Source organism: Cupressus sempervirens, chromosome 9 (assembly GCF_028749045.1).
Source record: "Cupressus sempervirens isolate cs-2001-9-10 chromosome 9, ASM2874904v1, whole genome shotgun sequence".
In the NCBI taxonomy this organism is placed as follows: Eukaryota; Viridiplantae; Streptophyta; class Pinopsida; order Cupressales; family Cupressaceae; genus Cupressus; species Cupressus sempervirens.
Genome location: NC_143126.1, coordinates 824,746,917 through 824,891,095, shown reverse-complemented (window position 1 = coordinate 824,891,095; position 144,179 = coordinate 824,746,917).

The window sequence follows — 144,179 nt, the reverse complement described above, 5'->3', positions numbered from 1 at the left end:
CAGCTATTCCATTTTGGCGAGGGGTCCTAGGTGTTGACAAGCATCTCTTGATTCCTCTATCATTAAGTAATATGTTGAACTCAATAGAGATAAACTCTCCTCCTCTATCAAATCTCAAACACTTCATACTTTTACCTATTTCTTTTTAAAATTTTACCAACTACCACTTAAACAATTGAAAAACATAATCTTTTTCTTTAAGAAATATTATAGTCATCATTCTAGAGTAGTCATCAACAAGTAGAATGAAATATTTATCTCCATAGTAGCTTTGCACTCCAATAGGTCCACAAAGGTTAGTATGAACCAATTCCAAAATTTCATTAGATGAATAGATTTTTCTCTTGAAACTAGACTTTCTCATTTTTCTCAAGTGACATTTTTTTGACATAGAATTATCTAGTTTCTTCAATCTTGGTAATCCTCTTACTCTTTTCATCCTACTAATTCTTACCAAATTATCAAATTTCACATGACACAACCTCTTATTTGATAACCATATATCATCATATTGTGCAACAAGCATGTCTCATCAGATTAATCTAGATAGAACAAGTTACCTCTTGTCTTTTCTCCACTTCTAATTATTTCACTAGTAGCATCAAATATCTTGGCCTTCTTGTGATGAAATTTAACTCTATACCTTGATTTTTCAACTATGTGAAACATTCAAAAAGTTATATTTAAGTCCTTGAACCCAATAAATGTTGTCACATTTTATGAAATCTCACTCTTGACAAGCTTAAACTAGATCTCTATCTCTAAAATATGCCCATTATTTCTATAGGGACCACCTAGGGATGTTGTTCATGGTGCTACTAGATCTACTTTTTCTAGTGGTGCACTTTTACTAGATCTAGATATGTAACAACTATGTTGCACTTGGAACTATATCTACCTTTTATCAATCAGTTTGATTGATCATTTAACTTTCACGAAATATGGTGCATCATTACAACTTAACACAACTACCTGTAAATCATTCCATGGTTTCAAACTTAATTTTATCACCAGCCATGTAATGTGAGAAGACACCATCAATTATCCATCTATCACCTTTACTCACATATGAAATTCATGTAGCTTTCTCAACTTCATCAAAATATTTTGTCATAGCAACATAGACAACTTCTTCATCATTACTATCACTCATTGTCAATTTAATTTTTAGCAATATAACAATATTTTCTATCTTTTTCTCTGCAATCCTTATTTCTTATGTTGTCTCTATCATCTCATTTTCCTTTATAATTTTTTTCCTTCCTTTCATCTGTGTTATATCTTGCAGAAAATAGACCAACTTTTTTACATGAAAATCATATTATAGGAAGTTTACCTCTGAATTTGTCTTTTCCTCTTGGAAGTATTATAATGCAGGAGCACCTAGGGGTAAGGTCAAACCCTAAAATAATTTTAGTTTGTACATGGTCTAACCAACCATGGAATCAATAAGGACTAATTATAGAGTCCCAAGGTATGTGTAGGAAGTTGATTTGGTTGATTTGAACCTAGGAGTTATAAGTTGTCAAGTAGGTCCTAGGAAGCAAAAAGTTGCTCAAAGTTCTTAAACTACCAAAATAAGATGAATGGACCCAATGAATAGTTAAACCTATGTAAAAATGCTCATTTGATGATATAAATCCATGCAGAGAGATTTGGAACCAACTTGGGTCAAGGTCGGAGTCTTGGTTTGCAATAATTGTAAATGTTGTCAAAAACGTTGCTCATTGACAACTTTTCAATTTTGTACAATTGCTTAGCAACTTTTCAGGAAGTTTTTGGAAATGAACTACTTGGAGTAGTTATGGATTGGTTCAATGGAAAATAAGGAGGGGGAAAGAATATTTAAACATCCATAAATATAGTTCTAAGGTCTAGATACTTGGATGTATGGATGGCACCTGCTAGCGCAACACTGTATTGGCCTTTGGAATAGTTTTTGTAAATTAATGAACTAGAAGAGTTGTTTTTGTTACTGTTTGCTTTGATTTTGATTCTTCAAATAATTTTTTGAAACTATACATAGTTTTTTGGATTAAAAAGTTTCATTTACTTAGGTTTATAAAATCATTTTCACAGTGTGATATTGTTTTTCAATTTTGAGTTGTTAACATTGGCTATGGTAGAAGAAGCTCCTAGAAGAAAAGACCAAGGTTCTAGATGAAGCCCTAGAGGAGGTCAAAGACAAGTTGAAAGAGATAGAGGATGTAGCCAAAGCTAAGGAAGATGGATACTGTATGAAGGGTAAAGAGAAAGTAAGTTTGGAAGATGAAGTTCCTAAACTAGATCCTCCACCTGGTGAGCAGGAGCCCTTCTTAAAATCCCTCAAAGTATTTGGAGGGAAAAGTCTAGAGAATGTGTCTCTATTCCATAGCAAGATGGATATAGAAGTATCCTTGGAGTGGTTGGAAAGTGTTGAGAACTACTTTGAGTATGAACGGACAATAGAGGCCCAAAAAGTGAGGTCTACAAAATCCAAGTTGAAAGGTCAAGCCTTGACATGTTGGAAATTTGTTCAAGAATAAAGAGAAAGTAAGGGAAAGAAGCCTATAGCCAGCTAGAAGAAAATTATGGCAAAGGTAAAAGAGATCTACCTACTAGAGATTATGAGATTTATATCCATAAGTAGAGGTAGAATCTCAAAAAAAAGGAACTGTATGTGGCTACCTACAATGAAGAGTTTTAGAATTTGGCACTAAGGTCAAGGGTACAAGAAGCAAAGAGTATCAAGGTGGAAAGATACTTAAATGGCCTTAAATAGTTCATTTAGGATGAACTATGTTTGTTTAGCCTCACCACACTTTAGATTTTTTTCCAAATAGTTAGGAAGGTGGAGGAAAAACTAAGGAAGAAAATGGACTCCAGTTCTAAGAACAAGGGAAAAGGTAAGGACTTTAGAGCTGGCTCAAGGGGAGGCTCTAGTGGTAGGAGTGTGGAACAAAGAAGTTATTGAGACTCTAAGTGGAATGAATTGTCTAATGAGATGAGTTAGAGAAAAGGATCTAGTAGGGGTAGAGGCTCCAAAAATGGTGGCAAGGGTACATATGGAAATAGCATAGGATCTCATTTTAGCAACATAAAATGCTATAATTGCAATAAAGTAGAGCATCTAGCTTGTAGGTGTTCTAATAAGGTATTAGGCTCCTATGGAGAAAATAAGATAGCTTATGTGTAGGAGGAGGATAATAAAAAATAAGGTGAAGTATATCTTGACTTGGAAAAGGGTAAAAATAGCATTCTAAGAAGGGTTCTGGTGAATGAGCCAATAAAGGAAAAACATAAGCAGAGAAGGGAACTATTTAGAACTACCTGCAAGATAATGGACAAGGTGTGTAAGGTAATCATAGATTTAGGGTCTACTACTAATGTTATGTTAGAGGAGGTGGTGCAAAAACTTTTATTGACAAATATACCACATATATGTCCACATAGGGTGACTTTTTTGAACAAAGGATAGAACATCCTAGTGAATGAACAAGTTTGGTTAGAACTGACCATTGGGAAATACCATGATAGGGTCCTATGTGATGTAATCCCTATGGATGTTTTCCACTTTTTGATAGGTAGACCTTGGAAATTTGAAAGAGAAGTAGTACATCATGGCAAAGAAAATAAATATTCTTTTAAGAAATATGGGGTCACCTATAGGATACAGTCCATTTTAGAGGAATATAGAGTGGAGAAAGCTACTTCTAATACCTTGCTAATTAATTTCAAGCAGTTTCTCAAGGACTTGAAGGATAATGAAGGAGTAGGTTATGTCATCATGGTGAAACCCAAAGAAGAGACATCTTCACCAACACCCATCCCTGCTGAAGTATAGAATTTTTTGGATGGGTTTAAGGACATAATTTGTGATTTGGAACCTCCTACTCTACCACCTAAGAGGGTCATAATTAATTAAATTGACTTCATATCAGAGGCATGATTACCTAATAAGGTTTCTTACAAGATGACACTAGAGAAGAATAAGGAGATAGCAAGATAAGTGCAAAAATTGCTTGATCGGGAACTTATCAGAAAGAGCATCATTCCTTGTGTCATACTAGTAATCCTAGCACCCAAAAAGGGATGTAAGTGAAGGAATTGAATTGATTCTAGAGAAATAAATAGGATCAAAATTAGAGATAGATTGCTTATTCCTAGAATAGAGGACCTAATGGATTGCTTGGGTGGGGCTAGGTACTTTTCTAAAATTGATCTCAAAAGTGGCTATTGTCAAATTAGGATGAAAGAGGGGGATGAATGGAAGTCTACATTTAAGACTACTAAGGGTCTATATGAGTGGTTGGTTATGTCATTTGGCCTTACCAATGCACCTAGTACCTTCATGAGGGTCATGAATGAGGTATTGAAGGACTACATTGAAGTCTTTGTTTTAGTGTACCTAGATGACATCCTCATCTTTAGTAAATCAAATGAGGAGCATATGAGGCACCTTGAATTAATTTTGAAGAAATGTTAGGAAGAGAAGCTATCAATCAACTTGGAGAAGAGTGGGTTTATGAAGGAGGAGTTTGTATACTTGGGGTTTGTAGTGTCCCAAGGCAATCTAAAGATGGAAAAAAGTAAGGTGGAGGCAATCCTAAGTTGGCCTACACCTAGATCTATTACTGACATCAAGATTTTTCATGGTCTAGCTCAATTTTATATGAAGTTTGTGCAAAGGTTCAGTGAAATATGTGTACCAATGAATGACACTATCAATGGAGGCATGAAGACCAAGTTCACATGGACCAAAGCAAAAAATGAAAGCTTTTAGAAGGTAAAAAAGGAAGTGGCAACACAACTGATATTGGTTTTTCCTAGTTTTGAGAAACCTTTTGTGGTGGAGTGTGATGCTAACAACATAGTAGTAAGGGTAGTCTTGAGTCAAGAGGGCAGACTAGTGGCATTTTTTATTGAGAGGCTTAAAGAATCCAAGATAAGGTATTCTTCATATCTAGAACTTTATGCACTTTTCCAAGTCCTTAAAAAGTAGAGACTCTACCTATTTCCAAAGGATTTTGTGGTCTTCATAGATAACCAAGCACTAAGTTTTATTAACTCACAAGAAAAGCTAAGTCTGAGACACATAAAGTGGATGGAGTTCCTATAATCTTATACATTCACAATCAAACATAAGAAGGGAAAAAACAATAAGGTAGTTGATGCCTTGACCAAGTGATTATTAATAGTCCAAGAGGTTATGTTATAGAGCATAGGTTTAGAGGGATTCAAAGACCTATATGAGGAGGACACTAATTTCTCAAAAGCCTACAAGGTATATAAAGACTTTGCTAACCATTTTCATAGTACATTCTCTGAATATACCTTGCAAAATGGATTACTATTTAAGGGGTCATAGTTTTACATCCCAAGGGGATCTATGAGAGAGAATCTCATACAAGAAAAGCATAATGGAAGCATGGGTAGACATTTTGGTTTGAATAAAACCTTGGATCTGATGGAGAGGTTCTAATACTAGCCCAAAATGTAGAGAGACATAAGGAGATATGTGGAGCAATGTAGCATATGTTAAAAATTCAAGGGGACTTCATCAAATGTAGGACTCTACCAAGCTCTACCCATTCCCAATAGGCGTTGGGAGTGTATTACCATGGATTTTATAGTAGGTTTGCCAAGAACCAAGATAGGACTAGACAATGTGTTTGTAGTAGTGGATAGATTCAGCAAGATGAGTCATTCCATCCCATGCAAAATAACACATGATGCAAGTAACATTACTAATCTATTTTTCAAGGAGGTGGTGAGAATCCATGGCTTACCAAGAAGCATAGTGGAAGAGTAAGATGTGAATTTTATGGGGCACTTTTGGAAGACCTTATGGAAGAAACTTGGAACAAACCTAGCACATAGATCTTCCTACCATCCTCAAATAGATGGTCAAATAGAGGTTATTAATAGGGTCCTAGGAAACCTTTTGAGATGTCTAACTAAAGAGTATGGCCAAAGTTGGGAGTAGGTGATACCTCAACTAGAATTTACTTAAAATGATAGAAAAAATAGAACCAAATGGTTAAGCCCTTTCCAAGGTTGTATATGGTAGACACCCTAGGGGTATCATGGAGTTGAGGGACTTAACTTCACATGACAACATTGGTGGTCATGTTGATGATTTTTCCCAATCTATGAAAGTGGTACATGATCAGGTTAAATAAACCTTGATGGAAGAAAATATGAAGTTGAAAGAAAAGTAAGATGTTGGGAGAAGGGAGTTACAATTCCAAGTGGGAGACTTGGTAATAGTTTACTTGAACAAGGCCCAACTACCGAAGGGAATGCCAAGCAAGTTATAGATTAGAAGGATTGGTCCATGCAAGATACTTGAGAAGTATGGACTCAATGCCTATAAGATAGACCTACCAAAGGACATGGCTATCTCTCCCATCTTCAATGTGAAAGACTTTGTACCATATAAGGGGCCCAAGGTATATGAAGGATAATATTAGGAGAAATTAGACAAGGATGTTATAAACTTGCAGGTACTAGAAAGGGAGTCACTACAGGTGGAAAAGATCTTGGATTCCAGAGTGAAGAAAGTACAAGAAACAAGGTGTACAAAGAGTGTAGGAGTTGAGAATCCGACTCTGAAAATGTGCCAAGATCACCTGCCATGCAAATAGCTTGCTGAAGAGAAACCTAGGGAGCAAAGAGCTTGAAGCAAATACCGCACAAGAGAATATTTCACAATAGGAAATTAGAATTGCTATGTGAATGGAATGAATTTACAATGAATGAGAGACCAAATAAAAAGGCCTCATGGAAGCTTGTAGAACAAGCTGGAATGAGGTAGGACATAAGGTTGAGAACTAAGCACACATCCACAAGAGGTGGAAAAGATAAGTATGCTAAAGAGAACAAACTTTCGTGTTGTCAATAACTAACCTCAACAACATGCATTAACCTAAGTAAGCTTAAGTAATAGAATAAATAATTAACAATTAATTATTTATTTATTCTAACACCCCCCCTTAAGTGCAAATTAGGGAATGCCTTAAGCTCAAAAAAAAAAGGAAAAAATGCAAAATGGGTCCCAGCAACGAGGCCATTTTAGGTACCCAAGTACAATGCAACTAAATGCAACCTCTATAAAATGGGGAAAGAGAGAAAATCACATGGGAAAAAATCTCCCCCAAAAAGAGGTAAAATAAACAACATGCTGAAAAAAACATGAAGTGAAGGAAGGATGGACTCAACCAATCCCCCCAAGCACAACTTCCATAACCCCAAGCATTAACTGTAGCTGAAGAAAGTGGGGTGATGCAAAAGGCTTAGTGAAGATTTCTACAACCTAACCGGTAGTAGGAATGTACTCCAATGCAGTTACACCGTCTTGAATCAACTTACAAATGAAATGCATGTGCAACTCAATGTGCTTGGTACACTGATGTTCCATTGAGTTGCCAGAAATGTGGATGGCACTCTGATTATTGCACCACAAAATAGTGGGATGATCAGGAGGAAAGCCAAACTCAGTCATCAACTGACGAAGCCATAAAGCCTCCTGACTAGCAAGAACTACAGCCCTGTACTCAGTCTCTCTAGGTGAAAGTGCTCAAGAATGATGCTTCTTGCATGACCATGTGATGGGACTAGAGCCAAGGAAAAACACAAAGCTAGAAGTAGACTTATGATCATCAACATCATCAACCCAATCTGAGTCAGTGTAGCCAACAATGTGTGTGTGGAATCCCCATTGTGTAATGAATTCCATACATGAGTGTGCCCTGAATGTAGCATAGAATATGCCTGGCAGATTGCTAATGACTCTCATGAGGGTCCTGAGAAAACTAAGAGACTAGGCCAACCACAAAAGAAAGATCAGGGTGGGTGTGTGTCAGGTATAATAGGCAACCAACCAACTACTGACACAAAGTAGCATCCACTATAGGCGAGGAGTAGGAGGTAGACAAAGTAACACCTAACTAAAATGGTGTAGGAGCAGCCTTACAATCAAGCATGTGAATGTGACAAAGCATGTCAAGATCATACTTCTGTTGATACACAAAAATGCTAGTAGGAGATTGATGAATCTGAAGACCAAGAAAGTAGTACAGCAAACCAAGATCAGTCATCTTGAACTGGTCCATCAGTGCACGCTTAACATCCTAGAGCATGGATGATGAACTACCTGTAAGGATAAGATCATCAACATACAAAACAAGAATCAGAATCTCATCACCAAGATACTAAATGTACACTATGGGATGAGAATGGTAGTGAGTGAAGCATGTAGATAGTAGAAATGAGTCCATGTTCTCATACCAAGCCCTAGGGGTTTGTTTGAGACCATACAATAAATTTCAAAGCCTAAAAACCAAGGTGGGATCCTACACAAAACCTAGAGACTGCTCCATATAAATCTCCTTAGTGATATCATTGTGCAGGAAGGCACTCTTCACATCCATCTGATAAACTAACCATCCCTATGAAGCTACGAGGGATAAGACAAGGTGAATAGAATTCATCTTGGCAATAGGGGCAAATGTCTCCGAGTAATCAACACCCTCAACCTGCAAAAAACCCTTTGCAACAAGACAAGCCTTGTGCTTATCAATAGAACCATCAACAACATACTTAATGTGGTAAATCCACTTACAACACACTAGCTTTCTCCCCTTGGGAAGAGAACAAAGATCTCATGTGTGGTTCTTCATCAAAGAAGAATATTCCTCCTCCATTGCACTGTCCCATTCTGAATGTCCTGTCACCTCCGCAAATGTCTGAGGATCAATACTAATAGCATGACTGAGTAGACTAGAACCTGTAGTGAGAGAATGGGTGTGATGGGATGTGGATGGGTCACCAGCTAGAGATCCTGAAGCCTCAATAGTAGCTCAAGCCCATTTAGGCATATGGTGAGGATCTTGTGGTGGAGATATATTGGGATCACCATGATCATTATCCTCATCATCCATGAAACAAACTAGAGATGAAGTGGGAGTAGTGGGAGTTGGAGGATGCGTTGGAGGCAAGGAATGAACTGTAGGAGGGCTCTCATCAAACTAGACATCTCATCAAAATAGGACCTCTTTGGAATCAAGATCAAATAACCTATAAGGCTTTACATCCCCGTAGTAGCCAACAAAAATTAATGGTTGACTCTTCAGTTCCATTGTTTTCCTCTGAGCATCAAGTACAAATGCATATGTTGTACTCCCAAAAACTCTGAATGACAACACATCAGGCTCGACATGGGACCAAGCCTCCTTAGTAGTCATATGTCAAAGTGCCTTATGAGGCATCCAATTTTGACTGTAGTTGGCACAATTGACTGCCTCTGCCCAAAAACATGAATCTATGGACCTAGACTGAATCATGCAATTTTCCATCTCCCGAAGGGTTCTATTCTTTCTCTCGGCCACACCATTCTGCTGAGGAGTGTAGGGCACTGAAAGTTGATGTTGAAGACCATACTCAAAATAGAAATCTCTAAAAGCCTAGTTCACATACTCCCCCTCATTATCTGTGTGTACCCACCAAATAGAAAGCCCAGATTGCTTCTCTACAAATGCCTTAAAAACTCAAAATGAGTCAAAGACATCAAACTTGTACTTAAGAAAGTACACCCATGTGCATCTAGAGAAGTCATCAATAAATGTAAGCACATATCTAGCACCTGAAAAAGAAGGAGTAGGAAATGACATGAGGTCACTATGAATCAACTCCAAAGGTGCTAAAGCATGAGTGGCTCGTCCATGTGGAAAAGAATCCCTATGTTGCTTTCCAAGTGCACATCCCTAAAAACACCATCTAGACAGGAAATCTAGGGAAGCCCAAGAACAAGTGTTTGTGTGCTCATCTACTGAAGATATCTATAATTGACATGCCCAAAACGTTCATGCCAAAGTCTACTTACTAAATTTGCATGTGCTACTAAACATGTACCTATGTCATCGGAAGACTCAAATCCATGAAATATTTAGAGATGAGATGCAGAGTCAACACTCCTAGTGGCCACAATCATCTCTAGATCATGTAAGTCCCAAACAACCACATCATGTGGTGAGAACTTGGTTGTCTTCCCAGAGAGAAAGTGGCAAATCTAATAGATAGACATAAGGTTCATCAAAATATCAAGAACAAAAAGTACATCCTGTAGAGAGCCCCTGGCCAAAGCAACAGTGTTAGAACCTAAAACTAAAATTTGTGAAGACTTCCCAACTGCAATCTGTGTGGTGGCATAAGGAGCAAGTGAGGTAAGCAACTTAGGAGTGTTTTTTATGTGGTGAGAAGCCCCAAAATCAAGAATCCATAAAGGTGCTAAAGTCCTAGGTCGTGCAAAAAGAGCATGAACATTCCTTGCAAGTGGAGATGAAGATTGAGGAGCTAAAATGTGATGCTCCTTCATGGCTTCCTCTAAAGCCTCTAATAGTTTCCAACACCTAGAAACCGAATGTCCATCTTTCCCACAAAAATTGTAGTTTTCAGTCAATTTCTTCTTTGTCTTGGAGGTAGACTCACCCAACTTTGAAGAATCTTTACCCTTGGGAGGGTTTGCTAGAGGATTAGTTGGAGGCTTAGGATTAGATTTTGATGTGTCTTTCTTCAATTTTCCTTTCTTCTTTGATTTTCCCTTAGAATTTTGAGCAACCAATGCTTGGCTGGAAGAGCTAGAGTCATCCACCTATTGGATCTTTGCCTGTTCCCTAGTCAACCTATCACAAAATGTTTCAAATATAGGCATCATATGTCTATCTCAAAGGGCATCCATGGTGGACTAGAAAGTAGAAGAAAAAACTTGATACTACCCCTTCATCTTTAAGAGTATCAAGAATATGCACTCATCATCTGTTTTGTTCTTCCCACATCCCTGTAAAATTGCATGTAAGGATTTGAACTCCATCAAAAAGTCCTTGATGGTGGGAAAGTTGCTTGGTGAAAAAGAAGTCAGTTCTACATCCAACTGAAGTACTTAGAATTCATTCACCTATCCAAACAAAGTTTGAAATTTTTGCCAATAAGCTTGTGGATTAATCAAACCATCCAAGTGAAATAGTAGACTATCTGAAATGTTGAGTGCAATCAGTCCCATGGCTTCATCCATTTTGTTCCTGTGCTGCAAAACCTAAAAAGTTCATGTAAGAGCTGGCTAATTCTCATCCAGACAAGACCATAGACCTATTGACATGAGAAGCCTAGTCATTTGTGCCTTCCAGGTGTGGTAGTTGTGTGGTGTGAGACGGGTCACAGATGGATCCGCCATTGAGAGAAAGAAAAAGACAGAAGTAGAAGGGTCTTAACTAAAGTAAATTATAGAAAAGAAAGACACCCCCCCCCCCCCCCACAAACATACAAGAATATCCCTCAAATACTACAAAAACAACTATAGAAAGCAAAAAATTGGAAAAGAACCTGGATTTGTTGATGCAGAATAGGAGGAAATAGAAGCCTCTACTTTAACACCAAAAATGGGAGTGCAAACAAATTTATAATCTTATGAAACTAGCACCAATTTCTCTATATTTGAGTTAGCTTTTTTATGCTTCTTTCGGATTGGAAAAAGAGCTCTGTATGCTCAAGTTATGGCCAAAAAACTGACTGTTACTCCAAAATTGCACCTTGCTAGAAAATTACAGACACTATGTTAAATTTGACAACCGTACAGACGTTAGAAGATCGTCACCAGAATGATGATGTCAGTTGTTGAAATGATGATGTTAGCTTGCCAAAAAATGACATCATCCTATCTAAAATTTACGTCAGCAAAGTCATCAAAAAAGTGATGTCAATAGTCGAAAAGATGACATCATTATCAGAAAATGATGTCGACGTGCCTGAAAATGATTTCACATTGTCAAAAAGTGACATCAACATCAAAGGTTGTGTCTGAGCAAGGATTTTCAATGGCGGTGGCACCCGAGAGGAGAACCCAACAGCGCCGCTGGAATGAGTGGGGCGGTAGTGGCTCCTGGGCGGAGTGGAGGTGCTTATTGGGTGGAGCAAGCTTCGAGTGCTGCTGCCAATGGAGCGTAGAGTTACTGGGAGTTTGTTGTCAATGGAGTGGGGAGCGGGTGGCCGATGGGTGGCTATGCGGTGGCAAGTCGGCACTGCTGCAGTGGCACGCTATTTTAATATTTTTTTTTGCAAATTCATCTGTATGACAGCCTTGGAAGGCTAAAAAAATTTCAAAAAAAATCTTGTAGCAAAAAATGAAAAGTTTTATATGATACCTAACTCCAAACAGCCTTTGGAATCTAATGGCAACATCCGTTTGACCCCAAAGTGCTCTGAAAAATTGCTTTACCCCCTATTTGAAGAAAAATGCACAAACAAACTAGGGTTTCTAACTCCAAATTAGAGTTTCAAAAATCCTTTGAACAAGAAGCATCAAGGAGGCTCTGATACCATGTAGGAGTTGAGAATATAACTCTAGAAATGTTCCAAGATCACCTACAATGCAAATAGCTTGCTGAAGAGAAACCTAGGGAGCAAAGAGCTTGAAGCAAATACCGCACAAGAGAATATTTCATAATAGGAAATTAGAATTGCTATGTGAATGGAATGAATTTACAATGAATGAGAGACCAAATAAAAAGGCCTCATGGAAGCTTGTAGAACAAGCTAGAATGAGGTAGGAGATAAGGTTGACAACTAAGCACACATCCACAAAGATAAGTATGCTAAAGGGAAAAAACTTCCATGTTGTCAATAACTAACCTCAACTACATGCATTAACCTAAGTAAGCTTAAGTAATAAAATAAATAATTAACAATTAATTAATTATTTACTCTATCAAAGAGAACCTAGTGAAATGGAAGGATAAACCTAAAGCTAAATCTACTTTGGTTTTAGAGAGTGATTTCAAGAAGCGAGATATCAGCAAGGAGCTTATCAATCTAAAGGTACTTTGAATTCTTCTTGGTAGGGGAAGAATGGTGTAGGAGCACCTAGGGGTGAGGTCAAAACCTAAAATAATTTTGGTTTGTACATTGTCTAACCAACCATGGAAGTAATAAGGACTACTTATAGAGTCCCAAGGTGAGTGTAGCAAGTTAATTTGGCTGATTTGAACCTAGGAGTTACAAGTTGTCAAGTGGGTCCTGGTAAGCAAAAAGTTGCTCAAAGTTCTTAAACTAGAAAAATAAGGTGACAAGACCCTATGAGTGGTTAAACCTAGGTGGAAAATGGTCATTTGATGATATGAATCCATGTGGAGAGGTTTGGAACCAAACTGGTAAAGGTTGGAGTCTTGGTTTGCAATAATTGTAAAAGTTGTCAAAAAAGTTGCTCATTAACAACTTTTCAATTTTGTAAAATTGATTAGCAACTTTTTAGAAATTTTTTGGAAATGAGCTACTTGGAGTAGTTATGGATCAGTTCAATGGCCAAGAATAATGGGGGAGACCATTTAAACATCCCTCAATCTAGTTCCAGGGGTTGGTTACTTGGATGTATGGACAACACTTGCTAGTGTAGCATTGTATGAGCATTTGGAATAGTTTTTGTGAACTAATGAATTAGAATAGTTGATTCTGTAGACACCTAAAAAACCTTTAGAAAATAAAGTATTTTTATTTTCTAAAAAATTCTTGATGACATCATCATTTATTAATTAATTAATTATTTAATTAATTTATTTATTTTTATGCCATTAAATCCCTTTATCTTAATTAAAAATATTTAATTAAGAAATCCCTCCCAAAAATGTTTAAATCTTATTTAAACATTATTTCCTTATTTATTAATTATTTAATTAATAAATTGACCAAAAATCCCAAAATAAATAATTTATTTATTTTTTTCCCAAAAGTTGGCCAATTTCCTTAAGACCAATAACCTCTTCCAAAATCTGCTAATCCTTCTTTAATTTCAATTAAAGGCTAATCTCATCATTTCCTACCCCTAATCCCAACTCAAAATATTTAATCAAGATTAAATATTAATCCTCATGTTTATTAAAAATATTTTAATAAATATCTCCTCAACCCAAACCCTTGAAATAAATAAAACTTTATTTATTTCATAAAATCTTATCCTAGGAAGTTCTAGACTCTTCTAGAAAGTCTTCATCCTCATCCAAAGCCTAGACTCTTCTAGAAGATGTCTTTAACCCTAATCCTAATCCCCTCCTAACCTTGTCACATTCCCTAAACATGGGTTAAGACTTGCTAACTCAAGCCAAAGTTAACAAATATCTCCTCCTTCACCCACCCTCATTAATTGCAATCCACTTGCCTAGTCCTAAGCCATCTCTAACCCTTCCTCTAATCATTTTTACAACCCTAAGCAAGCTTAAAACCTCCCTAAACCCTCAAATTCGAATTTCATGGTATCTCCCTCAAAATATCTCAACCATAAAACTTTATGAAGTCCACTAGGCCATAAATGACTCTTTCAAGCTCTTTTATTGCTCTTACAAGTCATTATGAGGGTCTTTATGAAGATTTTATCCCTTGAGCCTCTTTTGTTGACTCATCCTTCCCCTTTCCTCCATCCTCTCACCATGTGATATGTGTCACTCCTTGATTGTCTATAAGGAAGCACAATCCATGTGCTCTCCTCTCATGCAATCTGAGCCCTCCATGAGTTTTTTTCCATCCTTGCATCTTAGCCCTCGATCCCTCAAGCCTCTTGCCTATAAATTGGATCCTTCCCCTTTGCAAAATAACACAATCCATGAAGTAAAGTCATAATGCCATTTTGAGAAGCCATTTTACATCAAAACCATACACTCACACCCAAATTCCAAATCCATTTGAAGCCCTTTTTGAAGCATAAGCTTGAGCATACATCCTATCTATTTAGACAAAGCTACTCAAAAAGAGAGCTTCTCATTGAGAGAGCCCATTAATGGCTCATATTCTCAATTGAGAGTTCATCTTAGTCTATCTTGAAGTTTATGAATTTTGTTTAATTTGTAGAAGCTTTATTTAAATTTGGTTTCTATTAGCATACAAACATTGCTCATATACATTTTGGCAGGCCCGGTGGGACCCCGCATGGGTCATCTTCATTAGCTTTTTTAGTCAAGTTTTGTATGTCATTTGCTGATTTTGGCTAATTTTACTTGTTTTTGTGATTGGTAGGATTGTATAAATTGGTTTTGTAGGTCCACATGAGCATGAAGAAGACAAAGGAACTCATAGTCTATCTCATAGTATTTGCAGATTTTTCAAGCTTATAGGTGGACAAAGCACTTGGAATTCTTCTTCCTCTTCTTTTCTATATTCTTCTTATTCCATCTACTTCTTCTTCTTCTTCTTGTGGGAGATCTTGGCCATTTTTTTTTTAAGGAAGCAAAATCATACACACTTCTTTTTAGTGCTTAAAATGAACCCCCAAATCATACTTAAATCCATTAAAAAATTAAAAATTTGCAAAAAAGAAAAAATCTTTTAACAAGTGAAACTAAACCAATCCAATCATTTGCATCCTTGCAACATCAATGTTTTAGATGCATTCATGTAAAGTTAGGAACACTTCATTTTTGGGAATTTAAAAAGAACTTCAAGTTTTCATTTCAAAAGGTTCAAAATCAACACTAAGTGCACACTAAAATCTAAATCAAACTCAAAGCATCAATCAAGGATAAAATGAACCTCATTTGCAAATATTTTAAAGTCCTTTTAAAAATCTCATGAAAACTAAGAGTCCTAAATGGTTGCCAAAATTTTTTCTAAAAGCTTTGTTATTTGTTCCAAACAAATGTCTTGTTGCAAAATCTTGAATGTTTCTTAAGTTTTTCATGCATCAAAACAATCTAGGAATATCATTTTTGGGCTTAAAATATGCAAACTAGAACACAAAATCTTGAATGAAAACCAAAGTCCAAAGAGTCATTTTCTATTTTGAGTCCAAAACAATCTTGAATGATCTAAGGTTAAAACAAAGCACATCAAAGTTCTTAAAAAAATACACAAAATCTCAATCTTGAATGCTCAAAGGAAAAAAACTTGAATGTTTAATCACTTGTCTTTGAATGCATGTTGCTAAACACACTCTTGAATGTCATAGATTAAAATCAATTTTTTCTTGAATACATGATTAAAACAACAAATCCAATCTTGAATGCCAAGGATCAATTAACCATTGCAATATCAAACACTTCATTTGGAGCTTCTAAAATTGAACAAAACAAATCTCTTTTCCACATGCAATTTAGGTAAAGTTTGATTTTTGGACATTTAAGAAACTTTGTTAAGTTAAAATACAAATTTAAAAAAATCAATTTGAGTAGTTCCTTGGACTCACCTCTTTTCTAATCACCCATCAAATATTAACCATTGGTTGCAATCTCAGCGCCATTTATGGAGATGGGTCTACTTGAAAAAGGTGTTAAATGTTCCACAATCTAACTCACTCACTTGGTCTTTGAACGTTTGCTTTAACTTTATCAAAAAATTTAAATGACCAAAACTCTAGATTGAATCGATCACACTTCAAGTTTGGGCACTAAAATTGAACAACTATTGACGTGGAGGGCCTCTGAGCGTGCGCTTGGCAATCGAGTTTCACATATCTTTGTTTTGGGCTTAAAATAAACTCACACTCAATCTTGAATGCCTAAAAATCAATGAACATCACATGGTTTTGACGCATTTTCAATGTCGCTCGCATTTCTTATGTTGATGATCTCTTGACTTTCATTATGCTAATGACGTTGTCAAATTGGAATGAACATTGTATGCCATAATCACAAGTGTCTTCAATAATAGCTTACAAAATTTAAATCATCAATTGGAATGAACGTGTGTCTTTTAAAGCCCAAGATCATGTATGTGGTCTTTTTTTACACTTTTTAGGAGGCCTACTTGGGGATTTCATCGCCCCTTAGGATGACCTCAACTCCGGCATTCCGGCGGAGTATAAAGAACCGGGAGGTGAATCGAAAGACACCTCTCTTGGAATCAAGATTTTGTCACTCAAGCTAAGCCTCAAGGAACTTTATACCCTTGAGAAGTGAAAGAGGAGAAGTGGGTTACCGCTCCTCTTGACTGTGTGACATCTTTTTGGTTTCATCTACGAATTTGGGCTCACGTACCTTCTGTATATCGAGGACTCCCTAGCTATAACAAATTTCATCCTTGTAGAAAGCTTCCTAGGATGTTGGTGTGTTTGACGTGCTTGCTCCAAAATTTTGTTTGCTTGTTTTTTCATAGCTTTTGAATGAATGTTTTCCAACTTTGGTCAAAATCCCAAAAAAGCAAAAATCTCCCAGCTCAAGGCATACTTAGTGTAGTCACTGCCTCATCAGAAAATCATCCAAGCTCCCCCGCTGCAACCAAATCTATCTAGTTCCTTGCTTTAGAACAATCCCAAATCCAAATTCTCTCCAAATCATCCCCCCCTAGCCAGCTAACAACCCAATCCAAAATCACACCCAAGCCTTTAGAGAGTTGTTGTCATTCTGCTAGAATTTGCTATCCAATCAATCTGACCAATCCACCAGCCTCACCACAGTTATCCTTTTGATAGAGCTTTGTCTAGGGTAATCTAGCTTTGTCACTTGTTATCCCTCATCACCTTGAGCTAAAGGTTGGGATCCACAAGTGGTCAATCTTGTGTCATGCCCATTGGATCATTAGTCTATCCTTAAGTTGACACAATCTCCACCAATCCAGCGCATAGGAAAGTAAAACTCTCACTTTTTGATAGCATGCCCTTGAAGTCTTCCATCCACAGGAAAGCAAAAAATCTCCAGCCAATCCTCCTTAGGTCTGTCATGCAACTTTGACTCTCCCTAGGAAATCTTTCATCATCCAATCCAAAATCTATGCTTAACCCAAATCCAACCATGAGCTTCCGTGTTCATCCATACGCAAGACCCCATCCCCATCAAAGCATGAAGTACCAATCCTATCATGATGTGTTTGGTCACATTGTCCTTGCTCCCGCCACCTCCTATTCCAATGATGATGAAAATCTTGTTGACTATGACGGGTATATTGAAAGCCTTAGAAACATTCCCCCAAGAATCCCCCAAAATTCAAGAGTTATTCCAAACTATCTAGTCATGCCATCTGATATCCCAGCTTCCCCTCCATCACCCCATCAACCAAGCTTCCAATCTTCCACCCCCATCACACTAGCTATTCCTATCAATCCACCTCCACCTTCGACACATGAGTCTCCAAGGAATCTCCTAGATGAAATACAAGAAAAGTTGCCTCCAACAGTCGATAAGCCATGTCATCTAATCCAACCATGTGAAGTAGTCAGTGATGAAGCTTCCCCATCTATAATATCACCTCCATCTCCCATAGCTATCATCCCCATACCATCCATCAAATTGCTTAAAATCCTTCCACTTCCCGAAAGCATTAAAATCCCACCACCTATCAAATCCCTCCAAATCCTATCCACATCGCCTCCAAGCATTTCCCAAATCTCTCTTAATGACCCTTATGCATCCATCTTCTACTCACCCATCTCCACTACTGAATCTCCCATCTATCCATCTGTTGCCTTTGAAGAATCCATCCCTTCACCTCCTATCGCACCATCCACTCCAAACCAATCCTATCAAGATCCTACCCAAAAGCATGTTGACATCCCCCAAAGCATAAATGAAGATATCATCGTACCATGTCTTCCATCCATAGTGCAGTCACCATCTCCTCCATCTCCAAAACCTCAAGCCATATCTCCTCCACTACAAGATATCTTGTCATCCCACCAGCTACATCAAGATCCTATCCTTCCATCTCCCCCGCTCCATGCTTCCATCTTACCACCTATCCAAGCTATTCCACCGTCTATAATCTACCCTCTTGGTTCACTTACATTCATCCACGGTGGCCCTCTCTCAGCAGAAGAATTAAGAATAGTATCTCCCCATTGCAATACACCTAATAAATCACTTCTACCATTTTTTGCAAGCAAAATTTTTCCTTAGCTTGTTCAAATGCTCAATCGATGGCATTATCAAGGTCAAGGTTTAGGACCACAAGAGCAAGGAATCAGAGAGCCTATTATTGCACAAAAAAATCTAGGATTTCATGGTCTTGGATATGTATCCAAAGGCTCACCATCTAAAGGTGTTGGTACACCACACCCCCAAACCAAGCCTATCTCCAAGCCCACCATGCCAGCCTCCCATCACTCCTTCAAGAAATCTTATGTCATCCCCCCTCCACCATCTTTGCAACCCGAAACAACCTACCATATCCCCCCTTCATCCGCTAAATCCATTTTGGGTCCCTATGTCCCAGAATCTACCATCCTCCATCCTCCTATCAGCCATCATAAAATCCTATTCCATCCATTTCTATGCAAGATCAACAAAGGCACATATCAGGGCACATCATCCATCATCATCCCCCTACATGCTCTTTCATATCCTCTCCATCTCACAAAGCTTCTCCTAACCATCTTCCCAAAGCTTACCATAGCAATGTGAATGCCAACTTCAAAATGCATAAAGCTAAAAATCCACATCCTAGGCAATCATATGTCTATTCTAAAAGACATACTCCAAAAAGGCAAAATCCAATCAAAGAATGCAAAAAAATGCAAAAGCCTATGAAAAGAAAATCCAAAACCATGTGGATCCCCAAGAAAAAAGTTGAAACAAAATGCATAATGGCATCCACCATTGCTAATCCCCCATCTAGTGACTCATGTCCCCCATCTCCTAACTCCATCTTGGGTGCCTATATCCCCAAGCACACTTCCACAAATCCTCCATCACGCCCGCATCTACCATCTATCCCCCATATGCTCTTTTCACACCCGTTCCAACATGTGCCAATGTTGCTCTTGCAAGCATCCCCATCTCATGCTCCTTTCCAGCATTTTCATCCCTCCATCTCCTACCATCAATCCCATCTAATCCGATCTATTGCATAAATCACGCATCCGGTGTACCAACAGCTAGCAACAAAATTGAACATTCCAACAGCTAGTGAAAAATCCCAAAATAGCCAAAATAGCTGAAGAAAGCCAAAATCATTCCAGCTAAGTCCAAAGTCAAAAAGTCAAAAAAGAAAAGAAAAATAAAGCGTCCACTAGTGAAAACTTGGCAATTCAAGCGCCTTGGACAAGTACCATGATGAAAACTTGGCAAAAAAGCATCATGCGTAATCTCGCCATCCCCAGCTTAGCCTATCACCCTCATGCTTTTGGTAATCTCTTGACATCCAACTCCATCTTCCAATCTATCCACCTATCCTCCATCCTCTAGCTTCCATCTCACACCATCCACTAATCTTATGCAGCTTCAGCCAATCATCTCATCTATCATCCATCTCCCTAGCCCCTTCAGCTTTTTCCATCCTAGCTTCAATCCTATCACATCCATCATAAGACCTCCTTCCGCATGTTATCTTCTGATTGGGGGCACTATATTCCTTGGAGATCTTGTCTTGTCCATGCTCCCTTGTCATTGGTATCTAGCTCTAGGCTATCCTCATGAAAACCCAATGTCATCTCTTTATATCCATCATAATCCTAGCTATCTACCATCCTATCCAGCCATCTCATCCTGCTCCTCTAGCTATCCTTGGTCACAAAATCTCTCATCATCATTGGATGCATCCTGCCAAATCCATATCTTTCGCTATCACCCCACCCTTAGCTTTCACATCTTGCACAACATCGAACCATCTCGCTATCCTATGATCCTGAGCTTTTTCCTACTTGTAACTATCTTGGTCCGTTAGCTTGTACCATATCTTGATTAGCTCACTTGTAAATATCTTGGTCTTTTAGCTTGTACATCCTCTTTAGCTTAGTACCATTGCATCTATCCAGCATTTGTGTCAGTTCATTCTTGATCAGCATCTTGCACCCATCGCACATCTTGGTTAGCTATTCCAATGCATCCTTTAGCTAGATTTCCTATCACCAAAGTGTTATCTTTCTTAGTTCAACTTGCTAGACGCATCACTCATCCAAATCCACCAGCTTAGGTGCTCTCCGATAGGTCCTTGCAGGATATAGCTTTCCTCATGTGTGATCTTGGTTCGTTAGTACCTCGTCCTACCCATCTCGTTGGCAAACGGTTCTCTTTTGGATTTTCGCTTTCTTTTGATTTGGACTCTTCCCTATTGGATCTTGAAATATCTTTTCCAAGCAATCTCCCTGTTCCCTCCTCAAGGTTGCCACGATCTTCCATATCATGGTATACTGTGAATGGGGCAATCAGAGCATAAGGTCTTGATCATGTCTTTTGCTTGTTTTCTTTTTTGCTTGTGGGTTACCCAGTGTCGTTTCCACACTGCTTCCTCTGGGATTCATGTGTGATACTGGGGCAATCCTTGCGTGTTTGTTTTGAGTCAATTCGTCAATCCTCTGGATAGTTGGTGAAAAGGCCTTGATGTTCTTGGTAACCTTGGAAATTAACCAATAGTCCTATAGCAAATCTAGTGCTCAACTACATGGTGGTACTTCTCTTTGAAGTATCCCCCCTTCTCAAAAAGCTTCAATGGTTTTCTTTCATCTCCATTATCCCCCATCCATATCCAGCATCTGTCTCTCCTACCCTAGCTTATGCATCAGTATCTCTTTGAATCACTCCTCACCTTTAGCTTTAGGGATCCACAATCCAAGTCTTAGGGATCCACCAATCCAAAAATCAATCCACCAAGCCTCATCTTTTGAGATCCACAATCCTAGTCCTAGGGATCTCCGAAACCCATCTTCCGCCAATCTGACTCTTTGAAATCCTGTTGCATCAACTTTTTTAATCCCCTCATCCATCTCCCCATCCTGGATTCCTTTTATAGCACTTCGCTCCTTCATCCTCTGCAATCCCTGAGATCTTAAGCTTGCTTCCTCTTGTGCCTCTGATTCTCCCTTTATCATTCTTCCATAGTGAGAGTTTGAGCTAACCAAACCTCTTCTCTTAAGCAAATCTGAGTCTTCTTGCTCATCTCGGATTCTTGTACTTTTCAAGAAGTCATCGAGCCTCGCTTTCTCTCCCCACCGCCTTCTTGAGGGGGCATCTCACAGGCCATTCTCTCCTCTTCTGCTCTAGCCTTGGGCATCTTATTTTCTTATCTTTGATGTCATGCCACTTGCGGCATCGCATCAAAGAGGGGCAAAATGTAGACAACTAAAAAACCTTTAGAAAATAAAGTATTTTTATTTTCTAAAAAATTCCCAATGACATCATCCTTTATTAATTAATTAATTATTTAATTAATTTATTTATTTTTATGCCATTAAATCCCTTTATCTTAATTAAAAATATTTAATTAAGAAATCCCTCCCAAAAATTTTTAAATCTTATTTAAACATTATTTCCTTATTTATTAATTATTTAATTAATAAATTGACCAAAAATCCCAAAATAAATAATTTATTTATTTTTTTCCCAAAAGTTGGCCAATTTTCTTAAGATCAATAACCTCTTCCAAAATCTTCTAATCCTTCTTTAATTTCAATTAAAGGCTAATCTCATCATTTCTTACCCCTAATCCCAACTCAAAATATTTAATCAAGATTAAATATTAATCCTCATGTTTATTAAAAATATTTTAATAAATATCTCCTCAACCCAAACCCTTGAAATAAATAAAACTTTATTTATTTCATAAAATCTTATCCTAGGAAGTTCTAGACTCTTCTAGAAGGTCTTCATCCTCATCCAAAGCCTAGACTCTTCTAGAAGATGTCTTTAACCCTAATCCTAATCCCCTCCTAACCTTGTCACATTCCCTAAACATGGGTTAAGACTTGCTAACTCAAGCCAAAGTTAACAAATATCTCCTCCTTCACCCACCCTCATTAATTGCAATCCACTTGCCATCCACTTGCCTAGTCCTAAGCCATCTCTAACCCTTCCTCTAATCATTTTTACAACCCTAAGCAAGCTTAAAACCTCCCTAAACCCTCAAATTCGAATTTCATGGTATCTCCCTCAAAATATCTCAACCATAAAACTTTATGAAGTCCACTAGGCCATAAATGACTCTTCCAAGCTCTTTTATTGCTCTTACAAGTCATTATGAGGGTCTTTATGAAGATTTTATCCCTTGAGCCTCCTTTGTTGACTCGTCCTTCCCCTTTCCTCCATCCTCTCACCATGTGACATGTGTCACTCCTTGATTGGCTATAAGGAATCACAATGCATTTATGTCATCAAACTTGATATATGTTAGGGCTGATGCAATCTCCAACATTTCCTAATTGTGTTCTTGCTTCTCTTTCATTTTTTGGGCAATCAAATATCTTGGTATCTCTACATATGCATGTTCCACATAGTGTATTTTTCCTTCTCCAATTTCTACCAGATGCAATTTTGTCAAAATCTACCATGGAGGAAAGTTATCCTTGTTCAATCTTGGCACCTCTTATTTGTACATCTTGATTTTTAGCTTAAAGTATCTTCAAATTTTTCTTTATAAGAACCAATGCTCCAATACCAATTGTTAGAATATTTTAGATTAATTGAGAGGGGGGTGAATTAGTTATCCTCAAATCCATATATACCAATTAAACTTTTAATCACTTCAAATACTTCATATCTAAATATTTAGTAGCTTGGTCTCTATAGTAAATAATCAGCAACATAAAATTGAAGTGCATTGTCTTAATACAAAGAATTTTGTAAAATGTAAAATATTAATAGTAAAACATCTCAAATAACATCCACACAAGTATGACACTAGGATTTAACATCGCAATCCAATTTGAGAAAAACCACTAGTAACATGCTACTAATTTTTACTCTTCTAAAGTGAGCTCTATGAAGAGCCAACCCTATTAAAGGTTATGAAACACACTGTTAAATGTGACCTTGTCAAAGGATTTAACCACCCTATTAGGAGTGGTCTTGTTAGAGGGATTTAGAACATTCTATTAGAATGTCACCTTGACTAAAGAATTTATAAATGACTATTAAGTTAACCTTGATTAGATGATTTTAATGCTTATGCAATGGTTAGAAAGTAAGAGTAGGTTGATCAAATAAATATAACTCACCTTACAAATATAGATCAAAAATTTGGTCCAAAACTTGACTCATTGACTTGTTAGAAATAATCAAGACTAGCTAGGTTATTGAGAGGGGAGAGGTGAATCAGTAACCTTGAAAACTTTCATAAATTCAGAACTTAATAATGTAAATCATTCACCATTAATTGATCTACTTTACTAGATGCATAAGAAATTGATAGATAAACATTCATGACACATGAACACAGAATTTTGGTAACCCAAAAACCTTCCAAATAGAAAGTAAAATTGGGTTGGGGATGACACCCATAGAACTTCACTACTATAGTATAAATTTGGCCTATTAAGGCTTACATTGACCACTTATGATGATCTACACTATTAAGAGCAATTATGACTACTAGATCCACCTTGTTAGAGGTTTTACAAACATATATGAAGTATGCACTCTATTAAGAGATTTGAAGAAAGACTGTTAAGTCTACCTTGTTAAAGTATTTAGAAAACTGAGTCACCTATTAGGATGAAATAGTAGATCTAACTTACAATTTGATTGATAATTAGATCTTTGAAGTACAGATCACCTCTTGTGATAGATATAACTTTACTTCTCCTTGTAGACCTTGCTAAATACTCTACTCTATTGCTAATTCACATTCCCTCTTCTCAAAACATTACATATCCATACATCCATCCATATACTCATATGTTCATTCATATATTGAGTGGTGAGCTCGATAACCATATAGAGTTGAATAAGTGTTGTCACTAATGACAAATATAACATAATGCCAACAATCTCCCCTTTGGCATTAGTGACAAAAACACTTATAAGCCAAGACTTATGAACACTGACATACTAATTTTGATTTTTCAAAATTTATCTTTGTAAAGCTGTTGTATATACATTTGCACATATCTCCCCCATACATAAGACATAATATACACATAGTCTCTCTCTTTTATTCTGTACATGTATTAAACTATTCTCTCCCCCTTTGTCTCCACATATATCTTACTCCCCCTTTTTGACAATAATGCCAAAGAATTATGCAATATATTCAAATAGAGACATCAAAATGTGAGAGAAACTTAGAGTGTACCTTGAGAATAAAAGCTAATGTCTTATCCCAATTGCCTTGCAAAATTTTGTAGGTGGAGAGTGCCACTTGAACTTCTGCTAAAATTTCAATCATATGGTTTGCAATTGAGAAATTATTATCCTGGACCAATGTCTTTGAATATGAAATATGCTTTTGCATTGTGTCCATGATTGGAAGGATCATGTTTTGGATGTCTATCAATGTGGATCTAATCCTTGCTTCTTCTCTCAGCAATTTTGCCTACATATCTGATAAAAATCTCACCTTAATGTGATGTGTTGAGCTTGAGCTAGGGTTAAGCTGTAGCCTTTGAGCACTGGATTTCATATCTACATCAATCTTATTCAATTTCTCTTTTATCTCCTTAGTGCACTTGGTAACATCACATAGTTTTCCAAAAAAAGATGTTACATTGGTGAAAGAATGTTCAAGATTGCTCAAAATTGAAGATAGCTCTACCTAGTTAATAGCAATGTGTTGAGAAATGTGCTCAAGTACCTTATTATCAAAAATTTTCTCTGCCTTTTCAATTACTTCTCTTAACCAGAAGTATCCTCATTGAACTTATTGACTACTTCTTCCAACTGTAGCAAAATGTGTTGAGATGAATCCACATCAACACCTATAGCCTCTATTAGTATATTCTTTTCATTTTCAATTATTTGGTATTCTTTGTCTCTTTCCTTTCTTAACTACTTATGTCTTGCTTTCTATTCCAAAAGCTAGCTAACCAGTCTCATTTCTTCAACTATAGCAGTATCTAGATCCAACTTAGGAATTACAATTTCTTTGTCTAGATCTATGTCTTCATAAATTTCCTTACTAGTAAGTAGAAGATTTAGGGGTTTCCTTGGTTCTACTTCTAACATTACTACCTTGGACTTAGGAATAGAGACAATTGTAGAGATAGTTGGACTAGCTAAAAAAACTTGAATAGGAACGACTGGAGGAAAATTGAGAGAAGTGCTAACTAAATCCAAAACTAATGTGCTACCCAAAATTGAGGTTATAATAGGTGGAACACTGACTAGAGCACATACAAAAGGAGCACTAGTAGAAATATTTACAATTGATGTACTTATAGGTGCATGCACAATTGAAGTTGACAAAATTGTAGAACTAGATGTTGTACACATTGTTGATGTTGTTGACTCGAGAGTTGATGAAGAGAAGGGTTGTAGCTTGGTAGATGAAGTGGTAGGCACTTCCATTATTGATACCTGGAGCTAAGAGGGAGCAAATAGTGACTAAATAGATGATGTGTCTATTGTAGTTGTGATCATATTTGTTGAAGTTGTCTCCAACCTAGATGATGTAGCAGTCTTTGGTGGAGAGTGAGAAAGGGAGGCTATGACTTGTGCTACTATTCTCACTAGATCACTCTATTCATCTTCTTCCTTGTCTTCCTCTTTAGCTTCTTCCTCTTTCTCTTCACCTTCATTCTTTAATTCCTAATAGTCCTCAACATCAAAAGTGACACATGGAGTGTTATCTTCTTCATTATTGTTAGTGTCATCATTATCATCCTTGCTTTCTATTAGATCTTCACCGGGCTTGTGTAAATGATGGATATTTTCCACATGTTTGTAGCATCCCTAACCACATGCTCAATATCTTTGATCAAAATCAAACATGTATGAAATATAATCATCATTTTACCTTCATTCTTTTTCATTGCTACCTTAACTTATGCATCTGTAAGATTAGGTAATAACTTTCTCAAAGATTTCTCATATATATCTTTTGCTATCTGTACAACTGATTCCCATCTTGGTTGTAATCTTGCCAATAATTTGTTTGAAATCTGAGGGGCAATTTGATTAGGAGAATATTTCCATTTTCCCATTTATTGAGTACTAGCTCCTCAATCTACATTTTCTCAGCATCTATCCTAGTTTCAACTTTAATACCTTGAATTTTGTGATGCCTACACCTTCTTCCATTTGCTTCAAACTTTCTTGGAAGGTAAGTGGGGGCTTACTCAATACAACTTCACTACCACCTTTCTTCTTAGATCTTCTTGTGAATATAGCTGTGGAGGCTTTGGGTGGCTTGGTAATAATTACCTTTCCCTTCTTTTTCATTAGCTCTTCCTCCTTTTCAAATTCCTAATTCTCTTCCTCTGATTCTTCAATATCTTGACATTTGCCCTTGGTAAGCATGAGAGGAGCACTTGTAGTTTTCAACCTTCCCCTTACCTTTTCTTATTACCTGAGGTAGCTTGATTTCAAGCTCTATTCTGGCCTTGTCTTCTTCATAGGTTCCAAAGATAGGTAGCTTTGGATCTACTGGCTCATTCACCAAGGCTTCAATAATGTCTTTTGTCTCATCAATATTAACCTCATATGGAAGAGGTTTCACCCATGAAACTCTAGGCTTGACTACTTGGATATACACTTTATCACAATCAACCATGAAATATACATCATCTTTGTAATCTTCAACTAGCTTAAGAGGAATTCTGAACCTGTTGTTCATTTTCTCCTTGAACACTTCAAAATAATTATCCATTATACTTTCAAAATTTTCACCCATTTCTGTAATGAATTCATTAATCTAATACAAAATGGGAGTATCTTTACTCCATACAACTGAACCTTTTGATGGGAAAAAACTTTGAACATAAAAGAAAAGATAAGTTAACAAAGAACCAAATTTACAGGGGTTGTTCTTTGATGTCCTGATGCTGTCCATGTTCTTGTTTAGCTGCTTCAACAATAAATCTGACAAATCAAATTCTAGGTTTTTCTTCACAACCTTATACACCAAATCCACATCCTCACATAGCACACTATTCAAATGACTGGAGCTATATATCTTGTGTGCAATGATGTTTATACCAAACCTTAGTTCCACATCTGATACATTGCTAATCTTTAGACCTCTGTCATCCCACTCAGCTAGGTTTTTTTTTAAAGTTCTCCTGACCTAGGGTTTTAGTTGTCTTAGCCTTGTTGAGCATGGGGAGACCTGTAATCTTATGAATCATTTTCTTCATGATCAACATGGGTTTCTCTAACCATAATTGACCATTATGAACATGGCTCAGAACATAACTAATCCACTTAATTTGGAAATTCCTTGGCATATGCACGATATGGGTTAATCCTTTGACCTCTAGATGCTTATGCTTAGGTTTCAATGATCCATTAACACACATTTCTCCTAGGGTGCATCCATCTCTAGGGTTCAAATTTCTTGCACAGAACACTTTAAATGAGTGCAAATATCATTAATAAGGAGTACCTTTGGAGGAATTTGTGACTAAGCTCCATTCAAGTCGAGTGACTCCGCAACTATTGGTACTAACTTGAAATTTGGTGCTTTCCACTCCACACCTTTTACCAATATTTCCTAACCTCTTTTTCTCTGGTTGCTAGTGCTTCTAGATGCCATGGTTGCTTGGTAAATGAGAAATTTTTTTGAACAAATCTTTGCTACAAATTCACTCAAGTTTTCTTGGATGCACTGGAAATCACTTTTCTCTGTGTATTATGAAGCCGTAGTGAAAAATGAAGTCAAATTTTTCCCTTTTGATGAAAATCTACCATTAATGCTTGGTACCATAATGACATAGTGTGTGATAGACTGTCATCCACTCACTATGCTTGGTAGAAGCTTGTGACTTGACGATCGAACAAAACTTTATTACTTTCGACCTAGCTTGGTAGAGTCTATGAACAACCTTGCTCGGTATGACATGATCTCTTGTGATCCCTCTATACCTGAAATACTAATTTGGATCTTTTGCTTCCTTTCATTTGGAACTACTTAAGATATGATTTGAAGATACAGTTCCAGTTCTTCCTTAAAGAATCTAATTGGAAATGGTGGAGTCACCCACTTCTTGAGTGACATTGCCATCATTTGAATTGGCTTGCTTGGTATATTTGAGAATCCACTGTTGTCTCATGTACAACCTGATGTTATCAGTTTTAGCTTTCTTTTCATCCACAACTTTACCTATATTCATGTAGTTCTTAGCTATATGACCAAGTTTAGTGCATGTATAACATCTTATTGTAGTATCCTTATTTTGCAAGTGATGCCTTATACAATTTATGCCAATGTGTCCATATTCTGCACAATAATGACATCTACACCAAGTATTGTAGTCTGAACCAAATATTGCTTTTACAAGTTGTTCAGCTAGATTGAATAGTTTTGATTTGCATTTAGATGCCTTGTGACTTTGTTTATTGCATTTGTGACATTTACCTTAAAATTTTGGTTTCTCCTACATTCATTAGCTTTATGACCATGTTGACTAAAATTGTAGCATTTTCCATTGAATTTTTCTTTTCCATTGCTCCAACATTTGTTTGATGCATGACCTATTGTAGACGCTTAAAATCGTTCCTAAGTACTATATTAATTAATTTTAATATTGCATGTGACATTGTAATTAATTATTAATTAATTAATTATATTTCTCACTTTCTTCTACTTATTTAATTTAATTAATTAATTAAATGAGTTCATTCTCTTAAGTATTTAAATCTAATTTAAATACTTATAGCCTTAATGTGTTAAATTAATTTAACACATGATCCTCTATGTTTCCCTATTTTTAAATAAATTTTATTTATTTAAATCCTCACATCCTATTAATTCCTCTAAACCCATGATTACATTAAATCTCATTTAATTTAATCTTAAGCCTAACCTAGAGCCTAGCCTATAACCATCATTTTCATCCTCTTAAGCTCACTTCTTCTCTAATACCACTTAATCATTCCTAATCATCTCCCTAATTCCCCCTTATTAGCCCAAGAGTGTGCTCACACATGTGTGAGATGGCATGCCTACACACTCCCCTTTTCACTCTTGTCTCCCACTCTTCTTCTCAAGTTTGCTCACACATGTGTGAGAAAACTTTGAATTCTTGACCATTTGCATGGCTTGCATGTCACCTTATGTGGCATCTACATGGATGCCACCTCACCAAGCCCTCTCTCAAGCCTATACATAGAGGGCTTGTCTCAAGCATTTGCATCTCCCATTATTGCATTGTTACCATGCTATTTTGAGTCTTGAATTTTCAAATTAGGGTTTTCATTGTAGTTTGAATTTTCATAGAAATTTTTAGGTGAATACTAACCATTTGGTAGCTAGTTTAGCTTTGCATTTGCATTATTACTCTAGTTTACATGCATTTTCTCATCTCCATTTCATTTACATCTTAATTTAATTTGCATATCTAGTTAATTTCCTTTTTGCATTTCATATTTTCACCATTGAATTGTTTTAAGTATGGCTTTTTCCATAGCCATTTCTTGAAGTATTCTTCATTTCATGCAGTTTAGGATCATATTGCATCCTCAATCTCATTTACACATTCATTCAAGAGATTCATCATTTTTTTGTGTTTGGGAGAGCACACCTAACATACCCCCCATCTTAACACACCAACAAGGCCTCTCATGGGTGCCTTTGTTGAGCTATAGAGGTGGCTAGAAGATTGGTTTTTGTTGGCTGCTTAGAGTTACAAAACTCAAGCAAGAATTAGTTAGTGAATGTTCCTTCATTTTTTTTGTTGTGTCTTTGATGCATGTTTGAGGTTTTAAACTAATGTTTTCTTGTCGATTCATGCTCCCAATAGGTCAAATTTTCTAGCACACACCTATGTTACCATAGTGATTACAAGTAGGTTTTTTATTCCTTTGAGCACCTTGTTTGGAAGATTCACCTTCTTCTTTATATCCAAGTCCTGCTTTACTTTTTTGCCTAAAAAAAATTTCTGCTCACTTTGCTGATTTAATTTATCCATGTTTTCTTGGGATTTCATTATCCTTTCATTGAGTTGCTTCTTAGATTTTAGATCAGCTTTCAATCTTTCATTGATTTGTCTTTCAATGATTAAGTCATTTCTTAACCTTTCATTTTCAGATCTCAAACTCATGATTTCCTCATTTGCATTGGAGAGATGATTGACAAGACTTTCTTGCTGAAGGGTTTGATTTTTATTTGCATTTTTCCTTGCCTCCAAGTCTTCACTAACATTATTCCTTTGTTCCAAGATTTCACACATTCTTATTGACTGAATTTCTTGTTCTCTTTTCAATTTTCTTACCTCTTCTTGTAGAGAGCCATTCTTTTCTAGGAGTTTTGTGATTGCCTCATTTGCTTCATCTGACCTACTTGAAGGGAAGAAGTCTTCAATCTTTTCTTCAACATACTAGTGGTCATTCATTTGTTTTGCAAGTTCCTTCCTTCTTTTTAGGGATTGAGAAAGATGCTCTTTTTCTTCTTTCAGTTGAGCTATGGCCATCTCTAGATCTAGCTTCTCAAATTCAATAGCTTTGTCAAGTCTAAATATCTCCATTATCCTTGATCTTTGCTCAAGCTATCAAACTTTATCGTAAGAACCACAGAGCTTTGATACCAATTTTTGGAAATAATCAAGAGTAGCTAGGTTACTGAAAGGGGAGGGGTGAATCAGTAACCTTGAAAACTTTCATAAATTTAGCACTTAACAATGTAAATCATTCACCGTTAATTGATCTACTTTACTACATGCATAAGGAACTGATAGATAAATATTCATGACACATGAACACAGAATTTTGGTGACCTGAAAATCTTCCAAATAGAAAGTAAAACTGGGGTGGGGATGATACCCACAAAACTTTACTACTATAGAATAAATTTGGCCTATTAAGGCTTACTTTGACCAGTTCTGATGATCTACCCTGTTAAGACCAATTAGGACTGCTAGATCCACCTTGTTAGAGCTTTTACAAACATACAATGAAGTATGCACTCTATTAAGAGATTTGAAAAAAGACTGTTAAGTCTACCCTGTTAAAGGATTTAGAAAACCGAGTCACTTGTTAGGATGAAACAATAGATCTAACTTAAAACTTGATTGTTGATTAGATCCTTGAAGTACAGATCACCTCTTGTGATAGATATAACTTTGTTGCTCCTTGTAGACCTTGCTAAATACTCTACTCTATTGCTAATTCACATTCACTCTTCTCAAAATGTTACATATCCATAAATCCATCCATATACTCATATGTTCATTCATATATTTCAAATGATATAATACATTACATATATATACCATTCCAATATTTACAATTACAAGGTTGGCTAAAACATAAGTAAACAAAATATTACTGAGTCGATCAAATTGTAGAAACTCAAGTTCTGTAAGCTGACTTCGTGAACTTTTGATACTTGGAATCCACTGCATTACTCTGCATCATCATCCACTTAGTAGAAGTAGAGGCTTGGTCCATACTAATCACACAATGTAGCTTCAAACTCAATGACCGTTGGAGACTTAGTAGATATAGTGTTACTCAGTAGAAACTAATTACTTTTTTTACCTTGTTGGAACTTGGTAAACACTACTGATTTCATCACTCAATAGACACTAGCTTCACATCACAGAAATTGATGACTTGGTAGACATTGAGAAGCTCAGTGACCACTATCTACTCGGTGATGATTGATAGACTACACACTATCTACTTTCACTCAGTAGCTTTTGGAATGCTCGGTATGAACTGCTTAATTGAGTGAACTTACTTGACAACCACTAAATGCTCGGTATGAACTATAGACTGAGTGATGAGCTTAGTAACCATACAAAGTTGAATAAGTGTTGTCACTAATTACATATATAACATAATGCCAACATGATTTGCCTCCATTAACATCTCCATCACTAATTTTCTTGGCAACCCTTCAAGAAAATTTGCTTCTCCTCAAAAATTCATTGTTTAGCCTTCAGTTCAAGTTTTCCAATCAAAAAAATCAATAACTACACCAACCTCTACTAGGTTAGCCCTTGTGCCTCCTTAAATAGGTAATTCTATTCTTTTTCCACTTAAACATCACTTTTGATCTTAGGTTTAAGTCAGATTCATTGAATCTTTCCATCTTTTCATTTCCTCCTTTCTTTTCTAGAAACTTCTTAAAAAATTTGTTTGAATCCATGTATACAAACACTCAAAAATAGTTTTCCTTGAATCAAATGCTCTAGGTCATCCATTCTTATGTTCAATAAATTTTCTTTATTCCAATAATTTAATTATGTTGGCTAGAAATCAAGTTTTCTTCATAATCTATCAAATGTTATCCCTCAACCACCACTAGGTTTTGGCACTCTATCATCATTAAATTACTTGGTTGATACTAATTTTTTTTTTTTAATATACTTTCATATACTCATTCAATACTAATACTTAGTTGACACTATATTTTTATTGTTGTATACTATCACTCAATCAAAACTAGCATCACTTGACATAAATGTCTAGTTCCTTAATCTTCTTCTCTTTTTCTTGTTCAAGCCTATGCATTTGGTCTTCCATTTATTACTTCTTCTAGGATTCCATGAAAATTTATGCTCTACTTAGTGTTGGAGTTGAAATCCAACTCTGAAGATGCCCAAGATCACCTGCATGTGAAAACCTATCAAAGGGAAGCTAAGGAAGGAAGAGCATGGAGCAAGAGAAAAACCCTAAATGGACATGAGAGAGAAAAGATATTGCAATACAAGAAAATATGTATTTACAATATGCAATAATTTTGATGTTGTTATAAAATACAATGAGGGAGAGACCACTTATAAAGGCCTTAATGAATCTCCTAAAACAAGCTAGAAGACACTAGGAGATAAGTGTAAAAACTAAGCATACATCCACATGAGGTGGAAAGTCCTTGAACAATGTGAGAGGATAAGTATGACTTAGGAGAGAACAAACTCACTTATTTTCAACAACTTATAACTAACTCCTAGACTACAACTAATAAATAAAATTCATTTACCTAAGCTTAAGTAAATAGAATAAATAATTAGTAAATTAATTATTTACTCTAACACCCCCCTTTAAGTGTAACTTAAGGAAATGCCTTAAGCTCAAAAAAACTAAGAAATGCAAAAATGGAGAATGCATAATGGGTCCCGAAAATGAGGCGATGTTAGGTACCCATGTACAAATGCAAAAGATGCAACCTCTAAAAATGGGAAAAGAGAGAAAACCACGTGGGAAAAACCCTCCCCCAAAAAGAGGTAAGAACCTAGTGAAGAACTGAAGAAGCCTCCAACTAGGGAAATGTCCCCTAAAACAAGAACAAAGAGTTATCATGAAGAGCATCATTGAAGCATGTAGAAGCTACAAATCTGCCAAACTATTGATCTGAAGTACCACCAAGGAAGAAGATGGCATGAACCAAGCATGTCTATATGGTAGATGATCCAACTCACCAAAATGCATAGGTAGCCAACCACTGCAATTGCCTTTTATATAGGATCAACCACTAAATACATAGTTCACACTATCGAACCATCGAATCACAGATGCATTAGAACAACAACATAACCCCCCCTTAATGTAGATGGGGTGAGATGACAAGCAACTGAGAAGGTGGGCCAAAGTCTCTTACAATCAAACCAAGAATGACGAGAGAGGAAGAGGTACAGACACCTATAAAGACATAGTCACACTGATGCTACATGTGGCTAATTTCATGGAAGGGACACTCACTTGACAAAGGGAGAAGGCCTAAAATAGCAAAAAACTATCCCCCCATGGTGCTTTATAAAAATAATGTACAACTGACTCAAAATAACGTTCATGACCCCCAAAATGCAAGAGTGGCACTTTATCTTAGTGTGATACATAAAAGTGCTTCAAAATGATAGCTATAATGATCCAAATAAGAAAAAAGTTGATACAAAACATAGTACAAGCCAAAATAAAGGAAACCATGCTAGGAAAATGATCCTTGGGCCTAAAACACTCAAGATGTCCACCATATAGAAAAAAGGCAAAAAAATATGATAGAAAGACCATGGGCCAAAATCTAAGGAAAAGGACTACATTTCTAAAAAGGTGACAGAATCAGCTTTCTAAAAATATAAAGTTTTCAAAAAACTAACATGGGATGCAAAAGATATGCATGTCGGAGTCAAAAAAACAACTTTAGAGTTTGACTAAAAATGGGTAATAAGAATGCATCAAAACCTAAAAATACCTATATCAATGTCTTCATCTTAGAACCAGCATTCTAGTGCTTCTTTCAGATCGAAAAAATACCTTCGTATGCTCAAGTTATGGCCAAAAAATTGAAGGTAGGTCAAAATGACCTTGGAGAGGTGCAAGGGCTAAGATGTAATGACATCATGCTAACATCAGCATTTTACACCATTAAATTTGATGGCCCAAAAACTGTCAGAGTAAAAAAAATGCCACATGGCAAAGTAGATGACGTGTCAGGGGCCATCTGGCAAAGTGCCACATGGCATTCCTGCCACGTATCACAAGTTGTCTCATTGCTAAGTGGAAAAGAGGAGTAAATTGGAGCTGGACACCTATCGAGCAGAGCGGAGGCTATGTTTTCTGGTGGAGGCAGTTGTGTCCGATGGAGTGGTAGAAACTCAAAAGTGCCACCAAGAGAAGTGGTGATGAAAATTGTACAGGAGGCTGAGTGTTGCTTGGGTGGTGTTGCTCGGCATAGCAGGGTGTAGGTGGAGTGTAGGTAGCCCTACGGTGGCCGCTGGGTGAAGCCACGGTGGTGCGTTCTGCGCTTTTTAAAAAAAAAAATTCCTACAAAAAATCATTTGTATAGTCCGTACGGAGCCCTGGGCCTAAAAACAATTTGCCTCTCAGAGCTCTGTCTCCAAAGATGAAAAATTTTATATGAATCCTAACTGTAAATGACCTTTTAAATCCAATGGCAGCATCTATTTGGGCCCAATGTGCTCCAAAAATTCTATATTCCCTCAATTTGAAGAAAAAATGCACAAACAAACTAGGATTTGTGACTTCAAATCACGGCTTCAAAAATTCTTCAGCCAAGCAGCAGTAGGGAAGCTCTGATACCATGTTGGATTTGATGAAATCCAACTCTGAAGATGCCCAAGATCACCTACATGCGAAAACTTGTCAAAGGGAAGCCAAGGAAGGAAGAGCGTAGAGCAAGGGAAAAACCCTAAATGGACATGAGAGAAAAGATATTGCAACACAAGAAAATATGTATTTACAATATGCAAGAATGTTATGAAATACAATGAGGGAGAGACCACTTATAAAGGCCTCAAGGAATCTCCTAAAATAAGCTAGAAGACGCTAGGAGATAAGTGTGAAAACTAAGCATACATCCACATGAGGTGGAAAGTCCTCGAACAATGTGAGAGGATAAGTATGACTTAGGAGAGAACAAATTCTCGTATTGTCAACAACTTATAACTAACTCCTAGACTACAACTAATAAATAAAATGCATTTACCTAAGTAAGCTTAAGTAAATAGAATAAATAATAAGTAAATTAATTATTTACTCTAACACTTAGGTTATGATTCAACACTCACAATATCTTGTCAAGGTCTAACTAATCAAGTTCCCATTGTAGTTTCTCATGACTCAACATTTCCTCTAGGTCCTTTTGTTATCTCTTCTTCTCAAATCCTCTTCATCAATCATCTTGATATGGAATTGTAATCAATTAGAAATTTTCTTACTAATAAGGTTTTACATTGATGACAACATAACAATTAATCCGATTTTAGTTTCAAAAAAACCTAATGCTAAACCTATGGCTATTGGTTGTAAATTGTCAAAAGAGGATTAGTCTAAAGAGGTGAATGAAACTTTATATAGATAAATGATTGGAAAGCTACAATATATTGCAAATTATAGACCTAAAATTGCACATGTAGTTGAAACTATTGTCAGATTCTCATCTCATATAAATGACTCATACATAATTATGGTAAAAAGGAAATTCAAATATCTTAAAGGTATAGAAGATTATGGACTATGGTGTGAAAAGAAAGAAGATCTTAATCTGAAGGTTTATACAAATGCATAATGGGTTGGAAATATTGATGATACAAAGAGAACAAGGATTTTATCTAGGAAACATATTAGTATCGTGGACAGCAAAGAAAAAGGATTATATTTCACAATCTTCTATTGAATATTAATATGTTGTAGCTACCATTATTTGTCAACAAGTGGTATGGATAAAACAAATACTTAAAGGAATACATGATAAATTTGTGAAATCTAAAGTGATGCATTATATTAATAAACATGTTATCAATATATCAAAAAACATGGTGCATTGAAAAAAATGTATAGCCATCAAGCATCATTTTTAAGAGTACTAGTACATAAATTAAAGGACATTATAGTAAAATCAATTTCTTTTGGCCTTATTCCCAAAGAGGGATAATATTGGGAGATAGGTATGTAAAGTATGAAATATGGAAAGATGGAGAATATAATGAATTGGGGAGAACTTCATACATATCATGACAAAAAATCAAACAAATGAGAGAAATAAATGTCTCCTCGATAAATTTTTTTTATCAAAATCAAAGGGGGAGATCATTGGCATAACTGATTTAGTTGATGAATTTGCATAAGAATTCAAGTTGCTAATGTTACAAAATCACTAGAATATGATTGATAAACATAATATTAGTTATATTGCTTATCATTGATTCCAAACTATTTAATAGATTATTTTGACTTTTTATCATATCTTAAGGTAAGGAATTTTAGAGATGTTGAGAAGGGCACATAGCGATGCCAATAAGAATCCTATAGGGTAATACTTGGAATAGATAGTGATAGATAGTTAAATGGTTTTATTATTTATTAGGATCATGAAAAAGGAGGATACTATTGGTTACTAATGAAAATTAAGTAAAGAAGTAAAGAAAAGTATTTTTTAGAATATAGATTATAATTGGAAACACTTATCGAAAAAATTGTCTTATCAGTAAACTTGGAGCAGGGTCTTATCAGAACAAAGGGTTACTTAATGGAAATAATGGAGACTCGCAAGAAAAAATAAAAAATCAAATGGTAATTCTAAAGGAGAAATTGAGATGACTCGTGCATAATTCAAGAAGCATGGTGGTGACACAAAAATCAAGGTACAAAGGAAAAAGAGAATTCTTCAAGAAGTTTCTACAAGGTCAAAAATGGCTTGTGGAGATGATGGAATTCATAAGAAAACTTTAATGAAGTTATGATCATTGGTTCTATGTTTAGGATTTTTAATTGTGGTATTACTACATAAAGGAAAAAATAAAGAAGAATTTTAGTATCGTGATGAAGAAGTGAAGGATATTAGTTAGAAGAAGATGATATTGGCTTAGCAGAGGACTTGATCAGAGAAGGATTATTGTGATTATAGGAGAGGTACAAATTTTATCATAGGATTATAATATTGTGTTATTGTGTTAAGGAACTATACTATATCTAATTTATATGAGTTAGTGAAAACTATAGATCATTGCTAGTTGTTAACCTTTATCAATTATGATAGTAAAATCCCTAATCGGGTGACCTCAACAAGTTTTTTGTAAATCCTTTAATAGGGTAGAATTCTTAGAGTAGATTTCCTAAATCCTCTAACTACATTACTCCTATAAGGGTAAAGAGATCTCAGGGAAATCCCTTAATAGGGTAACACCTAACAATATTTTTGTAACCCTTAAGTGGGAAAGCTTCTAACAAATCGTATTCTAGAAAATATAATTATTTATATACATTGATCATACTCTATGGTTTTCACCCTAATTGAGTTTGCACAAGATAAATATTGGTGTTTAATATATGTAATTTTTTTATTGTGTAGAATGGATGTATAATGTTTCAATAACCAATAATTTTGTTATAGGATAACCATAATTACTATTGATAAACTATAAAAGAAGCTTGACTTTATGGTTTATTGTTTAAGTTGGTGATTACTAATTCACCCCCCACTCCTCCCCTACTAATCTTCCTATAGCTACAGTATTCTCCATAATCTTCTATTTCTTCAATTTATAACAAAGGGAGTGCAAGAATAAATAAGGATTTTATTAAAAATGAAATAGAAATGACGTTATAACCCAACATGTAAGGTACTAGAATATTAAAAATATAGGTACGGTATTGAGAGGTGGGGTGAATTATTATCTTTAAAAATTCTACCTATTCAACTTTTTAACCATGATATGATAAGCTTCTCGATATGAAAAAAAATGTTACCTATTTTTTGAAATGTTAAGTAGTAAACTTATAACATGAACATTCACATATGTAACACATAACACATTATTTTGATCATGTAGAAAACCCTTGGTTAGATGGAAAACCTATGGTTGGGATGGTACCCGCAACTCATCACTGTAGTAATAAGGTGCTTAGCAAGAGCTTACAATATTATCCTCTTCTAAATGACATTTCCTTGTTAGGAGTGGTTGATACCCTATTAGATGTGTCTATTGTTTTGTTAAGGACTACGCTATTAACATATTTTATCCTATATATATATAGTATTCACCTTGTTATAAGCTTTTTAAATAGTCAAAAGACTTTTAGTTTTGTTATGAACTGCATAGCTAAAGGATTTCATAATCTTGTTGCTAAACTATTAGGAATAAATAAAAAAGATTTTTTACCAAATTTTTTCTTTCTCTAAAACCTTTAAGCTCTTCCTTTGGTATGTAATTATTCTACTTTGTGATTACTCCACAAATATGTAATTCTCCTTTTCTCTTTTTATCATCTGCTATCTTTCTATACTTTGTTATTTGATTTCCCATTTGTTTAGAATTTTCCTCCACCTTTCATGTTTACCTAAGCCTAATTAGGGGTCAATTTAACTTCCTCTTGAATCTTCCATAGCATGTTTTGTCCATCGGTGTCAACCTCATCGAATCTTTCTCTAAATTTATTTCCATTCATTAAACCTTTCTCAAAATTAACTATTAAATATTTTCACATTGTTCCATAAACTATTTCCACTTATTCTTTTCTTTGTATAATTTGTTTCATCTTCTGTCTAGATTCAATGAATCCCTCTCCTTGATGATCATGCTTATTATTTCCCTATTTATTTTGTTTAACCTATTTGTTGATAATGAAAGTTTACTAATAGTGCTCCTTTATTTTGATAGTGTTAGTTATTAATTTATTTCACCAATAACTCCTTATTGTATTTTACCAATAGTGCCTTCTATCTTTTGATAACACTTCTATATTTTCCTATTGTCTTAAATTGGTTACTTATGAACTTAACTTCTTACAAACAATATATTAACTCTTCATGATTCACCTTGTGACTTTCTAGCAATGAAAATCATGCTCCAAAATATTCTTTAATATCTCATAGAGGTTTTTTCTATTAACAATTTTTCCCTTTGACATTGATGGTAAAAACTCTTTAAATTGTGTTGTTTGTATTATATTTCTCTCCCTTACTTCTCCAAATTTGATTACTACTCCCAATTCAATTTTTTATTTCTTCTCCTTTCTTTGTCTCTTTTTCCTAGCCTTTTCTTCTCCCCGCCTTCCTTTTGGTGGCAATACCAAATATTATATCAAACACTTTGTGCATTGGGGTACTCACTGTAATACCCCAAAATTGGCACATTGCCATGATTAACAATTTTGGTCCATCTAATCAATTCTAAAGTCTTATTTCACTAGTTAATTCTTACTCTAATACTAGCTACTTGACTTAAGTGTCAAATGCAAAAAACCCTAAATCTACATTCATCATACTCTTTATTTAATTCCTAAAGTATTGACTCATGTTAGTCACACTAAACCTATTGATTAAAATTTAATTTAATTTAAAGTATTTATACTTTAATTAAATTAAATTATCACCTAAGGCTAATGTACTAAGGAATTAAATTTATTTAATTTAATAATGCTCTCATTTTAATTAATTGAATGTAATTATTCAATTAAATATAAAAGACATTTATGAGGTCATATCTAATTTTATTAAATTGAATATCTTTCCCAAGTTCTATTTCTTAGTTCAAAATGAAAATTCTCAGTTAATTACTTCTCAAATTAGAAGTGACTTAAATCACTTACTCTCACACTAAAGTGAATCTGAGTTAACTATTTCTTGCACTTAGGATTTGAGTTAGTTAACTACATCTGTATTGGGAATCTTCCACTTGGACTAAATATTGGCTTCAATCTTGACCGTTGATCTGAGTTGATCTCAACTCTTAATGGATTCTAGGAATTCTATTTAAGAGACTCCTAATTCCACATTATATAGGTTGAATTGAATTTGCATCAAATCTCTACTGAATTGTGTACTCATTAGGTCATTATTCTCATAAGCTTTTCATTATTTAGATTTAAAGATCATATGGCTTTAATATGCATACATATAGTCTAGTTTATTTTACATGCTATTAGATTAAGTGCATATCTCATCTAGATTACCTGCATCTCATATAGACTTAATAGCATTTAAACCCTTTGTTGTAAAATGGTCTAGTTGCCTGCATCTCAAATCTTAGAGCATAAACAGGAAAAATCCTTCTAGTTAGAAGGCAACAAGTTGCACTATCAGACCTCTTGGATGAACTATCCCATGTTCATTCTAGGATGAATCTATAGGTAAAGACCATGTTGAAGTGTGTGTGAGGTTTAGAGGCCCACAAATTCATGCATACATTTCTGGCACCCATTATGGGGCCTGAGAAAAATAATTTTTCTGGCCTCATCTAGCTTACTTTCTGATATTTTCATCATTCTATTAAGCTTGTTCATACAATCTTCTAGATTTTCACATGGAAAATCTAATTTTTGTGCAAAGATCCGAGGGTTTTGCCAGTTTCTGCACACTTTCTTGCACAAAAAAGTGCCCCATTGTGTAGATTCTTGCGCAAAACCTCATTTTCTCATGCAAGTTAGTAAAAGAGCTTTTGTTTGACTAACGGTGTTTTCTAATTTCTGGTTTTCAAGTAGCCTAATAGTTGTTTGTAGGATGTTTGATGAAGACTCCTTTACACAAACTTTCCCAAACATGAACTGATTGTGTGTTTGTAGGGCACTGTCCAAGATATGATTGTCGAAGACCAAATCATAAAACCCACTAAATAATGTGTCTTCTTTCCTGCTTTCTAAACATAGTCTAATTAGGCATTATGAACTTCTTAGGATGCAAGATAGAATAATAGGGGATTATGCTCTTTACCACTTGGAGGTCATGACCAAGGATGAATCAAAAACCTAAATGCTTCTGAAAGATGGAATTCTAAGGGAGGCAATAAAATTAGTGGTTCTCTAGTGCTAATCCTTTTCTATGATGAGATAATGGTTTCCTTTTAAGGGGATTAAAATCTTTAGGAAGGATGAGTCTAGATTGATTAAGCTAAGTTGGTAATTAATGTGTTCTTCATGTTTGGGTGAGAAACTAAGGTAGAGGAGTATGCTCTTTTCCCTTGAGGGAAATCAAAAACTCTTGACCCTTATGTTTGAACCACCAATTTGAGTCAATCCTTTAGAGGGTCTGCTGGAGTGATCCAACCTCCGAGAATTACCCAAGTGAGCATACTCCTTTTGCCAGAGATTCCAACTCACTATAATCTAGATGCTTTGTAAAGTGAAAGACTCCAAATCCAGATTAATTTCTTTCCCTTGATTGTTGATATTGCTTATCAAGGGGAAGCTCTATCTGTTGCACTGGCTAGGGCCGGCCCCAGTCTTGTTAAGAAAGTGTGTGCACTCTTAGAAGTTGGTGTGGGCTATTGGTCTCAACTCTACTTGTGGAGCCACCAAGAATTAATATGAATAGAATCCAAGTAAAAACCTTTAGTTAGAGGCTACCCAGTTCACCTCTGAAAGGAGACATAATCTTTGTGCAAGGAGGGGGAAGAATCTCTCCTGTAGAACTCACCATAGGCATGCTACTAGGTGTTTGAAGTTGGTATACACACTTGAACCCTACCACAAGGGTGTTCACTCAGCGTATATGTTATTGAGTCCTTTGAATACACCAAAAGTATGGGTGCCCTCTAGGGGGTGACAAAGCTGTGTGAGGTGTACGCATGCACATAAATTGTGGGACAAAGGTTTTTGCTTCTCTACCATTTTCTATTTCTAGGGATAAAGCGTGTTTTTTATCGAGTCCTAAACATGTTCAAACCTACTTAAACAAACTAAAAGTCAAGACTCCCCTATACCTCTGAGTTTCTTTGCCCTCAGTTAGATTGTATTCGACTACTGCTTGCTTCCTATGTCCCATTGAAAACACTTTGTCTTTTTTGAAACCCAATGTCATCTTCACAAATCTAAATTCAACCCTGCAATCTATCTGTTATTTGTCAAATAAACCTTCAATCTATTTGAAATAGATGAAAACTATCAAAAAACTCTTTGAAATCCAACTCTATTGTTAGTCTGGTCCTAAATTTTGTGCACAATTTTGCAAGACTTTGCATGAGATCTTTTTTTCCTGAAACTTCTTCATGTAGCTCTATCCAAGTTCTCATGCAAATAGTTGCACATCCATGTGTGAGATCTTGCCTCAGTGTCTTTATTTTGTTGCAGACTTTACAATTCTTCATGTGGCCTATAGGAAATCCTCGTGCAAAAATTTTATGTTTTCCTGAGTCTTTGCATAGCCCCATGTACTTTCTCATGCGCACCTCTCACGGGATATTTGCACAAGATCTTGAGTCTAAACTATCAAGTTAGTCTGTTAGAGCTATCTGTGCTCTGTACCAAGTCTATTTACTACTTCTCTATCTAAAAATAGTCCCAAACAATGGCATTTTTCTTAGCTAAAGATTCATGACCCATACTTTGACTAGTCTCATCTTTTAGTTGTCTTGATACTCATTTTTTAGTGCTTGTCATTCTCCATGTTACAATAGACATAATTTTTTGTTGTTCTAGCCTTCAAATTAGACTATTCATGCCTTAGTATACAACACTCTTATCTTGATTTTTTGAGACTACATTTTAGTGTGGTTCTTGTCTAAGCTTTTGCTTTTTGTCATTTTCTATGATTGTGACAACTTGACTTATGTTCTAAAACTTGGTTGTCACTACTTGAAACATAGTACATCAAAATGGCTAACAACAAATGCACTAAATCCAATATTCCTAGTGAGGAAGAAAAGCTACTTATTGCAACCATGAAGCAACAAATCCAATCAATGAGTGCTCAACTTCAAAGACTAAAGGAGGAAGATGAAACATCATCAAAAAAATTCTCCTTGACAGAAAATTTCCCTTCCTCCTATGACAACCAAAAATCAAAGTCTTGTGATCTTGAATCCAAGATATCTAAGAACACTTCACAAACACCCAAGAAATCTAGAAATATCTTTGAATAAAAACCTTTGGAACCTAAACCAAAGTGTGATTTCACCCCTTTGGGAAGATCTTATGAATCAACTTTGGAAGAAATTCTTCAAAAGAAACTCATCGTGTTACCTAAGGTCACTTTGGCAGGAGTTTCCTTTATGAGTAACTATTGTGCCTATCATAGACATAATTTACATAAAACTTCACATTGTAAGGAGCTGAAAAATAAGATCCAAGATCTCTTTGGTAATGACATAATTTGAAAATCTGAGCTCTCATCTACTAGAGGTTCTACTCTCAAGAAGGATCAACATCATGAAACCAAGTCTAGTAATGGTTTAAATGTGACACTTATCTCCTCCAAGATACAACCACCTTCTAAAGTGTCCAATCTTTCCAACACATATTCACTAAACAAAGAACTTGCTACTCCCCTTGTTGACTATGTGTACCCTCAAGGAATACCTTTGAAAGAATCTCAAGACAATAGATATTGGGCTGAAATTCTTTTCACTACCTTCATAGTCATATGTCTTCATGCCCTACTATGCCTATGAAGTCCATTCTATGTAATTTTCCTTCTAAACTTCAAGAGCCAATTATGCAAACTCTAGAAATAGATTCAAATATAGATTTAGACACTCCCTTGTCCTTGGAATTGGTTTCATGTCAAGAGGACTACTTAAATGATGAAGAAACAAGTGTTTATCAAGACGAAGATTCCTTCATCCCCTTTCAAATCTTCCAAGATTTCATCCCTCCATCTCAATAGTCACATAGTCCTCCATCTCCCATGTCATGCACCTCTACTAAGCAAGATCAAAATATTCCTTCCACCACCCTTAAGGAGATTATTAAAGACCAAGGGAAGGATACTTTTCCTATGTTTGAAGAGAAAAGTGTTCCCTCACCCTCTTGTTCTACCTCACTACATTCACTTCAAAACTATTCTCAAGCTATAAATACTCCTATCAAAGGTATTGCTCCTATAATAGTTACTCATAAATCTATTGATGGATTTGGTCATATTGCTCACTCTAAAGATGCTAATATCCATACTCATGGTCCATTCACATTTTCTAAATCTATCCTTGGTCCCTACCCATCTAAGCTAAAACGTTCAAGTTTTCCATCCATATTGGGACCTTATGTTCCTCTATCTCCTACTTCCACTCTTATCTCATTACGCATTCCTCCTACCCTACCCCAAGATCAAAAAAGATACACATACTTGAACTCTTCACATTCACCTTTCCATCTAAACTATTCATATTGACCTCATTCATCCACAAGTCCCAAGTACTTTGGAAGCAATTTGGATGATCAACTCAAACACAAGTGCATGAATCCATCCTCAAAAGTTCACTATGTATCCTCTAATCAACATGTGAATGTCAAGAAGGAAAATATGAAAAAGAGACAAGAAAGGTCCACTATTCAAAGAGCTCAACCAAAGAAAGTATGGTTTCTTAAATATGTTATTGAAGAAATGTGTTCCAAAGCATCTAATGAAAAATCAAAAGCTATATGGATTACCAAGTCTCGTCTAAAGGACTTGAATATTGAAAACAAATCAAAGTTGACATTTAAGCTTCCAAAGGCTTCCACTCCATATTCTTCCCAACATCTTCATAAAAAGGTTTCAAAACCTTATACTTCACCTTCCCCCAAAATTATTCCACCAGCTCATACATCTAGACCTTATACTATTTCATCCATATTTCCTCCATCATTTCACTACCCTTCAAGGTGTTCAACATCCCTTTCAATACCCTATCCACTCCACCTTTTATCCTCCACCTTTTATCCTTCCATCCCATTTATCTCATCCATAGTCTAAAATGTTATCATCCATATATCTTTTCTACTATCTTCCTTCCATTACCTTATCAACATCTTTGAGTGTACCTTGCTATGGCCTTGGCTTATCATAACGTATCTTTCTTATAGGAGCACTATTCAATTCGAAAAAGGCTTGAATTATTTCCAAAAGCTCTAAAAATACAAAAAAGGAAAAAAAAAAAAAAAATTGCCTTGGTGAAAACCTTGAAACAAGCACCTTGGTAGCAAAAGGAAAAATAAATCCATTCTATGGTGAAAACCACTTCTTGTGGCACCTTGGACAAGTACCATGATGAAAACTTGGTAAATAGGCATCATGCGTAATTCTTCCATCTGTGACATCCTATCATGGTCTTGTTTATCCTTCAGATGTCCTCATTCCTGAAGTCATTCACTCATAACCTCCATAAAAAACTTTGCTATCCTATTCAATTTAGTTCTTAGCAGTCTCTTGACATGGTCATTTTTCTTGGATTACTTATGTGACACCCTTAATTACACCATGAGCTGATATTGTTATATCTTTTTCCCTAGCTTGGGTAATCTTGTAAAGACTTTCCTTGAGGGTAACATTCACTGCTTCATACTCCTTGCCTATCCATCTCCACTTATCCACTAGCTTGCTACTACATCTCATCCTACACCTTGCTAGACATTGGAACAAAATCAAGGTAATCCTCCTTGAGGGTTAGTAATCTATAAAGAAAATTCTTAAAAATTTGAAATTTTCCTGAAAAAATCTAAAAATTGCAAAAAGTCCTGAAAAAAATCTATTATATTGGTGAAAACCTAGCAATAGGTGCCTTGGTAATAACAAAAAAAATGAAAAATCTCAAAAAAAAAAAAATTTTGAAAAATAGGAAAAAGTGTCATTCCTCTTGCAGAAGATCTCTTAAGCATCAGTCACCAGTTGTTCTAACTGCATCTACCTACTATCACTCGTGTCACTTTTTGAGATTCCTCTCATAGAAGATCTCTTAGGCATTAATCACCAGTTGTTCTAGCTATCTACCTACTATTTCCAGTGTCATTCCTTGTCAAGATTCTTCTCATAGAATTTATTTTGCAATAGTCATTAGTTGTTCTCAGCTATGTCTACCTACTATTGTTTGTGTCACATTTCAAGATTTCTTTATGGAAGATCTCTCTTATGTCAATCACTAGTTGTTCTAACTACATATACCTATTATCGCTCATGTCACTTTTTGAGATTCCTCTCATAGAAGATCTCTTAAGCATCAGTCACCAGTTGTTCTAGCTGTGTCTACCTACTTTTGCCAGTGTCACTCCTTGTTAAGATTCTTCTCATAGAATTTCCTTTGCAATAGTCACTAATTGTTCCTAGTTGCATCTGCCTACTATTGTTTGTGTCACGTTTTGAGATTCCTTTATGGAAGATCTCTCTTGCGTTAGTCACCAATCATTTTGGCTATGTCTCTCTACTATTGCTTGGTCCTCTTTAGGTTCTTCATCACAAAGATTCCTCTTTGACCTCAGTCACCAGTCATTTTGGATGCATTTATCTACTATTGTCGCCCTACTAAAGAGATTTCTTTCATCTATGTTCTAGATGTTTATACTTACATCAATCCCAAAAATATTAAACTCAAAATGACATACTTGTTTGAATATGTTGAGCATTCTCTTTGTTTTGTTCACTTTCATTTTCATCATGTCTCCTCGAGCAACTCAATGATGTCATTTCTGACTAGAGAAGTAATGACTAGGGGCATGATCTTTTTCTTTGTTTTCTATTTGCATTTTAGTTCCAATAAGTTGACATATTCCTATAAAAAGGGTGTCCACTATAAGAGCCTCCATCTCGTATTGGATGGTCAGGTGTACCTCAACTCCTTTTATATGGATGCATCAATAATGTTAGTTCTTCTCTTTGCTTGTTGGAGTAGACTCTTCATGCTATAGTAACTACTGATACTCATCCTGCTAAGTGAACGTATGGGTCACTGCTGGTATATCTAGCACATTTTTGTCTCAGGTTACAAATGCAAGGGTCATTGCGGATAGAAAACTTACTGATTAATTAGCATAAGAAGGATCTCTCATGTGCCTAGTGTGTCTACATGCAAGAAACATTCTGGTCATCCTAGTGTTTCTGCTCTAATGCTTATGTTAACTTGCTACATTAAATGGGACAAATGTTCTGGTCATTTTGGCTTCTTCTGCCTAGAATACTTACATTTAATCCCAACAAGCCTATAACATATGTCCTATTCATATTTCCATGATTACAGTGTCAATGAGAATTGTTTGACATATGGGATTTTGTCCTATGCTCAATGATGTTAAATTGTTGAGGCTTGGTAACCAGACATAGGGTTGCATCTAGTATAAGGTTGCATATAGCAGAGGATTGCATTACTTGTTTTAGCATACAATTTGATTGCAAATCTACTCTCATCCTTTTTCATGAGGAATTTTTGGCTTCTTCAAAAGCATCATATTCTTCATGACTACACAAATGATCGATTAATTACCCTCTTGGCTACTTTGGATGTTCTGAGCCCATTTTTCGAGATCAAATTCAAAATCTGACACACTTAAGCAGCACAAAAACACATTTTAAATTTTGGGACCAACACGATCAAATGCTTATGCAATCTGAATTCTTCAACTATTTTGTGAATCTTTGAATCTTTTCAAATCAAAATTTCTTCAAATTTTACCACAAATTCTAGAAAAAGTCAACTATGGTCAATTTTGGTCAACTTTTGGTCAAACTTGGTCTTGTAGACCTCAAAATCATGTTGAATTGACCTCAATCTTTCTTCTGGTCATTTTGATCTCTTCTATATGTTTTTGCTTCTTCAATTTCTTCTATATCTCTCTCTATCCTACTCTATATCATATTTTTGTTGTGTCATCTTTCAATTTGGCTCCCGAGGGGGCAGGATGATTACATCATTAAATTTAAATTTCAAATCAATATGAATCTTTATTACTCAAGGCATCTTGTTCGTATCTTATGTCCTCATCACTCGTGACATCTCATCACTTGGGGCATCTTATTCCCCTCTTTCTGGCATCTTTTCCATCTATCACGTCTTATAAAGAATTCAATGGACAAGTATTGGGACAATCTAAACCTCGACTCTTGAGGATCAAGCCTCATTTTGGGGATGATTCTATGACTCATAATTCAATCTTTCCATCTTTTATCAATTTTAGGTATCTAGGTGTTCTATCTGGATCCTTAAATATTAAGCTCCATTCTTGAGATGATCTTTTAAATGCTATCAATTTTAGGTAGCTATGTGTTCTATCTGTATCCTTAAAGATTAAGCTTCATTCTAGAGATGATCTTTTAAAAGCTATCAATTTTAGGTATCTAGGTGTTCTATCTAGATCCTTAAAGATTAAGCTTCATTCTAGAGATGATCTTTTAAATGCTATCAATTTCAAATATCTAGGTGTTCTATCTAGATCCTTAAAGATTAAGCTTCGTTGTGGAGATGATCTTTTAAATGCTATCAATTTTAGGTATCTAGTTGTTCTATCTAGATCCTTAAAGATTAAGCTTTTTTCTAGAGATTATCTTTTAAAAGATATCAATCTCAAGTATCTAGATGTTCTATCTAGATCCTTAAAGATTAAGCTCCATTCTGGAGATGATCTTTTCAATGCTATGAATCTCAAGTATCTAGATGTTTTATGTAGATCCTTGAAGGTTAAGCTCTATTCTAGAGATAATCTTTTAAATGCTTATCAATTCAAGTATCTAGGTGTTCTACTTGGATTCCTTAGCATTAAGATTTGTTTTGGAGATGGTCCTTAAAAGCTTATCAATTGGTTTCTATGATATCAACCTCAAAACCAATCTTACTTATTGATCTGTGCATCATGCTTTTTGATTTTCTTTGAATCAAACGTGTTGCTTGCACATTCATTCAAAGAGGGCCAAAATGCAATACCCCAAAATTGGCTCATTGCCATCTCAACCAATTCTAGTCTATTTTGATCAATCCTAAGTCCTAAGTCACTAGGCAATTCTAGTTTTGATTTTTGCTACTTGACCTAAGTGTCAAATGCAGATAACCCTAAATTTGCATTAATCAAACTATTTATTTAATTCCTAAAGTATTGACTCATATTAGTCGCATTAAACCTATTTGATTAATATTTGATTTAATTTGAAGTGTTTATACTTTAATTAAATTATATTATATTCTAAGGCTAATGTACTAGGGAATTTAAATATTTAATTTAATAATTATGCCCACTTTAATTAATTGAATTAGATTATTCAATTAAATAGAAAAAGGCATTTATGAGGTCATGTCTCACTTATTAAATTAAATAATATCTTCAAAATCTCCTCTTCAGTTCTAAAATGGAAACTTTGAGTGAACTACTTCTCAAAATTAGAATCAATCTAGTTAACTTGCTCTCACACTTATGACAAGTTTAGTTAACTACTTATCACACTTAGATCTGAAATAGTTAACTTCACCTGCACGAGGAAGTTTCCATCTTAACTGAATCTTTTATCTAAACCCAACCATTGATCTAATTTGATCTCAACCATTGATGTATTTCGGGAATTCTATTTAAGAGACTCATAATTCTTCATTATAGAGGTCGAATTGAATTTGTATCTAATCTTTGTTGAATCGTGCACTCACTCACTCATTATTAGCATAAGCTTTCTATTTCTTAGATATTAATATCATATAGTTTTTAATATGCATACATATAGTCTAATTTGTTTTATAGGTTATTAGATTAATTGCATCTTTCATATAGAATAATTGCATATCACATAGACTTAATTGCACTCAAAATCCTCCATTCTAGAATGGTCTGGTTGCCTGCACCTTAACTCTGAGAACATAAACAGGCAAAATCCTTCTAGAGAGAAGGCAACTGGTCACACTGTTGGGTGTCTTGGATGACCTACCCCATGTTTATTCTAGGATGAATCCAAAGGTAATGACAATGTTGAAGTGTGTGTCAGACCTAGGGTTGCATTCAACATAGTCTTGCATTGCATACTTCACTTGCATAAGCATGCGATTAATTGCAACTCTGTTTCCATCCTTTGTGATGGTGGATTGTGGATCTCTTCAAATGTATCAAGATTCTCCATGGCTACACAAGCATTTGGTTCTTTGGTTTGTATTCATGCACTCCTCAAGGGGATACCTGCCACTATCAAGAAAAAACATACAACACCTCATGAGATGTCAGTAAATTTCCATATGCATTGTATCCATACACTCATGTCATTTACATTACATAATCAAACCACATCACATCAAACATGCATCTATTACATCACATTTTTCATCTCATAATCATCATATAAAAATCTCGTGTACATCAAAGGAAAAGACAGACAATGACAATGACATGAACACAATGCTACTTGGCTCAAAATCTCATATATATCTTGAAGAATGTGTCAATACAAAAAATGAGTGCTACTCGAGAACTATTGATAAAAAATTATACAAGATGGTGTTGGCACACCAATCAATACATAGCCAGAATCAAAATTGGAGGTAACAATATCATATGTCTAGCTATGGCCTGCACCACAGGACGTGAGGGCAACATGTCTAGTTTGGCAGGTGGGCATGCACCTCCAAAGACTCGTGTATACTATGAGAAGTGAGGTACCTATTGAGCCTCATCTGGCATAACTATCAAGTATGCTGCAAAATAATAGGCCACTTGGGCCATCTACAATCTCACCTCATCCTGGAGCATCTCTACCCTTTGCTTGGATACCTAAACCTACTCCTACAGCCTCTAGATCTCCGCATCCCTCTCTGTGATCACTAAAACTTAACCTTTTTATACTATTGGGTGTCCATGCATTATTTAGAACCCTAGGAGTTACATGGACATATCCTCTTCCCTCACCATTCATAGACCTTGGGTGTAAGAGAAATCTATGTGACTTCTTCAAAGAGCCCTACCTTGGACCCAAGACTCACCACTTGGTGAGCCCTAGGGGATGACCTTGAAGTGGTAATGAGCCAAATCTAGGTCAACATTCTAGTTGCTATACAAAACTTGATACAGTTAATGTCATGTCAGTGGTATTTATGTGTGATAGCTCTCCTCTAGTACCCTTGTGGTGTGTGAAACCTCGGTTGTCGAGGCTGGGAGACCTTCTAAGGAAGTTTATCATTCACCTACCAAATAGAATGCCTACACTAAATACTTTGTCTTAGAGGCCAAAAACCTTTCTATCCACTGGCTTATGGGGTCACTCATTCCCATAAATATATCCCACATTCTCACAATCCTTAGTAGAGGCAATAGTCCCTTGGGAAGTCATGCCCCTTGGGAAGTGAATCTTGGTAGCCCTAAGAAGTGAGTGTGCTAAAAGGGGGAGCCTATGATGCCAAGATTCTAATTATTTGTCTACTCTGAAAAAGAATGGTTGAACTTTGGTTCAAGTGGGAATTTAGTAGATATAGTCTTATAGCCTAGGTTGTGATGTTTCTTTTCACTTTAACTACTATTTTTGTCTTATTATGCCTTGTGTGTCTATAAAACATTAATCAAGATAAAATCCAACTTTTAAATTTACACCTTAGATACTATTCAAACCTTATCAAAATATTACAAAATTCTGAAAACATTAAAAACCTTGGTCCAAAATTTTCAAAACTTGGAAACCTTGACAAATTATAACCTTAGACATGCTTGGCATGACTTAGATTTCATCTTTGCATAGCATCCACTTGCATTCACCATAACTTGAGCATCATGTTTGCATTCTCTAGGTCTCATATTGCATCCTTTTAGTCCTCATTTTTCATCCCTTCTCATTCATATTTCATTCCTTAGGCTTCACTTTGCATCCCTTAGTATTTTCATTTCAAGCCCAAAATCTGCATCTTGCATCTTCCATATTGCATATTTTCATGCCCAACCTTCACTTTTCACACCTTAACCCTCATTTCATGTTTCCTAACCATCATTTTACACCTTAATTCTAGTCTTATCATTGTTCTCTACTATTTGTCTCACTGTCACATCAATCTAGAAACCTCAAAACCCAAAATTACCTTAGTTTCAACACAGCTTCCCAACTACACTCTAAAACTACCAAATGCACTCTAACTATCCCCAACTACACCATGGGAATATTTGGTACTATCTAAGTGTATTTGGTAGTCTAAGAACCCAATTTTTACTTCTAGAAAGCATTTTGAGACTTCAAAAGTGTCCTTAGGTACCTAGACAGGCCTCCCTATTTCAACATGTCCTAATCTACATTTTGCATGTCCTAGTCATCATTGTGCTTACTTATGGCTTCATTATTTAGGTCATAACATCCATTCTACATCTCCTATCCAATTATAACATCATCCCCTTCATCTTAGCTCTCTAGTATAGCAAGTTTACAATCACCCAACTTAGAATCAACATACATTCAACCTAGTTTCCCAACTACACCTTGAAACTATATACTACAATCAAACTGTCCCCAATGCACCATAGGTGTGTTAGTACTATTGGAGTGCACTTGGTTCTATCAAATCACACTTTGTGACTAGAAAGACCATTTTGGGACTCTAGAATGCATTCTGGGACCCTAAAACTACGTCTAGAATCCTCTATAGGCCCTCATTCTGTATATGACCCAAAATAACATCTTGCACCTAGAACTTCATTTTTCATTTTAGGACCTTTGCATACTGCATATATAATCAACATAACCATCATTTTGACCACCCTAAACATCATTTTGAACCCAAAATCTTTGAACTTAGTCAAAAATTTCAAGAAAGCATGAGTCCTAAAGTATCTCCTAGTGTTGATGGATGATGGATCTTGACTAGTCCTTTTGTCATTTTTATAATTTTTCTTTAGTCAAACTATATCTATGTCTTGGTGGATTTAATCTTGTCATCATTATCAATTTTATCTTTTTTCTTTTATCCACTCTTTTTGGTCAAGATCTAAAGTGCATCTTCACAAGGTTAAACTCTTAGACAAATTAATTTCCAAAGATTTGATCCTAAGTTTAAAACCTTGCATACACCCTTGTCATAGCATTATCATATTCCTAGTCTCCCTAAATTTCATTTTGACATACCTTAGTTTCATAATCACTCCTTCTTACATTATCCAAAATCTTGGCATCATTTCTAGTATCAAACCCTATCAAATTGTTCATCAATCAACTTGTCTTCTTGATCTCATACCCTCATGTTGCATGTCCTAAATGTCATTATTAGCCTTATCATACCATCCTTTTCATAATATAACTTACATGTATCAACCCCTAACATCATTTTCAAGTCCAAGGTCCAACCCTAATCTTCATTTTGAATACCATAGAGTCATTTTTGTCTCGTTTAGTCAAATTTCAAAATGCTACTTTACATTTGCATTTGCATAGTTTCCCTAGGACATTTACACCTTTCATATCAAAACCCTAGTTCACTTTTCACTTCCTCACATTTCATATCATCCCTAAACACTTTAAAATCCAAAAAATACTCGTATCTTGCATACCCACCTCTAGATTTCCAAGTTTTTCCCTATTTTACCAATTGCACCCCTGTTTTACCAACTACACACTTCAAGTGTGTAGTTGGTAGTTTTTGTGTGTAGTTCATAGTTTTAGAGTGCACTTGGTAATTAGGAATTTCACCTTAGATTCCATAACCCTAATCTACATTTCATAGCTTTCATTGCATCCTTAAACACTAGAAAACACTCAAAAACACTCAAATCATTCACATTCTGCATATTAGTCAGCCTAAAACTTCTTTTTACCAACTGCATACATTCTTCTTACAAAATTCTTACCTTCACATCCCCAAGTGCACCAAGGGTACACTTGGTACTATTGGATCATAGTTGGTATTTAAGGTGTGCACTTAGGAGGAAAAGATTCCATTTAGGTTTTCCTCCATTGCATTTGCATCTATAAGTACCATGCTAGCACTTCCAAGAACACAATCATCTTAGAGCCTCGAAGAAATTTATCAACCCTTGTTTTTTGAGGTGGAAACACAACCAAAAGCTTATCCAAGTCTAAAGAAAATCAAGAAGCTTCAACAAACATTTTACAAAGACCAAATCAAAGCATCAAAACCTTTACTTATGGAACCATTAAGCATGTATCCACAAAACCCTTACAATCAAGAAAGGTACAACCGACCCTAAGCAACACATCTACTATGAGGTTCCCTTCAAACACTTCTCCTACACATGGTGTTGGTCTGATTTTTAAAAAATTATATTTTCCTAGTTCTAGGTAATAAATTAGAATGAATTATATGTCTTGCATGCTAAGGTTTTGGTTTTTTGTCTTTGCAATTTTAAAACCCTATGAAAAACCCCATTAAACACTAAGTTTTGTGCCTAGTTACGCATGTTAGGTCTTGTGCTTTTTAATTTTTAATTAGGCATGAAGCTATTTTTAATTTTGAATACTCCTTCGATATTTGTTTAAATTACCACTTTTCTAGTGCTTGTTATCAAAGTTGTTTCGACCGTCTAATCTTAATAAGATCTATAGCGATTGTTATGTTGCATAGAGGAAGTGCATTGTTTTCGACCTAGGTGACATAGTGACTACTATGAAATGGAAGGACGGTGTTGAAAAGTGGAAAGAGGGTGCCAAAATCTTGATTGATTCGAACTTTTCCACAATGTGATTGATGTCATAATTTTCAATGTCGAAGAAGGGAACAGCTAGATTTTTATTCAATTTGTGCCACCAGGTTTTAGTATTTTCCAATGGGTCACTATGTCACAACTAAAAAATGTAAGTGCCCTATCAGTAGCAACATAGCACCTTACCATAAAATAGAAAGGAAGGCAAATTTTTGAAAAGGATGGGCACCAAAAGGTCTTAGTTAATAATATAGTTATGCACTTTCAATACACTATCAAAGGCATTGATTATAGTAATCATGATGGAAATGTGGAGATCCTCCTAGCAATAAATTTCTAATAGTATTAAGGAGGTCACTATGTTGTGATCGAGAAAATAAGGAATCCTGCTAGTAGAGACATAGCACCTTGATGGAAAATGGGAATGTGGTAGTAATTTAAAAGGTGGTTCCCAACAATCCCTTCATCATAAATAAGCCACAAAATTGTCTTAACAGGTTGCCATCCTTCAAAGAAATGTGTATACACCAAAAAAATTTAGGAACATGGGAGGTCGCTATGTCATGATCAGAAAGTCCTTATTTTCTACTGGTAGTGACATAGCACCTAACCTAAAAATATGAAACATAGCGGAGCCTAGTCCTATTATTTCACAAAAGGAATTAAAATATTGAATCATTTGCCAACTTGTTAGGTTATTTAAAATTCATATGTGACATGGACCCACACTCAAAAGGAAAGGGCAAATGAAATATTGTGATCGTTGGATTAAAATGAAATCAACAATAGTTGCTTCATCTCTATGGGGAGTTGCTCATTCTTTAAGGGTAGCAACATAACGACCAAAGGAAGAAAAGGAGGAACCCACCATAGTTGTATTAAAAAAAATTTCAAAGGCACATCATCAGATTGAAATGAGATCAATGATTTTTTCTATGTCACACAGACAAAGTGCTCACTTTTTATGCATAACGATGTAGCAACTTAATGACACATGTTCACAAGAGCTAGTGGGTCCAGTTTATTTCGCCAGTAATGAAAGAAAAGCATATGTGGAGAAAGTTCATTGGGTTGACTTCCAGCATGGCAAGTGGAAAATGAGTCATCCCTAGTTTTATTTAGGGGTCGTCATATTTTTAATGATCGATAGTGTAGTTTTAAAATCCAAATGTGGTGCCACCCTGCCTTACAATTCATTTATGAGGAATGAAATCTCCTCATGTGAGAAAAAAATAGAGTATATTGTAGAAATTTTTACCATTTCCATCCCATGTGAACAAGATTTAAAGCTTCCAAACAAAAGAGTTATTGAGAGTTTGTGCTGGATGTGATCAAACATGAAAGAATTTCCCTTTGTTCACAAAAAAAATCATAGCATTGCAGAGCAAGATAAGCAGAGAATCAAGTAAGTTCTTGTGCACCATACTTATTGAAGTAATCTATTTTTCTACAAATTGTATTAACTATGCCTCCAAAGAAGGTTTTCTCTAGTTAGGAAGACTATTTGGCTAGGAAAATCCATAATGATCTTCTTGAATTAGTACCTAAATCCACAAATGAAGTTGCTAAAATGAAAAAGTTAACCTCTTTAAACCCTAGACTCAAAATTGTAGATGGGTTATATGATAAAGGATATTGGGTTAGGGATGCTAAACTTTGCAAACTGAGATTTCTTTGTTTAAAAAATCGTTCTCAGAAAGGAATTTATTTGCCCCTCATGCAAATGTCTGAAATTTTGATTTGGGAAAGCTAGTGGTTCCTAGTGGCTTTATGGACTATGACCTCTTAGAGGATATTGAAAAAAATTATGATTCACCAATTCGAGTGGTGAGAAGAATTAATGGCAAGATTTTGATAATAATTACCCCTAAGGAAATTCAAAAACTATTTGGCCTAGAGCCACTAATAGAATATCATGTACCCATTGACCTATAAGAGTTAGAAAAAGAATATTTATCACAGAAGGATTCAATTAGGTAGGGTGCACTAAGGGAACATATAGGCACAATTAGAAGTTTTCTAGTGATCACAGCATCCTCTAGGGAACCTTTCAAAAAGGGCTATTTCACTACCTAAGTTGTGGAGGCATACAGGACTCTGTGTAGAGTTTTTTGTGAAGATGAATAGAATGTTATGCCCATAAGTTTTATGTATATGATCACTCAGATTTCTTCCTTTGGTGTTGATGTTATTTTTTATTTTGCCTCCTATTTAGTAGAAGAAATTCATATAGGCCTAGTGGGGATTGTAAAAGGCAAGGTAGATAAAACTTTTGGTCAATATTCTTTGCTGATGCATATGTTTTTGTTCAAAGGAGTAGTATATTTTGGTAAAGAGATGAATCTAAATAGAGAACAGGAGGGAGATGCACTGCCAGTTTAGCTATGGAGTGTAGATATGACATGGGATACAGAAAAGGATAGTTTTGTCAAATTTGATAGGTACTTTACTTCAAACTTGAGGTGCCTTGTATTAAGTGACAATCCCAAAGTGCCTAAGGCACTACTAAATCTTATTAGGCCCATGGATATCCCTACTAGTTTGAAAGTATCACATAATTGGGGAGACATTATCCTATAGTCTATTATTTTTAGGATTTATGGTTTCAAAGGAACTCCACATGTACTTCCCTACCACATGCCATTAAAGGTAGGTCTAGATAAGTTTTTGTGGTAGCTAGGAGGATTGGAGGAAAATTATTTGTTGAAAATTGGAACAGGGTCAATTTTCCCAACTTGCATTGTAGCTCCCCAATTTGTTATTACAAAATGTGGTTGGCTATCCCTCTATAAAAATACTAGACTAGTATAAGATGGTTGTGTCTCATTCCCATTTTTGTGACACTAAGGGATTCTATGACTTGGATTTTAGGTACAAAGCTAAGCTTGGTAAAATAAAACATGAGCCATATTACCCTGAGGACATAATAAGAAATTAGTTCTCCTTGCAAGAGCAAGAAACCAAGAAAGAAAAATGGAGGCTTTTCTTAAGGGTTTTGGATTTTATCCATTCTTTTCAAGAAGATTATAATCCTCTGGGTAATGCCAACATAGAGGCAGATAGAATCAACAAACTCATGATTACTTTCCCTAAAATAATGGAAACTATGAATGAGAAAAAACATTTTTTTTGTTAATGCTTATCTAGATAAGGCCAAAGAGGTTATGAGGAGATTGGCATTCACTCCCATTGTAGGGATAGGACATTTGATTGTCCAAAAGAGGTCAAGTTATACTCTGATACAAAATAAGAAGGACACTATGGATAAGGGTAAACAAATAATAGGATCCACTAGTGTTGTCTTGGAAGAGAGACCTGATGAGCACTCCCCTAAGAGGCAAAAAATAATAAAATATCAAGGTCCTCACATTGAGGAATACTCACCTACATAATCTCCTTTGTGGATTGAAGAGGAACAACTTACTGGAGAGTGAATTGAATATTTGGGGTCCCATTATTACCCAGGTAGAATTAGATGAGGGAAATCTCCAAGAAACTCCTATGCCAAGCCTTGATTTGATAGTGGCAGATTATAGAGGAAGGAAACTAGACCTTATGATAGAACAAGCTAGTCATTAATTTTTTTTAGATGATATTTTTGTTAAGTCTAGAACCTTCCACTAGTTTGCATGGAGAGAAAACATAGAAAAATATGGGGAAAATTGTAATAAGTTAAGAACAGAGCATCCAAAATTGGAGGAGGTAGCCTTTCAAAATCAAGTAAAAGAAGAGATGATGCAAGAATTCCAAAGTATAACCCCTAAAGAGGGGAGGTAGATGGTGAAAGCATCAAATATTTTACTATTACCCAATTGGGATATAGCAGATGCTTTAGTTTTTAATTCTGTTTCAAATAAATTGGACCTACGGGATCAAAACAAGAAAGAATTTAAAGGTACTACATTCAATAAGGACCAAGCCGCCTTAGTTATTTGGTCATTAAGGAAAGGATCAAGGGCTATTTCATCATAGCTAGATGACTTTGGATTAATGATAAATATCATTATAAAAAGAGTAGCAGATACCACCCATGTAGAGGCTGCACATATGAATGTTGGAACATCTCACTTAGTTTTGGCTACTGCAAAGAAAGAATAGAGGGCAATGTCTAAATTGTAGAATAAATATGAAAAATGTTTTAGAAGCATATAATAAAGAAGTTCAAAAGATAATTAAACTTGAGACTAAGGTATTGGGACAGTCTACTAGGCCTAGGATCACATACCCTTGCCCACCAATGGAACCTTTTAAATCCACTTCTCTCATAGAAATGCCAGATACTCCACAAAGGCCACAATATTACACAGCTGAAGATTTTGAAGAAGAAAAGAGAAAACTATGGGCACTACATATAGATCTAAATGTGCAATATGAAGATAAACTAAGAAAGGCTCTTCTGTATCTGGTTGATAAAATTGAATGGCCATTATTTTATAATCAATTAGTAAAAGTAATAAACATATGGGATGAAATCAAAGAAAGTGATGAGGCCTTGAAACCTATTGTCAATAAGTGGAGTAAGAGGAGAAAGGAAATCACATTATTGTGCTACTCTATCATAAGGTCTTCACATGATCACATTGAAATAACTTATGATCTTGCTCATGATCTCCCAGAATTTGATGATAAGAGAGTTGAGCTACAAAAAAGAATTGTTAGCTATTTGGATAAGTACAAGAGTAAGAAATTTTATTTAGTCCCACTTGCTTTGGATAAGAAAAATAAATTGAAAAATAAAGATGAATGGGCTAAAGAATTAGATGATTTATTTTGTTTAAGAATGAATGAATTCATAAATGAAAAAGGACATGCATGGTGGGCAACCACAATAGAAGAAATAGTGAAGGCCCAGTTATTTTTTGATTCTTTGAAGCAAGATTTTATTAGAATTGATAAAGAGGTAGAATATGTGATAAAAAAGAAAGTGATATTATGCATTTTAACTAGCTAGATGACACCCTCTTGGACAAGTGGATGGCTGATGTTGCTTTTGATGAACAATGTGAAGAGGTTGAGAGTGACGATGATGAGATGAATCCAGATGAAATACAAATCATTGATACACTTTTGGAAGATTAGAGGATAGAAGAAGACAAAGAAGGGAAATCTTCTAATGTGGAAATTACCTTAGGCCAGATGGATGATATGGCAGAAATGAAACCAAATATAACTATCACCTTGGTACTACATGATGATGCAAGTGGAAATGCCAGAGTAAAGGTGAATTTGTAGGAACCAGAACCTGACATGTCATTGGTGAACTTGATAGCTACATATGTCGAGCACTTAGAATAACTAAAAGCCAATCATGGGATTTTTAGCATTTGAAAATGTAATAGAGGAGGGTCCTTCCAAAGGAATAATTTGATATATAAGTTTTTCTATTACACAATTTTTTGTCTTTTTGTGATACCTAAATGTAAATATCTTTTTGTCTAGTTGACATCTATTAGTTCTCTATGCCTAAAGCTTGTTGTATCTCACTCTATTTAAGTGAGATTCCAAGGCTGGAGAAGGGGTTGATTTCATTGATAATTTTGGTCTATACTAAATATGGCTTGGTCCAATTTTAGTGCAAAACTTATGATTTGTTTTCTCTGCAAATACTTGGGAATATATTGATGTTATAGGAGCCTAATATTTTTTCTAGAGTTATTTTGAGTTTTATTACAATTGTATATAGTTTTCAAAGAAGATTAATACAAAGATGAATTGTCCCCATATATGTTCTTGCTCAATTTTGTCTCCATTGTTAGTACCTGGTCATTCTGATGTTGTGTGAGCAAAGCTTGTCCAGTTGAATCCAATTCACTTAGATTGTATGTCAATTTATTATTGCTATTGATTGAATGAATTAAGTAAATGCTCTAATAAATTCGATAGGGTTGCTAAGGTAATAGGAAGGATGTCTATAAGAATGAATTCTAGTAAGAATTGCTAATAGTATTGGTTGTAATGCAATCAATTAGATCTATGAGTTGAAGTAGACTATGAATCCCAATGGATAAAGCACTGATCTACTTAATCCAATCTGTAGATAGAGATATCATGAATAAGAACCAATTATAAAATCAAAATCAATTTTATTTTTCCATTTGAACAGTTTCAAAGAGGGTCAACACTCGTTTACATCTAATTTTTGAGACTTAGATAACTATTATTTTTAGAGAAGTACTATAGTTTCTTTGGTTGTGTTGTGTATGTGTTTTTCATATCATTTTAGTATTGTTTGTGGTTATGGTGGACTTGTGTTAGTGAAAAACCTTGAGAATTTAAAAAGAAAAGGAAGCCCAAATGCCACATGTGTACACTGACATATACAACCCTTTCTTGTGTATTATCTATCAAGCCAGAGTTGCAATCTTATGATTTTTGTGATTGGTTCCTCTATGTGTCATATATGTTTATATTATTTTGTGTCCTTTCCCTAAAAATTAGGAGTTATTTTATTGTTACTTTTCCCTAAGAATAGGGTGGTAACTCAGTGAAGGTTTTGGAGCTAGTGTTTATTTTATAATTAGTAAATATGGCTGACAAAAGGAAAAACACAAGAGCTTACACAAGAGTCAATCCTGATGTACCAATGTATACTGACTTACCTCAAGGTGGTAGGAAGAGCCTAAATAAGAAAAACACAAACACAAACCCCACATAGAAACCAAGAGGTAGTGTATCAATTAATTCTCAATACCAACCAGTGGTAGGGAGAGAGTCTTCTTCACTCAGCTCTAAATCATAAACCACAAGAGTCTTAGGAGGAATATTTAGTACCTCATTACTAGATGAAAGAATCTAGTAGGACAAGAATATGTCACCAGTAGGGAATGCATCCCCTAGGCTAGATCTAATAGCTGAGATGAATCATAAGCTAGGATTTAGGAGTGCATTTGAAGATCCTTTTAATCCTAGAGTGATCCCATATATGAAAACTAATCTTATAGATCTAGATGATCCTGCTAATTTAGAAGCCATTTCTATAGATCCTAAGGAAGTATGATCATAGATAGGAGTTTTAAAGAAATGGGTTGTTGAGGAAGAAGCTAAACATGCTTTTCTAGAAAAAGAAAGAGAGCAAGCCACCCTAGACACCATTATTGAAAGAGATAACTTTCTTAGAAGGATGGTTTCCTTAAAATAACAAAACAAGAAGTTAGAAGAAAGAACTTCAATCCTTCATGCTGATGTCTTTGGAGGTGTAGATAGTTTGAGAACCAAATTTTAGGAACAAGAAAAGCTTTTAAGCCAAAGACAATAACCTATTATTTCCCAAGTTCAACCCTACAAGCTTGTCCAAAATAACTAGGTAGAACCTACTATCAAATAGACAAATAAAGGAAAAGGAAAAGATATAGGAATCCAGATAAATGAGCCTCAAGTAGCAGCAAGTAAATTTGTAAACCCCCCTATGTCAAAGTTAGATCTAGATCTAGAAAAGGCAAGGAAAGAGAAAGAAGATCTTGCAAAGGAACTCGAAAAGGTTGAGAATGAAGCCTAGGTTACAGAAACTAGGAGAAAAATTCAATTCATAAAGCCTAATTTTGCATTGGTTTCATGGCCAAACTTGTCTACCTTGGCTGCAACTTCTATATTTGCTTGTGGACCAGTAATTTTAAATTAGGGAATATCTCAATCTGCCCCTACCTCATCATCCACCATTAGTACTCAAGTCCCTGTTGTTCAACCCTAACAATCGCAAAGTGTTTTTCTCAACCAAGGAAATGTAGCAAGCACCTCAAATGTTGTTGGTTTTTAGAAGAAGCCCATCTACATGGGAAAAAAATAGACAAATGTCATTTGTAGGTATTCTTGGTTCCCCACACCCTGTATCTTTTGATTTAAGAGATAAAGTTGTCAAGTTCTCTAGAAATAATGTTGTTACTAATGAAGAGCACTTGAGAATTTTCATAGATATGTTAAATGACTTTGAAGATGAACATGAGGATTTGGTGATGAAGTTATTTTTCCATTCACTGATTGAAGATGCAAGGGATTGGTTTAGAAGATTACCTAATGACAGCATTAGTTCATGGAGTGATTTGGAAAAATTATTTAAAGAACAATATGGAGATAATACTAATGTTGGTTTTATGTTGAATGATTTAAATAACATTAAGAAGAACCCTAATGAATCTACATTTGATTTCAATGTGAGATTCCAAAAGGGGATGTACAAATTGTTCTAGGTTATGAGGTTGAATGAGGATGTTTGTCTTACAACCTATTTTAATGCTTTTGATAGCAAGATGGCTTACCAGTTGACAGATGCTTATAAGATTGTAGTAAATATTTAAAATAATAGGAAAGCATCTGGAAAGTTTGGTAGGAGAGACTACCCAAATTTGTTCAATCCCAAGAATAACTATAAGAAAGAAGTTGATAAAACTCCTACAGGTAAGAAACCTGAAGAACCCACAATAGATTAGGTATTGGACTTATTGAAAAAGATGAACCCAACTACTTTCAATACACATTAGCCTAATGTGTGTGAGAAAGCCCTAGTGAACAAAAAAAAATTCAATAGACAACCCAGAATGTAGAACTATCCTTATACCACTCAATGGAAGGATGGTAAACCAATTCCTAACTAGGCACAAAATGTAAAAGATAAGGGTACACTAGATTCTCTGTAAAGAAGCTCTGTAAATATGAATGATGATGTGCCATGGTGCATCATATGTCAATCACCTCACTGTTTAGATTATTGTATAGTTGCTCAATCATTTTCTTCTAGCCAAAATGCACAAAATGAGTAGGAGGAAGAAGAAAAAAACCATGATGATGTAAGCTATAATATGGTCAACATGTGCAATGATTGCATGGATTCTAATTTGGAAGAAACTAAAAGTGATCTTAAAATAAGAGATTTTCCTATCAGTTACATCATCATTAAGTGTTCTTAGATGACAAAGGTTATGATGAAGATCAAGTATGTGTTACATCTTTTCAAGTTGACCGTGTAAACTTGAGAATGCCTTCTAAAGAGAAGATTAATAGGATCACTATAGAGATTATTTTCCAAGTGCATAGCAATTACAATTTGAGAAGCTGAATAGTTAATAATGATGTTGGGAAGCCTTCTAGTATATTCATAAAGGCTATTACACACAAGATGAAAGATGAAAACAAGAAGGCTAATGTAGAGACAATTCAAGTTAAAGACATCAAAACCAAGAAATGGGAACCCAGGAATAAGGTTCAATTCCAAACAAATGAGACAATAAAAGCAATTATGCAAGAAAAAAAACCAAGATCTAATTACCTGTTGTTCAAAAGGTTTCAACTTCAGGTATTCTTGTGAAATCCACTGTATCTGAACCTATTGATATGATATCTATGTTGTCTTGAATAATGGTAAAGGTTCCTTTATCTAAACTATTTAGAATTGAAGAGCATAAAAAAAATCCTTTTCATGGTTGGGAAGGATAGGAAATAATAACAATATTGTAGAACAAAATGTCATTCAGCAAACCCCATTGGTAGTGGAAGATAGTGGTATTATATCTAAAATTCCCCAAATGTTCTTGGATGATTCATCAGTAGCATATATAGAAGATATTGACCTTTTCTTTCTTAGTCTAATAATAAAGGGAAAAACCCTAAAAAATTGCATGATAGATTCAGGAGCCTCTAACACCTTCATGTCTTTCAAGGTAATGGAAGCCCGAGGGTTGAAAGTATAAACTAAGCAAGGTAGATGTAGAGGTATGGACGTTAGAGAAGTTCTAGTTGTAGGTACTATCAATGCTCTACCATTTAAGTTAGCTACATACCCTGAGGTACAATTGACTATGTCAATCCTTGTAGTTGATATTCCTCCATATTATGGAATGTTGCTCTCTAAAAAATGGAGTGCTACTATGGGAGGTAGCCTAAAATGTGACCTAACCTATGCAACTTTTCAGATAGGAGATAAAGCTATAAAAGTAGACATAGGGCTAAGGATCAGTCATATTTTGGGGGAAGAAATTGACAAAGACTCTACTTGTTTCTTGGACATAGGTGTGAATGCATTCAGAGCTGAGTTAATTATCCAAGAAGTTGAGAAGTTGCCTACTATGATTGAGCATGAAGTTGACTGTTGTATGGATTCAACAATGTTATGGACCATGTATTTTGATGGGGCCAGTTCTAAGGAAGGTTTAGGGGTTAGGGTGGTTTTCATTTCTCCTGAAAAGAATACTTTTAGATACTCCTTCACCCTAAATTTTTCATGCACCAACAATATAACTGAATATGAAGCTCTACTATTGGGATTGAAAGTTTCTACCCACCATGGAATTAAAAAGTCTCATGTTATAGGTGATTCTAAATTGGTTATCTCGCAGATAAGGGAAAAATATGCCTCTAAAAATAAAAGATTGAAATAGTATAGAAATGATGTCTGGAATTAGATAGAGTTCTTTGATGCATTCGGTATTCCATGGAGAGACAGAACTCATAATAAGATGGCCGACCTATTAGCAAATATAAAAATTAAAACAAAGGATGTATCATTTATAGGAATTTCATAGATTAAGGTCTAGAATAGACCCTCAATACTTGACAATATTGAACATTGGCAAGTATTTGAAGATGACAAAGACATTGTAAATTTCTTCTTGAATGAAGATAAATACCATGGTCAAGAATTGGGCTGTAGTGATTTGGTTGAAACTATAGATGGTAAGGAAAAAAAATTTGGTCAAGAGTTCATACAATTAAAGACTAATAAAATACCTATGGGTCTAGTTGTTTTAGAGAACAAGTTTGATAGCCAAGATAGGGTAAGACCTGGAACTACAGATTATAAACCTCAAGAGCTGGAAGAAATAAACCTTGGAACTAATGAGGCCCCCAAGAAATTTTATATTGGTTAGAATTTATTAGCTAAAATTAGAAATCCTTTGATTGACCTATTGAGAAAATATAGACATGTTTTTGCATGGTCGTATGAGGATCTCAAGGCCTATAGAGAAGACCTTTTCCAACATGTTGTACCATTGAAAGAAAATGTGAAACCTTTTAGGCAGAAGTAGAGACCAGTAAATCCCACCTTAGCACCCAAAATGCAAGAAGAATTGTTAAAATTAAAGGATGGAGAGATAATTAAACTCATTAGACATTCCACTTGGGTCTCAAATCTAGTACCCATTAGGAAAAAGAATGGAGACATCAGACTATGTGGATTTTAGAAATCTAAACATTGCTTCCCTAAAAGATAATTATGAGTTGCCAAACATGGAGGCTATGTTGCAGTAGGCAACTAGTTCTAAACTTATGTCCATGATGGATGGGTTCTCAGGGTATAACTAGGTCCTAGTGAAAGAAGAAGAGCAGTTTAGGATAGCATTTACAACTCCATGGGGAACTTATGTATATGTGAGAATGCCATTTGGATTGATTAATGTTGGTGCCACTTTTCAAAGGGCTATGGATGTAGCTTTCTATGAGTATACAATAAGTTTATAGTTGTATACCAAGATGACCTTACAACTTATTCCAAAAGGGTTTAAGACCATTGTAGACATTTGGAGAAGATTTTTATCAAAGACTTGGAATATGGAGTGTCATTAAACCCAAAGAAATGTACATTTAGGGTGATAGAAGGTAGGTTACTAGGACACATAGTATTTGATGTAAAGATAGATCTTGAGAGAGTGGCAACCATTAATAAGGTTCCTAGGCTAAATAATGTGAAGGGAATACAATATTTCTTTAGGAAAGTTAACTTTCTAAGGAGGTTTGTTACTAAATTTGCTAGGATTAGAAGACCTATTTCAAAAATGCTTAAGAAAGGAGCTACTATTAGCTGGGTAAGCGAACCTTCATAGGCATTTCAGGATATTAAAACTTCCATAAAGAATGCTCCTGTCCTTAGGACTCTAGATTACACAAAACTAATGCACATATTCTCATTTTCATATTTTCATACTATAGTTGTAGTCTTGTTGTAGAAGAATGAGGAAGGATATGAACAGCCAATTGCATTCTTTAGCAAATCATTGTAGCCTACTAAATTGAAATACGATATTAATGAGAAATAGGCTTATGCCTTGGTAAAAGTTATTAAGGCTTTTAAATGCTACTTGATAGGTGCCATTGTCATTACATTTGTAACCAATACTGTTATAAAAGACATACTTTCTCAACAAGAAGTATCAGGTAGAAAATGCAAATGGATTAGTAGAATCCAAGAATTTAACATTGAAATACAAATAACAAAATTGGTGAGAGGACATGAATTAGCTAAGCTTATGGCTCCATCCAATTTGGATGCCAATCAAATAAAATTGGTAAGAGATGACTTAAAGTCATGTTTGTGTGATATGGACCACTTGAATGGTATACTAATGTTATCCATTATCTACAACACATGGAAGCTCCTCCTCATTTGACTAAAAATGAAAAGAGAAGCACCAAGTTACAAGCCATTAGATATATTATTGTCTAGAATAGCTTATGGTGGAGAAATTTTGGAGTACTACTAAAGTGTGTTGATTAGAAGAAATCAACGGGCATATTGAATGAGATGCATACTAGAGTTTGTGGAGGACATTATATGGCCAAGACCACTACACACAAGGCAATCAGAGTTGGATTCTAGTGGCCATTCCTTTTTAAAGATTCTTAGGTAATGGTTAGAAAGTGTGATGCTTGTCAAAGGTTTGCAGGTAAATTAAAAATTTTAGGTAATACTCCATTAAAGCCAATTGAAGTTCAAGCACCATTTCAGAAATGGGGAATGGATTTTATAAGTGAAATTTCTCCTAAGTCTAGTAGTGGTTATTCATGGATTTTGCTATTGAGTATTTCACAAAGTGGGTAGAGGTGATCCCAACAAGAAATGCAACTAGTAAGGTTGTAAACAATTTTCTTCTCAATAACATCATTTCAAGATTTAGTTTCCCATAGAAAGTTGTGACAGATAATGCAATGTGCTTCAGATCTAGGGAATTTATAAAATTTTGTGATAAGTATGGGATAACAAGATTAGCATCTTCTCCTTACCACCCACAAGGAAATTGACAAGCTGAATCTACAAACAAAAGCATGTTAAAAGTTATTAAGAGAACCCTGGATGATAACAAGAAGGCATGGGATTCCAAGTTGCAATTAGCAATATGGGCTACTAGGGTAACTATGAAGAAAGCCATTGGTGTAGCACCCTTTGATATTGTGTATGGAATTCAAGAAAGGATGCCTTAGAATAAATTGGTAGGGCTCTATAATTACATCCAGTTGTATGATAAAGATATTATTGATGATATGCAAGAAAGGTTGGATAAGCTTGTAGGATTAGCAGAAACCAAGAGAGAAGCATCTCTCCAGAATCAAAAGTTGCAACTATAGGTCAAGACACTATACGATAGAAAAATAGTTAGTTGAAGAATTGGTCCTCATGTGAAATGCATGAATTGAAGGGAAAACATGGAAAATTTGACTCTATATGGTTGGGTCCCTATCTAATTGAAGTTTTATGGTGAGAGGATTCTTATTTGCTGAAGGATTTATTAGGTAAAATTCTTCACCTACCAGTTCATGGACAGTTTTTAAAGAGGTATTTCTAATGAAATACTTGTTTTATCGATGAGTAGTAGTTTTAGGTTTCTTGTACATTTGTATATCCTTTAGTCTTTTTACATTTTCCTATGCATAGTTTTGTCCTTGTTATTGTTTCTCTCTTTGAGTTGTCAGGTTCAAAGGAAGTCAAGTTTGTGGTCTACTTTTCCTAGGGATTTTGAGCTCTCATTTTAATCTAGTGTTTTCAATGTCCCTAGATAAAGCCATTGTTGGTCTAATTTTTACAAATTAAAATTTTCCTAGTTCTAGGTATAAAATTAGAATGAATTCTATGTCTTGCATGCTAGGGTTTTGGTTTTCTATCTTTGCATTTTTAAAACCCTATGAAAAACCCTATTAAACCCTAATTTTTGTGCCTAGTAAGACATGTTAGGTCTTGTGCATTTTAATTTTTAATTAGCTGTGAAGCTATTTTGAATTTCAAATATTCCTTTGGGATCCATTTAAATTACCACTTTTTCAGTGCTTGTTATCAAATTTGTTTCCACCTTTTGATCTTTATAAGATCTATAGTAGTTGTTATGTCACATAGAGGAAGTGTAATATTTTTAACCTATGTGACATAGCAACTACCGTGAAATGGAAGGACAGTGTCAAAAAGTGGAAAGTGGGTGCCAAAATCTTGATTGATTCAAAAAAATTCATGATGTGATTGATGTTAGAATTATCAGAGTTAGAAAAGGGAATAGCTAGAGTTCTATTCAATTTGGATCATCATGTTTTAGTATTTTCTAGTGGGGTTGCTATGTCGCAACTAGAAAATGTAAGCACCCTACCGATAATGACATAGCACCTTACCAAAAAATAGAAAGGATGGTAGATTTTTGGAAAGGATGGGCACTAAAAAGTCTCAGTTAATAATATGGTTCTATGCTTTCAATATGCTATCAGAGGCATTGATTATAGTAATCATGATGGAAATGTGGAGATCTTCCCAGCACTATATTTCTAATAGTATTAAGGAGGTCGCTATGTCATGATCAAGAAAATAAGGAATCTTGTTGATAGCAACATAGCACCTTGACAAAAAATGGGAATGTGACAGCAATTTAAAAGGTGGGTCACAACAATCCCTTCATCAGAAATAAGCCACAAAATTGCCTTGATAGGTTGGCATCCTTCAAAGAAATGTGTATGCACTAAAAATTTTTAGGAACATGGGAGATCGCTATGTCACGTTCAAACAATCCTTCTTTTCTATTGGTAGCGACGTAGCACCTAATTTGAAAATATGAAACATGATGGAACCCAGTCCTATGATGTCACAAAAGGAATTATAATATTGAATCATTTTTCAGCTTGTTAGGTTGTTTCCCAAGTCATACATGACATGGACCCACACTCAAAAGGAAAGGGTAGATGAAAGACTATGATCATTGGATTAAAATGAAATCAATGATAGTTTCTTCGTTGATATGGGGAGTTGCTCGTTCTTTAAGGGTAGTGACATAATGACCAAAGGAAGAAAAGGAGGAACCCACCATAGTTGTATTAAAACATTGATCAAAGGCGCATTGTCAGATTGAAATGAGATCAACGATTGTCACTATGTCGCATAGACAAAGTGCTCACTTTTTATGCATAGCGATGTAGTGACTTAATGACACATGTCCACAGGCACTAGTGGGTCCAGTTTATGTTTCCAGTAGTGAAATAAAAGCATATGTGGAGAAAGTTCATTGGGTTGACTTCCAACATGGCAAGTGGAAAATGAGTCATCCCTGGTTTTATTCCTAGATCATCGAATTTTTGGAGATCGACAACATAGTTTTAAAATCTGAATGTGGTGCCACCTGGTTTGTGTTACAATTAATTTATGAGGAATGAAAGCTCCTCATGTGAGTAGATAAAAGAGTATATTGCAAAAAAATTTGTCCATTTCCATCCCACACGAACAAGATTTCAAGCTTCTAAACAAAAGAGTTATTGAGAGTTCATGTTGGACATGATCAAACGTGAAAGAATTTCCCTTTGTTCGCAAAAAAATTGCAAAATTGCAGAGTATGATAAGTAGAGAATCAAGTAAGTTCCCATGCACCATACTTATTGAATTAATCTAGTTTTTTGCAAATTTTATTCACTATGCCTCCAAAAAAGGGTTTCTCATGTCAAAAAGACTATTTGGCTAGGAATATCCATGATGATCTTCTTGAATTATTACCTGAATCCACAAATGAAACTATTAAAGTGAAAAAGTTAACCTCTTTAAACCCTAGACTCAAAATTGAAAATGGATAATATGATAAAGCAAATTGGGTTAGGGATGCTAAAACTTCTCAAACTGAGCTTTCTTTTTTTTAAACTGGTTCTCCAAAAGGAATTTATTTGCCCCTAATGCAAATGTCTGGAATTTTGATTTGGGAAAGCTAGTGGTTCCTATTGTCTTTATGGACTATGACTTCTTAGAGGATGTTACAAAAAATTATGATTCAGCAATCAAAGTGGTGAGAAGAATTAATGGTGAGATTCTGATCATAATTAGCCCTGAGGAAACTTGAGATGTATTTGGCCTAGAGCCACTAATAGAATATCATGTACCCATTGACCTACAAGAGTTAGAAGAAGAATATTTATCAAAGAAGGATGCAATTAGGCAGGGTGCACTAAGTTCACATATAGGCACAATTAGAAATTTTCCAGTGATCACAGCATCCTCTAGGGAACCTTTATAAAAGGGCTATTTCACTACTCGGGTTGTGGAGGAATAGAGGACACTGTGTAGAGTTTTTGGTGAAGATGAACAGAATGTTATGCCCATTAGTTTTATGTATACAATCACTTAGATTTCTTGTTTTGGTGTTGATGTTATTTTTTATTTTGCCTCCTATTTAGCAAAATAAATTCATATAGGCCTAGTGGGGATTGCAAAAGGCAAGGTAGATAAAACTTTTGGCCACTATTCTTTGTTGATGCATATGTTTTTGTTCAAAGGAGTAGCATATTTTGGTAAAGAGATAAATCAAAATAGAGAATAGGAGGGAGAAGCACCACCAGTTCAGCTATGGAGTGTAGATATGACATGGGATGTGGAAAAGGCTAGTTTTGTTAGATCTAATAAGTACTTTGTTTCAAAATTGAGGTGCCTTTTATTAAGTGACAATCCCAGAGTTCCTAAGGTATTGGTAAATCTTATTAGGCCCATGGATAATCTTACTCATTTGAAAATATCACATAATTGGGGAGACATTATCCCATACTCTATTTCAACTATTTTTAGGATTTATGGTTTCAAAGGAACTCCACATGTATTGCTCTACCAAGTGCTATTAAAGGTAGGGGTAGCTGAGTTTTTGAGGTAGCTAGGAGGATTGGAGGAAAATTATTTGGTGAAAAGGAGAAGAGGGTCAATTTTCCTAACTTTCACTACAACTTACCAATTTGTGATTACAAAAGGTGGTTGGCTATCCCTTTATAAAAATTCTAGACCAGTATAAGATGGTTGTGTCTCATTCCCATTTTTATGACACTGAGGGATTCTATGACTTGGATTTTATGCATAGAGCTAAGCTTGGTAAAATAAAACATGAGCCACATTACCCTGAGGACATAATAAGGAATTAGTTCTCCTTGCAGGAGCAAGAAACCAAGAAAGAAAAATGGAGGCTTTTCTCAAGGGTTTTGGAGTTTATTTATTATTTTGAAGAAGATTATAATCCTCTGGGTAATTCCAGCACAGAGGTAGATAGAATCAATAAAATCATGATTAATTTTCCTAAAATAATGGAAAATATGAATGAGAAAAAATATTTTTTTATTAATGTTTATTCAGATAAGGCCAAAGAGGTTATGTGGAGATTGGCATTCACTCCCAATGTAGGGGAAATATATTTGATTGTCCAAAAGAGGTCAGGCTATACTCTAACACAAAATAAGAAGGCCACTATGGATAAGGGTAAACAAATAATAAGATCCACTAGTGTTGTCTTGGAAGAGAGACCTAATGAACCCTCCCCTAAGAGGCTAAAAATAATAAAAGATTAAGGTCCTCACATTGAGGAATACTCACCTACATAATCCCCTTTGTGGATTGAAGAGGAAAAACTTATTGAAGATCAAATTGAATAGTTGGGGTCCCAAGGAGGAGTTTTTATTACCCAGGCAGAATTAGATGAGTGATATCTCCAAGAACCTCCTATCCTAAGCCTTTATTTGACAGTGGCAGATTATAGAGGAAGGGAACTAGACCCTATGATAGAACAAACTAGTCATCAATTTTTGTCCGATGATAGTTTTGTTAAGTCTAGAGCCTTCCACCAATTTTCATGGAGAGCAAACATTAAAAAAATATGAGGAAAAATGTAATAAGTTAAGAATAGAGCATCCAAAACTAGAGGAGGCAGCCTTGCAAAATCAAGTAAAAGAAGAGATGATACATGAATTCCAAAGTATAACCCTTGAATAGGGGAGGTAGATGGTGAAAGCATCAAATATTTTACTGCTACCCAATTGGGACATAATAGATGCTTTATTTTTTAATTTTGTTTCAAATAAATTGGACCTACAAGATCAAAACAAGAAATAATTCAAAGGTACTACATTCAGTATGGATCAGGTTGCCTTAGTTATTTGGTCATTAAGGAAAGGATCAAGGGCTATTTCATCATAGCTAGATGACTCTGGATTAATGGGGCATATCATTGTAAAAAGAGTAGCAGATACCACCTAGGTAGAGGCTACACATATGAATGTTGGAACATCTCACTTAGTTTTGGCTACTGCAAAGAAAGAAGAGAAGGTGATATCTGAACTACAGAATAAATATGAAAAGGTTTTAGAAGCCTATAATAAAGAAGTTCAAAAGAGAATTGAACTTGAGACTAAGGTGTTTGGACAATCTACTAGGCCTAGGATCACATACCCTTGCCCACCAATGGAACCTTTTGAATCCACTCCTCTCATAGAAATGCTAGATACTCCACAAAGGCCACAATATTACATAGTTGAAGATTTTGAAGAAGAAAAGAGATAACTATGGGCACTACATGTAGAGTTGAATGTTCAATATGAAGACAAACTAAGAAAGGTTTTCATGTATGTGGTTGATAAAATTGAATGGCCATTGATTTATGATCAATTAGCAAAAGTAATAAACATATGGGATGAAATAAAATAAAGTGTTGAAGCCTTAAAACTTATTGTCAATAAGTGGAGTAAGAGGAGAAAGGAAATCACATTCTTTTGCTATTCTATCATAAGGTCTTCACATGATCATATTGAAATAACTTATGATCTTGCTCATGATCTCTCAGAATTTGATGATAAGAGAGTTGATCTAGAAAGAAGAATTGTTAGCTATTTGGATAAGTACAAGAGGAATAAATTTTATTTATTTGCACTTGCTTTGGATAAGAAAAATAAATTGAAAAACAAAGATGAATGGGCTAAAGGATTAGAAGATTTTTTTTTTTTAAGAATGAATGAAGTCATAAATGAAAAAGGACATGCATGGTGGGCAGCCACAACAAAAGAAATAGTGAAGGCCTAGTTATTCTTTGATTCTTTAAAGTAAGATTTTTTTAGTATTGATAAAGAGGTAGAATATGTGATCAAAAAGCACAGTGGTATTCTACAGTTTAACTTGCCAGATGACACCCTCTTTGACAAGTGGATGATTGATGTTGCTTCTAATGAGTGGTGGGAAGAGGTTGAGAGTGATGATGATGAGATGAATTGAAATGAAATATAGATCATTGATACACCTTCAGAAGATTAGAGCAAAGAACAAGATAAACAAGGGAAATCATCTCATGTGGAAAGTACCTTGGGCCAGATGGATGATGTGGCAAAAATGAAACCAAATATAACTATCACCTTGGTAGTACATGATGATGAAAGTCAAAATGCCAAAGTAGAGGTGAATTTACAAGAATTAGAGCCTAACACATCATTGGCGAACTTGATAGCTACATATGCCGAGGACTCAGTAAAACTAAAAGCCAATCATGGGATTTGTAGCATTTGAAAAGATAATAGAGGAGGGGCCTACCAAAGGAATAATCTGATATATAAGTTTTTTTGTTACACATTTTTTTTGTCTTTTTGTGATAGCTAAATGTAAATATCTTTTTTCTAGTTGACATCTTTCAATTCTCTATGCCTAAAAATTGTTCCATCTCACTCTATTTAAGTGAGATTCTAAGGCTAGAGAAGGGGCCAATTTCATTGATAATTTAGGTCTATACTAAATATGCTTTGGTCCAATTTTAGTGCAAAACTTATGATGTATTTTCTTTGAAAATAGTTGGGAATATATTAATGTTACAAAGGTTTAATGTCTTTTCTAGAGTCATTTTGAGTTTTATTACAATTGTATACAATTTTTAGAGAAGATTAATACAAAGATGAATTGTCCCCATATCTGTTCTTGCTGAATTTTGTCTCCATTGTTATTACCTAGTCATTTTGATGTTGTGTGAGTAAAGCTTGTCCAATTGAATGTAATTCACTTAGATTGTATGTCAATTCATTATTGCTTTTGATTCAATGAATTAAGTAAATTCTCTAGTGAATTTGATAGGGTTGCTAAGGTAATAGGAAGGATGTCTATAAGAATGAATTCTAGTAAGAATTGTTGATAGTATTGGTTGTAATGCAATCAATTAAATCTATTAATTGATGTAGTCTCTGAAACCCAATAGATAAAGTATTGATCTAGTTAATCCAGTCTGTAGATAGAGAGATCATGAATAAGTGCCAATTATAAAATAAAAATCAATTTTATTTTACCATTTGAAGAGTTTCAAAGAGGGTTAGCACTCATTTACATCCAATTTCTGATTCTTAGATAGCTACTATTTTTAGAGATATTTGTAAACATAAGGAGAATTATGACCAAATCTACTTATAAGGGATGTATATCATCTAAAAATGTCAAGGAATGGATAAACTATATATATGTTAGAGACAGGACATGAGAATTAGAATAAAACTAAAAGGATTCTCATACAATAGCATTCATTTGAATCATCCTCTAGGTATACCCACCTTGGTTCTACAAAGCCTAGAGAGTAGAAAACTAGTCTTGGTTTTGTTAAAGTTTGATCCAAATAATATGCATATATAATTGTTAAAAGGATGTAGCTAATTCCTAGATTTGTGAGTATTTTTATCTTGGTATTGAGCTTTTGGTTTTCATGTTAGAAATTCTTTAGAATAACTAAGAGTGGGGGTGAATCAGTTATTCAAGGTCCAAATGTCCAATTATAACTTTTTCACTAAGTGTAGTGAGCCTATTCAATCATTCATTCTTCCAAACTTAAGCTTTCCTACTTAGCAAGTTATTGTAAATCAACATGCAAGCATAACACATGAAATATCAACACATAATAAAATGATTTATGTGGAAAACCAATTTGGGAAAAACCACCAGTAACATGCTACTCAATTCTCTCTTCTGAAGTGATGCCCAATGAAAGGCTTGCCATGTTAAAGGCTACAACACACTGTTAAATGTGACTTGGTTAAAGGATTTAACCACCTTGTTAGAACTGGGCCTGGTTAGAGGACTTTAGAACATTCACTTGGAATGCCACCCTATTAAAGGATTTACAAATGGTTGTTAAACCAACCTAAGTCCATAAGATTTTTACCCTAATTGATACAATTGCTAGAGAGTAACAATAAGGGGTTTTGACCTAATTACAGTGCACAACTTATCTTATAGATTTTAGATCACTCTTTAGCTCATAACATTGCTTGGCTTTCTGTCTCTACAACTCTTTGACAACTTTCCCTCTTTTCAAGCTTGGTCTCCTTGAGTCTTCATGCTCAATGTACCAGTGCAATCCTCCTTTTGACCACTAATTGAAGTAGAGTCTCTATGCTCTGTTCTTCCTTCTCCTAGATGCCTTCTCCTTGACACCCTTCAACCACTTTGCAATTTGGCACACTAGTAGTTCTTACTTCTTGGTCTATGACTCCTTAAATAAAAGTCTAGAATTTCTTTTCCCGCTTGATTCTTCCCTCCTTTTATTTTTGTTCGAATGGATTAGGTAGGATTCATTGAATCTAACCCATTTTTTTTCCTTCTAGAAACATTGTAAAGAATCCTCTTGCATTCACTAAAAAATGGTTTACATAGAATTCTATGCCACCAGCTCATCATCCTTATCCTCCAACTGCTTCACAAAATTCAAGGTAACAGCTTTGTCAGGTTAGATCTAACAAATCTTTGACTTTTCCAATAATGCAGCAGCTTGGCACTATTGAAATTTTTGTGCTCAGCACATACTGTGTTACTCAACACCAACTACATTTTACTAATGCTTAGCACCTACTTTGGATTCACTCAACATCCACTAAGTTTTTATGACACTCGGCACCTGTTGCTTTTCTCGGCACCTTAACACACTTGGCTTCTTCTATATCACTCGGCACACACTAGATTTTCCATTTTCTTGGCTCTAACTAAAAATTATCTTGGCTTAAACTAGCTTGCTCAACACTCACGAATGAACTTAGTTTAAGCTTTGCAGTCAACCTTGTTCCAACTTATTCCTCCAGTGTTTTTAAGTGTGACCAACCTCCTTATCTTCAAGTATATTATAAATACATCATTTAACCATTGTCTTAGTTGATCCTTGCACTTCATTACAAAACCATAACTCAACCTTTCCCTTAGGTGCTCTTGATAGTACTTGGATCTTATAAGCAATTTTCATTCTTACAAATAGCAAGTTTGAGATCAATGACAAAACAATGATTAAAAACATTCTTTTAACAACAATCTCCCTCTTTCAATCAATCTTCTTCTCACAATGATCTTTTCAATTAGATTTCTAACAGTTTAGCAGTTGAAATACACTAACACATGGAATGGTTCAATGGAGCCCTAACTTTGAACCCATATTCATACCAATACCACCCAGAGGTGGAAGTGTACCAACTACACTTGAGGATGAAACACTCCTTTGAATTCAACAAACCTAACACAAGTACCTTTAACCCCAACATATCAAACATATAACAAGGTACTCTACACCTAAGTGATGATTCTAACATAGATTATAGCATCAATGATGAAGAAATGGCTTGGGCTTTCCAAGATAAGACTTTTTGCAAAAACTTCAAACTTTTGGCAACCCATGAAATTGTCAAGTTTAATTGACACTTGAAGGGACCTAAGTCCAAACATCAAACCAACCCAACACTTGAAAACATACAACCCATGATCAATTTGGACTTGAATAAGGGAAAACAACCTTTGGAGTTTTCAAACACAGTGATGAAACCTATAAGATCCCATCAAGAATTAACCATTGAAATCCTCCAAAGTACATTTGAACAAATCAACATCAATCCCTTGTTTGACAAACCTCCATCAATAAATGGCAACAAGAAATTTCCTAGATATCCTAGAAGGACATTAATAGTTGATCTCAATCACATAATGCAACAACAAGATGTTCCTAAGGGGACTTGTTCTATAGGGATTCTAAACATACCTCCTTTGGAGGAAAATCAACAAAGTGCACCCTTGCTCCTAACTTTGCCAAATGTTATGACATCAAATGTTATGGAGCCTCCTATGAGTACACCATGTGAAATATCAATTGCAACAACTCCTACTGACATACAAAGGAAGAGTTTTATTGAAATTTTACCAATTCCCAAAAGGAATGCATCTCATTGTCAAATCAATATGATGTCCCAAGGAGAAACATCTAACACACAAAGATATCAAAACAAAGACCCAAACATGATGTTCAATTCTCAAGGGCATCACCAACTTCAAAGACAACAACAACCTATAATGGTACAAGGACTTAACATTTCTAATGCACAACCAAGTCAAAATCTACTTAACACATATGCGACATATCAACAGCAACATCAACCACAACAAAAACCTCAAGTGGTGCAAGGATCCAACATCCCTAATGCACAACCCAATGTGAATCCACTTGACTTGCATGTAATGTACCAAAACCAATTCCAAAAATAGAAAGCCTTGTTTTCCAAACAATAAAAGCAACTCAAACAACACTTGGAATATGAAAGATGCCTAGAGCAACAAATTTTCTATCAAAAAAACTTGTTACAACAATAATGCATGTCACAACAACCTTGACTGATACCTCTACAATGATAGTCATATACATGGTCTCACATGCAACCACCAGAGGTATCTCAACAAAAACCACAATAAGTGATACAACAATAACACATGGTACAACAATCACAATCAATACCACAAGAAGTACCCCAACATATACCACAACAAGGACCTTTTTGTCTTTGAGGTACTAACATACCTCCACCACCTAGTGACATGTTGTCTGACTCTTCAGACATAGATATGTTAAGACTAGGTAGACATAGTTCTCACCATAGCAAAAAATCTACTCATAGACACAAAAGACTTGAAGAGAAGACTACTGTGCAAAACCCTAATAAATAATTACTACAAAAATTCAAACAACTTTCATTGGGAGTCCAGAAGAAATAGTCTCTATATAAAAAAAGGGACTAACATCCTAATCCATTTGATAAAAGTATGTAAATGCCTCCATTATAAAAAACACTTTGAGGCTCCAAGATTTCAAAAATACTGAGGAAAATCCAACCCCATTGATCAACATCAGAGAATCTTTTGTCTCTTGTACCAAACTAAGTGATAAGCCCACCTACCTCATGAGATTGTGCCCTCATTCTCTAGGTGGGTCTGCACTCAAATGGTACTCCAAGCTTCCTAGTACCATAAAACGTTGGTCAAAACTAGCAGACAAATTCATCTCCCCCTTTTCCTTAAACATTAAAAACAAGGTGACACTTTCTAATTTGTGCTCAACCAAATAGAAAATGGGAGAACCATTTACCACATTCTTATTACGTTGGAGAATCTTAGTCAGTCAATGCTAACTAATCATTCCTAAAGAACAACAAGTTAACCAGTGCATTGAAAACCTAGTCCCCAACTTAGTGTATAAACTTAAGATCAAAATTCCAAGCACCATTCCCAAGATGATGAAAAAAGGGGCTAATATTGAAGATTCTCTTATCCATAAGGGAATCCTCAAAATGAACAAGGAAAACACAAACACCAACTTATCTAGTGAGAAGGAGAAATTTTTCTCCAAAAAAAGTGACCAATGATGGCATTATGGATGCATGATTAATTAGCATAGCACAACTTGAAGTGAATTTGAAAAGTGTAAACCCTATGAATTCACAAACTCTTAATCAAACACCACCTCAACAGTAGAAAACTAAAACTTCCACACAAGAAAAACCTTAAAGACATCCTAGAACCAAGGATAGAAAATTCACCCTTGGGGATACCTCTTGACACTTCACTTCAACATTACTAAGTAATAACTTCTTACAATTTCCCCCAATCATGGATTAGCCACTGAAAATATTATAATGGTTGGATGAAAAGAAATTTTGTGATTATCATCGTACTAGAGGATACAAGACTACCTCATGTTTTTAGCTCAAACATGAAATCCAAGACCTCATCAATGATGGTATAATTACTGTAGATCCTTCATTGCTACCATCCAACTCTGATCACACTATTTTTAAAGATCCTTTGGGTAATCATGACAAGGAAAAGGCCTCCAGTTCAAACTCAAACTCACAAGCTAATATGAATTACACATGTACTGGATATGACTAACCCATTAACTATTTCAAGGAGTCTGACTCCTACATATCCATATTCACTTTAAAGGTCAAAGATCCTCGTTGCAATGTCACTATGCATTGTACCAAGATCACCCTACCTAGAGCTCCTTCTAGACCTACTACCTCTACTAGACCTGCACCCCCTAGTAGACATAATGTTACTAATTCATGTAATTGTAGCCTTTTTGAATAGCTCGGCAAGATCCCTATGGAAATATCCATCTTGGACCTACTGTGTGCATCTCCCCAACATCAGAAGATCTTGGATCAGGCCCTAAAAGAGGTCAATAGTCCCATATAACATTGATGTTTCACAGTTCTAGGCCATGGTTGGGAACCTATCCACATCACAAAATATCACCTTTTCCCCTCAAGATACTCTTAAGGATGGACCCAACCATAATGACCCCCTTCACCTCAAAGTCTTTATTCATAATGACAAGGTCAAACACATCTTGATAGATGGTGGAGCAGGAATGAACATTTGTACCCTTAATGTTGTCGAGGGTTTTGGTTACTATGAAGATGATGCACGGACCACTCTTGTAGAATCACAATAAATGCCTATGATGATGGTGAATACTTCTTCGAGGGTTTCATCATATTACCCATTAGAGTTGGTTTGGCTAATGAAGATACATTGTTCTAGGTCCTAGAAATCAAAATCAATTGTAATATGATACTAGGATGCCCTTGGATCCATGCTATGAAAGTAGTGCCATATACATATCATCAATGTCTAAATTTTTCCTACAACAATGTGAAGGTTACCATCCCTAGAGATCCAGATCTTTTCTAGTTTTATGCTAATCTAAGAGATGCTACTACATATCAAGTCCCAACAAACAATGAAGCAAATCCCACATATTCCTCTAAATATGTGGACATTGATATACTCCTCAATAAGGCCAAGGAAAAGTTGAAGATTGTAGACAATGGGTGTGGATAATACTTTATGCCTCAAGTATCCCACATTAGGGAGTCACCATTTTCTCCCCAATCTTATGGTAAATCACAACTATTGCAAGTATGACATTTTGAAATCAACACACAAAATCCTACTTCCATCAATTTCATTAGTGGTGGTAGGCTACATAAAGAACATGTCTATGAGAATAAATCTATTTGTATTTAGAATGCAAAATCAAAACAAGAACTAACTTTGATATCTCATAACAAGTATGAACCTAGGTATACTATCATACAGAAACAAGGCTATGATGGTTATAGTAGTCTTGGATATCAAAAATAAGGAATCACTAAACCTATCACTACAAAAGGATGACCTACTCATTTGGGGCTTGGATTTAAATTGTTTTGAATAGGTCCTCCTAGTACTAAGGTACCCATGTGTGAGTGTGAATGTTTCAAAATATGAAAAGGCATCTAAGGACACCCATCCTAAAATCAATAATCCTTCTACACTTGATCATATCTTTGTTGACTGCAATAATTCCACTCAATTAGATACCTATATATCTACCTTCAATGAGAAACCATTCAACACTGATAATGACATCCCCTCAATTTATCCTAAACCACCGGATTGGGACTAGTGTGGACCACCAATTTTTGATCAATTTGATAATGATGATGTTATTATAATAGACTTAGAAATATATGGAAGCATTATGAACAACAATCATATAGAAGCAATTTCTTTTGAAATGAACACATTGGCATATTGTGGGGAGTCAACTCCATCTTTTAGTTACAAAACTGAAAGCAAAGAAAAAAATAACAAGCATAGGTCTCTTGGTGAAAATTGAAAGGCACCATTAGACCGTGAAAAAGGAAATGCTAAGCATCTACCAAGGATACAAGATGAACAAGTTGATGCCATGAAGATAAGTGTTCTAGTGGTCAACATGCCACAAAGCCTTTTTGAGCTCTCTCGATCAGTCTTCATATGGGAAATTTTTGGTCTCAATCCTCCCAATCCTTCCTTATATCCATTTTTTAATCCCCAAATCCAACTACCTAACTTGTCCAACACCCAAGATCAAACCTCTATCCATCAAGCCTTTGCATATGTCATCATTAATGACATTTTATACAAATAATCTGTTGACCCAATTATCCTTAGATACCTTGATTCATGAGAGGTGGACATTGTCTTACATATGGTACATGATGGTATATCTTGAGGCCTTTCCAGTGGTTTGATTTTAGCGACAGACTCAAAATAAATCTTGTGTAGTTATGGTTAGTCATGGATCTAGAGATTATTAGCTAGTAACACCAATAACATATTTCTTCTTAGCATTTGTCATCAACATTCTTGATTTTATCTTAAAAAACATAAAAAATATATCAAAAAACTAGAAAAAAAAAAGTCATGAAAAATAAACAAAAAAAGTGAAAAAAATTCATGAAAAAAATAGATGCCTTGACGAAACCTTGGCAAACAAGCATCTTGGCTTGAAAATTTGAGTCAAAAGAAACATTCCATCCACAAGTGAAAACATGGCAAATAGGCACTTTGGGCAAGTACCATGGTGAAAACCTAGCAAATAGGCATCATGTGTAATCAGTTATTTCTCCTCCATCTGTCAAGATTCCATCTAGTTTATTCCCCATTTTGTCATTCCCTGATCATATCCTTTATATTGCAAGGCATCCCTAGTCCTTGATCATGGCCCATGAATTGGTTAATGTTCATTGTTATCTTACCCAAGCATCACCATTCTGTACATACTTTTTCTTTGGCCTTTCTATATAATTTGTGTCTTCTTTGGGGGCATATTACTTACACTATGCATGAGTTTGAACTTGAACTAGGGGCATATCCCCAAGCACTTTTAATCCACCAAACTTATCGCATAACAAATTGGAGCTAACACTTGTATATGCTTTTATGATCCTAAAAATATCCTAAAATTTCAAATATGATCCTAAAAAAATTCATAAAAATCATAAAAGTCCTTAAATAAATCATTAAAAGTCATAAAACGTCTTGAAAAAAATTGCTAAAAATTGTATAATGTCCTGAAATAAATCCTAAAAATCGTAAAATGTCCTGAAGAAACGAGTAACACAGAAACATCAAATATCCTCAACAACCCTAAAAATCAAAAAATCCACCAAAAATGTATAATAAACCTTTTAAATACTCATTTTGGATGATCATCCCTTTTTGTTAAAACTACACTTCAATTAAAATCACATCTATCTAAGCAATGTGTACCAACAATTAATCCAACATGTCACTATGCACCTATCAACTGAATCAACAAACAAAGCTATCACATGATCAACCTATCCACCATTATCTACAAACCTAAAACATTAAAAAGAAAGTAATAATAGACAAGAATATCTATTGGCTTATGTTGTTTTATGAGTGATTTATATTTTCTTTTTTTTCCTTTGATCATGTTCCTATGCCACTCAATGATATAAACTGATTTATGCGAGTGGTTAGGATGGTTCATGGTCATCTTTTTCTATCTGTTAAACATGTACCTTTGAGATTTTGGAGCATGTATATATGCCTCAGGAAGTAGAAGGTCATTTTCTATCTACATCATGCTTTTTTATACAAAAGGTTTGCATTTTCTCTCTAGCCCTTTATGCCACAATGTGTTGCATCCTATCTCTCATATCAAAATAAAGCTCCATTAACATATAGTGCACTTTACAAAAGAAAAAGTCTTCACCTCATTCTAACTAGTCCTCATCTTGTCTCCTTGGTATTCTATCATTCATCTCTTCATCCACCACCATGATCATGTATTATTATACACCAAATCATCTTCGTCTTGCATTCCTGCATTCTTGCATCATCCTACACTATTTGTCAACCTTTTATTGCTTTCCACCCAATCCATCCCTAGTCTAACCTTTGTTTGACCAAATTTGACCATTTATGACTAATTTCATAGGCATTATGAAATCTTTCCATTATTTTGGGCATGCATGCAAAGTTTTAGGTCATTTTGAGTCTAGTTGGGCTAATTTTGGCCCCCAGAGCCTTCTGGGGTGTAGTCTACACTTTCAAAGTCCACATGAGCTTCAAAAGTGTCTAGGGTGCACTTGGTACTATTATATTGCATTTTGCATCACCAATTATGCCCTAGGTGCACTTGGGTGCATTTTGGGCACACTTGGGGCAGTTAGATGCCCAAAATTGCTCTCAGAGTCCCCATTTTGCACTTTGGAGCCCATAACTTTTGTGTTTCAACTTTGATATGAAATCCATCAATTGTGTTTAATTCATATCTTCATTCTGAAAAAATTGAAATAAAATTTTAATTATTTGGTCACTTTTTTGAGTGGTAACCCATGAAACTACTCTCGGGACCCAGATCGACCCTTGTTCAACACTCCAAAGCTCATAACTTTAGCATTTGAGCTCTGATTTGTAATTTGTCAGTTGCTATGGCTTTGTCTTCTCATTTTTTATGAAATTGACCTATCATATGTCCGTTTTGGTCAATTTTTCAAGGGGGAACCAATATATACCACCATTAATGGGGCATGCTTTTCTAGCTTTTTCATTAGGATTCTTTGACACAATGCTCTAAATCACATTGTATCAAAGAGGGGCAAAATGTAGACACTGAAAAATGGTTTGTGTCTACTATTTCATCACTTTTTGATACTAGCATGCCCCATTTTCTCATTTCACTAATTATGATCTTTTAGCCAACTTGATTATATCTCAACAATATTCTTTGTCATTCATATTCTCTTGCATGTCATTTGCATATCATCTCAAAATCATATCTTATCAACCCAAAACCATTTCAACATCATCAAAATTATATCAAATCAACATAGAATCACCCCAAATCTATCTAGAATCACCTAGAATCAACCGTAATGAACCCAAAGCATGTCAGATATCTTAAATCAATCATCATCTATCCAATCTTAGGCATTGTTGTGGCTTTCAATGCCTTAAAAACCTATCAATCCATCAAACTTATCAATATGACCTTAGTAATGTCATGGCTCTCAGTGTTGGGTCAAACTGTCATTCTTGTCATTCGATCATGGACATTGTTGAGTCCCTCAGTGTTAGATCATGACATCATCAAACTATTTTAGTAACATCGACAGTGTCTATCGATGTTATTATGATCAACCATATCAATCAATCTTGATCTTGTAGCATTTACAATATTAGTTAAATATTATGTGTCCTTAATTCATGTCATGTGTCCTTGGCATGTTATCAATTTTAATCAACCAATCAATCTAATCATGGCTTTGGTCTAGTTGTCAGCATCATAGTCAATCTGCATAATTGTCACATTTTCATCAAAGGATATTGTCACACTTATTTAATCAAATTGGCCAATCATCTACTAATTTTCTAAATATCCCATATTTTAATCCTATGTCATCCCAATCATTTTCATCTTGCATTACCATTTATTCTTCCCAATTAACATCCTCAATTAATTAATTTTATTAATTATTTATTTCATCATTTGCAAACCATAGAAATTCACAATTTCCTAAGTCATATTTTCCACCATTAATTTCCATTTGTGTGGATATATGGATTTTTTAATTCAAATATTCTGCATAATATTGACACAATCTTGACACCATCATGACACATGGGCATGACACATCATAGATTCTCCATTTACACTTGGCTAGGATATGTCATAATCCATATATTCTTATTCCCTTACGTATATCTATATTTGGCTTCCATTTTCATAGATCCTTGGCTTTAAGTGGGTTTGAGGTGTAACATGATGCGTCATAGATCCTCCACCATTTTTAGCTATGTTTGACTTCCAAGTGTCATACAATCCTACATTTGGCATCTTCTATCATATGTGTCATGGATTCTCAAAGGAATCTCTTGCTAAGTTGCATATCCAAGGTGACAAGTCCAATGCTCTCATCTTGCATGTTGATTATAAATTGAGCATTATTCCTCTCATTTTAAGTCCTTCAAGTCCCCTAGGTCCTAAGTCCTGAGGAAAATGGAGCTACATCATATGGAGAAGAAATAAGGACATGGGAGCTACAAATGAAAGAGGGTTTTTTTAAATGTGTATTTCTTTATTTGTTTATTTGTCTTTCATGGTAGAATAGAGGGTATCAATGTATGTTTATTAAGTTTGTGATTTTCTCATAGTATGTTAGATATTAGCCTATTTTCTAGTCCTACATTTCTCCAGCTTAAGTATCAGAGAAGTTATTATAGATTTTCAGTAGAAAAATTTGTAGAAAAATCTTCAGGGTCACCATTGGAGGCCTTAGAGTGCCCAGATGAGGTCTGAAAACTCGACGGAAGGGTGCCTACATAGATTCAAGCATGTAGATCAAGAGATGGCATTTTCAAAAAGTGGTCATAATAGCCAATCAGAGCAACAGTTGAAGAGTTATGGCCTTCCAAGGTTGGGCTACCAAAATTTCTAAAATAATTTTTGAAAGATGTATTTGGTTGACTCTATATGTATTGTTAGGGTCTGTCGGCCCTAAGTATTAATTTTGAGCATCTAGATCCTTCCTAGGTGGCATAAAATTCCCTATTTAAGAAAGGCTCAAACATTGTCTAGAACAACTTTGGGTGGTAGTTCACAGCTTAGTCTTGCATATTATTGTAATGAAGGCACCCATATGGGTTAGCATATTGTACTTGTGAATTCTGCAATTCCACATTTGCAGTGCAAATAAGAAGTCCATATTTTTTTCTTGCATTTTCTGTTGTTTCTTTATTTTTCTTATGTGTTTATGGTATTAAGGGGAGTACCCTTCATCAAGACCTTACACTTGAAGATCTTATAGTTGAAGAGCTTTTCAAGTGTAAGCTCTCATAGTGAAGCTCTCATGGTGTAATCACTTGTAAGAAAGCTTGGAGGTGAAAGTTCTCTTGGTGGAAGATCTTATTTAGGATTTCTCTTATGTTGAAGAATTTGCAAACTTCTTTTGGAAGAATTCATATCAATGATGTCATATTGTTGATGTTGTGAGAATTTTCAAGTATAATAAAAGCATGATTTGTGAAGTATTTTGGCATCTCTTTGTCTCCACATTGTTGTGTTTTTTGTTGTAATTTGGTAAGGGTGGTGTGGCCCTTCATCACACTTGCTTCCATTGCATGTTTAGCTTTTATATATATATATATATATATATATATATATATATATATATATATATATATATATATATATATATATATATATATATATATATATATATATATATATATATATATATATATATGCACATGTACATGCTCATCTTTTATGCATGTTGGAGGTATTCGGCATCGACTTCCCTAAACTGTCTAATATGATCCAAAGCCTAATTACTTGTCTTGAGAAGGAGGACATTTATCTAACTGCTTACCCTTTTGAAACTTGTGAATTTTTTCTTTGTGTGTGTTTGCTTGATTTTGACTTTGGTCAGTTTTGCTTAAATTACTTTTATGTAGGTTTGACTACGTGATTTTCTTGATAAATGGTTTAATTAAGATGCTTGGATTAATCTTATGATATTCTAATTATTAAATATTATTTAATTTAAAAGGGAAATTATTAAAATATGATGATATTTAATTAAATGTAAATTAATTAAATAAATGTTTTAATTTAATTTTAAAAAGTTAATTTAAGAGTCTAAATTACAAATTAAATTAAAAGGGAATTAAAATATTAAAGAGTAAATATTAATTTATTATAATTATTTGATTAATAATAATTAAATGAGCTTGAATTATTATTATTAATTGAAATAATAAATGATGCTTCTAAAAGTGGAGAAAAGAAAGAAAATTATATATTTAATTTTAAAATGCTATGAGTGTGAATGAAAAGATTTATTAAATTAAGTTATTTAATATTTAATTATAAATAAGTGGTTTTTTTAAAAATTAAAAATTAGGAAATCCTAGTTAGGGTTATGGCTCTTTATTAGAGGTATTTTGGTCATTTTAGAGTTAGACGTATTTTGGGAGAGCAATTCGATGGAGAGTTAGGACTAATAGGTTCACACAAAGGTTCATGGTAATTTAACATGGAAGTTAAAGAGTAAATTCAAAGCTTAGAAGTATTTTGGATCATGTCTTTTGGGCTTTTGTTATCTTGGAAGCTCTACAGGCATATTTGAGGTAGGGTTTGAGAACCTTGTGAATCTTTCTTTCAAAAAGATTATCTTCTTCATGTCTGTCAGATTGTGTTGTAGCAATTGTAAAAAATTATGAATGGGTTTTATTTATGAAAATTTTAAGAGAAATTACTTATGGGTTATATTATTTTGTATAAATTAGAAGTAAAATATTTACTATTCTTGTGTAAAACATTTTGGTAAAACTTGAATCCAGAAACCTGTGTTTTAATATTAGTGAAATCATGTTGAAGGAAATATATTCTTGAGAAAACTTACATGCAAAGGTGGTCATCATCTATTTGTGGGAATTTTGTGGGCTGTTGTTAGTTGCAATAGCTCATCTTTGTCTCACAAATATCAGAGAGATTGGACCATATATGTTATTTCTAGGGATTAAGGATAAGAGTCAAGAAGTTAATTGAATCCCCAAGGTACTTTCACCTTAGTTTTGTAGAGCCAGAAGTGTAGGAAGCAATTATGCTTTGTGTAGTTGCCCTAGAGACATAGTTTATTATGCTAATAATGAGCATTGGCTACCTCTAGGTATAATAAATTTTGTTACATGTTGATAATAATAATCACTGTTAAATTAGGAGCCAACACTCACTCTCAACATAAAAAGAGGAGATGACTTCTTATAGATACATGGATGTACTCCAAACCATTATTTTGATGCAATAACATATGTTATTGGTGCTCTCATTCTAAGTGTAGTTATTCTTGTCAGAGTGGTTTTATTTTTGTGAATGTATGTTCTTGAATAATAATGCAGCCAATGGTTTTGTTGGGTTGATTTGATTGTCTGATCTTTTAGTTTTGGTATTTTCCACGTGTCAAAAAATTCCGCCGACATATTGAGTTGGAGAAGAGATCACCTATTATTCCTATATAGCTTCTTGTCTTGCATAAGCACAATTTCCATGGCCTTGAGATTTGATGAGAAGTAAAATATCTTTCAGTTATTACTAAGTTCCCATCAATAATTACATCAGTGGAATTGAGGAAGCGTTGCTCCTATTTTTATTGGTTTCCTACCCAATCTTTTTTATAATTTAACTCACAAACATGTTGTTACCATGGTCTATGTCCATTAGGAATTTCCCTTTCAAGTTATTTTCTTTAATCTCTCATTACCTTATCTTTTTTATTTTCTTTGCTAACACTTGGTTAAATTAGGAATTCATATAGTTGCATTTCATCATAAAATAGAAAATACCAAAAATATATCTCTTTTGTGGTTAATTTTCAAAATAGAAAATCAAACATCTCATCTAAAATTTGGTCTGAACCAGCAAAAGCCTCCTTGTGAAAAAATACATTTATCTTCAATTGAGCAAATTCTAGTCAGTCACAATATCATCCAAAACCTTGGAGTTGATCCTAGATTAACTTTGCAAGAGAGGATTTCAAAAGGATTCCTATCATTAAGCATCATGAAAAATGATAACTCAATAGAAGTGATGCTAAAAGGAGGGCCTCATACCATTCAAAATAGAAAAACAACTCACTTTTTTCACATTATGAAATTTTCAAAAATTTAGAAAAAAATTCATCTGAAATTGTCAAAAGGTGTGCAAGTGTGCACAGTGTGTTGTTTTTAAGAAAGTGTGCTTCTACAAAAGTGCACTTTTTCTAGAATTAATGCAAGCTATAAAATTCTAATCCAACATCTCCATTTTAGCAAGCTTTAAGATCTTCAAATAGTGATCTAGAGTTCCTAGAATTCAGTCATTTTTGTATGCCTCACAGTTACAGGATTTCCCAGAATTCTACCACTTCCATTCCAAATTTCATCATCATCAGTTCCACCTCCAAACCAACCTCTACCCATTGTTCCACAAAATTCTCCACTGATGGTCTTCTTTGGAAACATAGTAGATTCACCAATTTAACTTACAAGGCATACTTAATGACCTTCCTATGAATCCTAAGAAATTATGCCCTAGGTTTATCTATGGAAAAACATGAATAGCTGTGTGAAGAACCTCCTTATAGCAATATCGTGAGAATGCTCGAAATAACAGAATACAAAGTGATAGCAGAACTCAGAATGAATCTACTGATCGCAGGCCACTTCGAGGGGGTAACCTCCTTTGAGCAAGCTCAATACAATAAATTCGTCTGTGCCCATCAAGGGCCTCAACCTATTCTTATATACTGGGTACGATATAGAAAAGTAATACTACCTATGCATGTGGGATAATAAAATATACTCACGGGATGACTTACAAAGCATATGCGTCCAACAACACTACTCTAACAAAATAAATAGAAGGAACACACAGGTTCCTAACATCCCCTCTCCCTTAGAAAAAAGCTTTGTCCTCAAAGCTTAAGGTGTGGAAATTGTTGTTGAATCTGAAGAAGGGGTTCCCAGGTAGCATCCTCTGGTTGCATGCCATGCCACTGAATCAAGACCTCAGAGATGGAGCGAGAGCGAAGCTGGCGAGTGCGCTGGTCAATGATTGCCACCGGCTCCAGGATAATGGATCCTTCCGTATCCATTTCAGGGAGAGTAGTTTGTGCTCTGACAGTGGTACCCAGAACTTTCTTTAGACAAGAAACATGAAAGACTGGATGAATGCGGGAAGAAGGAGGAAGTTCCAGTTTATAAGCAACTGAACCAATCTTCTGCAGAACCTTATAAGGCCCATAAAATTTTGGGGCCAGCTTATGACGCCCTTTCAGCTTTAGGGAGGATTGTTTGTATGGCTGTAGACAAAGAAAAACCATATCCCCAACTTGAAATGAGCGCTCAGAACGGTGTTGATCTGCTTGTTGTTTCATCCGATTACGGGCCATGTGAAGATTATCCTGTAAGGTACGAAGAATCTGATCCTTGCTGCGGAGAACTATGTCAACTGCCTGGACTGGTGAGCTGTTGGGAGTGTAGGGAAGGAGCACTGGAGGTGCCTGACCATAGACTGCTTCATATGGAGTCATTTTAGAGGCAGTGTGGTAAGAGGTATTGTACCACCATTCAGCTAAAGGGAGCCACTTGGCCCACTGATGTTGCTGTTCGGAAGTGAAGCAACGAAGATAATTTTCCAAGCATTTATTGACAATTTCAGTTTGACCATCAGTTTGTGGGTGATAGCCCGAACTCATCTTCAGTTTGGTGCCAGTTTTCTGAAACAGTTCAGTCCAAAAATGACTGGTAAAAGTTGCATCACGATCAGAGACAATGGAAGAAGGGAGTCCATGAAGACGAAATATCTGGTCCATGAAGATTTGTGCAACAGAGGAGGCAGTATAGGGGTGGCTGAGGGCACAAAAATGACTATATTTCGAGAGACGATCAACCACAACCAAGATCACTGTCTTGCCACCGGATTTAGGAAGCCCTTCAATGAAATCCATAGAAATATCAGTCCAAATCCGTGTAGGGATGGGCAATGGTTCGAGCAAGCCAGGAAGGAGGGTCGTTTCACCCTTGTGGCGTTGGCAAGTATCACATTCAGCCACCATCTGTTGAATCGTCTGTTTCATCCCTTTCCAAAAGAAGTTTCTCCTTGCTCGCTCATAAGTTTTGAGGAAGCCTGAGTGCCCTGCTGAAGGAGAAGCATGGAGTTCATAAAAAATAGCCTGATGTAGAGCTGGGTTCTGAGGAAGCACTAGCCGACCCTTGTATCGAAGAGAAGCACCATCCCAAGAGTAATGTGGTATAGCAGAAGGATTATTGGCTAGCTAGTGAATGATTTGAGATAAAGAAGAGTCACTGTCATAGCCCTACTGAACAGACGCTAACCAATTGGGAATGGGCATAGAAATAGCAGAAAGGGAAGCTTGATTATCAAATGTGCGAGAAAGAGCATCTGCCACAATATTCTCCTTACCCTTCTTGTAGGTGATCTCATAATCATACCCCATGAGTTTGCTGACCCATTTCTGTTGTGTAGGAGAGGATACCCGTTGTTCCAGGAAGTATTTCAAACTTTGGTGATCAATTCTGATGCAAAAATGACTCCCTAAGAGGTATGGCCGCCACTTCTGTACAGCATGCAAAATAGCCATCATTTCTTTTTCATAAGTAGAGAGGGCTAGATTCTTACCAGAGAGGGCTTTTCTAGTGAACGCAATAGGATGGTCATCTTGCAGGAGAACAGCACCCAATCCATTGCCGCAAGCATCACTCTCAATAGTGAAGGGTTTGGAAAAATCTGGCATCGCGAGAACAGGTGTACTGCACATAGCCTGTTTCAGTTGTTCAAATGCAGTCTCAGCAACAGGGGTCCAGGAGAAGGCATCCTTTTTTAACAGAGCTGTCAATGGTGCTGCAATTTTCCCGTAATCTTTGACAAACTTGCGGTAGTAGCCAGTCAACCCCAAAAAACCTCGAAGGCTCTTGAGAGTTTTAGGATGCGGCCAAGTTTTCATGGCATCTATTTTTGTAGGATCCACCCGCACTCCATGGTGTGCAACAATATGCCCGAGATACTCCACTTCCTCTTGGCCAAACACACATTTAGATAGTTTTGCACAGAGTTGATGATTAGAGAGAAGTTGCAAGACAAGCTCCAGATGATGGAGATGCTCAGCCCAAGTTTTGCTATATATGAGGATATCATCAAAGAAGACCAAAATGAATTTCCGGAGGTATGGTCGAAATATGTTATTCATCACTGCCTGAAATGTTGAAGGAGCATTCGTGAGGCCAAAGGGCATGACTAAAAATTCATAGTGACCATCATGTGTGCGGAAGGCAGTTTTAGGTATATCCTCCTCATTAACCCAAATTTGATGATACCCAGAACGAAGATCTAACTTGGAGAAAAAATGAGCCCCATGAAGTTCATCAAGAAGTTCATCAACAACTGGAATGGGAAACTTGTCCTTTATAGTGAGATGATTAAGTGCTCGGAAATCAATGCAGAGTCGCCATGACCCATCTTTTTTGCGAACAAGCAAAACTGGAGAAGAAAAGGAACTGGTACTAGGGCGAATAATACCTTGCTTCAGTAAGTCACGGACAAGTATCTCGATTTCGGTCTTCTGATGAAATGGGTAGCGGTAGGGCCTGATGTTGGGCGGAACACTGCCAGGAAGGAGCTGAATATGGTGGTCCTCTGGACGAGAAGGAGGTAATCCCACAGGTTCAGCAAATATACCAGAATACTTGTCCAAAATGTGTTGGAGATCGGCAGGAGTGCTAGAGACTGCTGATGGCTGCATCTGAATGGAATGGAGCTGAGCGATGACACCATGTGAATTCTTCTTAAGAAGTTTTTCCATACGGTGTGAACTGATGATGCTGAGAGACCCTGGTTGTAAGCCTTTCAAAGTGTGTTGGTGCCCCTCGGCTGAAAACTGCATCCAAAGTTTAGCAAAATCCCAGAGAATGGGGCCAAGAGTGCGTAACCATTGGGCACCCAAAACCACATCACAGCCACCTAAGGGTAAGGCAAACATGTCAGAGCGCATGTTATAATCTCCAATAGAGAGACGCACATTGCGACATTTCCCTTTATAAGGTAAAGTGCCCCCATTGGCAATCATGACTTCAAAGCTAGAGCAGGGATGGATAAAGCAATCAGCCTGTTTGGCTATTCGTGGATCAATGAAGTTATGAGTGCTACCAAAATCAATGAGTATAGTAAGAGGGATCTTCTTGAAGAAACCCAGGACCCGCATGGTTTGTGGAGTAGTGACTCCTGCCAAAGCATGGATAGATATCTCTGGTGGAGCTTCTGGTGAAGGAGGTTCAGGCTGGTGAGGCTCAACCTCATCATCCACTGTTTCCTGAGCATCTACATATTCTTCCAGTTCTGGTGGAGAATCCACATCCAAGAGATAGAGCTTTTGCTGAACACATCTATGGCCCCGAGACCATTTCTCATCATAATTATAACAAAGCCCTTTGTCTCGCCTGACTCGCATCTCTGTTTCAGACAAGTGCTTGATCGGAGTAGTTCTGGGAGCTGGTATGACTGGAGGGTTGTGAGAACCTGTATTTCTGAATGGAACAAAATTAGATCTGGAGCGTTGTAGAGCACTAATCTTGTCTTCTGCTAACTTAGCCAACCCAAGGGCTTCCATCATTGTAGTAGGTCGAAACATTTTGACTTCTGAGCGAAGTGCATCCTTCAGACCACTGACAAAACAACTACGGAAGAATTCATCAGACAAGCCCTCTGTGTAATTAGCTAATTTTTCAAACTCTGTCTGGTATTCTCTTACAGTGCCTGTTTGACGCAGTTTAGTGAGTGCTCCTGTGAAATCATCAAAGGAACTAGGGCCAAAGCGCTCCAAAATGAGGGTGCACAATTCTCTCCACATTGGGCCTACATTAGCCTTGATGTACCAACGGAACCATTGAAGAGCTTCATGTTCCAAATGAAAAGATGCAAGGGGGACTTTGTGGTTATCCAAAGTATTATGCAAGCTGAAATACTGCTCTGCCCTATAGATCCATCCAGTCGGATCAGAACCATCGAAGCATGGAAAATCAAGCTTTGGTCCACGGAAATTGCTAGAAGAGGACCTAGTATCTCCTGAATGGTTTCGGCTCATGGCTGACTGCTGAAAGTTAAGACCTAGAATTTTGTCATCCAGATCTTGAAGTTTGGTTTTGAGGGATGCAATTTCCTCTTCCATGATTTTTGCTCTTGAAGGCCACGACAGAAAAAAAAAATTGATGTAATTTCCACCCAGCGAGCCCAAGAGAGTGCTCTGATACCAGATGTGAAGAACCTCCTTATAGCAATATCGTGAGAATGCTCGAAATAACAGAATACAAAGTGATAGCAGAACTCAGAATGAATCTACTGATCGCAGGCCACTTCGAGGGGGTAACCTCCTTTGAGCAAGCTCAATACAATAAATTCGTCTGTGCCCATCAAGGGCCTCAACCTATTCTTATATACTGGGTACGATCTAGAAAAGTAATACTACCTATGCATGTGGGATAATAAAATATACTCACGGGATGACTTACAAAGCATATGCGTCCAACAGCACTACTCTAACAAAATAAACAGAAGGAACACACAGGTTCCTAACAAGCTGAGGACCATATCAAATTTTTTAAAGATATATGCAATCAAAATAAAATTTAACAAGAGAATGTGGCCCTCCATTTATTCCCATACTCATTGGGAGAAGTTTCATTTAACTGGTATATGAACTTGCCACCAAGATGTATCCAGAATTGAGCCACCTTAAAAAATTGTACCTTGAACAATTCAAAACATTCGTCACCTAGACTACGATACATCATCAATTCATATCAATCAAAAGAGATCCAATGGATGCTATTTCACACTTCAATCATCACTTTTATATGGATTTCCACAGGTTGGAAACACCCTATAGTATACCAGTTGAAGCTATAATTTAGATTTATCTTACTGCTATGGACCATCTAATGGCTATCTTTCTAGGAAGACTCCCTGATACAAACACTAACACATTATAAAATCTTCAAAAAATTAATTATCTTTACTAAGAAAGCCAATTCTAATGGAGGATAATTGATGGTTCCAACTCAAGCAACTACAATGATACCAACATATCCTGTTGGAACATCACTAATGCCTAGTAAATTCATTCTAATGAATCAAGTCCCATTATAATAGAAATTAATAGTACCAGTTCCAACCATAACCTATCCATGATATGAACCTCCAAAAGCTTCTTTCTTCAAGAAAAAAGTAGCAATTTCCATTGAACTAGAAAATAAAATCAACTCTGAGATTGGTTAAATGAATAAAATAATGTCTCAGATTACCAACAAATTAACCTACTTGAGGTTATTCCAAGGGAAGATCAACAACTTTTGAAGAATGAATGAAACCCCTTACAACAATAACAATGGTTAGAATTACAAAAATAATTTCAATGTAAATATCAATGTAGGAAATACAAAGTAGGGAATAATTACAATCCTCTAGATTGCAACAATGGATTCCAAAGGCATAATCAACAATGGAATACGTGTCCTAACAATGGAAGCATCCATGTTGATAATAATAATGCTTAGTATGTAGACATCAATAAGTACATGACAATAATTATAATGTACCTAATGATGGAATGTACCTAATGATGGCAACTCATATTTTAACAGAGATGATGTAGAATTCACAAGGCAATAATGATGAGTCTCCTATGCAGTACAATGCTATAGTGTTAGAATCTTATGATTCTCCACAAAAGCCTTAAATGGAGCAACTATCTAGTGAATAATTCACTTTTTGATTCAATCAAGAATAAGATCCTCAACCAAAAGAGATGGTATCTTTTCAAAATGATAATTAGAATAGGTACAATTTGTGTAATTAAAGGGAGCCTATGACCAATGGGATTCCTCCTACCTTGCATCCAATACCTCCTAATCTGAGAGCTAATAACAATGTAGTACTTACTAGAGCACCTTATGTTGGGAAACAAAATCAAAATCAAGGAAACATACATGTGATCCTGAAGAATCCTATGTGGGAAACTAAAAAGTATAATGCATGGAAGATCTAAGGAGAACCAAGGCTAATATGTCCATGTTTGATGTGTTACAAAATTTTCCTAACCAAAGGGAAGTAGTGAGGAGGACTTTAGATCATGCAAAGGGAACACCAAATGTAAACACAGTCCCTTAAAAGATAGCATCACAACAAGTCAATACTTCTAAGGAAATGACTAGCATGTATAAAGATAAGGTTGAAGTGCCTCCTTTCTTGCTTAGTCTCAAAAATTTTCAAAAAGAAGCTGCACAATTGTCTTATAGATTTAGGAGCTTCTTGCAACATCATGCCACTTTTGATAGCTCAAAGGTTGTGAGTCACTCCTCAACCCTCAAATCAAATAGTGATATGACTCAACAAGGAAGAAGTAAAAGTTATTGGGGTATTGAAAGATGTTAGAATATAGTTGACTATAGACCCTTGAATTTAAGACATTATAGACATACATGTGGCTGAAATCCCTAAAATTATGAATTATTTCTAAGTAGAGAATGGACAAGGTACTTGAGAGGATGGTTTTCAAAATATTTTACTCAATTATGGCTACCTTGGAAGGGACTAGATAATCAGATCAAGATTGATGCTAAGCCAAAGTTGAAGATAATGATCACATAATACAATGCACCAAACGAGGTAACAATTTTTCAAGCCAAGCTAATGTAATGAAATAACTTGCACAATAGAAGAAATAATATGAAATATTATATAAATACTTGATAATAATTGAGAGTAATATGCCACTTCGATGAGGCAACCTTTAAATATCTCCAATGAGAACACACTTCACAATATGATCTTGAAATAAGACTCACAACCTCCTATATATACCTAATTATGCTTAGGTTGAATAGACACGACCCTACATAACACCTAAGCTAACCTACCTACCTAAATAATAACATAATAATGATGACATGACTTAATTAAAGATTAAGATAGCCACAGGTTGACCATTCATAACCCTATATACCCCAATATTACAGATGTAGCATGCCCCTCTCTTAAAATAAGTATTGTCCTCAATGCTAACCAAGTGTAGATTCTTTTGAATGAACTTTTCATCCTCCCATGTGGCCTCTTCAACTGGTAAGTTCTTCCATTGTATGAGATACTGAGTGAGGGTTCTATTCCTCAACTTCTTCATGTATGTTTGAAGAATGCACTTTGGTTACAAAATTATTCTTCCTTCTTCATCAAGATCTAGTAGTACTATTTGATTAGGAATATATTTCCCAATTACCTTCTTCAAAAAAGAAATATGAAAAATTAGGTATATCTTTGTTGTTGATGGCAACTCAAGCTTGTAGGTAACACTACCAATATTATGCATGATTTGGTATGATACATAGTATCTTGGAGATAGCTTATTATTCTTTTTTTGTTGCTTCATTGAGATTTGTTTGTAAGGTTGCAATCTCAAGAATACCTAATTCCCAACTTCAAATTTTCTTTCACTACGATGTTGGTCTACTTGTTGTTTCATTCTATTCTGTGCCATAGCTAAATTCTCCTTGAGTCTTGAAAGTACCTATTATTGATGAAGCAAGTGGTCTTCTACTACCTAAAATCTTGGTGACACCTTTAATCATTATGTGATGTGTTGGAATGTCTCAATGGGAAGAGAGCTTCTAAGAGGGGGGGTGAATCAAAAGTACTGGCCTTTTCTCTTGTTTTAAATCCTTAATAACATATAACTAAAATTAACATGCATGCATATAAGCATTAAACAATCATGAGAAGCAAACATGCATCACCACATAACACTTGAGTTTTTGGTAACCTAGAAACCCTCCAGGAATAAGAAGGTAAAAATGGGATGGGGATGATACCCACAAAATTATTACAAAAATTGATTTCAACCACTTCTGATGGTTTGCCCTGTTAAAGGCCTACCCTATTAAAGGCTTTACACATTGTCAGATGTGACCTGTTGAAAGGATTTACAAACACTTTACATGAAGTGTCACCCTGTTAAAAGATTTACATAAGGCTATTAAACCAACCTAACTCAATAGGATTTCCAAATTCCTAATATAGTTGTGAGAGAGTATTAGAATAATACACCTGATTTAATGCAATCTCTAATGCTGATCTCAGGCTCTTGATCTTCTCTTCTATAACTGATCTCTACTAGATCTGATCCACTAATTGTGTTCATTGTTTTGTTTTGATCAACTAGATGTGTAAATTTCATCCTTTCCACTAAATCTTTGACACCAAATTTTCTGCAATGACCTTAATAATAGGCTCTTCTTTTCCTTCTTCTTTTCTCCCCTTTTTCAGTGGCATCAAGACTCCCTTATATGGATTAGTGGTTCATTATGCATCCTTGATTCAAGTGTTCCCACTCAAATCCTTGAAGTTCACCTATTGGCTACATGTAGTCTCTAATTTTTTGATTGGCTGCATGAGGATTACATAGGTGGTTGGGATGATTTGATCGTATCCTTTTATCCTATCATGAATCATGCATAACTGGTTCACATCATGGTTTGTATTGGCACAAACTCTTATGCTAGTCCTTCCTTGCTCGGTACATTAAGTAATAATCATGTTTGGCACCATCTATTCTAGATTTCTTGGCATCCTCTATAGTTCTTGCGTTACTCGGCACCTATTCATTTTTTGCATTGCTCGACATCCTCTTATTCTTGAATCATTCGATTCCTATTAACTTCATAATGCTTGGCACACATTGCACTTCTTCTTTGCTCAACACATACTATCTTCTGATCTACTCAACACTATGTGTAACTCGACATGTGTTAGAGTTCTGGCTTGGCTTCAATTGTATACTTGGCATGTATAGTGAAGATGGTTAAGTGTTTTGACACTCATTTATCAATCTTACTTATTTGATCAACAATCTCCCCCTTTTACATGAGTGTCAAAAACACTTAACTGATCATTCATGATCCAATCCTTGTGTGTCCATTCTTCACTTACAAAATTTCAAAAAGATATTGCGAACAACAATATACCTTATGACTCCCCTTGAGTTGATCATGTCATGAATTCTGATGTATTGTGCCATTGTGCCTTATGTTTTCTATTTCTGATCTACTTCTAATCTTGTTTGATGATCCTATTTTCATGTGATTACCAAAATTTTGCATCTCCCTTCTACTTCATTATTACTTATCTCCCCTTTTTTCTATTTACAATCATTCAAATTTATTCTCAAAATGAATGAATAAGGTGAGGTGAAATTATCAAAATGTGGATCAAATTTTGGTAAATATACCTGTTATCTCCTTATATACCTTCTAATTTTATTTCTCCCCCTTTTAATATATCTCCCCCTTTGAATATTATCTCCCCCTTTTTTACACTTATGTCAAAAGGGTTCTAAATGGTAATGCCATGCTTGGCCAAAAAGGTTTTATTTACCTCAAGGAGAATTTTGAGAGCTGCATCCCAATTATTTAATGCAATGTCTAATGACTTGTGTTGGATTGCAAGCTCTACTAGTCTTTTATATGTAGAAATATTTGAATCTTTCTTCAGAACTATTTCAACATACATTTGCTCCTTATGTAATATCTCCAAGTGAGGAGTAATTGAGGCTTGAATCTGCATCAGCTTTTCTTTAATGTTAGTCTCCTCTATTGTTAATGCAGCTAATTCCCTTTGAGTGTGAAGCATTTGAGAAAAATGCTTCTCACTTTGTACAAGATTTGAGGGTAGTTGCATACTAGAGAGCTTTAGTTTTCTCTCAAGGTTTAGAATTTTTGAATTTATTTCTTGTGTGAACCTGGAAAAATCACACAATTTGTTGTAAAGGGAAAAGATGTTCCCTGGTACAATCTTTATCCTATCCAATTTCTTGGCTAGGTCAACCTATCCCAAAATAATTTCATTAGCTATTTTTTGGTTGACCTTGCCTAGAAACTTCTTTTTTGACTATTCCATTAATTTTGCAGTTGTATCATGGTCTTCATTATTAACTTGGTCAACTATATCAAATAGTTGCTCAAGGATTGGTCTGCTTGCATCTGGAGGTTGTAGGTTGAAGGCATCCATGAATATATCTTTGATCACATTCATTGCTTTCTTGTAATTGAACTCTTTCCTTAATGCATCTTGCCTCCTTCTCTTGTCCAATGCGCTTTGTATTTCATTCATCTTTTCTTTAGATAGAGTGCTTGAATCATAATAGGGTATTTGAATTTCTTCATCAAGCTTAGGAATACCATAATGAATGGTCCTAGCTACCCTAGTAGAACTTGAGCCTGGTGTCCTAACTTGTAAAGTCAACATGTCAGTACTCAACTTCTGAACAAGTTTGGTAGGAGTTCCTATTTTTGGCAATTCAACCAAAGTTTTTATTGCAGACTCCTTCTTATCCTATGTTTCTTCCTTATCCTCATCTTGTGCCACTACTATTGGGGGTGTACTTGTTATCTATATTGATGTACCTATGACTTCCCCTACTATTCCACTCGACTCCTAATGAGCTTGCATGGCTATTCTTGGTGGTGATGGAGGTGGTAGAAATGAAAGTCCAATAATTTGAGTGATTTCAAGTGGTTCTTGTGGTGGCACCTTACCTTCCTTGATTGTATCTACTAACTTTTGTAGTTCTTAAACATTGACCAAGATAGGATTTGCACACAATTGTGCTTGAAGAGTTGTTTGGTCAAGGATATTAGTGAGATCCTCTGTAGTTAGTGGATTGATGTTTTGACTGGTGTTGTTAGTAACATCCTTAATCACTATGATTTTTGCAGGTGTGATAGTGGAGTGAGGAGGGCTAGGAGGTGGTACTTGTATGTCTTGCACACTTTTCTGCTCATTAGTATATTTTCTGTCCTCCTTTTCAACCTTTTTCTCTACTTTTGTCTTCTCTTCTCTCCTCTTTCTTCTCTCTTTTGGCTTAGTAGTAGCTTCTTCTTTGTATTCCTCTTCAAGGACATCTTTAGGTTTTTTTATATAAATTCTTCCATGATCTTGTGGTTCTTTGTACAACTTCTTCAATTTTGTTTTGGAGAATGCAGAATGCCCTATACTTAGGTGTAAACCTAGTGTTATGCCTTTTGACTTCTTTAGTTATCTGTTCCCTTATCAAATTAGGCAGTATGCTTGCTAGGTTGATTCTCTCATCTCCTTCTCCATTTTCAAACAAAAATTCCATCTGTCTTCTACAATTTTAGACAATTATTTTGGTGATTGTCCATCTAGTTCAAGAGGTGTATACTTGAACTGTGCCATCATTGCATAGACTAATTCTTCTATCCCATTTTGTTCCTCTTTAGTGAACTTGTTGAAGTCAATCTTTTTCATGTCACTTAAGTCTCCATTCCTAATATTTTCACATAATGTATCAACTGAAGACTTAGGAGGATGACTTATCTTTTTAGATTGATCTTCCTCATTAGTATCAGGTTGAGCCACATATCTTTTTCTTTTTCTTGGCTCTTCTTGTGCCTTCTTGGTTGTCTTCTTCTTCTTTGTAGCTTCCTCTTTGGCTTTTCATGTGGAGGCCCTTGTTGTAGCTCTGGTTGTAGGCTTCTTGGGTGTTGGCATGGTAGCTTTCTTTGGTTTAGTCTGAGGAGTAGGAGACATCTTTGTCTTCCTTTTGATGACTTTTCCTTTTATGGGTGCTTCCTTGGCTTCTTCTTCCTTGGCACTCTCATCTTTTTCTTCACCTTGGCCTTGTGTCAATTCAAGTGGCCCTTGTTCTAGCCCATATTCATCTTTCTCATCATTACCTTCCTCGTCATCATCACTAATATCCTCTACTTCTTCTGCTACACTTGTTGCTTCAACACCAAATTTCTTCTTTATTTTCTTTACTAGCTTCTCCTTCTTTTTCACTACTATGGTTGTTTTGAGTTCTATAACAACTCTTGATCTGATAGTGTCATAGGTTCCAAATGCCTTTGTAGTTTTATCCATCTCCTCTGCAAGTAGTGTTCTGATGGCTATTGAAGCTTGGTCAACATCAAGCTCATATCCCAATGGTTTGAGCCATCTTACTCTTGGAAGGATTGCTTGGATGTAAGTATAATCAATGTCAACAAGAAAGCATATGTCATTTACATGTTTGTTCACCAATGAGACTGGTATCCTCATTCTTTTCTTTATTGCATTCTTGAAATCATCAAAATAGATAGACATTTCATCATCAATGCTATCTTCCATTTGTGCAATACAATCATCAATTTGATCAACAATTGGTTTATTCTGACTCCAGTTGACTTTGCCAAATGAAGGAAATTCTTTCATCACATAAAAGAACATGCATACCAACACTGACCCAAATTTGCATTGTGCTCCCTTGGACTTTCTTATTGCTCCAAGGTTTTCATTAATCTACTGCATCATGAACTCTGCAAGGTCATAGGTGTGGTCTTTCTTTACAAGCTTATATGCCACATCCACTGCTATGCAGGGTACACTATTCAACCTGTTGGATTGATAAAAATTATGTGATATGATCCTCACAGAAAAATCTAGAAGGGGATCAGTTATGGTGTCTATGGTCATGCCTCTATTGTTCCACTTTGCTCTTGTTTTTTTCTCAATGGTTTCCCTCTTTTCACTTTTGAGTGTCTTGGGCCGATGTAGGATTGGAAAACTTGTGACCCTATGAACCATCTTCTTGGTTATTTTGACTAGTCCTTGCTCTAACCAGAATTATCCATCATGAATTCTGCTAAGTACTATCTGTATCCACTCAGTTTTGAAAATGCTTGGAAAAACTAGGGCTTTGGTTAAACCCTTCTTTTCTATGATTGAAAACTCATCTTTTAATATACCATCATCACAGAGTTTATTATAGGTGTTGAAGATTTCTAGGTCTCCTATGGCTCCCATCTTACAGTTGTAACACTTAAGCATGTCTTGGACCATAATGACTTTTCCAGGGATCATAAACAATGCACCTGTAGGATCATTTTTGTATGCTACCTCGTGTATGGGCCTAAACTCAGGTTGTTTAACCTGGTTACTAACAAGCTAAATCTAATAGCTTTCCTTTCCTTGGGTGGACTTTGAACCAGATGCCATTTTGGCTGAACTAGGGTTTAATGTTTAAAGAAAACTTCACAAACTATACAACTCAGCACCTGAAGGAAATGCCTAGTTAAATGCTTAAATCACTTGGGTAGATGTTGAATCATTACAAATTGCTGGTTGAATACTCAAAAATCACTCAGTCATGCTCTTGGTAATCGCTCTTCATTTGAATGGCTCAAAATGAATTGATTTTCACCTTTAAGCAGCTCAAAAACCTTGCATTTAATGCATTTTTGTACCTTCACCTGTCACTTAGCTTCCATAGATTTTCAACTTGGCATCCACTCCATTTTACTCAGTAGCTATTCTCACTTGACATCTTTTGACTTTGTTGATAACTCGGCAACCACTGTAGTTTTACTTGGCTCCCACTAGACTTCTTGACTCAGCTTCCAAAGTAGTTTCACTCGGCAACCAAAAATAGCTCCTCATCATAAGTCAAATTTTGTATTGGCATCTTATCTCATGCAGATTTATACTTTGTAGTGCTTCTTCTCTATTTAGGGCTAATGTATGATACTTCCTTATACGTATCAGCCCCATAGGCTCATCTTGTGATTAGTTGGATGAGATATGATCACTTGACCTCTTGGGTGAAGTGACCTGTCCATTGGATGTACTTGGTACATCTTTTTTTTGCCATGTCTTCTTTATGTCTATTCTGATGTGTGCCTCCTCAAATTTTTCTTTGCCCTTATTTACTTAGTCTTGGGTGCCTTGACCTTTGTTGGACAATTCTTGCTAACATGTCCAATTTTCAAGAAATTGAAGCAAGTAGTTTGGTTCAACCATCTTTTATAGTTCCCCTTGAAATGTGTTCGGATTCAATTCTAGGGTATGTGACCCTACTCTTGAAAATAATGACAACTTTGTCTTGTATTGTAGTCCCAATTGTAATGATGTACATAGTTGTCCCTCCTTACATGTTGATTTGGTGTCCACATAGGCTTTTATCTACACTCAAAAGCTCTATGTTCGTACTTCTTGCAATTATGGTAGTGTCCATCAAATCTTTGTCTCCTTATGACATTAGACCTGCATTCTTGTGTCATATGTCCTTGCTTGTTACACTTGTGACAATACACTTTACTCTTAGGTATAATTTGTTGATTTATCCTTCTATTCCTACAAAAATTAGCAGTATGCCCCTTTTTATTATAGTAATGACAAGTGGGTTTAGGATGCTTACCTTTGTCACTCCTTTGCTCACTATTGTTCGATGATTCACCAACTTCAGTGCTGGTGTATCCAAGTCCTAATGTATCATGGGTTGATCTTGGGGATTTCAGCAACTATTCAAAGTACTTGATAGCTTCACTTGACCTGTTGAGATTCTTTGTTGTTTCTTTTTGTCTCTTCAATTCATTCTACAATTGTTCATTCTACATCCTCAAAGTAGAGATCTCAATATCTTTCATATTGAGTTCATGATGAAGATTCATCAGTTGGCCAAGTGTATCCATCTGTATGTTTGAGATCCTTGTTAATTTAGTACATTTTTCTTCAAGTCTATTTGCAAGATTTCTTCTATCATCTTCCATCATGACTTTATCCTCAACTGCTCTTTTCTTTTGCTCAGTGATTTCACATAGCATTATGGCCTGTGATTCATGCTCCATCTTAAGAGTTCTTACCTCTTCTGCTTGAACTCTAGTTTTCTCCATCAATTTTGCTATTGCTGCATCAAATTCTTTGGAATATCCTTTGGCAAATACTTGTGTGTTGTCAATCTCCTTTTAGTGAATATCATTTTTGACTACAGATATTTCCTTCCTTCTTTTTAAGGATTTTCTTAATTCCTCTCTAGCTTCCTCTACCTAGTGTAGATCGAGATGCACATCTATCACTTGGTTCTCAATGATCTTCCCAAGTTTGAAGACTTCCATCTTCAGATCTTTTCCTCCAAGTTGTTAAGCTTCTTCATAAGAGAATTTGGATCTGATACCAATTTTTGGAATGTCTTAATGGGAAGAGAGCTTCTAAGAGGGGGGGGGTGGCGGGGGGGCGCTGTGAATCAGAAGTACTGGCCTTTTCTCTTGTTTTAAATTCTTAATAACATATAACTGAAATTAACATGCATGCATATAAGCATTAAACAATCATGAGAAGGAAACATGTATCACCACATAACACTTGAGATTTTGGTGACCTAGAAACCCTCCAAGAATAAGAAGGTAAAACTAGGGTGGGGATGATACCCACAAAATTATTACAGTAATTGATTTCAACCACTTTTGATGATTTTCCATGTTAAAGGCCTACCCTGTTAAAGGCTTTACACACTGTCAGACGTGACTTGTTGAAAGGATTTACAAACACTTTACATGAAGTGCCACCCTATTAAAGGATTTACTTAGTGTTGTTAAACCCACCTAACTCAATAGGATTTCCAAATTCCTAATACAATTGTGAGAGAGTATTAGAATAATACACCTGATTTAATGCAATCTCTAATGTTGATCCCAAGATCTTGATCTGCTCTTCTATAACTAATCTCTACTAGATCTGATTTTCTAATTGTGTTCCTTGTTCTATTCTGATCAACTAGATGTGTAAATGCCATCCTTTCCACTAAATCTTTGACACCAAATGTTCTGCAACGACCTTAATAATAGTCTCTACTTTTCCTTCTTCTTTCCTCCCTTTGTTCAATGGCATCAAGACTCCCTTATATGGATTAGTGGTTCATTATGCACCCTTGATTTAAGTGTTCCCACTCATATCCTTAAAGTTCACCTATTGGCTGCATGCAGTCTCTAATTTTCTTATTGGCTACATGAGGATTACATAGGTGGTTGGGAGGATTTGATCTTATCCTTTTATCCTATCATGAGTCATGCATAACCATTTCACATCATGGTTTGTATTGGCACAAACTCTTATGCTAGTCCTATGTTGCTTGGCACATGAAGTAATACTGATGCTCTATACCATCTATTCTAGATTGCTCGGCATCCTCTATAGTTCCTACGCTACTTGGCACCTGTTAGTTTTTTGCATTTCTCGGCATCCTCTGATTCCTGAATCACTTGGCTCCTATTAACTTTGCAATGATTGGCACACATTGGACTTCTACTTTTCTTGGTACATACTATCTTTTGATCTACTCGACACTATCTATAACTTGGCATGTGTTAGAAATCTGGCTCAACTTCCATTGTATACTCAGCATGTATAGTGAAGATGGTGAAGTGTGTTGACACTCATTTTTCAATATTACTTATTTGATCAACAGTGATGGAAGGAGGATCATATCCATAAAGTTCCAAAAATGGAGACATTTTTTATGAGCTAGAAAAAGAAGTATTGTACCACCATTCTACAAGAGGTAGTTATACCACCATTCTACAAGAGGTAGCCAATCTACCAATTGAGATTGTTTTTTGAAGTGAAACAATGTAGATATCCTTCAAATATATATTAATAACCTTAGTTTTCCCATCTGATTGAGGATGATAGGAAGAACTATGAGTCAATTGAGTACCCAAACATGAGAATAAATATTTGCAAAAGTGACTAGTAAAGATAGGATCACGATCATTAACAATAACCTTAGGTGTACAATGTAGCTCTTGGATATTCTCCAAGAAAACTTTTGCCACTATACTTGCTATAAAAGGATGTGATAATGCAATGAAATATGCATATTTAGTGAGGTGGTCAACTACTATTGTGACAACATTATTACCTTTAGATTTGGGAAGCCTTGTTCTGAAATCTATGGATACCTCTTACCAACGTTGGCTGGGAATAGATAAAGGTTGCAAGAGACCTAATGTCTTAATTTTTTCCCCCTTATTTCTTTGACAAACCAAACATCTACCCACAAATTTTTAGACATCACCTTTTAGCCCTTCCCAAAAAAATCATGTTGACCCAATGATATGTCTTCAAAAATCCTAAATGACCACCAATTGGGGACTTATGTAGTTCTTTAAGAATCTAGTGTTTAAGAGTGGAATTCTTGAAGAGATAGAAGTGATCTTTATACCAAACAATATCTCCCTATAAGAAAAACTCATCTAAACTACTAGGGTCACTTTTTATTTGCTGGATGAGATTACTTAAAATATCATTTTTCCATTGTTCTTTGGCTTCTACCACCTAATTTTCTTGTAATATTGAAGGACACACAATAAGGCTTCATCCTTTTCATCCTTCCTAGAAAGTGCATCAGCCACAATATTTTCCTTCCCTTTCTTGTATATAATTTCAAAGTCACATCCCACTATCTTAGTGGCCCATTTTTGTTTCTCTTCTAAAGATATTCTTTGTTCCAAAAAAATATTTTAGGCTATCATGATCTGTCTTAACATTGAAGAGTCGACCCATTAAATAAGGCTTCCATTTTTCTGCATGAAGGACTGCTAGCATTTCCTTCTCATAAATAGGTTTGAGTTGATTTTTACCTTTTAATTGATGACTCTCAAAATAAATTGGTCAACCTTCCTGCATGAAAACTACTCCTATCCCATTCCCAAAAGCATCACATTCCATAATGAATTCCTTGGTGAAGTCCAGAGTGGTAAGCACTAGAGTTGTACACATAGCCTTCTTCAATTTCTCAAATGCTACATTAGCAAATTCATTCCAATGAAAAGAATCCTTCTTCAATAGAGTGGTAAGGGGTGCTATTAACCATAATTCTTCACAAATCTTCTATAGTACCTTGTCAATCCCAAGAAATCCCTCAACTTCTTAATGGCTTTTGCAATAGGCCATTCCATGATAGCCTTAATTTTTTTAGGGTCCACCTTTACTCCTTCACATGAAACTATGTGTTCCAAATACTCCACCTCCTTAAGGCCAAAAGCACACTTGGATGCCTTATCATATATTTTATGATCTTTAAGTAATTATAATGCTTGATCTACATGTTGCAAATTTTCTTCCCAACTCTTGTTATAAATTAATATATCATCAAAAAGCACTAAGGAAAACTTTCTCAAGAACTTCTTAAAAATAGAATTCATCAAACTTTGGAATGTAGATGGTGCATTGGCAAGACCGAATGGCATCACCAAAAATTCATAATGACCCTCATGAGTTTGAAATGCTATCTTGCAAATATCTTCCTCCTTAATTTGAGTTTATTGATAACCCAATCTAAGATCTAACTTGGTATAATGTATAGCTCCATTTAATTCATCTATAAGATCATCAATGATTGGAATAGGAAACTTATCTTTAATAGTGTACTTTTTGAGAACTCTATAATCTGGACACATGTGCCAAGTTTCATCCTTCTTGTGTACCATCACAATAGGTGAGGAGTAAGCATTTTGGCTATGCCTAATAATTCCTGCCTCTAGCATTTCCTCAACAATTTTTTCTATCTCACTTTTTTGTATGTGTGGGTACTTATAAGGGTGTTATATTTGGTGGATGGCTTCCTAAAGATAGTTGTATGGCATGGTCATCATCCCTCTTAGGAGGAATTCCTTTAGGCATATCTTCAAGAATCACTGAGTGACAATCAATTATTGCCTATAAATGTGGAAGAGTAAGAGCATTGGATTGAGAGACTTCTAATGAACATAGCTAGGCCACAAATCCATCTTCTCCTTTCTTAAGAAACTTTTGGGTTTAATGAGACCTTACCATCCATGGGGATTTTTCCTTCAATCCCTTTAGTTCCACTACCTTTCCTTTTAATTGAAATCACATGAATAGTTTTTGGAAGTTCATCTCAATTGTTCCCAATGTAGTAAGCCATTGTACTCCCAAAAGAATATTTTTTGTACCCATGGATATCACATACATTGGGGTATCAAGTTGATAATCTCCCATGGATAATTTGATGCTATGAAACTTCCCTGAATTATTGTACCCTCATTTTTAATCAAAATCTAAAACTTTGGGGCTAGATATATAAAACAATTGAGAAGAGTTGCCAAATTTTGTTGATTAAATTATGAGTGCTACCTGAGTTAATCAACACTATTACTTTTTTCTTCTTTAAGAAACCCAATACCTTGAGAGTTCATGGTGTACTAAAACTTGAAAGTGCATGAAAAGAAATGAACAGTTGAGAGTCATGTGACTCCTCACCTAACTCCCTATCCTTCTCTGATATGGGCTCATCCTCTTCTTCCTCACTTGGACTTTCAATATAGAACAATTTGTTTTCACTACAATTATGTCCTCAATTGTATTTTCTATCACAATTGAAACACAATCCTTTTTCTCTTTTCTCCTTAAATTGTTGTGGAGTCAACCTAGAAGGTTAAGGAAGATAAGGTGTTGAATAACCTTTTTCTCTTGTCACATTAGCTACTTGCTTTCTAGGAATCAAGAAATTCTCCTCTACCCTAAATGCCAATATAAAAGACTCATTTACTGAGGTAGGACTAAACATGTGTACCTCATGTTGAATGTGATCCTTGAGACCACCCGAGAATAAATCATTCAAGTTCTCCTCTATAATCATATCCACTCTTAAGGATAGATTTTAGGATTTTTTATTATAATTCATAACTGATCCTGTTTGTTGAAGTTTAGCAAGTTGGCTAAAGAATTTTTCTATCACACTATTGCTATATTGTGCTTTGAGTTCTTCTATAAAAATTGACTATGATACGGTGAGAACCTTTTTCCTTGTATGAGTACAAATCCAATGATACCAAATGAATTGATCTAGTTCTATATATAAGGAAGCCATCATGACCTTTTTTCCATATGGGGATTGATGTACCTCAAAAAATTCTCCATTTTATTTATTTATGTTAGATGATCCTTGCCATTGAATATGTGCATATCCACCTTTGGAAAAAAAAATCCTAGATCCCATAGGAGTATTAAAAGTTGTGTCATTATTAGTTGACTTGAAGATTTCACCTTGATTGCTTGACAACTCCTTCCTTGTTTCATTCATATAGGCACTTAACATGCTTTGTATATCTGATATATCTCCTCATAGATCACACATATACCTCTTAACCTCTTCCTTGAACTAAATTATTTCCTCATTGGAATTACTATCCTCTATTGTTTTCTAATATTGATAAGAAGATTTTCCTCATGTGGTAACATTCTTTTTGCCTCTTATTGGAGGCCCTGTCATGGTAGAAACCAATATTTTTGAAATAAATCACACAAATCAAATATAATTTCTTTGATTTATTTTATTTTTAATTTTTTTTACTATAACTTACTAGGGCCAAGATACCCTTAGGAAAAATCTAAAAAAATTGGCATATTTGTTGCCGTGAAGGTGAATTTTCCTAATTTTGTAATAAATTGTTTATTTTTTCTTCAATTTCTCTAAACTTTGAAATTTAGGCTCCTCAACTATGTATTCAAAAACCCAATACAAGTTATACTCCAATTCAATAGGATGTGAGAGATATGTAGATTTCAATAAATTGTGTAGAAATAATAATTTTGCAATAATTTGCTCAAATTTTCTCCAATTCCTTTGAATTAAAAATTATATATTCTTTAATATAGTCTTCGAAAAAAAAATTTTAATATTTTAAAAATTCACTAAAATTTGAAAGTTATGCTCATCCCAAAATTGCCCCAATGTTGAGAAAAAATCTTGCCTCTGTGGTTCCAAGATCATGCTCTGATACCATTTGTAATGAAATAATTTGCACAATAGAAGAAATAATATGAAGTATTATATAAGTACTTGATAATAATTGAGAGTAATATGCCACATCAAGGGGGAAAGTTCCAAATATGTCCAATGAGAACACACTTCACAATATGATCTTGAAATAAGACTAACAACCTCCTATATATACCTAATGATGCTTAGGTTGAGTAGACATAACCCTCATAACACCTAGTCCAACCTACCTACCTAAATAATAATATGATAATGATAACATGACTTAATTAAGGATTAAGATAGCCACAAGTTCACTATTCATAACCCTATATACACCAATATTAAGGAGGTAGTAGCTAGGCTCTTACAAAGTGATGTCTCTTGACATAGATGTAGCTAAGAAACTTAACCATCTGAATAAAGAATCCATGATCCCTACTCCAAAATAAGAACTCGTTGATCAATTTTTAGATAGTATGGTTGTAAACTTATAATGCTTAGGAGAGGAAGTAGACCTAATTGCTTCTTCCAAGGTTCTATATATTACACAAAGTTAGTCGTTTAGAATTTGAATGCTTGCATTGTCAAGAAGAAGTCACTAAGGTACTTAAACAATACAATAAAATAATGACCAAATACCAAATGAGGTACAACAAGAAAGTTCAAGTTCTATAAGTATATCTAAATTAGTTGAGATTTATGAAGAAGAAAAAGAAAATTCAAATGTGTCATATAGTAACACTTCTTCAGATGATGGGGGTTTTATCCAATCCTCCAACCGGAATGATAAAAGTCCAAAGGAGGAGACATTTGGTAAAAGGCCAAGTTTAGACCCTAGAGGTCATTCATCCAAAACCTGAGATTGATAAGATCACTGAATCAATTTGGGATATTCAAAGTTAACAAGAGAAACAAATGGCTCCTATATCAAAGATGAATTGTGGAAACTCACCAAGTAACCACATGAAATATTGCAATGGGTCCCAAAGAAAAATATCTTTTAAAACTCAAGTAAAGGAAAAGATACATACAAACAAGCGTAAGACTAGAAAGCCCAAAGAACAACCAATTTGGATACTCAACTTTGATGACTCTGAATGCAAATTAGGTGGTTACATAGGTATTGAGCTAATTAATCTAGAAGATAAGTCTTTTTATGCAACATATCATTTATGGTTTAGATGTACTAACAATGTTGAAGAGTATGAAGCCTTGATCAAAAAACTCCTCTTCACTTTGGAAAAGGACATAAAAGCTATTGTAATTTAATAAGACTCTTAGTTAGTCATCAAATAGGTGAAATCAATCTACACATGTAATGATAAGAGACTATTTGTGTAACAAAAAAGATTTTGGGACTTGTTGAAAGATTTTGAGGCCTTGAACATAAAGTCTATTCCAAGGAAGAAGGACATGATATCTAATTCCCTTGCTATTTCAACAAGTGTGTTGCAACTCATTCAAAGGAAAAAGCTAAAGATATTTCTAGTTGAATTGGTTGCTACCCTGTCTATTCCTAATAATATTACATACTTCCAAGTCTTTCAAGATGACCAACATATTCTCAAGTTTATCATGTGTAATGGCATTGTCAAGGGATAGGATATTGATGATACTCCCAATGAAAAACTTGAAGAAGATGAGCTAGAGGATGAAGATGGAATTATAAATTTGAAGACCAATACTATTCCCAAGGGGATGGTAGAGTTAGAACACAACTTTGATCGAGATGAATCAGAATGTAATAAAAGGAATGTTGAAAAAAAAGGGGTTGAAGAATGTAATTCATATAATTTAGGCACAGAAGAAGATCCAAAGATGGTGAGAATTAGAAAGGCTTATAACCCTCAAGAATGAGAAAGTATTCTTTAACTTTTTACAGAGTATAAAGACATCATAGCATGGAGTTATGAAGAACTCAAGACCTATGATCTTAAGATCATCACTCATGACATTCCATTAAAGTCAGATGCCAAATCCTTTCATCAGGGACAAAGACTAGTAAACCCCAAAATTGAGCCTTTAATAATGAAAGAAGTACAAAAGTTACTTTATGCTAAAATTATCTTCCCAATCCAACATTCTACATGGGTTGCTAACTTGGTCCCAATAAGGAAAAAGATAGGAGAAATTCACCTTTGTGTGGATTTTTAAAATTTGAACTTGGCTTCCCAAAAGGATAATTACCCATTTCCCTCTCAATGAAGTGTTACAAATTTTGAATGGGTCTAAAATGATGTATTTTCTAGATGGATATTTTGGATACAATCAAGTGATGGAAAATGAAGAAGATAGGTTGGAGATTGCATTTACAACAATATGGGGAACCTTTGCATATTGAAGGATGCCTTTGGACTGATCAATGCAGGAGCCACATTCGAAAGAGAAATGGAAAAAGAATTCAAAGGGCTCATAAACAAGTGAATATCCATCTACATGGATGACCTTACTGTCTTGTCTAAAGATAGGAATAGTCATATTGTAGACTTGGAGCAAGTGTTCAACCAATTTCAGAGGTATGGTATATCACTAAATCCCAAAATATGTTCATTCAGAGTCACCAAAGGAAAGCTTCTTGATCATATTATTTTTGAAGTTGGGATATCTATTGATCCTAAACGGATAGAGAGTATTTCTAATTTATCACCTCCTCATAGTTGTAAAGAGCTGAAATCTTTCTTTGGAAAAATCAATTTTGTACATAAGTTCATTAGTGGATTTGTTGAGATAATACATCCTCCTAATGATTTTCTCAAGAAAGGAGAAAAGATTGAATGGGTTCTTGAAATATAGAAATCTTTTGAAGGCATCAAAGTAGAAATCTCTACCACCCCAGTGCTTATAAGTCTAGATTATGATTTACCATTCAAAATTTATTCATTTTCTTCAAAACATTCATGCACTAGGATTCTTACTCAAAAGAAAGATAGAGAGGATGAGAATCCTATCATGTTCATGAGTTTCCCACCAAAGAATACCAAGTTGATAGCTGATAATGAGATTGGTAATGATTAAAAAATCAGATTCGATGATGAAATGAACACTGATAATCGACAAAAGGTCATGGTGTCTCAAGCAAATATTGATCAAGGAATAATCATTGATGTTTGGTATCAAGATATTGTTTACTATCTTTTGCAAAATAAATACCCCAATGGGATGAATAGTTCCATTGTAGAGGACTCAAGATGAAATGTGAATCCTACATGATGCAAGATAGAAAAATTTATGAAAGGAACTATGAGGGAATTTATTTGAAATGCTTGGGACATGAAGAAGTGAAAGAAGTTTTGGAATAGTTTCACGATAGATATGGCATTGGACACAAATCAAAAGAAACTACAATGCATATAATTTTGAGATCAGGTTATCTTTGGCCTACCATCTTTAAGGATACATTTGAACATGTATGTTCTTTTCATATTTGCATGACTAGATAAGTGAAAATAGAGAAAGGCATTCAACTATGCCACTACAACTAGTGTTTGAGGTACACCCTTTTGCTAAGTGGGCACTGGACTTTATTGGTCCAAAAAACCCACCATCATCTACAAGACATATGTTCATCCTCACAACTATAGACTATTGCACATGCTAGATAGAAGATAAACATTTTAGAAATTACATGACAAAGGTGGTTACAAATTTCTTGGAAGAACACATTGTCACAAGGTTTAGTATGTCATTCTTCCTAGTATGTGATAATGGATCATCATTTGCATCGATCTTTCTTACTCAATGGGCACTATATAATCTGGTTATAATTAAGTCCTCTTCAAATTACTATCCCCAAGGGGATGGCATGGATGAGTCCAATAATAAGAACTTAATCATAGTGATAAAGAAACTACTATGGGAAAACCCAAAAGATTGGTACACTCAACTGAAATATGCATTATGGACAAATAGAATTAGGATTAAAAAATGCTTTGGGGACATCTCCTTATTTACTCATTTGTGGACAAGAACCAATGTTCCAACTTAATCTTAGGATTCTAGTATTGAAATTTATGAAGGGATGTGTTGAGGATATGGATAGAGTTCATATCACATTAATGAATCTCTTAGAATTAGATAAGAAAAGAACAACAACCTTGGAGCATATGGAAAAACATTAGGTTGTCATCAAATGGTGGTTTGACAAGTGGGCCACAATAAAATCAATTAGAATATCTAATCTTATTATCCTATGGGATAAGGCAAAAGAAAAGCCAAAAAGTCACACTAAGTTTCAATGCTTGTGGATTGGCCCTTATCAAATTGCAATGATTTTGGGAGAAAATACTTTTAGGTTGAGTTCCTTACAAGGGAAATTGGTCCCATTTCCCATCAATTACCAATTTCTAAAACATTACTTTGAGGTCTAAAAGTGGAAAACATTTCCAAAAAATAAATAAAAATAAAAATAAAAATCCCTTTCTACAAGTGTGTTTATTTTATGCAAGTATGTTTGCTTTTAGTTGTGTGTTTACTTTTAGTTGTGTGTTTTCTTTCAAAGTCATGTCAGTCTAAGGGTTAGGTTCAGTCAAGATTGATTCTTGACGCATTTCATAAACCACTTCTTGTGATTTCAAATTTTAGGGAGAGGTATTTCTTTGTTAAAGCATTTAGATGATTTTTGTTTCTTATACCAACTGGAGAACAGATATTACTTTCAGTCATAAAGGACTCATAGTCTTGAAATTAGAATTGTAGATCAATAGTTTTGAACACTTGGAAAATTTAAAGATTGACTATCTTGGTGTTTTCAAATTAAGGTTGATGACAACAAGGGATGGTTCAAAACTTGTCAGTTTAGAAAAAAGGTCTTTTCAAGGAATTGTTAAAGTCACTATTTAGTGTTAGAGTTTTCGAAAGTTCTTAAAAGAGGAATGCAGAGGTTATCAAACTAAGAAAAGAATCTGAGAAACAACACCAATTCCTTGGCCACACTGTCTAAAGGTGGTCAAGGTATAGAATTCAAACAAAAAATGGAATGATGATGTTAAGAAAGAAAGATTCCAAAAGGTTTGAGAAAGATAATTTGACAATAAGGATACACCATTCAAAATGGCTATCTAGTACTTATACAAATTGCTTCATAGAAGAATAAAATGGAAACATGTGAGCTCTATAACGTGGGATTCAAAAGATTACTTAGGACCCAAAATACAAATATGATAGCCCATTAAGAGCCCTTTAAATGAATTTTTTTATCTGGTTAGACAATGATTGATACGCATGACTATAAGGATTCCTGATAAATAGATCGGTGGAGTATAGAATTGTTTCCAAGTTGCCACAAACTCATGATAGATTGCATCTTGAAATGTCAAAGGAAATGAATACACTATGCACACATTAAGCTTGAATATTTGAGATTTTGAAGTTTTGACTATTAAGGAACTTGAAAGCTATTTGAGGTGTTTGGGATTTAGTTGTTATTTTACACATGTCAAATGAATGTTTGTTGGTGAAGAAATGCCTTTATCATTTCTTCCTTTTTTGGGGGGCTATTTGTTGTGGTTTTATAATGAACACTCCTTTTCTCCTAGAAATGGGGACCCCCCAATAAATTTTTTGTCTCCCAAACCATAGTCCAGGGCCTGGGTCATTTTGGAACTCCACCTAGACTCTAGGTCCAGTATTTTTCTCCAATAGAGAAGAATCAAGTGTTAGAATTGATAAAATTTGGAAGATTTTAAGTGTGTTTAGTACACAAATGTGCACTTGTGCACTAGTGCACATGCACACCTATCCAAGGTGTGTAGGTGCATTGAATGCACAAGTACAAACTTATTTCCCTTTGGAGATGTGCTCCTACACACATGTGTAGTGCAACATCTTAAGGGCATGCACTGGGTCTAGGTCTATAAAACCCTGGGATCCCTACACCCTTCTTCATTTCTCTCTATGCTTGATCAATGACTACATGCTCACACCTGTAAAGATGCACCTCAATCTACACACAACACAAAAATAAGTGTTGGAAAACCTTAAGGTGCGCACATGTGTACCTCCTCAAGGTGCACATGTCCACACCCTTGTTCACAAATGAAACTTAGAAAACTAACACTTAAGGAAAAAAACTTAAAAACATCTAAGAAATGTGTGCACATGTGCACCTATCCAAGGTGTGCATGTCCACACGTTTTAGTCCTAGATCTAGCTAAAAATAATGCTCCAAAATCCTAAGGAAAGGTGTGCATATGCGTACTTCCCTAAGGTGTGCACATGTACACCTTTCTTCAAAAAAAACTATGACGATAAGGGTGCACACATGCACACCCCATTAAGGTGCACATGTGCACATCCTTTTCCAATTGCACATAAATTGACTAGGTAGGGGTCATTAAATGCACTTAGCACACCTATCAAGGTATGCACAATGCACTATTTTTCTTTCTAGGGCTATTGGGGGGGATTAAGCTAGTTTTTTGTTATTTTTGTATTTTGGGGTGGATTTTTCACATATTAGGGTTTATGTTTAGGTTTATTTATATCTTTTTTGACTAATGTCTTCTCTTTTTGTGTAGATATAATGGCATCATCATCATCCTCAATGGAAAAAAATATTTCTCTTAAGCTCGTTGTCTTCAAATACCAAGGAACACCAAAGAAATCCCAATTCCAATATGGACATGTAGGAATCAAATACACTGAGCTCAGACATATTGACTTGAATGCATTCCTCACCATATGAAAGAAGCCTAAAGAAAGATCCACAATGGTATCAGCTATGATCAAGTTGGGGCTAGTAAATGCAGCATCACATCCAACTTCTGTATAATCCTATGAGTTAATTATGACATTGGTAGAACATTATGTGCCTTAGAAAAAGGTTGTGAAGTCTATCACAGGGGAGATAGTTCTAGATCTCAGACTAAGGAATATTGAGAAGGTTTTTCATCTCCCTAGGGTTGACCAATATGTAAAAATGACCTATTACTGGGCTAAAAGATGGTATAGGGAGAACAAAAAGCAAGCCAAAGAAATAATTCAATCTTCCTTCTTAATAGACAAAACATCAGTGGGCCATAGATTCAGAAAGGTAGATCTAACTTAGGGTTATATGGAGAATGATGTTGGATATGCCATAGTTCTTTTGAGCAGAGCCATAGAACTCCCTATAGTAGGACACCTTAACATTTGGATGGTGCACTTCATAGAGACCATCAAGACAACAAAAATGCCAATGGACTGGGAAACTATCCTTAGTGATAATCTACATGAGCAACTGGTAGACATAAAAGCATATCCAGGATTTTACATGACATCATACATGGTGTACTTACTAGTGGCTAGGACAATTGACTACCTAGGACATTATAAAAGGGGTAGTATGTAAGATGAAAATGAATGACCCTATGTGGTGTACCCTTAGTTGGTAAAGAAGAAGCTTTCAAATTAGAGAAAAAATATAGGATAGTGAATGATAATTTTATATTCACAATCATCCAATTCATATAAGGTAATTATCCTAAATGGATGTCAATAGAGGCAGCAACCAGAATCACAAAGATTGGTGCCTACTACATCCAGTTCAAAAAATTCACATACCTAAGGGTAGAAAGTACATAGGTGAACCCAATAAAGCTTCTAAGATTTCATTTTGATAGGCTCATTTTGTTGGAGATTACCATGCAAGTAACATCTGCATATGACAGAGTAAGGAAAAAAACAAGAAGACATGGGTGTGGCCAATCACCATAGGTTCCTTTGAGGTCAAGAAGAAGTAGGATATAATGAAATTTGATTCAAAATTGGATTAATATACCATGGAAGAGTACAAATCCCCTCGCCCCTACTTTGATAATATTGGGAGGTTGCAACATCTAAGAGTGAAGCAATTTATACATGAGGATGCATCAGAAGACCACTGGATGAATGTGATAGATTACTATGATATTTGAATAAGGGATTATTATAGGATGACTCTATATCTGGTATAAAAGGCCCTCAAAATGAAGATCCCATTGAAGGTTGTCAAGAAAGATGCAAAAGATGTCTTAGACCCACTATACAATAGGGATAAGATATATGACAAGCCCATAATGAATGCAAAAATTGGCAAGGATGAGAATGTGGATATCAACAATAGAGCCTAACATATTGTCTAATTGACAAGGGAATGGATCAAGAAACTATTCAAACCTGATCTAGTTCCCTAAGCTATTCCTCTTCATGCCACAACATACCCAACTAGGGGTAAAGGTGAAAAAGTTATAGTACCAACCTTCCCTATGAAATCTCTAGTGAGGCTGGAAATAGTATATCAACATGAAAGGGAGGTTGAGTACTTTAGGGAGGATAAGGGAAAGAACAAAGGGAAGAGAGTGACAAACGGTAGTAAAAAATGGATCAAGACCAGCCACCTCAACAACCACAACAAGGTCCTAAACAAATAGAGCTTCAAGATGAGTAGACAACCCAAGTCCAAGAGAATGAGCAAGTTCCTCTACCTAGATAGGAGTAGGAGCCAATGTAAGAGGGAGAACAAAGGGTTCCACCAGCAGGTCAAGAGGAAGAAGCCTCCCTATCAACATCTAAGAAGGCTAGGATTGAGTCTACTATGGCAAGGTCACATAGGAGAAAATTGAAGAAAAAGGATACTCCTCCCCCATAGGAGCTTGAAACTATTCCTAAAGCCAAAGAAGAAGAAGAGGAGGAAAAAATTGATAATGTTCCCTTGAGTCATAGGACTCACTTAGCCAAGGCCTTAGAAGAGGAAAGAAGGAGTTCCACTCTAATGCCACCATCTGATCCAAAAGAACTTGTTTAGGTTACAAATTCCAAAGATGAGCAATAATAGTGGATCATGAATATGGAGGGTCAAGAGACTGATGTATTTAACCTCTCAGATTTTGATTTCACTCCTATTGGCACTAAGATGTTAAGGGAGAAGATATAGGATACTCTGACTTGACAATCCCTAGGAGAGGATTGGAACCAATTACAACCTCTACCTAAAGGACCTCTGGGCCTACCCTGACTACCATCTCAAATTCTATCATTTATGGATAAAGGATCTTTGACACCACCTCCTCTATCTAATGAAGCTAAAGAATGAGCACTAGAGAAAGATAAAGAGCCCAAACAAATGCAAGCTAATGAAGTATCAGAGGAGGGGAAAATACATGAGGAACCTCAAAAAACTCCTCATGATATCGAGGCTAGGACCTTAGCCCAAGTAGAGAAAAATACTCAAATTGGAAATCTCACTCAATGAGAAAGGACTCTAGAGAGGACTAATAAGGGAAAGGGAGATGTAGTGCAAAACCCCTCTCTAGTGAAATATATGTCTCCAATGGGCACTACACCTACTTGCCTAAAGAGGGAGGTAATGGTTTGATACAAGAGGTAGCTGAATGTAACTATTGAGGAGGGGATGGATGAGCTAGCAAGATTCATCAACAAGCCTGAGCCACTTATGGGTGATGCACGACCATTGGCCTTCATCATAAAGAACCAAGATTAGGACTTTCTTGCACACATAGTCATCCCTCATCCACATGCTAATACAAATATTTGATGCCTAAAGACTATCAGATTAAGGAAGTCTTGTTAGGGAAGCTCATAGTGGATACTACCAAAGTTTTAATCACTATGGGTGCAAAAGATGATTTCAAGAAGATGGACAAAAATGAGTTAGAACTACTAATATTGAGGAAACAAAAAAAGATTATGAGAATCTATCTAGACAGAATAGTGGGCTGAATAGATCTGGATGATTAAGTGTGCTCCTCATAACACCATAAAACATAATAGAAATAAAGAAACAATAGAAAATGTGAGAACATAATATGGACTTCTTATTATTTCCGCAAATGTAGAATTATAGAATTCACAAATACAAAATGCTAACCCACATGGGTGCCTTCATTATAGTAATCTACAAGACTAACTTTTGATCTACCACCTAGAGTTGTCTTAGAAAATGTTCAAACCTTTCTTAAATAGGCAATTTTATGCCAGCTAGGAAGGTTCTAGACATTCAAACTTAATACCTAGGACCGATAGACCCTGACAATACATATGGAGTTAGCCAAATACATCTTTGACAATTATTTTAGAAATATTGGGTAGCCCAAATTTGAAAGGCCATAAGTCTCAAACCATTGCTCTAATTGGCAATTATAACCACTTTTCAGAAATGCCAGCTATTGATCTACAGGATCGGAATTGAGTCATGCAAGCACCCTTCTGTTAAGTTTTCAAACCTCATCTAGGTACTTTTAGGCCTCTAACAATGAGCTTGAAGATTTTTCTCCTAAATTTTCCATCAAAAATTTGCAATAACTTCTTTGATACTTAAGCTGAAGCAATGATATTTTTATGATTGGCTTATAACTCTAAAATGAACCTTCATTTAGAAAATGAGAATATTTCAAGCTTGTATGACAAACTTGTTAAGCTATCATTTTGCATGATGCTTAATGGTAGGAACCCTTTCAAACTCCTCTCTTGAAAAGGTAATCTAAGGATGAACTCCAAAGTTTTAGGTGATCTTGTGACCTAGTGGAATCCATTCAATTGATGATAAATGTGAATGTTCATGAGGAGGCCTTTCCTGGTTCTGAAATGATTTGAATAAGATGTATGATCTCCTTATTATCTCAAAAGAATAACCACACAAGAAAGAAATATTTAATTTTTTTTAAGAATATCTCTATTAAGCTTGGGTACCTCTCTTTTTGACATCTTGATCTTTTTCTTTTAGTACCTTCAAACTAGTTTTCTTAAGTAGATGGTTCTGATATAAATTGTTGGAATTCTTTAGAATAACCAAGAGGGGGGTTGGTGAATTAGTTATCCAAGGTCTGGATGTAAAAATAAAACTTTTCACAGCTTAGCGAATCCATATCCATAAAACATATTCATTATGCATGCATCCATTAGATCATACAATCACTTAAACTTTGTGGGTTACTGTCAAATCAACTTTGCATAAATGTAAGCATAAAACATAACAGATTTAACAACACCTTCAACACAATGATTTTATGTGGAAACCCAAATTAGGGAAAACCTCTAGTAACATGCTACTCATTCTCACTCTTCTAAACTGATGTCCTATGAAAGCTTGACCCTATTAAAGGTTACAATGCACATTGTTAAATGTGACCTAGTTAGAGGATTTCAATCACCCTATTACGAATGAGCCTTGTTAGAGGACTTTAGATCATTCACTTGGAATATCACCTAGTTAAAGGATTTACAAATGACTATTAGGTCAACTTTAACCCAAAGGATTTACCCTAGACATATACAATGATTACAAAGTAACAGTAAGGTTTGATATGATAACAACTTACAACTCACTTTGTAGATTATAGATCTTTATTTTAGTCCTCCATTCTACTTGGATTTCATACACTTTAGCTTTGATAGCTTGTCCACTATTCAAGAATCCATACCCTTAAGCCTTCTTTCTTTGCTTTCCAATAAAAGTCTCTTCGATTTGGTCACTGAATAAAGCAATACCTTAGACTCCTTGTCTTCCTTAGGTTCTCACAAATGACAACCTTTTCTTTTGACCAACCATCTCTACAAATAGAAAATTTAGATATTTTGTCATTCATCCTCTATTTTTCATTTTAGGGTTAGGTAGGACTTAATGAATCTACCTATATTTTTATTTTATTCCCTTCTAGAAACTTCTCCTTCAATCGTCTTTGAATTTTCTATAAAACAATTCACCTTGAATTCTATGCCACCAAATCATCAAGTTTATCTTCCACATGGTTCACATAATCCAAGAAATAAAACTTGTCAACTCAAATTCATCAAATTCATGATCTTTTTCATAATGTTGTCACTCGACATTAACTTGCTTCTGATGCTCAACACATACTATATTGCTCAACATCCACTATCAAATCACTCGGCATGAACTAAAGTTTACTAGTGCTCAACATCAACTAAACTTTACTCGACTAACATTGTATCACTCGACATACATTGAAATTTGACTTTTCTTAGCTCCAACTAATTTTTTACTCAACTTACACTAACTTTTCCCAACACCTACTATGCAAATTCTTAAGCTTGGCTGACACAATTTGTTTTACTTATTCTTCTAAACTTAATAAGTGTATCCATCCTTTGCAATCTTAAGTAGATAATTAATGCACTATAATATCATTGTCTTAATTGATCTTTGTACTCCTTCTCCATATCATAACTCAGCCTTTCCTCTAGGTGCTATTGTTACCTCATTTGATCAAATCCTCTTCATGAATCAAACAAATGATAGTACTCAAATCATCTAAGAAATTATCTTAGTAGCAAGTAGCAAGTTTGACATCAATGACAAAACAATGATTGAAACACATTCTCATACTCATATCAATCTATTTTCAATAGTAATCATATAGATCAGAACCTATTTTTCTCATTTTTATCATTGTAAATAGTTTGTATTAAAATCCTTTTAATAGAGGTTGATATAATAGTCATTGAAAGACTTGACAATTTGTGTAAATCCTTTAATGAGGTGACATTCTAAATGGAATAATCAAAACCCTCTTACAAGACCACTCCTAATAGGGTGATTAAATCCTCTAACTAGGTCACATTTAATAGTGTATATTGTAAACCTTTATCAGGGTTCGCTCCTAATAGAGCTTACTTCAAAGGAGTGAAAAAAGAGTGACATGTTGCTGGTGGCTATTTCCAAATTGGATTTCCATGTAAAAAACTTGTGTCATACTATGATGAATGATTTATGAATGTTTTACATGTGATAATATTTTTCATTATGCAATTCAACTTAAGTTTATGAAAATTTTATAGTACAGACTCAACAACAACAAGTTAAGTAGGATCAACTAAACATCTATGTGTTTAATATTTAATAGTTCAAGTGGTACATATAGACCTTGAGTAAGTGATTCACCCCCCCCCCCCCAGTCTCAGTTATTCTAAAAATTTATAACACTTAAGACCCCAAACTCCATTGCAAGCCACTTCCCCCTTATATACCTAGATAACCTATTCTAATGCTCCATTAAAAATAATCCAAGTAATACCAAAAAAATTCTCATAATCATAATCATGAAAGTCACCAAAATAAAATAATAGAGCAATGAAAAGACTATCAAATCCACACAAGGATCCATTATTCATCTCAATATAACATCTCAAAGAATCATCCATCTCATAATGGATATCCCATAATCATATTAACAATCGATAAGGTTGATTATGGCTCCAATTTGGAAGGCTACCTAGATAGTAAGGATGAAAGTGGGAAGGAGGATGAGGAAGAAAATAGTGAGGAGAATACTAAGATGGGTAATTTGGTTGATGAGGGAAACCAAAGTGACCATTTGAAAGATGTAAGGGATGATAAAGAGGAGATGGAATAGGCTAAGGAAGAACTCATAAATATGAGGGAGGAAGAATGGATTGAATAGGTAGTGTCTCCTACCAGATTTGATGTGGAGGAGGACAAAAATGCCTCACCTCATAGAGATTCTATGCTCTCCTTTTTGCACATTGCAAAACTAAAAGTTGATACCATGTTGCAAGCTGACTCATGGTTGTATAACAATTTAATGAGTCTCAAAAAGAAAGTGGAAAATTGTTAGGATAAACCACGAACAAAAATTAAACTACATGCAAATATAACCAATAATAGAAAATAATAGATCACACGGAAGTGAACACAAGGCACCAAGATTTAACGTGGTTCACCCAATCCCTGGGCTACGTCCACCAAAACAACAAGTCCAATCTTATTACAATCCAATGATTAAAACTTGATTACAATTTGTAATCCCTTACAGCTCAATACTGCCGCAAGAAGCAATTTTGCATCACAACATAATGAAAAATACCCAACCCTAAACCCTTTTATACAAGTATTAAACCGCTTTAGGGTTATAACATGTTGGCCATAATATGTCAGCTACCATGTCGACCATGGCCCAAAAAAATTTCCCACTATTTATGAAGTATGTACAGTACTTCCCTGATCAGTCACCATAATCTAACAAAAATATGTAGCAAAACCAGGATATGAACCAAGTTAAGCTCACTCAAATGGAAATCCAGGTGGGAAACATACCAGTCAAACTCAAAGACTATGAACAAAACCTTCGATTACTTATCAAGGAAAGTGGTAATAAAATGGAACAAGTTACATCTAGTATCTATGTTGCTACTACAAGTCTTGGAAAGTGTACCAATGAAGAAATTATGTCACCAGGGGGTCCTAGTAAGAGAACCAAGTAGAGTTCTAGGAAGAGAGTTACAGAGGATGTTGGTGGATTGGTTGTTGATTCCATTTAAGATACTATAGAGATTGGTAAAGAAGTGGTCAAAATGATCAAAGAGCTGTAATAGTAGCTTTTTCTGGTCTTTGGTCTCTAGTTTTTGTTCTAGTCCTTGTCTTTTCTACTAGTTCTGGTAAATGGTTTCTATTTATGGTTGTAATTAATGGTTTTTAATCAATTGTTTAAACTAGGTTCCAAGTCCTTGTAAAACCTGGGTTCATTCTTTGGATATTTTATGTGGTTTCAAGTTCCTGTAAAACCTGATTTTGATACTATTTAAATAGTAGGTTTTAGGTCCTTGTAAAACTTAGTTGTGCTTCATGCTTTATTTTTTCTATTTTTGTTAAAGGGTTTCGGGGCCCATTCAAAACCTATTTTTACTATAATCTAAAACAATCGATAAGGTCTCATATTCATGAAACCCAAACATCCAGAACATAGATCAACTTAAATGATAACATAAGGTGGCCAAGTAAATTGAACTTAACAAAATAATGGTCGTCACCCCTTTTGGTTTAAAGACATAATGATCATAACAAGAAGGATTACTCACATTTACACTCCAAACCATACATGGACTAATCAAGACATAAAAATGGTTATATCATTTCATATAGAAAAATAAAATCCCATAGCTTTTGGTGTACAATACTAATTGCCCAACTACATAACCCCCAAAACATCATAAAAGGAAATACAACAAAGCCATATACAAAGAAATCACAATAATAATACAAGTTTGTTTGCAACAATTAATTCATTTTCTTAAAATTTAGTTTGACTTAAGAGTTTATGTTAAAAAACATGCATGAATACCTATGATATAGGTGTAAATAAATACTTCATATATATTTAATCAACATGATTAATTAATATTATAATGATATTATTTCTTATAATTTATTGAATAATTTAATATTCAACTTAAAAACTATCTCTTAATTAAATATTGACTACATTAATATTTTATCAATTCTAATTATAATATTTTATCATGTTATTAGTTTAAAAGATCTTAGATTGTAAATGACTAGTTAATAACATAAAGCATTAAATTAATATTAATATCAATATCATTCTTAAAATGTTACTTTAACTTCCATATAATTTGAGTATTAATATTTAATTTCTATTTAACTCATAGTTCTATTTAAAAATAGCCCAACTTGAATTGTAATTATAATTATGATTAGATTATAATTATAATTAAATTAAATATAATTCTACTCATTATATGTACTCGCCACAAATAAATGATTATCTAGTGAACTTCACTATAACTTCACTTAAAATATAACTAAATCATAATTAAATATTTACTGACTTATAACTACACATGCATTTATAAATATCTAATAAGATTATATTCCACCAAGAGTTAACTGAACTTAGTTGTATAAATAAAATTGATATTATTATTTATTTTTTATAACTCACATATAAAAATAATTATTTATTTATTTATTTAATCAAAATAAACAAATAATAATGCATATTTTCAATTTTATTTTTAAAATTTAAAATTAATAATCAAATAATTTGAAGAATTTTTGAATTTTTATTTTTAAATTTAAATAATTATATATATATATATATATATACATACATACATATATATATACACATACATATATGTATATATACACATACATATATATATGCATATATACACACATATATATATATATGTATGTGTGTGTGTGTGTGTGTATATATATATATATATATGTATGTATATATGTATGTATGTATGTATGTATGTATGTATGTATGTACATATACGTATACATATACATATACATATATATAGGTGTGTGTGTGTGTGTGTAAAATAAAAATTTGCTTGCTTGCATTATTTTCACATCTCTATTTAGTTTTAAACATGAAGGATCATTCTATCATTTTTCTAACAAGCATTTATTCATTTTCACATTCATAAATATATTCATTTGTATTCATTCCTCTACATGCATAACTACATTGAATTGCATATATATCTTTATACATATATATTTTTTAAACATAATTCTTTTCATGATAAATATATTTTATTCTATTTATAAAATATAAATAGGTTTTTACATATAATTTTCTCAATTTTATTTGTATTTCTAGATATAACTTCCAATTTTCATAACAAAGTCTAAATTATCTTTGACTTTCATTTAATTTATTTTTTTGTCATAAATCATTTTCTAAGACATTTAATCAAACTTTAAATTGGATGAAATTATAATTTGATTGATTTAGATTTGAATATAAATTTGATATATGTAGCAAAATTTATTTTAGTTTGTCATTGATTTATATGACTAGTGCCTTATCCATTGCTACACAGAGTCAACTATTAGGAGGGGATCTAATTCAAATAAATTATAAATGAAATTTATCAACTGTAATCACCCATTCCCATTCTTATGAAATATTCCTTTTATAAATCCACAAACCATACTAATTCATTTGAGCACTTCCTTAACTCCTTGAATTAAAAGCAACAATAGAATCAATATACAACCTCTCCATATTGCATTCAATCAATTAAACCTTATTTAACTGATCTCAAAGTAAATAAACTCATAAAGTGCAGACAAAGATTGATAACACAGATGTAGTGTAAATGTCCTTTTGTATTATCCTTTGAAAAGACCGATACAATAACTAACAGAAACTCAATGAAACTCAAAATATCTTGTTGATTTCATCATTGATATGAAAAAATCAAAAAATTACAAAGCTTGAAAGTAAACTCAAAAAACTACACGTAAAAAAATGAATTGATTGTACTCTTGAACAAAAGAAAAATTAAAAAATTCTCAGACCTTTTCTCTAACCTTGGGATCTCACTTATATAGGGTGAGATGCAACAAGCTTCAAGTATAGATAACTGATAGTTGTCCTTAAGAAAAAAATATTTACATCATTACTATCATAAATGAAAAAAATTTGTACAACAGAATGTCTTTCATTATGAATATCCTCTGGTGGGACCACTTTCTGTTACATCTTTTGTAGCCAAGAGGATTTCATGATTGGCCTTGCTATTTTTGTTCACCCTCAAGGTGTGTGATCACTAATTTAGCATGCGAGGGACCTTGCTCTAGTACTTGCAAGCTGAGCTAAACTTGAGATATTCCATTCGTGCCCTCTTGAATGTACAAGTTGACAATCACCATTGGTTGCTTTTTTGCCAAGTCATCACTCTAGGACTCCATTCTAGTAACTGTAATTGGTTGCTTTTCCTTGTCCTCTTCTACTTTTCTTACTGATGAGTTAATAATTTGCACTTCATCTTGTTCCATATCTTCATCATTAGTTTTAGCATCTTCTAATTGCTATGCATCAATGAATTTTTCCATCCACTTGTCAAAAAGTGTGTCATCTAGCCTATTGGCGCTCAAAATTGTAGCCCGAATTTTGAGCACTATTGAAGAATTTGAGCCCTATAAATGCATATGTACCTGGTTGTACTTGTGAGGCCCCAGAGGTGTTTAATGCTTCTAGCACCTTCCAGTTAGTAGGCCTATGTGTTCCATGATGATAAATTGACATTTCGAATCATTTGGCGAAGTCTTGCTTTGAGCAAATATCAATTCTGCATTTTTACCCCAAGTGTCAAATAGCGACAGGAGGTTGTGTTTGTGATTGAATTTCCCACACCTAGAAATGGTTCATGACATGACACTTTGAGAGTGTCTAGTGATACCTGAGAACCTATGTTTCAGATTTTGAGTCATTTCAAATCTGTTTGACTAGGTTTTGAATCCCTCAAAGTTGGCAATTTACTATTTTCATGTTGATGTGCATTGCACATATTTCTGGGAGGCCCTGTTTGACGTGTAATAACTTTTGACCAATTGAACCAAATGATAAAATTACTTTTGCATTGCATTGTATATGTTAGAGGCTTGTTATGTTTCAAGTTTTAGCTGATGATGAATCTATTTGATCAGTTTTCAAATGCGATTCCAAATGGAATTTCTATTTTTTTTACTGGTGTTAGCAGAAGCAGATTGTTTGGTACCCCTATTTGTGATGTTATATCTCGAGATCCATGATTTTTAAGATCAAATGGATTGTACCACTATTTTTTCCTCCAAAAATACTTTAAGTGTGCCAATTTGCAAGTCTTGATGAATCTGTCTGCACAGTTTTCTAGGTCAATTCCATTCACAAAAAATGCTTTATGTCAATGTTTCCAGTTTACATTTTCCAAGTAGCCTACTTTGACTGCTTGACATTTGCACCCTGTTATTTTTCATGAGCCCAAATCCCAGATTCATACTCTCCTCATGATAGTGAACTAATTTCCCAATTTTTGTTCTCCTGAGTGTTAGTTTTCCCAGTTTCTGAAGTCAAATCCGAACGCAGTTTATTATTTTCTGACATTTTTTCTTGCAGGTAATTCTGAAAAGGCAACTTTGATAGCAAATATCTTTTGACCCCGAATTCTTCATGAGACGAAATTCGACAGGGTGCAAGAGTGCAGAGCAGAGAGTTAGTGTGTATCATTTTTCAGAGCTTGATTAGGTGTTCTAGTTAGTTTTTAAGGCCAGTCAATAGACCTCCTAACATGAAATTCACAATTTGTAGATCTATGGTAAAATGATTTTCAAATGTTGATTTATCAATCGAGTTTGATTTCGATCAGTATCAGGTGATGAATGGATCAGTTACAATTGTCAATTGTCCAAAAATGAAAAAAAAAATTAGTTAGACCCGCTTTGAAGCCTGATTAAATGATATCAGATTGATAAGCCTTTAGATAGCTCCAATATCAAGCAACTAATTCAAACACTCAGTGTGGTGCCCAATAATAGTAAGCTCCAGGATAGAATATGGTCATGTGAGAACAAGAAATATCATGTCAATAGGAAAATGAAATGGCTAACTTTCACTCTACCTGCATGTTAATTAGAAGACTAGAGTTGACTCTACAGATGTTTCAATAATAAGCATTATTGAAACCATAAGATTAAAGTGAACGAAATAAAAAATCCTTAAAGTAAGCTCCATTGGGAGTTGAAACCATAAGCCTTCAACCATTTTTGGTTTGATTTCTAAAAGGAGGTTGCCATATGTATGATTTGACTATTATTTGCAAACCTCGATGCCCTCTTTCCATGGACAATGCCTTTGAGATTAATCTAGCTGAAGTTCATATGTGTGTTCATCAGATACCTTTGAGTGAAATTCCCACCTCAAAGAGTGAAGCCACAACACTTTTTGGAAGCTGTCGATTAAAAAGAGCATCCACGCTTGAAAATAGCAATGCAAATGAATAGACATCTAAATTTTAAGAATGAGTCCCACATAGTTGCAAGGAAGCCTTTTCAAAGGCAGAGATGCCAAGAGCCTTGAGATCCCACGTGAGAAAATAGGGAAGAGCTGCAATCAAGCTCAGCTCATAAACCAACAAAGATGAAGATGTAGGCACATCTGGAGAAAGCTACTGGCCAATGAGAAGAGAGAACAAGCACGTAGTTCAAGGAGCAATCCACACCAATGAAATAAAGAAACATTGAAAGGAATGGCGTGTTCTTGTGGCATTGACCAGACATAAGACTAAAAGGAAATCACAGTGGCTATGTAAAGGTAAAAGGCAAAGCAAATATATGCAAATCAAAGCCTAGTCGATACCAAACAATAAAAGTCACAAGTAGCAAATAAAGGAGGCATTTTTTAAATGATGAAGCCGCAATGAATAAAAAGACCCTGTGCTAAATAAATGGTCACCATGCTAGAGGAAAGATGGAAAAATTAAAGAGAAAGTGCCTAGTTTAGAGCCTCTCACGCAGCTAAAGACATCAATCACACAGCATTAGAAAGTAAAAGGATAGTCCACGGCTTGAGGAAAAGCTAACCAAAGAAAACAACGCATGCAATATCAACACCTGCAAAGAGGATCTGCCAAGGAGAATAAAGGAACACAGTCAAATAAATCCAAAGGAAGCTCCACACACTTTCTATAAGGAATCTCACTATTGTTTAAAGCAAGGCACTTCAACACCACCAAAGACCTGAGCAATCCCAGCAACAGACCAGTAAGACAATGAAAAAGGGTTTATCCCACATGGGTGCCATGGAAAGATTTTTAAATGTTTAAATCATCAAGCACAAACTATGCATTGTAACTTAAAGAAAGAGGCTTTTGGAAGTTGCTTGGTGCAATGTGGGCCCGTGGTCGACCAGCTGGTAGGTGACTTGTTCAAAATTTTGAATGAACATGCATCAAAAACTCGTGACAATAACACAGTCAACAACTCACCAGAAAAGTCCAAAATCTGGCGGTTCGCTACCCAAAAAATCTAAGGATTTTCGATTAGCGACATAGCAAGTCACTAGAAAAACTCTAAAAATCCAGCCAAGTTAGATAGCAACATGGGCCTTGCTTCCAATATAGAGCATTAAATTAGGTAGTGCCAAGTGGTAGCCAGAAGGATGATGAATTCTGACATGGAAACCTACACCCAAATCGCGACATGTGGCAAATCAAGTGGTTCTCGCTATGTCGCTAAAGAAAAGATGTAAGGAAGTTAGTATAGTGACATAGCGAGTGCCTATGTGGTAGGACCAGCTAGTGTAGGTCCCTGATGTGGCATGCTTCCTAAGGTGCTAATGTGGTAGAAGGTGACACATGTTGCAATGTTGCTATGTCATTGATGATGTGGTAGATGCTAACTTTGATAGCAACATAGCGACCATGATGAGGTGGCATGCTGACAAGGAAAAATAGAGGGCCAATGAGATGATGCTACGTGGCATCCAAATGGTAGGTGTCATAGCTTCTAGCCAATCACATGTTGACAAATGGCAAGGGCTGGTCAACAAGTTTGACCCGACTAGAAAAATGAGAAAAAGATCAGAGTCCTAAAATTAATTTTTTGTAAACCTATGTGCAAACCTCCAAAATTTGAAAATCTAAACTAAAGTTATAATTTTCTATAGTTCTGACTATAGGATTTTTTTTTAATTTCAAATTGATCTTTTTAATTTCTCTGCCATGAATGGGAGCCTGATTTTCAAATGGCCATAACTGGAGCATTTTTTTATTGAAAATGAGCATTCCAATATACCACTAGAATTGGGAAGATCTAAATTTTCCAAATCTGAGGTCAATTTTTAAATAGGTGCTCACTAGTTCACACTATAAGCCAATTTGTAAAGTCTGGGGCATTCTCAGCAGAACAGGCAAAACTCATCATTGATCATCAAGAGTGGTTAAAGGGTAGATGTGAAGGCTTGTTGAATCCTGGGTATGGAGGAAAATTAATTTAAAATTTTTATTTTTCCTTTGAGGTCATATAACTAATTTTCACCTTTCACTTTGATTTCAAATTCGACATTAGAAGTCAGTTATTTCTTCTAATCAAAATATATGAGATTCTTTATGCCCTGTAGAGGCCAAATGATGGGATTTGATATGCAGTTATAGAGAGAAGGTAGAGAGAAGCTTTTTCATCTTCTTGGGAAGGAATTCTAAGGGTACACTTGTCAGTTGCAGATTCAATCTGAGAATTGCTTCTTTTCTATATCTTTCTTCTTCTTCCCTTTTCAAGGTTGTTGGCAATTTTCTCTGGGTAATACCAGCAATGTTCCAATGTTTTACTGTGAAAACATTTTCTTCAGCATATTCTCTCTTGTATGAATAGCAATAGGAAGGATAATACAAAGAGTTCAGATCTATTAGGTGTTTTCATGTTTTCATTTCATGCATTTGGTTGTATTGTTTGAAGGAAATGAATACAAATGAACAAGAATTTCATTAGTTTCATTCTTATTATTGTCTCCTGTCTCAGTGAATTTCCAATGTTTTATGGTCTTTGAACAAAGAGCCTAGGTCATATTTGTAGTCCCTTAAGGCTATATATTGTTTCATTGTTTCTTACAACCCAAGGGGTTATGTAAATGCTTCAGAGAATTCAACAGGGTTGCAGGTTTACTGAGGGGGATATCATGTAAGAATGAGGTTCAGATTGAGCATAGATGTTTATTTACAAGGTAAATAGATAGATTGTATATCTGAATATATAAATAAGTATCAGATATCCATATGTATGCATTTGATTCATGGATTTTCCCAATGGTTGAGGCACTGATTAGCTACAGGGTCACTTAGTTCTTACTGTTGCATATCTGAGGTTTTGTTGAAATCAACATTATTAATCAAACGTTCTTTCCCTTTCATGTTGAAGAACTATTAAAGGATTTACCCTCACTCAAATTATGTGATTCACAGATTTGCATTTAGCTACTATAGATCTATGTCATTTCATGAGTTATTAGGAGATATAAGGGGTTTTCATCTATAGTAAATAGATTCAGGAGTATGTTTTGCACTGGTATGATATCAATTGAATTTGAGTTCTACTCGCCTAGGTCTTGTAGAGCTTGAAGTAGAAAAAGGGTCATGCCTTATAAATTGCCCAAGATTGTAGTCAAGTGTATCTGTCATAGGAAGTTGCTAGCCTTAGATGCATTTGTCTAGTTTCTTGGTCATTTTCAAAACTGTTAAATCATGAGCCAACATAGCCAATTAAATTGTAGAATATATTGTTTCCTTTTCATAACATATTATGAAGCTTTGTCAATTTCAATAAAATCTTGTCTTAAAGAATCAAAGAATAATTGAACCTTTACAATTTCTTCAGTTGTAATAGACCACCATGCATTTCCATTCTCATTCATGACTCTATTCATCCTTAGAAAAATGGGTCATCTAGTTCTTGGGCCCATTCCTCTTTACTTTTCAATTTATTCTTTTTATCTAAAGCATGTGGGAACAAATCAAATTTAACACCCTTGTACTTGTCTAGATAACTAACAATTCTCCTTTGTAGCTCAACTCTTTTATTATCAAATTTTGAGAGATCATTGGCAATATCGTAAGTCTTTTCTATATGTTCATGTGATAAACTGATGATAGAAAAACATAAAAGAGTAACATCTCTACTTCTTTTACTCCATTTGTTGACAATTGGCTTCAAGGCTTCATCATTTTCCTTTATCTCATCTCATATATTTATTGTCTTTTTTAGTTGCTCATAAAATGAGGGCCAATCAATTTTATCAACTAAATATATCAAGGCTTTTCGAAGCTTAACCTCATATTGTACATTTAATTCCATATGTAATGCCCACAATTTGCTCTTTTCTTCTTCAAAATCTTTTGTAATATAATATTGTGCCCTTTGTGGTGTGTGTGGCATCTCAATGTGGGGAGTTGATTTAAAAAGCTCTACTGTTGGATGAGGGTAGGTGATTCTTAGCCTGGTAGATCACTACATCACTTTATTTTCCAATTCAATCCTCTTTTGAACTTCTTTATTGTATGCATCCAAAACCTTCTCATACCTATCTTGTAATTCTATCCTTTCCCTTTTGTCTGTATGGTTTGTAGATAAGGTGAAGTTGGCTATTCCAACACCTAGCTCTGTAGCCTCTTCAGTGGTGGTCTCTTCAACTCTTTTTATAACTAGCCTACCTATCAAGCCAATATCATTAGGTTGGGAAGAGGTAGTCTTGGATCCTTTCCTCATTGACCAAATGAATAGTGCAGCATGGTCCTCATTAAATTTAGCACCTTTCATTTCTTTATTCCTCTTTTCTTCTACACTCATTTTATTTGTAATAGAATTAAAAACCATAGCATCTGCAATGTCCCAATTGGGTAGCAGCAAAACCCCAGATGCTTTTATCATTTGTCTCCCTTCTTTAGAGGTCAAGCTCTTGAATTCTTGCATCATCTCTTCCTTTATTTGATTTTGCACATCTACTTCCCTATTTCTGGATTATGTGTTTTTGATTTATTGCATCTTTCTTCAAACATTCCAATGTTTGTCCTCCAAGAAAATTGGTAAAAGTCTCTATATTTAACAAAATTATCATCAAAGATAAATTCATGGCTAGCCTATTCCATTACAAGGTCCAACTCTCTTCCTTTGTAGTCTACCATTGTTAATTCAAGACTTGGCATTGGAGCTTCTCGAGGTTCTCCCTCTTCTAACTCTCCTTGAGTAATGAACACTCCCCCTTGGGATCCCAATTGTTGCACTTGCTCCCTAGTGAGCTGCTTATCTCCTATTTATAATGGGGACTATGTGGGTAAATATTCCTCAACTTGAGGTGTCTGTTCCTTTTCAACTCTTTACCTCTTGGGAGCGGACTCATCCAGTCTTTCCTTAAGAACAACACTGGTTGATCCCATTATCTTTTTTCCTTTATCTACAGTAGCCTTCTTATTTTTAATCACATTGTAACCAAGTCTCTTTTGAACAACTAACTACCCTAATCCCACTATAGGAGTAAATGATAAGCTCCTCATAACTTCTTTTGCCTACTCAAGAAAAGAATTAATAAAGATTAGCTTCTTTTCATTCATGACGTCCATAATTTTAGGAAAAGTGGTCATTAGTTTATTCAATCTATCTACCTCTATTTTGGCATCATTTAGAGGCTTATAGTTATTATCAAAACAATAAATGAATTCTAAAGCCCTAGAACAAACCATTCATTTTTCCTTTTTGATCTCCTACTCTTGAAGAGAAAACTCATTCCCTATTATGTCTTTAGGGAAATAAAATTAGTGTTCATTTGCACTAACTTTAGCTCTTTTTCTGAGCACATCAAAAAATCCTTCAGTGTCACAAAAATGAGGATGAGACACAACCAGCTTGTACTAGTCTAGGAATTTATACAAGAATAACCAACCACCTTTGTAATTATGAAATGGTGGGCCACAGTACAAGTAGGGAAAATTGAGCCTCTGCCTCTTCTAGCCAATTGTGCTTCCTCCAATCCTCCTAGCTACCACAACATCTTAGCTATCCCTACCTTCAAAGGCACCTAGTAGGGTAGTACATGGGGAGTCCCTTGGAAACTATAAACCCTAAAAACTATTGAAACAAGGTATGGTATGATATCAGCCCAATTATGTAATACTTTCAAATCAAAAGGATTATCCATGGGTCTAATGAAATCCAACAATGCCTTGGAGATTTTGGGATTGTCCCTTAATAGGAGGCATCTTAATCTAGATGCAAAATACCTATCAAACCTAACAAAACTAGTCTCCTCTACATCCCAGGTCATGTATGCACTCCACAACTGGACTAGCAAAGCTTCTTCCTCATACTTTTAGTTTAGGATCATCTCCTTTTCAAAATATGTAACTCCTTTAAAAAGGAACATATGCATTAATAGTGAATAATAACCAAAAGTATTTTCCACCTTACTCTTCACAATTTCAACTAACCCTATATGGATTTCCTCTACTATATATGATGCAAAATCAAAAATAATATCAACACCAAAAGAAGAGATTTTAGTCATCATATACATAAATTTTATTGGCATAAAATTTTGTTCATCCTCACCAAAAACCCTGCATAGAAAAATATATACTTCTATGGACCTAGAAGTGAAAATTTCCTTTTTAAAGGGCTCTTTAGTAGATGTTTTAATCACTAAAATATTTCCAATTAGACTTGAATGTGCCCTCAGTGCATGCTGCCTGATCTTATCCCTCTTAGAAAAGTATTCTTTCTCTAGTCCTGGCAGGTCAATGGTTACATGATAATCTAAAAATGGTTCTAGACCAAAACATTATTGAATTCCTTTAGCATTTATTTTTACTAGGCATTCCCCATCTACTCTTCTCACTATCCTAGCTACTGGGTCATAATTTTGGGCTATGGCCATGAGTAGGTCAGAATCCATAAAGACACCAGGGACCACTAGTTTTCCCAAATCAAAATTCCAAATGTTTCCATGGGGAGAAAACAAATTTCTTTTTGAGAACCACTTCTTAAAAGGATAGAGCCCTATTTTAGTAGTAATAGCATTGCTAACCTAATTCCCTATATCATATAAGCTATTCGCAATCTTGAGCCTAAAGTTCACATAAATTAGCTTTTTCATCTGGGAAAACTCATTTGTAGACTCAAGAAATAATTCAAGAAGGTCATCATGTATATTTCTACTTCCATAATCTACCTATCCTGAGAAAACTTTCTTTGGAGGCATGTTTACTAGTGACACAGAATACCAGAATTCTTTACTGCTTAACAGATTTGGATACTTACTTGGTTATTTGTTACTCTTTCACTACAATTCTACAACACACTATGGATACTGGAAATTCTTTTGCACTTTAATCACAGCAAGAACAATTTTTCAATGGCTCTTACCTCTCTAAAAATTTTGAAATTCATTTATGTAGAGAAACAATGGTGAAATCTTTGCGATGTATCTCTGGTTCTAGTTTGCACAAAGAGCTTCCAATTTTCATAAATTAATTGTAAGGAGAAATAGGGTTGCATCATCTTCTAATTTTGAAAACACACTATCAATTCTAAAAAAATCAATGATCTAGGAATAAAAACATAAATTACTCACTTTCAATTTGTCAAGTTGGCAGTAAACCCAATCAAGTTTCTCCACATAAGCTTTTCCATCCATTGTTGGCAACTTATTTTGGACCCACTAGCACTCATGGACACATGTCACACTCTTGATATGTCATGATGCATAAATATCAAGCAACTTTTACATGTGACATAGTGACCATCTTTGATCTGATGATGTACATTTTTCAAGTGTTTTAATGCAACTATGGTGGGTCCTTCTATTTTTCCTTTGGTTGCCATGTCACGTGTACTAAAGGTTGATAAAGTTTCCATAGTGACATGGTGCCCATCATTGATCTAAGAAGATCTTACACTATTAATCAACACAAACCTTCTTCTAAGTGAAAATCCACATGACATGTGACATCAAACAATGTTGACATGCTGGCATAATCATTTATTACAGTTAACCCTTTTGGCACTGCTTCTTGAAAATAGGTACCACCATGTTTTTCCTTTCATGGGGGGTTGTCATGTCACAATTGATAAAAGCCTTGCATTTTCTAGTGGAAACATAGTGACCACCATATACTTCAAAGAAATCTAGCCTCATGAAATAAACATGTTCTCATTATGATACTTTATTTGCTGCACCTCTAACTCTTCATAATAATGACACAGCTTATTAATGACAAAGAAACTTTACAGCACCCATCTTCAGTGTTGGCCCCATGATGTTTTCCTTTTGCAAGAGGTTGCCATATTGCTATCAATAAATTTCTCACATTTTCTAGTGGTGACATAGTGACCAATGTGATTCTGCAGAGATCTAGCATTGTGAAAAGAAAAAATGGCACATTTCTTCCCTAGTACCTCCTTTACTACACCTGACATATCTTACAATCTATCATGCTGACAAGACTTATTTATGATAGACATAATTTGTAGTGTCATCTTTTAGAAATAGGTCCCACCATTTTTCACTTTTTTGGGAGATTGCCATGTCACGATTGGTAAATACTTTGCACTTCCCAATGGTGACATAGTGACCATCATTGATCCTGGAAGATTCTATGGCACAGGTGAAGCTCATTGAAACCATATCATATTTCAACTAGGTCCCAGGTATAATATATTCTTGGTCACTATGTTACATGAGACAAAGTGAATACAAGTTTCTATAGCGATAAGATGACCACCGTAGATCTTAGAAAGATCTGATGGTCAGATACATTTCATGGAATAATAAAGCCAACATGAAAATTCTTTTAAAAGTTCTCAAAAAAGTATACTTTTTCAAAATGATTTTTCCTACTCAATTTATAAGGTAAAGGCATATGACCTAAAGGGCTTGCTTAGGGCATGAATCTAGTTTAATTAGAGTTTTTGTTAGGGCTAATCATTTGAAAAGGAACCAAACCCTAATTTTCTCATAAAAACTAGGAAAATTCACATAATAACATAATCATAAAACATGAGGTAAAAACATGACCAACAGTGAGAGCTCTTAGCATAAAAACATATGCTTAAAACTAATAGAACAAATCTAATTATATACAAACTAACTCTCTAAATGGTGCTAAGTAGGTCTCCACCCTTCTTTATATCAATTAATGGGTGCATGAGCCTTTACATGACTTAAAAAAATAAAAGAAGTAGATAAGAAGAAGGAAGTTGCAAGAGGAACTGAGAGTCATTAGAAGCTCTAAAAATAGAAGCTTGAGCTTCTCTAGGCATTTCTAGGAGTTGAACTATAGTTAGAATGCATTTTTGGTGCATGGAAAGCTCTAAAATAGGAATTGACAATTAAGTGTCGGTACACTATTACTTCTTCAAAACTGTTGATGCACTATTACTTATTCAAAAAATTTGGTGCACCTCTATGAATAGCGCACCTATACGCCTTGCACAACTTGCTCATTTGTGCATTTTTCACACCATGTGCACCTACGCACCTTGATGACAAGTTCCAAAAATTAAAAATTTTCCCAAGTGTCAAAAATGAATTTCTAACTTCTACATTTTGTACCCCTTTATACCAGAGTGATGTTTGGATGTTTTTTGTTTAATTTCTCTATAATCTCCACTACTTGGGAAGCTTCTAGAAAATCAAACATTCTATACTTATCTTTAATTGTCTATCAGTAGTTACTAACCTCCATACAGGTCTCCACAAAATCATCTAGTTTAATAATATCTCTTCAGTCTTAAATGCTTTCTTAATATCTTCATTAGATGAAGTACCCTTGAAAGTTCTTCAAAATTGTTGGACAACTAATTTCATCGACTTGAGCTTTATTTTTTTCTCATCCTCAAAAATCTCAAGGGTAGCAGTGTCATAGTTCTTCTCTACTTCCAAAATCTACTCTTGAGTCTGGTTCCTTAACCTCTTAATATCTTCATGAAGTCCTTCCATGACCTTATTGTTAGAACCTATCTTTTCAATCCAATCTTTGAGCTTATCAAGATCTTTTGCTATGTAGATCTACATGAGTGTACAATACCTTTGACCTTTTATTGCTGTCAAAATATGTAAGTCTTTAGCCCAGGTATGTACCTCATCCAGTAACCCAAAATCCTAGTTTACTATAGACACCAATTTTTATGCACTAACTGAATGTAGTGCAACAAGTTCAAATTACCCTATATTATTTGTATGCCCTTTTCCTCAAAATTGTCACGCCATTTCTGACATGCTCCCAAAAATGAATCCATTTGTATTGTCCTATTTTCCTTTCTCTCTAGTGTTGCAACAAGGGTAATTTCTAGATGATCTGGGTCTATTAGGCCCACTATTCTATGCAGATAGCCTCTCATAATATCATTTTGTTTCCTCAACATTAGCAGTTCTAACTCATTTCTTTCCATCTACTTTAATACTTCTTTTAACATGTAGTGATCAAAAATTTTGTAGTATCCATCGTGGGCTTTCGTAACAAGACTTTGTTAATCTGATAGCCTTTGGGAATCAATTCTTATGTATCACCATGTGGTGGAGGGATGGTTATGTGTACAAGCATGTCTTGATCTTGGTTCTTTATGATGAAGGCAAATGGTCATGCATCAACCATAGGTGGCTCAAGCTTCTTGATGACTCTTACTAGCTCATTCATCCCCTCCTCAATAGTTACATTCAGCTACCTCTTGTGTCGAACCATTTCCACCCTCTTTAGCCAAGCACATGTAGTACCCATTGGAGACATATATTTGATTGAAGAGGGGGTTTTCACTACAAGTTCCTTTTCCTTATTTGTCCTCTCTAGAGTCCTTTCTCATTGAGTGAGATTACTAGTTTGAGTCTTTGTTTCTACTTGGGTTAGGGTCCTAGCCTCAATATCATGAGGAGTTTTTTGAGGTTCCTCTTGTATTTCCCCTCCTCCAATACTTCATCAACTTGCATTTTTTGGGGCTCTTCATTTTCCTCCAGTGCTTGTTCTTTTTCTGCAATAGATAGAGGAAGTGGTGTCACAGATCCTTTGTCCATAAATGATAGATCGTGAGATGGCAGTGGGGGTATGCCCAGAGGTCCTTGAGATAGAGGTGGTAATTAGTTCATGTCCTCTCCTAAGGATTGACTCATCAGAGAATCTAGTATCTTCTCCCCTATCATCATAGTGCCTATAGGCATGAAATAAAAATCTAAGAAGTTAAAGACATCAATGTCTTGACCCTCCATATCTATTTCGATCCACTGTTGTTACTCATCTTCAAAAGTTGTAACCTGAACAAGTTAGTTTGGATCGAATGGTGATGTTAGAGTGGAACTCCTTGTTCTTTCCTCTTCTAAGGCCTTGGCTAAGTGAGCCCTATGACTCAAGGGAACATTATCAATTTTTTCCTTCTCTTATTCTTCTTCTACTTTAGGAATGGTTTTAGGCACCTGTGTAGGAGGAATATCATTTTTCTTCAATTTTCTCTTACATGACCCTGCCATTGTAGACTCAATCTCGGCCTTCTTAGATGTTGAGGGGGAGGCTACTTCCTCTTGACCTATTAGTGGCACCCTTTTTGTCCCTCTTTCATTGGCTCTTACTCATTTCTATATGGAGGCACTTGCTCAATCTTTCAAACTTGGGTTGCCTACTCATCTTGAGGCTTTTCTTGTTCAGGACCTTGCTACAGTTGTTGAGGTGACTTGGCCTAATCCATTTTTTCACTACCCTTTGTCACTCTCTTCCTTTTTTTCTTTCCCTTATCATCCCTAAAGTACTCAACCTCCCTCTCATGTTGATATATTATTTTTGGCCTCACTGATGACTAAGCAGGGAAGGTTGGTACTATGACTTTTGCACCTTTACCCCTAGTTGGGTGTGTTGTGGCTTGAAGAGGAATATCCTAGGGTACTAGATCAAGTTTGAATGGTTTCTTGATCCATTTCCTTGTCAACTAGACAATATATTAGACTCTATTGTTGATGTCTGCATTATTATCCCTACCAATTTTTGCATTCATTATGGGTTGTTCATATATCTTATCCCTGTTGTATAGTGGGTCTAAGACATTTTTTTTATCTTTCTCCACAACCTTCAATGGGATCTTCATTTTGAGGGCCTTTTCTACCAGATTTAAATTCATCCTATAATAATCCCTTATTCATATGTCATAGTTATCTATTGCATTCATCTAGTGGTCTTCTAGTGTATCCTCATGTACAAACTGCTTCCCTATCGGATGTTGCACCCTCCCAATATTATCAAAGTAGGGGAAAGGGGAGTTATAATCTTCCAAGGGATACCAATCCCATCATTATATCTTTCTTTTTCTTGACCTTGAAGGCACCTATGGTTATCAGCCACACCCATGTCTTCTTGTATTGTTTCCTCACTTTGTCATATGCAAATTTGAGTTGTCTAGTGATCTCCAACAAAATGAACCTATTAGAACGATATCTCAGGAGTTGTTCACTTGTGTGCCTATAGCAACCCTTAGGTATGTGGATGTAGTAGGTATTGATATCTATATGATTCTAGATGCTACCTCTACTAACATCTATTTAGCATAATCACCCTCTATAAATCAGATGATTGTGAATATAAAACTATCATTCACTATCTTGTATTATTTTCTCTAATCTGAAAGCTTCTTCTCTACCAGCTGAGGGTACACCACATAGTTCCATGAATTTTCATCTTGAATGCTACCCCTTTTTTAAACTCCTAAGTAGTCAGTTTTCCTAGCTGCTAGTAAGTACACCATGTATGATGTCATGTAAAATCTTGGATTGGCTATTATGTCTATCAGTTGTTCATGTAGATTATTGCTAAGGATAGTAACCTAGCCCATTTGCATTTTTGTCATCCTAATGGTCTTTATGAAGTGCACCATCCAAATGTTAAGGTGTCCTACTACAAGGAGTCCCATGGCTCTACTTAGAAGCACTATGGAATATCCAATGTCATCCTCTATATAACCCTAAGTCATGTCTACCTTTCTAACTCTATGGCCCATCGATGTTCTATCTATTAGGAAGGAATATTGAATTATTTTGTTGGCTTTCTTTTGTTCTCCCTATACCATCTTCCTACCTAATCATGGGTCATCTTTAGATATTATTCAACCCTTGGTAGAAGAAACACCTTCTCAATATTCCTCAATTTGATATCCAAAGCTACCTCCCCTATCATAGACTTGACAACCTTTTCCTCAGGCACATAATATTTTTCCAATGTCATAAGCAACTCAAAGGATTATATGAAAGTGAGATGTGATGTTGTATTTACTAGCCCTAACATGATCATAGCTGATACCATCATGAATCTTTCTTTAGGCTTGTTGCATATAGTGAGGAATGCATT